The sequence below is a fragment of the Phascolarctos cinereus genome, unplaced genomic scaffold (genome assembly GCF_003287225.1).
Source record: "Phascolarctos cinereus isolate Bilbo 61053 unplaced genomic scaffold, phaCin_HiC Scaffold_4;HRSCAF=312, whole genome shotgun sequence".
In the NCBI taxonomy this organism is placed as follows: domain Eukaryota; kingdom Metazoa; phylum Chordata; class Mammalia; order Diprotodontia; family Phascolarctidae; genus Phascolarctos; species Phascolarctos cinereus.
Genome location: NW_027555847.1, coordinates 153,821,269 through 153,965,447, shown reverse-complemented (window position 1 = coordinate 153,965,447; position 144,179 = coordinate 153,821,269). Strand labels below are relative to the sequence as shown.

The 144,179-nt window shown below is 38.5% G+C and overlaps 2 protein-coding genes across 6 annotated transcripts; one reads left to right on the top strand and one right to left on the bottom strand.

Moving 5' to 3' along the window:
- The first annotated feature begins 63,269 nt into the window (after positions 1–63,269).
- Positions 63,270–112,000, top strand: UBQLN1 (ubiquilin 1). Of its 3 annotated transcripts, none has more exons than XM_020966916.2 (11): positions 63,270–63,720; positions 87,539–87,690; positions 97,539–97,654; positions 98,501–98,763; positions 99,446–99,604; positions 99,954–100,200; positions 102,377–102,519; positions 105,575–105,658; positions 107,399–107,514; positions 108,387–108,555; positions 109,998–112,000. In XM_020966916.2, exons 1-11 carry the CDS (start codon positions 63,565–63,567, stop codon positions 110,148–110,150), a joined length of 1,758 nt encoding a protein of 585 aa, XP_020822575.1. In that variant the 5' UTR covers positions 63,270–63,564; the 3' UTR covers positions 110,151–112,000. The 3 variants fall into 3 exon arrangements, with proteins under 3 accessions (XP_020822575.1, XP_020822576.1, XP_020822574.1); XM_020966917.2 differs by having other exon boundaries at positions 63,271–63,720; positions 102,398–102,519; positions 109,995–112,000; XM_020966915.2 differs by having other exon boundaries at positions 63,271–63,720; positions 109,995–112,000.
- A 9,835-nt stretch (positions 112,001–121,835) lies between these two features.
- IDNK (IDNK gluconokinase) lies at positions 121,836–136,220 on the bottom strand. Of its 3 annotated transcripts, none has more exons than XM_020966970.2 (5): positions 135,966–136,220; positions 133,622–133,652; positions 132,100–132,186; positions 126,918–126,961; positions 121,836–123,254 (listed from the first exon to the last, which is right to left on the bottom strand). In XM_020966970.2, the coding sequence occupies exons 3-5, from the start codon at positions 132,127–132,129 to the stop codon at positions 122,903–122,905; spliced, it is 426 nt and encodes a 141-aa protein (XP_020822629.1). In that variant the 5' UTR covers positions 132,130–132,186; positions 133,622–133,652; positions 135,966–136,220; the 3' UTR covers positions 121,836–122,902. The 3 variants fall into 3 exon arrangements, with proteins under 3 accessions (XP_020822629.1, XP_020822628.1, XP_020822630.1); XM_020966969.2 differs by having other exon boundaries at positions 135,970–136,220; XM_020966971.2 differs by lacking the exon at positions 133,622–133,652 and having other exon boundaries at positions 135,970–136,220.
- Positions 136,221–144,179: the final 7,959 nt, after the last annotated feature.

Here is a 144,179-nt window from a genome sequence, read left to right as displayed (position 1 = left end):
ATAGTTTGGGTGATCAAGTGAGCTCATAGACTGATTAATAGAAGTAATAGTGGAAACAGCAAGTATAATCAGCCTTTAACCTTGGGATTTTGTTTGGTTTCTCATACACAGCAACGTCTACTCTTTTGAACCCTTGACATTACTTGCTAAAACTGTAGTGAACGTGTTTCATTGTTTCATTTCATTATAGTGAATGTTTCATTTTGGTCTCACCTAGCTGAAGCAACTAGTCTGATACTACTATGTGCAAGGTACATAGGTACTGAAATCAAAAGAAAAAAAATAGCCCCATCCAGGTTTGTGTTCTGCTGGGGAGATAACAACATTTACACAGATAAATAAAAATAATGAAAAGAGGGAGAACTAACAACTAGGAGGGTCAGGGTAATGTTCCTTTGGGACAGGATTCTTAACCTTTTTCATCATGGCAAAGTATGAAGCCTATGGATTCCTTCCTAGAATGAAGTTTTCTAATGTACTGAATAATAATATGCCTAAAATTGCAAAAGAAACCAATTAAGTTGAAATATCATCATCAAAAACATTTTTTTAAAGTTCATGAATTCCAGATTAGGAAACCCTATTGTAGGAATGGTACCTGAGTTGAACCTTAACGGAAGGCAAGGATTATAGGATTCAGAAGTTAGGAATTAGTATGTTGCAGACATGCAGTGCAGCCAACTCAGAGTCATGGAGGCAGGAAATAGAATCTCAGGTTTGGGGTAATAGTTTGCTGGAATAAAGGGCATATGTGAAGGGGAGTAATGTAAAAGCTAGAGCCAGATTGAAGGAACTGAAATTTGTACTTTAGCCTAGAAGTAATAAGGAGCTTTTCAAGGAAAAGAATGATGACTTGTACTTTAAAAGTATTTTGACATATTTGGAGGATTGTTTGGAGAAGAGAGAGATTGGAAGCATGGATGAATTAAAATACTGCTGCATTGAGCAGGTAGGTGTTGCAGTGGATAGAGCTCTGGCCTTGGAATTAGGAGGACCTGAGTTCAAATCTGACCTCAGACACTTGATACTTACTAGCTGTGTGACCCTGGGCAAGTCATTTAACCCTGATTGCCCCTGTCTCTTTCTCTCTCTCTCTCTCTCTCTCTCTCTCTCTCTCTCTCTCTCTCTCTCTCTCTCTCACACTCTCTCTCTCTCTCTCACTCTCACTCTCTCTTTCTCTCTCTCTCTCACACACACACACACACGTGCACACAAATCGTTTTGCATTACTTCAGGAGATGGGTAATAAGTGCCTGAATGGGGACAGTGACTATGGGAGAGTATAGGACAGATTAGAAGGATTTTATAAACCTCTTTGTAAATATCAATTAGACTTGGTAAGTGATTGGGTATGGGGTGATAGGGTTAGGGAGAAGAAAGTGTAGAGGCTAAATCTTAGGTTGCTTACCTGAGTGAATGAAAGTATGTTAGTAAGGGCAGCTAGGTATCACAGTGGATAGAGCACCAGCCCTAGAGTCAGGAAGACCTGAGTTCAAATATGGCCTCAGATACTTGACACTCACTAGCTATGTGACCCTGAGCAAGTCACTTAACCTCATTGCCTAACCAAAAAAAAGAAAAGAGTATTTTAGTGGTTAGTGGTCCTGGTAGAAACAGAATTATGAAGGAGCATTGGGTTTGGGTGGGATGATAATTCCATATTGGACATACTGAGTTTGAGATGCCTGTAGCACATTTAGGTGCATAGTATGTCAGAAAAGTTCCTTATTTGAAAGTCAGGTAACCATCATGTAGAACCAGTTTGTACTAATAAATGTCATCTAAGTATGTGTGAAATAATTAAATTATGATTTATCATTGTCATAAGACAAAACTTAGCTGCCACATTATATAGGTGGGTGTTAAAATAAAACTTCATATCTATTGCTATTACAAGGTAATCTATTCTTTAATTATGTACAATTTAATCTGAAGTTAGTCCCAGATTCCATGATGTACTTTTTACATTCAGTCTCACCAGCACAATTCTTCTTACCCACTGTAGGGAAAGTGGAAAATGAAAGAAAAATGTGTATGATTTGTTAGTTAAAAGCCCTATTTAAAGTATTATCTTTCTAATATTAATATGTCATCATTACCAAAGTTTCTACTAGGTTATGCCCTATAAGGATATTTTCTCCTGCTTTCACTAATTTACTTCAATACACTTTCAGAGTGAATAACACTGAAATTTCCTTATCCATCCTGTCATGACCTTTTGTCATTCCATTATGTCATCTAATCTCAGTGGGGCCTTCACTACAAGGCAATTAATTTCCGTGATTGATTCTTTAACACATTCACCACAGTGACATTACCAAACTTCTATTCTCCTCAAGCTCCACAGAACACTCCATTGCCTCCATGCAGTTGAGGATCTTTCTTCACACTTTGCTGAAAAAATAAGGCCTCTATTCCCCTTCTCCTAATTTCACATCCCCTAATATCATACTCAAGTATTCTTTTCTGTGTAATTTCTGATGACATAGTACTTCTCTGCATACACCCTTGATGGCAATCCCATCCCAGGTTCCCCAGCAGATTGCTCCAGTTCTCTAATCCTAAGAGTCACTGCTCCAGTCACTGCTACCTACAAACAGCCCAAGTCTCCTCTATCCTTAAAAAATTCTAGATCCTGCTAACAGTCTCTCTAGTTACCAGCTAAACTCTGTGGAAAAGCTGTCTATACCAGGTGCCTGGACTTTTTAACCTCATTCTCTTCCAAACTAATTGCAATCATGCTTATGCCCTGTCATTCAATTGAAATTGCTCTGCCTCCTCACTTCTGCCTGGTAACTCTCTCTTCTGATGGTTTTTGTGACACTGCTCTCAGATCTCTGGATTCCTTCAAGACTCAGCTCAAACACTGCTTGCTAAAGGATGCCCTTTTTTTGGTCCTTGTTCCCCCAACCACCTAGGCTGATTACCTTGCATCACTACTGTCAACTGCTATGGGTTCCCCTCTATAGTTTACCTTCCATGAGGGACTGGTTTTGCCTTTCATTTGTATCATCAGTGCTTAACCCAGTGCCTGGCATATAGTAAATCCTTAGTAAATGCATGCTGATTAATTGATACAGAATGGAAGCTCAGGAGTGACATTAGGGCTAGATATATAGACCTGGGAATCTTCTGTGTAGAAATGGTGCAGTCAGACAAGAAGAAAAACTAAGAATAATCTCGCAAGATTTTGGGATAAAAAACAAAAAAAGACAGGTGGCACAGTGGATAGAGCACTGGCCCTAGATTTGGGAGGACCTGAGTTCAAATCTGGCCTCAGATACATAACACTGTGTGACCCTAGGTAGGTCACTTAACCCCATTGCCTAGCCAAAAATAAAAATAAAAACAAGTATTTAGGATAGTGATAACATCCAGAATGAGATGCAACGTTGTTGACAGTATTGAATACAAGAGAGGTACAGAAGGATGAGACCTAGAAAAGCACATCAGATTTGGCTGTTAAGGGAGATTGCTGGTAACTATGGAGAGTACAATTTTAGTTGAGTTATGAGGTTCAGAAGCCAGATTATAAATCTTACCCAGGTATCTATGTCCCATATTCCTTCAATTGCCTAATCTTGTCAGTTCTGCCTCTGCAGAACATCTTGAATCTGTAACATTGCCTCCATGCAATCCATCTTCCACACAACTGCCAAAATAATCTTCTAAAGCATACATGTGATCACGTCATAGCCCTACTCAAAAGTTATCAGCAACACTCTATTGCTTTCTAGAATTACATTTCAATTTCTTGACTTCGGAACTGCAGACTTCCTTTTCAGCCTTAATTCATATTGCTCTCCGTCATGCAGTCTGTTCAGTCATTTCAGTTATGTCCAACTCTTGGTGACCCCATTTCAGAGCTTTCATGGCAAAGCTACTGGAGTGGTTTTTCCTTACCTTTTCCAGCTTATTTGACAGATGAGGAAACAGGCAAACGGAGTTAGGTGACTTGCCCAGAGTTACAGAGCTAGTAGTTGATTAGGCCAGATTTGAACTTAGGTCTTCCTGACTCCAAGCCCAGCACTCTATCTACTGTGCCATCTAGTAGCCCAGTAGCTATTTATTCAGTCTACGTTCTAGTTAAAGTGATCTACTTACTGTTTGCCTAAAGCACCGCTTTGGTGCTTTTGTCCAGGCTGTCCCCAGGACTGGACCTTTCCTCAAGGTTGAGCTCAAGGTATATTCCTCAAGGTATATCTGTCATATAAGAAAGCTTTTCAGATTGCCCTCAAATTTCTTCGTATTTATTTATGTATATGCGGTTGCCCCCCAATATGAAGTAAATTCCCAAAAGTCAGAGACTGTTTTGTTTTTGTCTTTGAGTCCTTAGCATACCTTGCACATAGTAGACACTTATTCTTCACATTTGTCATTCTGTATGGCACTCTAACATTGCATTCCATTCTCATGCCACAATTAAGTAATTACTCAATTAGCCCATGGTTTTTTCTCTCAGTTTTTTCCTATTATGAGTAATGCTGCCGGGAATATTTTTGTACAGATTATTTTTTAAATTGTCAGTAACCTTTTGTTTGTATAAACTTTAAATAGTAGGATTACTGGGTCAAAAGGTATGAATATTTTTGGAATTTTCATTGTGAAATCCAAATTGCTTTCTGAAATGACCAGACAAATATTAGCTTTACCACCAGCAAATTTGCTTGCTGGTTTTCCCATAGACAGCCCTGTCACCTTTTTGAAGGGTTCAAGGTGATGCCTCAGTTTCATTTACAGTTCTCTGATTATTAGCGATTTTGAACTTTTTTTTTCTTGCAATTGGGGTTAAGTGACTTGCCCAGGGTCACACAGCTAGTTAGTGTCAAGTGTTTGGTCTGAGGTCACATTTGAACTCAGGTCCTCCTGGCTTCAGGACAGGTGCTCTATCCAGTGCGCAACCTAGCTGCACCTCAACTTTTTTTTTTTAAATGACTAGTGGTAGTTTGTTTCTTCTTTCAAAAACTGCCTTTTTATAACTTTTGACCAAAACTTGCCAGTTAGAAAATGACTCTAATGCTTATGAATTTCCATCATTTTCCCATAGACTATTTTGATGTCTTATTACCAGACTTTTTGCCAGCAACATTTTTGCAAAGATTTTTTCCTCAGCTTTCACTTTATTCTGTATACACTGATGACTTTACTTATGCAAAAGCTTTTTTTTTGTATCAGAAAGTCTTTTTTTGTCATTATCTATGTTCACTTGCTTTTAATTTTTTTCTTCTTTCTATAGTAACGCTTTTTATAATGTAGCTTTTTATATTTAAATCCCTGATTCATATCAAATTCTTTTTTGGTGTATTCTATTGAATATAAAGTTAAGAATTGAAATATTGATTGTTTGGCCATCATTGTGGTACGTTTTATCTGTGGTAAACCATCTAATGGTTTCTCCTAATGGGTGGTATCCTTATTAAAACATCAAAGTAATTGGCACATCAGAGTAGCTCTTGAAGAATGCTAATCAATTTGTGACATTTGTTTAATCATTTTAGTCTTGTGAATTTAATATTCAGAAGGTTGCTTATTCATTATTAGATGTTACTACAAGGTGAGCAGTGTTGTCTTGATTACGTGATCCTTAAACAGAATGATCAGACTTTTCATAGTGTAACTGAGAGTGATAATAAGATGATAGTTTTAAAAGTCCCTTTGGGATCTCCTTCAACCTCCTCGTTTTATAACTGATAAAACTAAGGTCTAGAAAAGTTCACTGAGTTGCCTGAGTGGTAGAGGTCGTAAATGTCAGAGGCAGGTTTTGAACCCAGGTCCTTGATCCCAAATCTGTTGCTCTTTCCACTGTTTTTACATAGCATGCTATCCTGTCCTTATCTCCCCTGCCTTTAAAAGTAAAAATGTTATTCTTTATTAGAACATGCGATGTGGAAAACATACAATTATAGAGCATGATTTAAAACAGGTAAACAACATGAGCACAATCTAGTATCAATCATGTCATAATCTTAGGCTTTATCTTGAGCTTTGGTAGAATAGTACCACTTTCTAATTTAACTTGAGTATCTCAAAATCAGAAGACTCCTGTGTGTACATGTCCCAGAACTTGAGGATAAACGGGTAGCAGAAGTCTCTGTAAGTAGCTTTGTTTATCTGCATTCATTAGTTCATTCAAAAAATTTTATTATTTATGAAAATGACCATCCATCATGGCCACCAGAGGTCAGTTGTGCTGGTAGGTTGATAGATTTAATAAAGACATAACTTTATAATTCCTTTGGCCTCCCTGTTTCTAAGTTTCATGCTTTCTCCATTCAGAGATGGGGAGAAAACATAATAATATAGTATTCCCTCTTATCAGTACCATGAGCTCCTTTGACTGCCTTTTACACTAAGATTTTCTCTCCTTAGTTATCTTATATTTTTATCCTTTTTAAGGTAACTTCACTGCTGCTTCTTCCCATCACATATATGCCATTTGTATACAGTGGTGATATTATCATACAACTATAAAACAAACTTATTTCCAATCTAAACCACCTCCCATGAAAAAGAACCATCTGCCTTTTCAGAGATCAGAACATTTTAAAAAATAAATTTAATCAGAATTTTTAATGTAAATTCGACTTCCATTGACAATTAGAGGTATTCCGATAAATAGCATGAGAAAAGAGGAAAAAGTGAACCAAAACAAATGCAAAAGAGGAAATTGTTAATGATAGCAGATAGAAGTATTTGTAAAATTAAGTTATTTACCTGTTGTTAACTCCATCTAAAAAGTTGTACGTGTTAATTTTAATATTTTCCCTTGTACTTTTTTCCTTTTTTCTGATCCCTTTTGACCATCTTTATATTTATACAACATGGATTTGTTGCTTATGGCTACATAGTTGGGGTTGGTGGGTATAGTGCTCCTTTGGTTCTCCTTTCACTTTACATCTTTCCATATGTCTTCCCATGTGTCTCTGAAGTCTTCATTTTTATTTCCCAAAGGACAATAATATCCCTTTTCATTCACGTACTATAATTTGTTCAACTATCTGAGATATTTTCCTGGAGGTTTTTGCTGCTAAACATTTTGTGCAGATGTCTTTTTTTTTTCTTGCCAGTAATTCCCTTAAGGTATGGTTCGGGGGTAGGACTATTGGGTCAAAAGATATGCACATTTTTGTAACTCTTTGTTAGTATATAAGTGTCTGATTTCCAGGAAAGATTGAACCAATTCACAGTTACACCAGCAGTTTGATTATGTGTCTGCTTTGCCATAGCCATTCCAGCTTTGAATTTCATCATATGTTGTTATCTTTTCATATGTTGTTATCTTTGACAATTCGATCATGATATAAGGTAGAATCTGAGTTGTTTTTATTTGCATTTTTCTGAATCAAAACTGTAGTTAAATTAAGTATAGTCTAACATTAATGGTTCCTATAAATTAACTATTAATTACTGTTGCTGTTATTGCTATTGTTGTTCTTCATGGAGATATGAAAAGGGAGGTCAGGTTTTTGCAACTGATATTCTATCACTGAATACATCTTAAAACAGTATAGTTGTTTGAAAGATGTTGAGAATATCAGATCTCACTATGTATATCATTTCCTTACAATGGAAAGCGTTTGATTTGTTAGAGCAAAATATAGCCTTAATGGTTCACTCTCCAATAAGATGCTTCCCATGCATATGTCAAAATCATATAAAATTACTTTAACAATGTAATGAGAGAGAACTGTTTTGACAACTGATTGATTACTAATATTAAGTGAATACTAAAGCAGTGAAATATATACTTGAAACAAATGTTCATCATTGTCACAAAGGATGTTCAACAAAGATTCCAAATAGAATAAATATTCTTTAAGGATAATAATAATAAAGCTCTTGATGGGCAGTGTACACATGAATTCAGTCAGTGATAGACAGACAAAGCAGCATGGATGAGATGTACAGATTTGTTTATGAAATGGATTTATTATGGCAATTCAGGACTTAGACATTAGAAATTTTTGAAGGTTTAACCGTATACTAATTGATTAGTGCAGATTATGTAAGGAATAAAGAACAGCTGTGCAAACAGACTACAAAAGCTTAAGGATCTACCAAATTTCTAGCAAGACATGATCTAGTATCTAGAATTATATATCAGAAACTACTTTTCATGGATTAATAAATGACAAATTCCCATGCTAAAAAATGAATACTTGAAAACACCTTTGAGAAATCAACCATTGAACTATTGAAACCGGAGCATTATCACCAGGAGTTGCTGGTAAATCTTTAATAACCAGGGGAGGAAAATGCAAATAACACAGTGTTAAGTTTAATCTTCATTTATTAACATTTGCTCCATCACTTAAGTCTAAACAATCAACAGAACAACAAAGCAAGCCCTAATTTGAAGTGTTTGCCAATTTCTGAGGTATAAATAAATGTTCATACTGAAAATTTAACAATCTGGTCTCAGGAGCTAGTCTTAGCTGGCTCCAGCATACCCCTTATTTATCACAGACCAAACTTATCAGCAATCACCTGGATATAGCATTGATATAATAGATGTTACCTTATCAAATATTAATAATTTCCAACCTACATGAAATGAAAAGCTTTTGAAATAAAGAGACCTAACAAAGAAAATCAAAAGCACATAGGAACACTGTAAGGTACACATCATTCCCTTTCTGCTATCTGATACTAGAATTAAGCCTCATTTCAGTGAACCTACACAAGATGAGCTTATATCCTAAAACTTTTATCCAGCTATAAAAGCAGTTATTTTATCCCAGTTGTTTGTATAATATTAAACATAAAAAAGTGACTTGTCCTGTATAATATTAAACATAAAAAAGTGACTTGTCCCATTATTACCTCAATCCTCACTCCACCACAAAGATGAATAATAAACTTATAGGTAGCTTTAAGGTTTTAAATCAATTTTACATACATTATCTCATCATTTGATACTTACAACAACCCTATGAGGTTATATTACTATATCACCATTTGACAAAACAGGCTGAGTTTCCTATACATCTTAATAAGTGCCTTGCAGGTGACACTGCTGATTAACTCAAACTCTGGAGCATTATATAGCCTCCCTAATTGATACCCATAATTACTCAAAAGAATTTGACCTAACTATCCACACATAGGAAAAGACTAGTGGAAGAAGAAAGCCTATCACTCATCTATAGGTGGAATGATAACCCATAAAGCCAGCCCATCAATACATACCTCTTACACACTATAGACAGTGAGCTGGACCTAGAATTAAACTGAATCAAGAGAGTGAACTAAAATGCATTTTAGAAATTGCAAAGTTTTTTTAGTGGCACCAAGCTCCTCCCAGAAACAAAGATTGTCATATTACAATATGGCTATAAGTAATTGAACATTATATGAAGAATTAAAGGTGAAAATTACTGAAAGGGCAATGGAAAGGCACATGATGGGTATGAGCAGGCTGCAATAACATTACAAATAAGGAATTTTGGGGGAGAAGTAGTGTAAAGGATGTTAGAGAAATGAGTAGGGAAAAAAAATGAGGTGGTCACAAAGCAAGAGCAAAGAATAAACAATGGACATACAATAAACCACACTGGTAAGTCACACAATACCAAGAGAACATGAAGAATTGTTCTCAGGATGCTGGGTGTACCCTCTGTGGTGGGAGTACATGGACAAAATTTGCATATAAGGAGCAAGCACAAAAAAAACTTGTTTTGATTACTAATAAATGAATGCTAAAACAATGTGTAGTTAATGGTTTCCACAAGTGTTCACCACTGTCATGAAGGATTTTCAGCAGAGACTCCAAATAGACTAAATATTCCTTATGGATGATAAACAATAAGGCTCTTGATGGGCAACATACACATGAATTCAGCTAATATAGACAAAGAATGAATCTTTGGCCAAAAGAGGCATATCAATGAGATCACAAATCCTTTGGACCATTATGGTTTGTGGGGTTGGGAGGAAAACAACTAAGGTAAAGGTAGAAATTTAGCACAAGAATTTTAACTTTTACAGAATGAATTTGTAACATTGTTTATTAATTCTCTTTGAAATTGCTAGGCATGGGATATAATTACAGTAACGTTTGCATCATGTCATAGTCTTGTCCTGTTATTTTAAAGAGAAATTTGTTAGCCTAGGATGAGGAAGAACCATTGTACCAAATCATTTGTTGTAAAGATTTCACTGTAATTGATTTACAAAGTAATTAGCATGGTCCATCCAGTGAAGTATGGAAATAACTTCATTACATCAAACTTTATTTTTCCTTTATTGTAAAGGGATAAGATTTTTTACTGCTTATTTTTTATTTTAGTACTTTGGGGATACAAGTGCCAGCAGTTGTATTGTGCCATATTGTTTTCTTGGTGGCAGCTTTCCAGTTGTAACCTTTTTTTCCCCTCCCAACAACCCTTGTACATCCATTATTGGGATTATCTTCAAGTTCCTGCTGTTAAATGAAATGTTTTCCCCATTGCATGTTTGTTGATTAAAAACTTGCTTTCCTTGAATGTTTTCTATCTCTTCCTGATAATCCATACATTCCTGTTCAGAACTGACTGCCATCTTTTAAAATAACAGACATTAATTTCTTACTACCAGGTGGAAGTAAAGTGAGAAAAATGTCTTCTTCATAGCTTTTAACCATCTTATTAATACACACTTCTGTGAAGCTTAAGTTATTTTATCCCTAAGCTACATTGATGGATTTAGAGGTGGTTTGTGGGTCCTGACAATGTCTAGCTTTGTTCTCCTTGCTAGGGGGTACTAACAGTGTTTGAAAATTAGTGTCATTACAATGGCACCTGGATCACATCATGCTGTTTGATCCAAGTCGGCTCTTCCGTATTGCTGTAAGTTGCCATGGCTACTACAAATTCAGCAACTAAGGTTGTTCTAGTTAATGCACATTTCCTATCAGATAATTTTTGTGACATTAATAGAACACTATGCTTTTAGGTGATAGGAATACCCCTTTTTATCAAGTCAGACCTGGACCACTTGGCTTTCTCTCAAGTTACAAAAGGTCCTTTACTAAAAGCAGGAAATTGGCTGTTATTACAGGAAATGGTTTCTTTGCAGTAATCGGCTAGTTCTTCCTAAAAATGACTTTTGTAACATTTTCTTCGTATGCTTCTTAATCTTTTTCACCATTATATTTAATGTGTCATTCTCTAGAATTAGTTCTTTTTATTCAAGGTGGCCCATGGTAGGAGGGAGGGGTCAACTTAAATGAAGATGCTTTTAAAAGAGCAGTCTCTAGCTCTTGAGTTGACACCATTTATGTTGCAGTCAATGATTACTTCAGTGACTGATACTCACTTTGGCCAGAAGAGAGCCAGATGAAAGTAATGCCCTATTAGTATAGTTGGCAGCTTTCATCAAGTCAACAAATGTTAGGTGCCTACTATGTGCCCATTACCATGCCCCAAAGGCAAAAACAGTGTGAGCTCCTTGAGTCTAATGGGGGAGAGATGACATGAAAACAACTATATACAAACAAAATATTATGCAAAATAAATTAGAGATAGTTTCAGGAGGAAGGCACTACTAACACCAAGGGAGATCAGGGAAGACTTCTTTGCAGAAAGTGAGCCCATCTGGAACCTGAAAGAAGCCAGGAAACCAGGAGGTATAGATAAGGAGAAAGTGAATTCTAGGCACAGAAGACAGCCAATGAGTATGCCCAATCCTGAGATGGAGTGTTTTGGTAAGAAAGAGCAAGGGGACCCGTGCCACTGGATCACAGAATACAAGGAGGGTTAGAAGGTATGTAAGACTAGGAAGGAGGTACATCATGAAGGGCTTTAAGTAGAAGATTTTGTTTTTGATCCTAGAGATAATAGCCACTAGAGTTTACTGAAAGGGGGAGAAAGGTGCAATGTGTGACATGGTCAGAACTGAACTTTAGAAAGATCACTTTGATAGTGGAGTGAAAAGTGAACTGGGGAGGGAGAGACTTAAGGCAGGAAGACCAACCAGAATGCTATTACCTTCTAAAGGTAAACAATTTTTCCTCTAGTGATCCAGCAAATTCTTTATTACTTGGTGAGCAGTTCTTTTTCACCTGATTTCCTTTGATATCTCTTAAAAACAAGAAACCAATACAAAATGTAAATATGAAAAACTTCAAAGGTTTAATGATTTTTATGGAATTTTAGAGATTGAAGGGACATATCTAGGCCAACTCCAAAATTTTATAGACAAAGTAAACCATGGTCAAGAGAGATTAAGTGATTTAACCAAATTCAGTTGGTGGCAGAGCTGGATTAAGAGCTTGGCTCTCCTGAATTTCAGTTCAGTGCTCATATCACCTTGCCTTTGATAATGATGGTCACATCAGAGGCATTTCATTTGCATTGAGGGCTGAATGAGAGGAAATATAGGAAGATAATTTGCTTGGCCTTGAGGGTGATTGACAACATTAGAAGAGATGATCCAATGCACAGCTTGTCACTAGATGTTTTAAATGTTTTGGCCATGACTCTTCAACCTCTTTATCTCTAAATGTCACTTGTAGAATCAAGAACTACACCAAGGTATCAGACAAGCCTAAAATATTTTCAGGGAAAAAGTAGAAAAAGAAATAATGAAGGGTGCACGTGATTGGAAGTGTTAAAGTGCCATCACTAATTATGTCAGCTACCACATTCATTTTCACTAGTGCCAAAGGCTGCCCTTTCCTGATTTATTACCTGCTTTGGGGGCAAAAGGCATTTCATGGTCCCTTAAATGAATCTGGGGAGGCTACATTTTTGGTTGTGAGTTTTTTAAGTCAATTTGATTCAATAAATGGGACTACTTATAAGTACTTTGTTGTTTAAAGATTCTTTTGATAAGGTAGCTACATTAAGGATACTTAATATAATCTATGAATGCTGTTGTCTTTATGAAAATTCAGGCTTCATTCTTAACCTGAATTTTTGAACAGTTTTCCTTTTCATTGTTTAATATTCAGTCAATTCCATTAGTATTGACTTTCATTCCCTCTGTCCTATTTGAGGGCAGTTAGGAATCTGTGGGGAACTCAATGGTATGGAAATTTCTTCCACCAATGTAGATCAACAACTCACCTATAACTTAACTTGCAGTCTAAGGAAATTGCCTGGCCTACTGAGAAGTGACTCACCCAAGGTCACACAGTGACAAGTATCAGGTACAAGACTTGAATCCTAGGTCTTTCCGACTCCAAATCCAACTTTCTGTCCACTTACACTTAGACCATGCTGCTGTTTTTTGACCTAAGTATTGAAGAAATGAAATGCAGTAAGTTTTTGTTGCCATTTGAGGTTTTGATTACATATTATTCTGGCCAAAAATCTCATGTTAAATATTTTAATCTTATTAATGTCTATTTCTCATGCATGGTTGGAATGCCCATTCCAAAAAGGTTCCTACTCTAGATATAGGCAGGCCAGGTTTAGTCCTGAGGGAGCCTGACTCCAAATTGAGGGTAGTGGGCCTTTTTATTTCTTTCTGTAGCTCATTATGTCCCCCCACCAGAGTTATGGGGAAAAAATCTTAAGTCTTCTAGAAAGTTGTACACTACAAAATAGATCTGTGATACAAGAAATGCTTAAAACATAAAAGACTCATAAGCATGTATTAATAGTTAAAACACTTTGGAGAATATTAAACGGTATTTCACTTTCATATTTGACCTGTCTGTGCAACTCACAGATCCAGAGCCCAGTACAACACAGCTGCCCTTCAGCTGGGCTGTTTTGGAAGCCTCCTGGCAATGGTACTCTTTCTCCTCTGAAAAGCAGAGCAGTGGCAGCAGTCGCCTCCCTCTGGCAGTCAGCTTCCAGCTCCAGAACCGCCAAAATCTTGTGCTCACCAGGCAGCCACCAGGAGTGGAAAAGCCCATCTTTCGTTTGCTCTTTGACTACCTTTGCTTAGAAAAAGGAACACAGGCAGCCGAGGATTTGAGGTCTAGCTTCTGGTGCACCCAGGGAAGCACATGTTCCCATTGTCCTGTGTGGCTCCATAGCTCCTAGGGCAGGAGGAGGGGACAGAAACCCCTTCCCCGTCACTTGTGGGAAGTCCATGAGAGAGCTGCCACTGCCTGTGCTCACAGAAAGCTTTCCTCCAAAAAAAAGGACTGATAGCTGGCTCTGGTTGATCCTTACGGCTCACAGAGCTCTTCTTGACTCAATTGCTTTTTGAACCAGCCATCCTACCCCACCAAATCACAGGAACTAAGTGACCAATCAGAACCCCTGACAATATCCTATTTGGGGGGAGTAATGATATCAGAAAAGTGTTTACAGGATCTCTGAAAAGTAATTGGTAAAAATGGCATCTGCATGAAACAAGTTACCTAATCATTTTAGTTACATTGAAGTCTAAAGAATAAAGATGCTATGGCATTATTACCCCATTAGTGTCAGAGGTAGAATTTGAACTCAGGTCTTCCAAATCCTAGGATCCACACTATCTCCTACACTAACTACTGCATCTGGGGTATTGGCAGTTGTCCTGACTTTTGTCCTGCCACTGGGCTTTGATGACTCTGGAAGAGAGAGTGAGGCTGAAAACTGCAACTCTGCCTCAGAAATCTAATTCATACATGAGTCAAGACATCACCTCTTGATGTCATAGGTCCTCTTCAGAACAAAGGATAAGCAACAACAGCATTATTATAATGTCATAATTTGGCCTTTGACTCCCTCCCTCCCTTATTTTCAAGGCCTTAGTCATATAGCATAAGGTGTTAGGAGCCCTAAGGATATATTAAGCTATGTGTGAATCTTTGAGACAAGGCATTGTATTAGAATAAGGAAAGCATAGTAGGCACCCAATAGTTGCATAATTTTGTAGGAAAATAAGTGAATTCTTACCCACATTTGAAAAGTACACACTTTTTGGGTAGATGTGAACCAATAAAGTCAATGTTCTAAGGGGGAAAAAAAACAGCTCTGATTTAATCTATTCCAACAAGTGTATGTAAAGTCTTTTTTCTTACAACTAATTTGTTAAAAAGCTATTAATGGCTTCCCCGTGAAATAAATAAAATGAAACCCTACTGGCCCAAAGAAGCCAACCAGAAAACTCCCCCTTTTAAGCCTTCCTTCCCTCAATACCCTTCTTCTCAACCTGGTCCTCTAAAAGAAAACCCCCCCACCATTTTTATAATGAAAAAAGAAAAATCTGACATCAAAATTCTGAGCTGAAGAGTTACGTGATTTGACAGGACTCGAAATTTGGCATTTTAAGGGATTCCTGTACAATAGGAGAGAGGGAGGAGGTGGAGAGAGGAATGAATTTGAAGTTTTCTTCAGCCCCAGGGCAACTGCATCAAAAGTGTTCTGAAAGGTCTTTCAAAAATCAAAACAAAACAAAAACCAGGCAACACATTCCTAGGAGGAAAGCAAATGTAAGCTTTTTTTAAGCTTTTTTTAAAGCTTAGAATCTTTTAAATCCGTATGAAACAGGGCAGTTAAGAATGTTTATTTTTTTAATAAGTGAATATAATGTTCCCATGAATCTACCTGCACTGCTATTACCATTCTCAATTTTTCCCTTGTTCTATTACATTCTTGAGAGTGTAATAGAGATATTAGAACACTAGAGCTGAAAACACCTTATAAATCACCTTGTCCAACCCCCTCATTTTACAGCTGAGGCAACTGACACTCATTGTTCATGGGACCGTGGAATGATTTTCTACCTAACTGATGTTAGCCTCTGCTAGCTTTTCTCTTTCCCTTTATGTTACAGGTACAAGAACGTCAGAGAATCACTTAAGTGTTAGGACATTTTTGCTTTTAAGTTAAGTCAACAAGTATTTACTAAGTGCTTACTATGTGCAGAGCCAGCTAGATGACTTAGTGGATAGAGCACAGTGGATGGAGTCCAACATGACTGAACAACATGTGTTGGACTGGTAATACAAGCAGAAACAAAGATAGTCCCTGCCCTCCAGGAGCTTAAATTATAATGGGGAAAGATTACACATAAAAGTACCCTGTGCATTGCTTGAAGGAGGTGAGTGGGGACATGATGGTGAAAATCAGGAGAGTCAAGAGTAGAGCCTGGGGAGGAATGAAGACAGGGTTGGCCTGGATGTTTTCCTTAAAATGGAGGTTGTAGGGGGAGGCAACCAATCAGAGGAAGGGGGCACATGATCTTAGTATACTTAGTTTGAGAAATCCAGGTGTGCAGTGAATTTCCAGGATGAGGAGGCTTCTGTGGTATGGCAGAAAAAAAGTCCTGAAAACCAGGAGTAGAGCCTAAAGAGCAATTATTTTTCTTAATAAAAAATGTTATTTTGATTATTGTAAGTCATGGGAAGGATGACATACACTCCATATAGCACTGAAGGACTGAACTAAAACTTATTAGTGAAAAGGAGTAAGATTTTGGCTTTCTGTAAGAGCCAAATCAATCAAAGCTGTCCAGCAAAGGGAAAAGACTGCCTCTGTAACACCATTGGAGTTGTTCAAAAAGAAGTTGTATCTACTACTTGTTGAAGTGGATATTATAGAGGGAATTCTTACAATCAAGTAAGGATGGGCAGAATAACCTTTTTGGTCTTTTTCAACTCTTGGGATTTTATGACCTTCCTGGGCGTTTTTACCCTTGTTTTGTAGATTCTTCACCTAGAGAAATCATTTCACCTTTCTATGCCTTAGTTTCCTCATCTGTCAAATGACAGAGTTGGACTACATGATCTCTATGGATCCCTTCTGGCCCTAATATTCTATAGTTCCTGGTACAATGGAATGATAGGGCCATTATTTAGCAGGGTTCTCCTGTTCCCTTCCCACTCTCCAGGGATAAGTTTTCCCTAAAAGACTCCCCCCCCCCAGACCTTATTGACTCCTGCTTCCTTTGACTCAGCCTCCTAGTCACCTAAGGGCATAAAAAGTCCCACAAACATGAAGTCAGACCACTCAGACATCACCACACCTTACCCTACTAATCATTAGTTCCTTTCCATATAGAGATGAGTAAGACTGTTAGTTTAGAAGCTAGGTGCCACTATATCCATGTGGCATACCCTTATTAGGGTTAAGAAAACCTCCTTTTGCTACTGATCAGTGACTTAATGATTACCTCATTTTTGCCTAAAATCATATGTGATCTAACAGGGTGCCTCCAGCAAACCCACCCCTACCAAACGGAAACAGTACAACTATAGAGTTAGATAATCTGATTTCAAATTCAGATTCTGCCACTAACTACCTGTGTGAACTTGGACAAGTTACTTCATTTGTCTGAGTCTCAGTTTCCTCATCTGTAAGACGAGGGAATTGGACTGGATCAGGGGTTTTCGACCTGGGATCCATGGAAGGGATTTATAGATAAATGCATCCGCATAGGTACTCCATGAACTTGCGTAAAAAAGAAAAACCTTTATTTCTGAATTTAAAAAAATATATTCTGAGAAAGGGTCAAGAACCTTCATCAGACTGCTGACCGCATCCATGACATTAAAAAAAAAATTAGAACCCCTGGTCTAGAGGATCTCTAAAGATCATTCTAGCTCTGAATCTGTGTCACTTTGATAATGACTGCTGATATTAAAAGTTAGATACTGCAATATTTGGGGAGGGGGGTGGGGATTAAGGAAATCAATTAATCTGATCCAGGGCAACCATACACGGAATTACTGATCACATGAGATAAAATGTAAAGCACTTCCCCAACCTGAAAGCACTTATATAAATGCTAATTATTATTATTAAATCAGTCTGGAAGATATTGAATAATTTGAGGAGCTCTGTGCTTTCTGTGAACCAAAAATAAGGAAATTATAGTATGACCCACATTTCTTCCAAGGAAATCAGACAGACAAGGATATTTGTTATGATTAGGGGAAATGAATCAAAAAGGACTGTTACTCATCATATGGTGTTAAGGGAGAGTTATGTTCATTTTTCAGTTATGTCCAATTCTTTGTGACCCCGTTTGGGGTTTTCTTGGCAAAGATACTGGAGTGGTTTGTTATTTCTTTCTCCAGATCATTTTACAGATGAGAAAACTGAAGCAGAGGGAAGTGACTTATCCAGGGTCACACAGCTAGTAAGTGCCTGAGGCCAGATTTGAACTCAAGAAGATGACTCTTCCTGACTACAGGCCCTGGCACTCTATCTACTGAACCACCTCCCTGCCCAAGGAAGAGTTACTAAAACCTTTCTGTATTATTTATTCTCTATCATCAATAACTGGTTTAGTGACTTATTGAACCAGATACCTAAAATGAGTCTTAACCAGTTCTGGCAAATATAATTTATATGTTACATACATCAGAGGGAATAGTACCACTAAAAGAACCAGTGAGGAAAGATTTTTAGATCTTAAAAAAAATGCCAAATCTTTATATCAATATCTCTCTGAGGAAATTACCATACTTTTTAACTCATAAAGCCTTGTAGGTGTGTTTATTGTCCTAGAAGACATTAAATCCATTTTGTATTCTCAAGCTATCTGATCTCTCATTTGAATTTTTCTGATAAATTAAAAAATTGGATTTAAAAAAAAAGGTCCCTTGAACTCAATAATAGAATTTTAAAGATTTTTTTTTAAATTGTGTGTGTGTGGGAGCTCTTAGAGCATAAATATATTAGTATTGGGAATGCTGAAAATGTAAGAATTTGAAGTACTGAGGAATGGGTTATGAAGATTGCATTATCAAATAGAAATTTTGGACACAAACTTGATTTTCTTCATGAAGCATTTTAAGATGATAAATAGGCTAACAGTTCAAACAGGATAACTGAATTGGCGAGGAAACTCAGGAAAGTGAGGAGGAGAAGCATTTGTAGAAAAGCCAGTTGTTCTAGAATGAGACATTGAGTTCAAATCTTGGCTACCTTGGACATGCCATTTAATCTCCACCAGCCTCAGTTTCCTCAGCTTTAAAATGAAACGGTTGGAAAAGGGTCCCCCTCTGGCTCTAGATTTATGACCTTATGTGTAAATAGGAGAAACAGAGAGGCTACAGAAGTATTGGCATACTTTATTGAGAGACTATACAGTTAAGCTATAGCTTAATAATGACAGTAATTTAAAATTTTTATTTTTAGGCAATTGGGGTTAAGTGACTTGCCCAGGATCACACAGCTAGCAAGTGTCAAGTGTTTAGTCTGAGGCCAGGTTTGAACTGAGGTCCTCCTGACTTCAGGGCCAGTGTTATCATTGATACAGCTTCCATACACTCTCACTTAAGTACAACAAAACTTTATTTTTCTGTATTCATAGTATCTTGAATATTGAGCTAGAAGGAAGCTCCAAGGAGTCCAATTGCCTCACTTTACAGATGAGAAAAAATGAGATGCAGATAGGGAAAGTGACTTGCACGGGTAGTAGGTATTAGAGGTGAGATTTGAACCCAGAGTCCTCTTAGTCAAGAGCCCATGTTCTTTCTATTGTACTTCTTTTCCCTTCCTTCACACTGTTTCCATTTACCATGTATAAGAATAAAGAGACAGAATCAGTTTCTGCTCTTTTCTTTCATGTTAAATTAAGGATATTTGAGGGACAGCAGTCTTTCCCTTTCTTTATATGTATAGATCTGATGATCATAGTCACTCTCCTATTCAAAATCCTTCAGGGACTTTCCATTTGCTAGCAAATAAAAGTTCAGATTCCTCTTCGGGCATTTAAAACCCTCCACACTTTAATGCCATCCTGCCTTTTCAGTTATCACATTCTACTTCTCTTCAAATACACTTTACTCCAGACCTGGCTGCCAGAAGTAGGAAGGAAAGCTCCACAAATGCTCTGTTCAACCTCCAATTATCTTTTTTTTTTTAAGCAGAGACAGTTTACTAAACCACCTAGAATTAGCCATCCTAAGAACCAGATTTTTTTTTTGCTGTTAAATATAAATTTATTTCAACACTTGCATGTAAAAGATGTTTCTCCAGGCCAGATGATTTGATATAAAAATCAAGCCCATCATAATCCCCCCCTCCACACCCAATAGTCCTTTCTACATCAAGTGCAATCAGAAATTTGTACAACATGAATATCTGCTTCTAAAACAAAGTTACAAATTAAGTGATAACAAAATACATAAAATCAGCTGGACCCTAAATTAATTCTTAATGAATTATTCTCCTGATCACCTGGAGCTTTTCTCTTTAGCCTCTTCCTAATGCAGTTTGGGGTTACTAGGAACCCCGAGATGTCGGGGTACAGGGTGGTGTCTGCCTAGAATGAATTCACACATTCAAACCTTCCAGTTAAATGACAACATTTATTATAACACCAACAGAGGATGGCAGGGTTCCCAGTGAACCTGTAACTTAATGAGGATAAGACTGATGCTTATATACAAAAAAAAAAAAGACAGTGAAAGGATCTGGGTGGGATTAAGGAGTGGTAAATAGTCTGGGACTGGCCAGATGCAACTATGAGTAGGCTAATTGGGTGATCCAGATAGGATTAAGGAGTGGTGGTAGTATATGCAGGTAGCCTGGAGTGGGACAGGAGCAGCCACAGTAAAAGGAATGTCAAGTAAGCTAATTAGGTGATCTAGGTGGGCTGGGTGGGGTGGGCCTTGGGTGGAGGCCCTAGTAATCTGAGCTGCTGAAATGTATGGGAAAATTTAGGGACTGAGTTGCTTTTAAAGACATGGTCTTTTCCTTTCAGGAGTCCAGGTCCCATCACCCCAATCATTTCCACCCTTTTTCTTTTTGCCTGGCCATGAATTTTTCAGTATTTTGCTTGTGATGTGCAGTCTTGCAATGCTGTAAGGATTTGAGGTACTTTGGAATACTATCAGTGCAAATGAAAGAATAATGCAGCATTACACCTTCATTAAACTTCCCTCATCGTGGTGTGGAGATAAGTTATTTCAAGCTGTGGCAGATTCAGCAGGCTGGAGTATAGAACTAATGAAGGTCTGTATAGCTTTTGCCCTAGAACCAACCTAGCTCTATCAAAGAAAGTAAATTTAAAAAAATTTTTTTTGGTTTGTTTTTTAAACCAAATAACTGATGAAGACCTGCTGCTAAAGTATGATGCTAGCAGGAATACACCGAAGACACTCTGATCCCCTTCCCTGATCCCTATAGTTAGTAATTAATTTTTCCCTTGGATTTCATGTGGTATTTTGGTATTTTTTTGTTCACAACATCTCTCTCCCCAACCTCCTCCCCTACCTTATTTGCCCAATTTACATAGCCACTGGCAGGGTGGGTCCCAAAAAGAGGCAGTTGCTATTTGGGTTCTAGGGGTAGCCCTATGGATATCTATCCTCCTAAACACTTTATGAATCCCACCTGTTGAGATTTAGGGGGTTAGGGGTGCTGGGACCCCAAAATCACGACACGTAGGTCCTGCCTGAAAGAATTCGACCCAAGCCTTCTTTCAGCCAAAGACAAGGTTTATTAGAACATCGTCATACTGGGCAATGTTAGTGAGCTATTGGATAGATTTTAAGAATCCAAGCATTTTAATGGAGACAAGATGGATCTTATATACGGAAAGACTATGGAAGGGATCTAGGAGTGGCCAAGTAGTCTATGAGGTAATAGAACTCCAGACACCAGGACCACCTGGCCAAGGGAAAATGGAGCCTAGACAGGATTAAGGGTGAGGAAGTGGCCTGGGGCCATAGAAAGGTAAGACAATGGAGGGCTAGGCTAGGTTAAGGGTAACAGAGAATTGAGAGGTTGGGTGTAGGCAATAACAAAAGGCCAATTGATGGGATTATAACCTCAGACAAAGGCCAGAGATTTGGCCATGTGGGAAAGTCCAGGGTTTTTCCTTTTTGGGGTCTAGATCCTAACCCCATCACACCAATGAGTTTTCCCTTGACAATCAGGCAGTAGACTCAATTAATTCTTTAGCAAAGACCTTGACTGAAATAATATTAGCAAAAATTATAGTTACAACACTTTCCCTAACATTAGGGGCTTTCCCACAAATACACCTAAGAACTCTGTAGCACTTCAGCGGAAAAGACTACAGAATGTTCCAGCTGAAGACAGTTAAGTACCAGCCAGCCAATCCAGTGGCTGAAGGTAAAAGAAGCTGCTCATTGAAAAATGAGCCCAGGAGGCTAGTGAAGTGATCTATCCAACAAAGACACCACATCTTAGAGTCAAATTTACAGCATGTCCTAGTGTGGCTGATCAGACCAATATGAGCTGGGAAGACTCTACCACAAGTCAGACATAAATAGTCCATATGAACATTTGGAGTGGAAATATATCTAAATTTGCATATCTCATGTTTCTTTTGAGCTACTATAATTCTGCTTCACTCATAGAGTACAACACCTTCTTTGATGTGGGCATGCCATGCTGGGCAGTCCTTTGCCAGCTTCTCCCGTGTCATGTAATCAATTCCAAAATGCTTCAGAGAGACCTTGAGAGTGTCCTTGTATCACTTCTGACCACCACTTGAGCATTTTCTATACAGAGACAAAACAAAACAGTTCTTGCCCACAAGAAGCTTATATTCTAATGGGGGAGATGTTCACTAACCATCTCTTTAATAATCCAGTTTAGAATTTTCCCAGGAATTGAAGTTAAGTTCCCAGACCTATAGTCTGCACATTCTATTAATTTACACTTCTTGAAAACTGGGCCCACACTTACCTTTCCCTAGTTTAACACTCCTCTTCCTTTCTTAGTAATCTTGCAATATCACCAGTCACATCCATCAGTTTTTTTCATTTCCCAGATCATCTGAGCTTGGCTTGAATTCATCAAGGGAAGTAAGGGCTCTTATATGCCTACTTATCTTACGGGTAGCTCTCCATTGGTGATTTTTGTTTTATCCTCTCCAGTCCAAAGACCATTCTCTTTGCCGGAGAAAACAGAAATAAAATTAGAGTTAAACTAGCGGTTACCACTCAAGTGGTCAGTCAGTCAGTCAACAAGCATGTAAATATTTACTATGTTCCAGGCGCTATGGAAAGCACTAAAGATATGAAGAAAAGCAAAAGCCAGTCCATTCTGTTAGAAATAGGCTTGACACCAAAAATTTAGTATCAAGAAAATTTATTATGAAGAAAGTCCAGAGGGTTTAGATGTTTCTGGCCAGAAGCGAGCTCCATCCCTCTTCAGGAGGGGTGGGCCCTGAGTGTAAGGGCAAGTGTGCTTTTATGCAGCTGAATTCGGCTCGAAACCTCCCAGGCCGGGATTGGTCCATCCCTTCCCAGGCCACACCCCTCCTAACATGTTTCCCCTTGTATGTTCCCCCTCCCCTGGTCATACATCCCATGACTCGTTAATGAGGCTCCAATTGTATGCGGGGTGTGTCAGATAATAGTAATGAAGCTCATTAAGCAGGTGCACTAGCACTTTTCAGGTGTCCTGGGGTTGACCCCAACTGGTCTGAGCTGGCTTGACCCTTATCTTGATTTTGGGGTCTTCTTGGAACAATCCACTTACTTCCTATTGGTCAAGCCCAGCCCACCTACAGTGTACCACTTCCTGGGACCTTTGTTCTTTAAATCTCTGCATTATTCTCTTTCTCTGTGGAAATTTAACCTTTACCTGACTCTCACAATTCTTTCAAGCAGTGTACATTTTAACAAGAGAGACAACACATAAAGAGCTAGGTACATATAAGCTCTATACAAAGTAGATGGAAACAGTGGTCCTACCCCTTCTTTTATTCTCTTCCCCAGTATAGAACCCCCCCCCAAAAAAAACCCCCACCAAACCCTTAGCTTTCCTCATTAGCCTCAGTTATTCTGCATCTTGGGGTTCCTCTTCTGTCAGAGGAGACTAGGCCACACCCTCAGATACTAGTTTTGCTTCCAACCTAAAAAAAAAAAACCATCCAAGTTGGCTGATCAGTTCTAGGTGTGTTCATATTGGTCTCTATAGACAATTCTCTTTTTCTTCTTCATCAGAATTATTTCTCTTGCAACTTCAGAATTTCATCGTTGAGAATTATCCATTTCTGCTTGGCTGCTGGACCCTGTAGAATTGTAGCCCATGGAATTCTACCTGTTCTTTCTTTAATCTCTTTGAAATCTTTTCTTCCCACATTTCTTAGGAGCAGTGTCAGCCTATCCCTGTTGTTGTTCTCCTTTATCACTAGGCCACCCCTCTCTCTACCCCCCAAGCTAGACATGTTCCTTCCATCTTTGAATCTCACATGCCCCTCTGTTTGACCTAGGGTATGTAGTGATGTATTGATGGCAGTGATGTATAATGTAGTGATGGCATTGCTAGGTGGTATGTTGGTTGGTCAGGCAGGTTGGTCACTGCCTCTCACTGGCCCTCATCTTCATGTGGACAGCACCCCTCTTTCCTAGCCATTTCCTCTATCTTTCCTTTTGAGCTGAACTTTCTCTCTGGTCACTTCCTCAGCTTTCTTTGTCAGAAGGAATAGTTTTTCTTTCAAATATGGCTCAAGAAGACACTGAAAAATAAATATGGCCGACATGAGATCTCATACTAGCTAGGCGGTGAAGTGGATAGATAGAATGCTGAGCCTGAAGTCAGGAAGACCTGAGTTCAAATCCAGATTCACCCACTTCCTAGCTGTGTGATCCTGGGAAAATCACTTAATTTCTGTGTACCTCAATTTCCTCAGCTGTAAAATGGTGTTAATAATAGCATCTACTTCTCAAGATTGTGATAATATTTGTAAAATGCTTAGCACAATGCCTGGTATATTGTAAGTGCTTAATAAATGATTATGCCTTCCCTCCCCTCTCATAGGAGTTCCAGCTAGTCACAGTCCTTCCCCCAACCATAACCTAGTGGTCTCTTCCCTCAATGTGTATCCTACCTAGTTGGTTAACATCTTCTTAATATCCCATTGACACTGTCCATGGTCCTTGCTCCAAACAGTTGTTCATGGTATTCAGAGAACCCCTCAAAATTATCTGGCTATCATTCCCTAATGGATAAATGGTCAAAGGATGTGAATAGGCAATTTTCAAAGGAAGAAAAGTCCAGGCTATCAAGAACTATATGAAAAAGTGCTCCATCACTATTTTGTTATTTGGTTGTTTCAGTTATATCTGACTCTTCATGACCCTATGTGGGATTTTCTTGGCACAGATACTAGAGTGGTTTGCCATTTCCTTCTCCAGCTCATTTTACTGATGAGAAAACTGAGATAAGCATGGTTGTGACTTGCCCAGACTCACACAGCTAGTAAGTGTCTGAGGCTGCATTTGAACTCAGGCCTTCCTGATTTCCGGCCCAGCACTCTGTCCTGTGCCACATAGTTGCTGTCATTATTTTTTAGAGAAATGAAAGCAACCTTGAAGTTCCACCTCTCACCCATCAGACTGCCAAAGATGACAAAGGAGAAAAATTACAAATGTTGCAGAGGCTGTAGGAAAATAGGCATAGTAGTACAATGTAGATGGAAGTGGGAATTAGTCTAACCATTCTGGAAAGCCATTTGGAAATATGCCACCCATAATTACTAAATCGTATACACTCTGCAACCCAACTATACCACTACTAGACCTATGCCCCAAAGAGAGGTACAAAAATATTTATGATAGCTCTTTTCATAGTAATGAAAAATTAAAAACCAAAAGAGTGTCCTGTTATTGTGGAATAGCTAAATAAAGTGTGGTATGTGAATGTAATGGAATGTTATTGTGTCATAAGAAATGATGAAATGAATAGTTTCAGCAAAAACTGGGAAGACTATGAATTAGTGCAGAGTTTCAACTAAACAGAACTAGGAGAACAATTTATACAATGACAACAGCCTTTAACATTGTCGATAACCCTCTTTTGGATATTCTCTTCTTTCTAGGTTTTCATTTCACTGCTCTCTCTCTATGTATATTACTGTGGGTAGGGCCAAGTGAAAACCCTGAGAATTACCCAAACCATCCTATGTAGTTAACACCAAACAATATCTGGCCCCCAGTTAGGGGGGAGGTGTGAGAGATATTTCTTTTCTAGTGACAGAGATGAAAGAAGTTAGAGTACTTCATTATAGCATCTCCCTTTACAACAATCCTGTGCTTCCTATAAGAAAGGCACATGGCATCTGGCAGCTTACAGTGGACTGCCGGGAGCTGAACAAAGTCATCATACCTATCACTACAGCTGTTCCTGACCTTGTCAATGTTGTAAACCAAATAGCCCAGGCCTGGGATGAATGCTATGGGATTACTGACTTCACCAATGCTTGTTTCTCTAGTCCTATGGCTAAGTATAGTCAGTTTGCTAAGCTTGCTTTTCACTTGGGAAGGAGTCCAGTGTAGCTTCACTATCCTTCCCTAGAGCTACCTGAATGCTCCCTCATTCAGTTCAGTTCAGTCATTTTTCAGTTGTGCCCATGCTTTATGATTCTATTTGGGGTTTTCTCAGAAAGATACTGCAGTGGTTTGCCACTTCCTTTTCTAGTTTATTTATGAGAAATTGAGGGTTAAATGACTTGCTCAGGGAAATAGCTAGTAAGTGTCTGAAGCTGAATTTGAACTTGGGTCTTCCTGACTCCAGGAGTGGCACTCTATTCACTGTGCCACCTAGGTGCCCCTACTCCCCCTCATGCTGCCACATTATGGTAAGAGCCCTGAAAGAAGCTTTCCTTCATGAGGGCATGGATGTAGACCACTGCATCATTGACATAGTAGACCAGGCTATGTGACAGAATCCTCAGTGACAGAAGCCCAGTATTAGAGGTTGGCCATATGAGAGTCAAAAAATAGAAAATCAACCCTAAAAAGTAAATCCAAGGTCCAGTCACTCAGGAAAGTTTTGGGAAATACTGAGTGGGGAAAACCCAGAGGATTCCAAGCACAGTCCAGAATAAGCTCCTAATATTTTTTCCCCAAGGTCTATATTACCTAGATGCCTCTAGATAAGACACTCCATCTCCATTGTTAGGAATATTTGAACAGAGGGAAGTGAGATGACTACTTACTGAGGTTATTGTTAAAGGGATTATTCTGTTTCACCTAAAGGAGTTGGTTCAGATCCCTTCCAATTCTGATTTTTTTGTGGCCATCATTCCTTTACTCTACCAGTCTGATAATCCTTTTTTTTTTTAAGAAAGAAATGAGATTAGTTTTTCAGTAACATTAAGAGAAGCTCCCTTCAAGAATAAATACTCCTATTATCTCTTTCATAGAAAGGGGTTTCTGCAATAGAAGCTTAATCTTAAAAAGAAGATGCAGAAAACCAGAAGTGAAGAGATTATTTGCCTTTAGTACACCCCAAACAACAAAAATGCAGGAGTGAATATATGCAACAGGCAAGGACAGTAACAGCAACAGAGTGACAACAGAGGGAACAATAAGAGACTTCTTTCTAAATGTACACAAGGAGATAGGGATGAACGCAGAAATCTGGTAGAGGTAACATTTGACCAAAAGGAGGAAATGATAATCATTTAAGATCAATTGAACCCCAATAAGGGCCAAAAACTTGAATTAATTTTTTCTCTTTAAATGAACTAAGAATGCCTGTTCCTGTGTCAACAGCTGAAGCTGACTAAGAGCATTCTTCTGTTTATAACCACTAAGGCACCTGAACCCAGACACTACCTTGAATAATGGGACTTTTCTTATCTTGGTATTTTATGGACATATGCTATGTTGTGTCATGTTAATGGTAAAGGAAACACAGATATCCTGGATCTATAATTTACACTTTGACATTCTCCTATCTTATTGTATTTGCAACCTATTCAATTAAGAAAATTCCTTTCTCATGCTATGGTTAAATATGTAAGGAGACCATAAATCTGAGTAACATAAACATCCTGAGTCAGGGTTTAAAAGTCCTTCTAAAATTGCTTGATTCAGTCAGTTAAAGCTCTGGCTCCATGTGCATGTCACTAACTTAAGGGAATAAACAATATAGATTTACTTATCACCTCTCTTTAAACAACTTTTAGGTTGACACAGTGAAGAGATGGACAGAGGGTATTGGGGCAGAACCTGGCAACACCCTGCCTACAGAGGAATCAATTTTTTTTTTTGTGCAACTACTTTACTATCCTCTCTAACACCTGCAATAATTGTCATTGTTTTGGAAATGAGGCACAATAGAAGAGGGAATCCATGGGGCAAGCCATGGAGGGAAGGCAGTGGCAGAAATTGGCTAGAGAGAAGAGTCTAGAATGGTTACCTTGGGAGCTTTGATTTCATGAAGAATAGAAAGAAAAGAGAGAGACCAGATAATTATAGGGTTGATAAATCAGAGAATGAGAGTCTAGAGTAAACAGAAAGAGAAGATAGATAATGAAGAGAGAAAAAAAAATTAAATGTGAAAACTAAAAAAGAGCACTAGCTAAAGAGAAGGAGATGAAGGAGGAAATAGATTCTTAAGGTCATTTCTAGTCTTGTCACTGCTTGATTTTCTGGAATGTCATCTGATCTCCTAGGGAAGAAGGCAAAGTTAAAGTACTGTAGTAGTAGTAGAAGTAGTAGTAGTAGTGGTAGTGGTAGTGGTCATAGTAATAGCTTGACAGAGGAAGAAAGAGGGGGAAGAAATATATTACCAGATAATCTGAAGGAAAAGGGACATCAGATAAGAAGAGGGGAACAAGGGTGAGAGGAAGAGACCCAGTGGGAGGGGAGCACTTTTAAAACTTTTTTTTGAACTAAAATAACTGAAGGAACATAATACTGTGTTTGCAGCAGAAGAGGGAACTTGAAACTGAAAAGCTTATTTAAAGTCAACATTAATGAATCTGGGATAAGGAGAGAACTAATCAAAAAGGAAAAAGTTTGTATTACATTTCTCTGATAAGGATTTGATATCAAAATATATAAACTACACACACACACACACACACACACACACACACACACATAAACTAATAACCATTCAACAACAGATAAATGGCCAAGAGATAAGAACAAATAATTCTCAAGAGAACTGCAAATTATTCACAACCATGTGAAATAATTGCTCTAAATCACTAATAAGAGAAATATAAATCGAAACAGTCCTGAGGTTTCACCTTACATCCTGATAAATTTGCAAAATTTGCAAAATGACCCCCCTTGAAATGGCACAGTTAATATTGGAAGTGTTGTGGAAAAATAGGCACTAATACATTGCTGTTGGAGCTGTGAAATGTGCAACCATTTTGGAAATCAAATAGGAATTATGCTAATAAATTAACTAAAATGCCCATATCCTTTGAACCAGAGACTCCATTACTGAGCTAATGAATGTCCCAAGGAAGCCATCAGTAAGAAAAAAATCAGATATCTGCCCATCAGTTGGGAAATGGGCTAAACAAATTGTGGTACATGAATATAACTGGGCTGTAAAAAAAAAAATAATGTGTATGTAATGAATACAGAGAAGAATGGAAAGATCTATATGAACTGATGCAGAGTGAAGTAAACACAGCCAAGAAAACAATATGTACAGTAACTACACCAATGTAAATGAAACAAACAACTACCCATCAGAAAAATCAAAAGCAAATGTAACAAAATAATAAAGACTGAAATGAAGAGACTGAAGGGACTAAAATGAAGAGAGATGAGAGATGGGAACCTACACCTTTGTGGAGGTAGCAGGTCTACAGATGTTATACAATGCACATGTTTTCAGACTTTTGTAATATATCAATCAATTATACTGGCTTTTTTTGCTGTCCAAAAAATAGCATTTATCATATAGGATGGCTCTTTAGGACAGAGAAGGAGAATTATACATGAGATACTATGGTAATGTAAGAAATAGAAAATATCTACCCAGTGAAAAGGAGCAAGATCTTTCAGGGGAGGAGATGGATATTCAACCAAATAGGGGACTTCCAAACCTTCCTGATAAAAAGACCAGAGCTCAACAGAAAATTTGATCTTCAAATACAAGACTCAAGAGAGACATAAATAGGTAAATGAGACAGAAAGAAACAACATGTTATTAATAAGGGCAAACTGTTCACATCCCTACAAGGGAAGATGACACTTGTAACTCTTGAGAACTGTATTGTTATTACACTGTGTTAAAGGGGGTGGGTATAAGTTGACTTTGATGTAATTATAAAAAAAAATCTAAACAAGTGGGTTAAATGGACCTAAGTAAATGGATTAATCTCATCTAACTAAGAAAATGTACTGAGAGAAAAGGAAAGGAGGAGGCAGAGTAGGGTTAAATTACATTACAGGAAAAGGCACATAAAGCCATTACAGCAGAGGGAAAGAAGGGAGGGAGATGAACATTATTTGAACCTTACTCTCATCAGATTTGGCTCAAAAAGGGAATAACAAAATCAGTCAGGTACTAATATTGATAGACTTATCCCTTCTCAGCAATACAAGGATCTAAGACATCTCCAAAGGCCTCATGATGGAAAATACTATCCACATCCAAAGAAAGAACTATGGAGTTTGAATACAGATAGAAGCATACTATTTGCTGTTTTTTTCTCTTCTGTTGTTTTGTTTCCTCTTTCTGGTGGTTCCTCCTATTGTTTCAAGTTCTTCCTTACAACATTACTAATGTGAAAATATGTTTAAAAAGAATGTATATGTATAGCCTATATCAGTTTGTGCATCGACTTGGGGAGGGAGATGGGGAGGGAAGGGGAGAAAAATTTAAAACTCAAAAGCTTATGGAAGTGATTGTTGATAAATCAGAATAAATTAATTTTAAAAAAAAGAAAAGAAAACAAAGAAATAGAAAATATTGATAAAAACATTTAAAATTTTAAAAAGAAGTAAAAGAACACAAAAAAATTTAAAAGATGCAATTATTTTTCACAAATATAACTTCTCTCCCCATGACAATGGATATGATGTTAATACCTTGTATGCACATTGCTTTATTTTTTGAGGTGCTTAAAGTGTTTTAAAGGCAACATAAAAGTTATGAGACACTAAAATGTAGTATTAAGGTACTTTGTGGACTGTTTGACTGTAGTTCTGCATGAAGGCCGGAGAATAGAGGAAATAGCCTCTTTTTTAAAAAAAAATTATTAATTTATTTTGGTTTATCAACAATCACTTCCATATTCTTTTGAGTTGAAAATTTTGCTCCACCTTCCTCTCCCCCACCCTCCCCAAGATGGTGCACAATCTGATATAGACTTTACATTTACATTCCTATTAAACATATTTTCCCATTAGTGAAGTTGTAAGTAAAAATTAAAACCAATAGGAGGAACCATCTGAAAGATGAAACAAAACTCATCAGAAGGTAAAAATAAGTGATAGCAATTCAACTTCCATAGTTCTTTCTTTGGATGTGGACAGCATTTTCCATCCCGAAGCCTCTGGAGATATCTTAGATCCTTGTAATACTGAGAAGGGTTCAGTTTAGCAATATTAGTCATCGCATAACATAGCTGTTATTGTGTACAAAGTCCTCTTGGTTCTGCTCACTTCACTCAGCATCAGACCATACAAGTCTTTCCAGGTTTTTCTGAAGTCAGCCTGTTCATCATTTCTTTTCTTTTCTTTTCTTTTTTGTGCTTTTTTAAATTTAAAACAATTTTTTTTTCCATATGCTTTTGAGTTGAAAATTTTTTCTCCCTTTTTCTCTCCCCCCCCTCCCCAAGACAGCACACAATCTGACATAGGCTTTACATTTACATACCCATTAAACATATTTTCACATTAGTGAAGTTGTAAGTAAAAATTAAAACCAATAGGAGGAACCATCAGAAAGATGAAACAAAACTCAACTGAAGGTAAAAATAAGTGAGAGCGATTCGACTTCCATAGTTCTTTCTTTGGATGTGGACAGCATTTTCCATCCCGAGGCCTCTGGAGATGTCTTAGATCCTTGTAATACTGAGAAGGGTTCAGTTTAGCAATATTAGTCATCGCATAACGTAGCTGTTATTGTGTACAAAGTCCTCTTGGTTCTGCTCACTTCACTCAGCATCAGACCATACAAGTCTTTCCAGGTTTTTCTGAAGTCAGCCTGTTCATCATTTCTTATAGCACAATAGTATTCCATTACATTCATATACCACAACTTGCTCAGCCATTCCCCAATTGATGGGCATCCTCTCAATTTCCAATTCTTTGCCAGGAAATAGACTCTTAAGGTCATTTCTAGTCTTGTCACTGCTTGATTCTCTGGAATGTCATCTGTCCTGGGGAAGAAGGCAAAGTAGTGGTGGTGGTGGAGGTAGTAGTAGTAGTCATAGCATTTATATATAATTTTAAGGTTTGCAAAATGCTTTATCTCATTTGATTCTCACAACAATCCTGGAAGGCAGGTGTTATTCTTAGCCTCATGTTACAGATGAGGAAGCTGAAGCAAATACAAGTTGCCCAGGATCACATAGCTAGTGTTTGAGGCAGGATTTGAACAAACTTCTTTTTTTTTCCCCACTTTTTTTTTTGGTGAGGCATTGGGGTTAAGTGACTTGCCCAGGGTCACACAGCTAGTGAGTGTTAAGTGTCTGAATCCAGATTTGAACTCAGGTCCTTCTGACTCCAGGGCACTTAGCTGCCCCTGAACATGCTTCTTGACTCCAGGCCTATTTACATACACTACACACATATACCATAGTTTATACACATCTGCATAATAGGATTGTTATGTATAAAACTACTCAACAAGAAAACATCTGATATTTTTCAAGGAGATCTGAAACAAAGACAGCTTATAACAGTTTAGAAATGAAATATGTCAGCTGAATAATTGATATTTTTCAAGTAGTCACAGGACTGATGCCAATTGTATGGACCACAATTTGAGGGCTGTCTAGAATCAGATTTTCCTGGCTCCAAATCCAGCATTCTGCCTACTGGGCCACCTAGCAGAGAGAAAAGGCACTATGGGAAATAGGTGAATGGGGACATTAGCAATTATATAACACTTAAATAAGTAATTTTATTTATTTATTTAGGGAGGTAATTGAAGTTAAGTGACTTGCCCAAGATCACACAGCTAGTAAGTAGTATCTGAGGCTGCATTTGAATTCAAGTCCTCCTGACTCTAGGGCCAGTGCTCTGTCTACTGCACCACCTAGCTGCCCCCCAAAAGCAAATTTATAACAAATTTGCAGTCCTACAATCTACCAGAATTAAGACACCTCACACAGGAAAAAGGATTCCCCACTCCTGTTTTCCAGGACTCGGCTCTGTCCTAAGATTGACATATGTGATAACCATCTAATTCATCAGGGTTTAATGAACTGTTCTGTCAGACACCCAATACAGAATGTCCTATTTTATCACTCTCAAGAACTATCCCATCTGCATTAAAGCATCTGTGCCTGGAGAGTGGTATCACATGATAGTCATACTAATACCTTTATTAATGGATTTGTAATCTCATTTATTTGGATGCTCACTCTACCGGATATAGATTGCAATCCATCCATGCCTGTCCATCCTGTGTGACCCAAGGTTTAGTGTAGTTGATAGGTCATTAGACTTGGAGATAGGAAGGCCTGGGATCAAATTCCTAGTTATGTGACCATGGGCAAGGCCCTTAACTTGTCTGTACCTGGGTTTCCTCATGTGTTTAATGAGGGGATTATACTCAATGGCCTCTAAAATCCCTTAGTTCTGGATCAATGATCCTATGATCTTGTTGAGGTGCTCCCATAAGTTTGCCATAGGAGATCCATTCAACATACTGAAAGCCCTTTCCAATTTCCCTTGACATCATTTTTTATTAATGTATTTTGATTAATCAACAATCATTTCCATAAGCTCCCCCCCCTTCCCACCTCCTTCCCCAAAAGAGTGTGCAATCTGATATAGGCTATACATATACATTCCTATTAAACATATTTTTACATTAGTGATGTTGTAAGGAAGAATTACAACCAATAGGAGGAACCACCAGAAAGAGGAAACAAAATACAACAGAAGAAAAGAAATAGCAAATAGTATGCTTCTGTCTGCATCCAACTCTTTAGTTCTTTCTTTGGATGTGGATAGCATTTTCCATCATGAGACCTTTGGAAATGTCTTAGATCCTTGCATTGCTGAGAAAGGCTAACTAAGTGTATCAACGTTAGTCCTTACACAATGTGGCTATTACTATGTACAACATTCTCCTGGTTCTGCTGACTTCACTCAGCATCAGACCATACAAGTGTTTCCAGGTTTTTCTGAAGTCTGCCTGCTCATCATTTCTTATAGCACAATAGTATTCCATTACATTCATATACCACAACTTGTTAAGCCATTCCCCAATTGATGGGCATCCTCTCAATTTCTAATTCTTTGCTACCACAAAAAGAGCTGCTATAAATATTTTTGTACATGTGGGTCCTTTTCCCATTTGTATGATCTCTTTGGGATACAGCCTTAGAAGTGCTATTGCTGGGTCAAAGGGTATGCACATTTTTATCGCCCTTTGGGCATAGTTCCAAATTGTTCTCCACAATAGTTGGATCATTTCACAACTCCACCAACAATGCATTAGTGTTCCAATTTTCCCACATCTTCTCCAACATTTATCATTTTCTTGTTTTGTCATGTTGGCTAGTCTGATAGGTGATGAGGTGGTACTTCAAAATTGTTTTGATTTGCATTTCTCTAATCAATAGTGATTTAGAGGATTTTTTCATATGCCTATAGATGGCTTTAATTTCTTCATCTGAAAACTGCCTGTTCATATCCTTTGACCATTTATCAATTGGGGAATGACTTGTATTCTTATAAACTTGACTTAATTCTCTATATATTTTACAAATGAGGCTCTTAACAGAGACACTGGTTGTAAAAATTCTTTCCCAATTCTCTATTTTGCTTCTAATCATGGTTGCATTGGCTTTGTTTGTGCAAAAACTTTTCAATTTAATCAAAATTATGCATTTTGCGTTTCATAATGTTCTCTATCTCCTGTTTGGTCATGAATTCTTCTGTTCTCCATAAATCTGATAGGTAAACTATTCCTCGCTCTCCCAGTTAGCTTATAGTATCAGCCTTTTTTATTTTGGTATATGGTGTGAGATTTTGGTCTATGCCTTGTTTCTGCCATACTCTTTTCCAGTTTTCCCAGCAGTTTTTTGACATTTTTTTTTAATGTGAGGCAATTGGGGCTAAGTGACTTGCCCAGAGTCACACAGCTAGTAAGTGTTATGTGTCTGAGGCCAGATTTGAACTCAGGTTCTCCTGACCCCAGGGCCGGTGCTCTATCCACTGCGCCATCTAGCTGCCCCTTTAGCTCATTTCTTAATAAATGCTTGTTGATATGATTTGATTTGACTCTTAAGCATAATAGGCTTTTCATTGACCCCTTACCAGATGAGCTGACCTGAGGATAGGTGAAGAAAACAACCATCTATGTGGTCTGATTTCCAGGACACTGGGAAAAGCCTCTTTGAAAGCTCCAAAATATCCCCTGTTCCCTGATACCTGAAATTTGTTTCACAGGGAACAAAATCTTTCATTCCACAATTAGAAATAAGGCTTTTAGGGGCAGCTAGGTGGCGCAGTGGATACAGCACCAGCCCTGGATTCAGGAGGACCTGAGTTCAAAACCTGACTCAGAAACATAACACTTACCAGCTGTATGACCCTGAGCAAGTCACTTAACCCCACTGCATAGCTTAAAAACAAACAGAAAACAAAACAAAAAAAAGAAAAAAGGTTTTTAATGCAAATATTGTCAGGAGAAGTAACATCAAATTAACTCACATATTGAATTAAACTCACACCAAAGTATTAGTCGCTGAAACAAGGTATTCTTTCCATAGACAAAGTTTCAATAAGGGGAAGGAAGAGGAGAACAGAAAGACATTTGGTGTCTGGAATACTGTATGTGTGAGAAGAGGGAGACACCATGGAGACAGAAGAGTATACAGAAAAGTAAAGCTAGGATACTCTTAAGACAAATGTAGATTGTTGAATAAATGAGTAGAAAAGCATGTGTTCAGCACTTAGGACATGCAAGGTATTGGGGATGCAGATATAAAGCTTAAAACTATCCCTTCCCTTGAGGAAACAGAGAGAGGAGGGAAAGGTACTGTATTTGACTCTGGGAAGACACAAGGATTGTTGGTAGGCAGTCAACTGACATGTCCTTTCCAGAAGTACAATTTTGTTGAGGAGTTGCCCATTGGTTAAAAACAAGATAAACAGTCCCCAAAGGGCACCTAATTTCCATCTACATTTTTCATGCATTTTGGTGATGTAGGTACATCCATACTATCCACTCTCAGCTCCTTCTGTCTATTCTAGACATTTCACTAGAGTACAGAAGGCTCTTTCTGCTTGAAAGGCAGTCAGGAACAAAAAGAAAAGAAAAAGAGAGAGACCTTTAAAGCCTTCTGATGAGTTGTCAAGTTCATCCAAATGGAGAGGTGAGTGAATCCAGCTCTGGAATCTTTTCTGTGAATCTCAGAAAGAAATGAAAGGGAAGACTTTCCTTTCCCCTTCTGACCCTGAATGCTTACATAGAAGGGAGAGGGCTTAGTTTTTTAGTGGCTCTTGGCCACTCCAGATAATTTATTCAAAGTGCCTTAGGAAGATTAGACTTCTTGAAGCTTATTAATAATGTTGTAGTTAGAAAGAGAGTCTCTGGATACAAAACTGCACCTTCAGAAAAATCAGATCATATTTATGATATAGGGAGAACAGAATTTTCCAAAGAAAATGACATTTCATGGTTGGCTGTGGCTGATGATAGCAATAAACAGGTGGTCAGTGGTGACGGGGTCTAGACCCCAAAAAGGAAAAACCCTGGACTTTCCCACATGGCCAAATCTCTGAGTTCCCCTGAGGCTATAGTCTCATCAACTGACCTTTCATTGTGGCTAAACCCAATCTCCCAATTCTCTGTTACCCTTAATCTAGCCTATCCCTCCATTGTTTTACCTCCCTATGGCCATTTCCCACCCTTAATCCTAGCTAGGCTCCATTCTCCTTTGGCCATGTGGTCCATCCAAGTCCCTGGCATTCTATTACCTCACAGTCCCCACAAACTACTTGGTCACTCCTAGATCCCTTCCACAGTCTTTCTGTATATAAGGTCCATCTTGTCTCCATTAAGATGCTCAGATTCTTACAATCTAGCCACTAGCTCACTAATGTTCAGACTCCTTAAGAGTCTGCCCAATATGGCAGATCTTTAATAAACTGTCTTTGGCTGAAAGAAGGCTTGGGTCGACTTCTTTTGCGCAGGACCCTTGTGTTGTGATTTGGCGTCCTAGCACCCCTAAACCCCTAAATCTCAACAGTCAGCCTTGAATTCATCTTTGTGTTACAGGATCCATGACCTTGGTACCCTTAGAGAATCATCAAGGTGGTTCCAGAGACCACAGGGACAATTTCTGAAGAATCAGATCTGGTGAAATCTCAGATCAGATCATTTACGCCAGCTGGGGTTCCCACTCAAAGCCTGGGCAGTTTTGTTGACTGATAAGCACTTTCTAAGTTGGTTTGAAAATAGTACAAATGGCAAGTTTTTTTCAACCCAGAAGGAGCAAAATTCCTATTTGGTTGACTAGAACCCAAGAAGAAAGATTTTAATTTCAGTTTATCTGATCCTATATGCAACCCAAGTAGAATATAAGTAACGATGAAAACCAAATATATGTATAAGTTTTTGGTTTTGCTTAATATATTAGTATCTTTACATGAATCTTATTAAGAGATTCTAATATCTACTAAGCAGTTTAAATATGAAAAGCTAAGATCTAAATTCAAATATAATTTGCATTAGAGTTCAGTTCTATTCAGAATTAGGGCTCTCATGCTTTAACCCATCAGAACTCAATCTTTTAGAAGAAATATATTGACATCTTTTGCTTTTATATATGGAAATTAATTTTCTCATTGTTTTTGGCCTTTCCATTTAAACTGTCATAGTGATAGTGTATATTGTTTTCCTGAGCTCTCCTTACTTCACTTAACATGAATTCATATGTCTTCCCAGGCTTGTCTCTGTTCTTCATAATTATTATGTTTTACAGACAGGGTAATATTCCATTCACACATTATGCATAAGTAATATATCTATGTATATATGTACTACAATTTGTTTATCCATTCCCTAATTGATGGGCATTAGCTTTAATTCCAGCTTAATTCACTTCAGTACAATGAAGATCTTGACACAAAGAGGTTGATTCTAAATAGGTCAGCAATTCTCAATTTGTCTAAGCAGTTTTGGAGCGAGGCAGGGAGTTAATGCAAATAACTTTTCTAGAACACAAGTACTTCTTAATATAGACTTATTAAAACATGGTACAAATATGAGTTGTTATTACTGAGTACCTGGTTAAAATTAACCTAGGCCTAACACAACAGAGATACAGAACCTCCAGAAAGTCTTACTTTATCATATTACATTTCTCTTTTTAAAAAAGTGTTATATACATATTATCTCATTTGATCCTCACAACAAAACTATGAGATAGGGGTCTATATATGTAAAGTATAAATGTAAAGATAGAAATATAATGATGTCATTGATTTGGATGCTTTATTAAACAGCATTTTTTTTATTCTTTAATTTTACTTCTTTTTTTACATTCATTTTCTTTTTTGAGTTCTAAATTCTCTTCCTCACTCCACCCCCTCTCCCACTCATTGAGAAGGCAAGCAATATATCATATTACATTTCAAATGATTTGTAAAAAGTGACTTCCCAGCTTCATTATACTTTGTTTTTCTTCTCATATCTACCATCTGGTCAAATTGGCCTTCTTGCCGCTCTTCACATATTACAATCCATCTCCCATTTTCATGCCTTTCCTCTGGCAGGAGCTCATTGTGGGAATGCGTTCCCTCCTCAACTTCACTTTATAGCGTCTCTATCTCTTCCTTCAAGACCCAGATCAAAGACCACCTTGAAGGCTTTCCTGATGCCAGACACTATCTCCTTTCCTAAACTGCCTTGTATTGACTTTGTATTTATTCCATAATATACTTAAGTAACAGGGTGTGGCATGTGTCTAGACCACCTAAAATGACGTTGCTTATGTTAAGATGCTTGGTGCCTGTTCCTGGGAGAGAAGACAGCTGGTGTTTGCATGGACATTGTGCAATGGATTACCGCGTGGCTGGGAGCAGAATTTTTTCCCTTTGGCTGTGTAGTCAGCAAGGTTTTTAAAACATGACTAGAAAAAAAAAACAGCAGCAGCAACAACAACTACCTCACTGAGCAATCTCTCTCCCTCATGTATTCTAGTCTGGGGAGTGAAGGACTCCTTTACTCACAACAGTTGACCTCATTCAATGAGGTCCCACTCCACCCTTCCTTTAGCGGTTTTACTTTTGTTCCTTTGCCCTTGTTCTAAGTATAAGGAGGAGCGTCCTGGCCCTAAGTTCTTGAGATACAGAAATCTTGAGCCCAGAATTTCAGGCTTATATTGCAGGCAACCTAGCAGGGAAGTCCTGAGAAACTAGAGTCTGAGAACACTGGCTCAAAAAGGCTTTGGATTTGAACTTGGTGGGACTAATGCTATGTAGGAACAGAGCTAAACTTTGAGCCTAATATCCCTCTCCTCAGATACAGAGATTGTATGAGGAGGAATTATTCCCTTCTCCTCCTCATTCTTCTTGGGGAGGTGAAATGTTTGAATGTTTGTTCTTGCTATATTTTTGAAGCAAATATTCCTTTGTAAAAGCAAATCTGATAGGGACAGCTAGGTGGCGAAGTGGATAGAGCACTGGCCCTGGAGTCAGGAGGATCTGAGTTCAAATCTGGCCTCAGACACTTGACACTTACTAGCTGTGTGACCCTGGGCAAGTCACTTAACCCCATTGCCTAGCTCCCCCCCAAAAAAAGTTAATCTGATAGCTGTTAAATGGGATTGGGGTGCTAATTACTGGCTCCCTAAAATGGGCAGAACAAAATCAATGATATCTCAAGCCAATGACTGAGAACAGAGAGGCTACCCCAAATTCCCTCAGAGTACCAGAAAACCCTGGGGGCCTGGAGAGAGGGAGGATGTAACAGACCTGGTTCTCAGACAGTGGGGCTAAAGCAAAATCATATTGCGCTTATATGATTACATGTTCTCTCTCCTGATAGAAAAATGTAAGCTACCTGAAAGGAAGGACTGTTTCATTTCATCTTTGTTTCTCTGGAGTCTAGCACAATGCCTGGCACATAGTAGGTGTTGATTATTGATTGATTGATTGATTGATTGATCAGATTAGGTAACTGGAACAAGGGCAGCATAAATGTTGCTACAATGAGGTGTCTTCTTCATCATATTTTTTTTTTCGGGCAGTACAGATTCTGCTTTGGGGAGAAAACGCAAACTTTAACCTGTTTTAACTGAATGATTATCGATTGAAATAATTGAAATGATTCAAACTGGAATTAATGATACTCATTCTCTTGTACAACTTGCATATAAGAGCATTGCATGTAAGATTACATTTGGTAAGCCACTTACATTTTTTTCCCTCAACTCTTACGACCTTTTTGTGTATTCAGTGTCCTCACACTTGCTCTCCCTTGGCTTCTCTATTAACTAGGTTAGGTACTGGTATAATTAGTGACAGATAACACAGGCCTGAGGGTGTCTTAGATTTATTGCAGAGGTGGTATAACTTAACTTTTCTGGGATCATAGATACCTTGTGAGGAAATGTTTTCCTAGTTTGAATCTAGCTCAATTTCAATCTCAGAAGATTATATTCCTGCAAATACAATCTTCATGGATCCCTTCAACTGAGAGAACAGAATACAAAACTATTTTATTTGGAATCTGTTTCAAGCATGTTATCATCCCCAGAGAAACTGCTGTCACACAAGAGGCCTGTAAACCTCAAATAGTCCATGAGGATCTTCTGGGTAGTCTGTGAGGACAGCAAAAGGAAACTCTGTGCAAAGTAAGAAAAGATTTAGTGTAGGTATATGTTGTTCAGTCATTTCAGTTGTGTCTGACTCTTCATGACCCTATTTGGGGTTTTCTTGGCAAAGATATTGGAGTGGTTTGCCATTTCCTTTTCTAGCTCATTTTACAGATTTGGAAATTGAGGCAAACAGGGTTAAGTGACTTGCCCAGAGTCACAGCAAGTGTCTGAGGCCAGATTTTAACTCAGGTCTTCCTGACTCCAGGCCTAGCATTCTATCCTCCCACCATAGGTATATAGCTGCCCCTTAGGTATATAGATGATTCAATTAAGAGGCAGCTAGGTGATGATATTGAGGTCTAGAGGTTTAGGGGTCCTGGGACCACAAAATTACATTACTCAGGTCCTGCCCAAATGAATTTGACCCAAGATTTCTTTCAGTCGAAGACAAGGTTTATTAAAGATCTGCCATATTGGCCAGACTCTTAAGGAATCTGAACATTTATGAGCTATTGGCTAGATTATCTATTACTGGCCTGATGGCCCCGGGTTATTCCCATCTTTGATCTTATTCAGACGCCATTCAACCTCCCAGACACTCCCATCAAAATTCTCCCAGGATCTTCCCCCAGTCACCCCAGCTTCAAGATCCTCCCTAAACTCCTCCTCCAGTGACCCCAGTCCACTTCCATCAAGACACCCTTTCTCCCAGCCCCTCCTCCAGTCATCCCAAACTGCTTGGCCACTCCTAGATTCCCTCCCATAGTCTTTCTGTATGTAAGATCCATCCTGACTGCCATTTAAGGGCTGAGATTTCCTCATGCATGCCTGTCACAAATAGGCAGATTCCTTAAGAATCTGGCCTATATGGCTCATCTTTAATAAACCTTTTCTTTGGCTGAACGAAGGCTTGGGTCAAATTCTTTTGGGGAGGACCTACATGTCGTGATTTTTGGGTCCCAGCACCCCTAGCACCTAAACTTCAACAGCTTTGGGTGTCAAAGAGGAGAAAAGGACCCAGGCAATTTAATACCATAAAAATCAAAACCCCACATAGAAAAAGGGAAATCAAAATTTTGAATATTCCCTATCTGCATGTTGATCAACCTGCGAGAATACTGTTCTTCCCTGTTTTCAACTAAATCTCAAATCCCTGTGAATCTCTGACAGAAATTCCAAAAAACTCTTGTCCTAAATATTCATGGGAATCCTATAGCAACAGAATTGCTTTGTAGGCATCTTTCAACTAATATGAGCTGTCAAGGTCACAAGGACATCCTTTACATGCAACTGATTTTATAACATCAGTAGGAGAAAAAAAAATCAAAGGAAGGAAAACCTAGTTTATAGATGTCACAACATGTGAAATGTTGGTGAATTTGGGGGAGGTTGTTATGTCTTGACAATAAATGAACAGCTCTGCCAAATAAGTGAGTCTGAGATCATCTGGCAGTTTTATGGGGACCTCAGAAGGCTTGAAAGTTTCAGACAGCTTACACACACTATCAGCTACATTGTCTTTCTTTCTGAATATCTTCCCCAAATACACAGGTAGAACTAGAATGGGCTGTATGGGGTGTTCAGGGAAGACCAGCACCTCTGTTGGGAGGGTTTGCCCAGCCCTTTTTTTTTTTCTGGCTAGGCAATGGGGTCAAGTGACTTGCCCAGGGTCACACAGCTAGTTAGTGTTATGTGTCTGAGGCCAGATTTGAACCCAGGTCCTCCTGAATCCAGGGCTGGTGCTCTATCCACTGCACTACCTAGCTGCCGCTTGCCGAGCCCTCTTTCAAGGCTGCTCACCCACCTTTGGTGTCCAACTGTCATCCAACTCTCACCTGTGATTCAAAAAAGCTGTAACATTCACAGCAGCCACACTCCAGGTAAACTAACTGACAGACCTCACACCCATTGGTGAGTTAGGGGTACGCCTGTCCCAAGCATGTGAAGACTTCACCTGATGGAATAGGTGGTTGAGAACAACATGTACCAACAGCCATGAAGATGGCTGAAGCGGGCACTGTGGAGCGCTTGGAGCGTGGTCAGACATTGAAGACAGCAAGGTCATCTGGTGCATCCTACACCATCACAGACTTTTTTTGTCTCACCACCGGACTTCAGTGACTCCGGAAGAGAGAGTGAGGCTGAAGACTTTGTGCAAGTCTGCCAGTTCACTCAGGAGTGAAGATATCACCTACTCATCATGATATCATTGGTCTTCTCTGAAAACAAAAAATAAGCAAGAACTTAGAGAAGTGTTTGTTCAAAAGGGTCAGTTTGCTGCTTGCTCTGTTTGATCCAGGAGCTCCTCTGTCCCTGTATCATGGTCATTCCTGCCTGGTCTCATCTTAGAAGCTCCTATTACTGGCTCAGAAATCTCCCAGAAACCTTCTCTTCTTCTGCCTCATTGTGGTGCATTCTCCTAGTACCCCTGGCTTGAACATGCATCTTCTGCTATTAGCAATTCTGAAACATGAAGTCTTTTCCTATCAGGGCTAGGTCTGCTACTATATAATATCAGCAAACTTATGCAAACACAGAAATTACATAAGTAATAATAATATTTATTATCATCACAATAACTAGCATTTATATATTGCTTTAACATTTGTAAGGTGCTTTACAAATATTATCTCATTTTATCCTCACAGCAACCCTGCAAGGCAGGTGCTATTATTTTCCCCATTTTACAGGTAAGGGAACTGAGGTAGGAAGAAGTCCAAGTAACCTTCCAGATGCCTTATCATGGTATAAAGGTGACCCTGGATCACAAGGACTATGCTAATACAGCACGAGCTCTGTAATTCCTGCCATGCTAGAAAGACTTTTTGACCTACTATCGGTGTCTACTGTCTACAGACTGGTCTAACTAAGCTTACCTCTAGGTTGGCTACTGGTGTTTTGGTTTTGGTTTTTTTTTGGCCATAGCAGCTCATGAAAAATCACCTATAAAAGCAAGGAGGAATTGTGAGTTATGTTGGTAGAAAGAGCACCCATTCTGACAGAGCCAGTATGCTACAATGAAAAGCACACTGACTCTAGAATCAAAGGGCAGCCAGCCCAGGGTGCTCACCACCTGTGAGCTTGGGCACCAGTGGAAGTGCTGGAGTGAGAGGACCTGGATTCTATGCCAGTTCTGCTTGTCATTCAATCCCCCTTGGCCTCAGCTTCTTCATCAGTGAAATCAAAAGGCTGGATTAGATCGTTTCTGAGATCCTTTCCAGCTCCAGATTTATGAATGCATAAAATGAAATCACAGACCTAAAGCAGGTTTAGTCCACCGTGATTGTGCATAAGGAATAATTGGATCTCTTCCCCAGCCCTTTACACCTCCCAGAGACCTAACATGAACCTACCCTGCCCCTCTACCAGGGAAGGGTCTAGGACCAACTAAACACAATGTCAAGTCTGAGCAGTGTCATATCAATCTTTGTGAAAAGTCTAGAGAATGAACTGATAACAACTATTACTCTTTCTCTCTCGTAGACCCTAAATTGGATTTGAAAAGTTTAAGTGACCAGCTTAATATGGAAATGAATAAATACATCTCAATTTAATTTGGCTTGTTACGAGATCAGATTAGGTTCTAATAAAATGTCTTCTTTTTCTTCTTCCTTAAAAAATAAAGAATAAAGGTGAAATATGACTCTGGGTTTGGTAATTGAGCCAAACATTTCTCCAAACTCTGGGTTTGTTGGTTTTTAAGCTCAGTTAATGTAGACCACAGTGTAGTGGGTTCCTCAAACTGAAAAATGAATGGAATGAAGTCAACAGTAAAGTATTTCAAAAGTCCCCACTAGAAACGAAGAATAGAAACTGAATAGCTATTGAGAAAGCTTGTTGGTTTTTGTTTACTACAAAAGATAACTATTCAAGTAGTTGACCAAATACATACATCAGTTATTTTGCAAAAGGTACGTATTCCCAGTGTTCTCTTGGTTCTGCTCATTTCATTCCTCATGATTTCATGTAAGTCTCTCTATGTTTTTCCAACTTGCTCATCATTTCTTACAATTCAGCTGTATCCCATCACAATCATGTACCACAACTTATTCAGCCATGCCTCAGTGGATGGGCGTCCCCTCAATTTCCATCTCTTTGCCACCACAAAGAGAGCTGCTATAAATATCTTAGAACATTTAAGTTGTTTTCCTTTTTCCCTGACCACCTTGGGAAATAGACATAATGGTAGAATTGCTGAATCAAAGGGTATGTACAGTTTTATAACTCCTTAGGCATAATTCTGGATTGCTCTCCAAAATGGTTGGATCAATTCACAGTTCCATCAACATAACTAATATGGAAATATGTTTTACATGATTACACACATATAACCTATATCAAATTACATGTCATCTTAGGGAGAGGGGAGAAAAAGGAGGGAGGGAAAAAATTCAGAACTCAAAATTTTATATAAAAAAGTGTTAAAAATTGTCTTTACATGTAAATAAAAAAATGAAATAAATAATATTTAAAATGAACTGTCCTCTGGTAAACATTCATAAGAGTTACAAATATCATTTTACATATAAGAAGTAAACAGTTTAACCTTATTAAATCTCTTATAATTAAATTAGTCTTTCATGTTTATCTTCTTATATTTCTCCTGATTTTGTAAATCAGAATTTCCATGCAGTTCTGGTCTTTTCCTTAAGAATACTTGAAAATCCTTTAGTTAATTAAATATCCATTTTTTTCTTGCAAGATTACACTCAGCTTTGCTGGGTAGGTTATTCTTGGTTGCAAATCCAGTTCTTTTGCTCTTCAAAATATTATATTCCACACTTTAAGTCTTTCAATGCAGAAGCTAATGAAATGTTTCACATTCTTTTCTATTCCTTCCATAATTTTGATTTTGTTTTGATATTTCTTGGTGTCATATGAAGTCATTAGCTCCCCTTTGCCTAGTTCTAATTTTTTTTTGTTTTTTGTTTTCATTAATTTATTTTGATTTATCAACAAACAGTTCCATAAGCTTTTGAGTTTTAAATTTTTTCTCCCCCTCCCCTCCCCAAGATAGCATGCAATCTGATATAGGCTATACATATACATTCCTATTAAACATGTTTTCACATTAGTGGTGGTGTAAGAAAGAATTACAACCAATAGGAGGAACCACAAGAAAGAGAAAACAAAACAAAATAGAAGAAAAAATAGCAAACTAGTATGCTTCAATCTGCATTCAAACTCTTTAGTTCTTTCTTTGGATGTGGATAGCATTTTCCATCATGAGACCTTTGGAAATGTCTTAGATCCTTGCATTGCTGAGAAGGGCTAACTAAGTCTATCAACGTTAGTCATCACACAACTTGGCTGTTACTGTATACAATGTTCTCCTGGTTCTGCTCACTTCACTCACCATCAGACCATACAAGTGTTTCCAGGTTTTTCTGAAGTCTGCCTGCTCATCATTTCTTATAGCACAATAGTATTCCATTACATTCATATACCACAACTTGTTCAGCCATTCTCCAATTGACGAACATCCTCTCAATTTTCAATTCTTTGCTACCACAAAAAGAGCTGCTATAAATATTTTTGTACATGTGGGTCCTTTCTTTTCCCGTTTGTATAATCTCTTTGGGATACAGCCCTAGAAATGCTATTGCTGGGTCAAAGGGTATGCACATTTTTATAGCCCTTTGGACATAGTTCCAAATTGCTTTCCACAATGGTTGGATCATTTCACAACTCCACCAACAATGCATTAGTGTTCCAATTTTCCCACATCTTCTCCAACATTTATCATTTTCCTGTTTTGTCATGTTGGCCAGTTTGATAGGTGTGATGCGGTACCTCAGAGTTCTTTTGATTTGCATTTCTCTAATCAAGAGTGATTTAGAATATTTTTTCTAGAATATTTTTTCTTATAACTATAGATGGCTTTAATTTCTTCATCTGAAAACTGCCTATTCATATCCTTTGACCATTTATCAGTTGGGGAATGACTTGTATTCTTATCAATTTGACTTAGTTCTCTCTATATTTTAGAAATGAGGCCCTTATCAGAGACACAGGTTGTAAAAATTCTTTCCCAGTTTTCTACTTCCCTTCTAATCTTGGTTGCATTGGCTTTGTTTGTACAAAACCTTTTCAATTTAATGTAATCAAAATTATCCATCTTGCATTTCATAATGTTCTCTATCTCCTGTTTGGTCATGAATTCTTCTGTTCTCCATAAATCTGACAGGTAGACTATTCCTTGCTCTCCCAGTTTGCTTATAGCATCATCCTTTACATCTAAATCATGAACCCATTTTGACTTTGTTTTGGTATATGGTATGAGATTTTGGTCTATGTCTAGTTTCTACCATACTCTTTTCCAGTTTTCCCAGCAGTTTTCCTCAAATAGAGAGTTCTTATCCCAGAAGCTGGAGTCTTTGGCTTTATCAAATAGTAGATTACCAGAGTCATTGACTACTGTGTCTTGCATACCTAACCTATTCCGCGGATCCACCACTCTATTTCTTAGCCAGTACCAAGTAGTTTTGATGATTGCTGCTTTATGATGCAATTTTAAGATCTGGAATGGCTAAGCTACCTTCCCCTGCACTTCTTTTCATTAGTTCCCTTGATATTCTGGAACTTTTGTTCTTCCAAATGAATCTTGTTATTATTTTTTCCAGCTCTATATAATAATTTTTTGGTAGTTTGGTTGATATGGCACTGAATAAGTAAAGTAGCTTAGGCAGAATTGTCGTTTTTATTATATGAGCTCGGCCTACCCATGAGCAACTGATGTTTTTCCAATTATTTGGATCCGACTTTATTTGTGTGAAAAGTGTTTTGTAATTGTGTTCATAGAGTTCCTGGGTTTGTTTCAGTAGATAGACTCCTAAATATTTTATAATGTCTGCAGGAACTTTAAATGGAATTTCTCTTTCTATCTCTTGCTGTTTGGCTTTGTTGGTAATATATAGAAATGCTGATGATTTAGGTGGGTTTATTTTATAGCCTGCAACTTTGCTAAAGTTGTTTATTATTTCAAGTAGTTTTTTACTTGATTCTCTAGGATTCTGTAAGTATATCATCATATCATCTGCAAAGATGGTAGCTTTGTTTCTCCTTTGCCTATTCTAATACCTTCAATTTCTTTTTCTTCTTTTATTGCTAAAGCTAAGATTCTAGTAAGATATTGAACAACAGTGGTGATAGTGGACATCCTTGTTTCACCCATGATCTTATTGAAAATACTTCTAGCTTGTCCCCATTACATATGATGCTTGCTGAAGGTTTTAGGTAGATGCTACTTATTATTTTAAGGAACACTCCATTTATTTCTATGCTCTCTAGTGTTTTTAATAGGAATGAGTGTTGTATTTTGTCAAAAGCTTTTTCTGCATCTATTGAGATGATCATGTGGTTTCTGTTAGTTTTGTTGTTGATATGATCAATTATGCTGATAGTTTTCCTAATATTGAACCATCCTTGCATTCCTGGTATAAATCCTACCTGGTCATAGTGTATTATTCTTGTGATAAGTTGCTGTAATCGATTTGCTAATATTTTATTTAAAATTTTTGCATCTATATTCATTAGGGAAATTGGTCTATCATTTTCTTTCTCTGTTTTGACTCTTCCCAGTTTAGGTATCAGCACCATATTTGTATCATGAAAAGAATTTAGTAAGACTCCTTCGCCTATTTTCCCAAATAGTCTATATAGTATTGGAATTAATTGTACAGGAAGCTATTTTGTCTTCTGAGTTTGAATCCAGATCTCTCTCACCATTGTAGCTGTCTATGGTTGGGTTCTTTCTCTGCCCCTGCAAAAGTTCTTGCTCTCTTTGGTCTCATAGGCAGCTGAAGTGTCAGCCTCCTCCTCTGCCCTGGAACTGAAACCAAGGACTCTACTCTCCTGCTAGTGTCCAGAACCAGCAGGGTCCTACCCCTCCCCGGCTATTGCATTCACTGAAGTGTGCTCACTCCTCCTCACCTTCAGCTACAGCTTGGGACCCCATCTTATAGGCCCACCTGGGCCCCAAGTCCAGCAGCAGTGGAAGGCTCCCACAGTCTTCCCCTGATCAGCTACCTCAACCCCATACATACGTTCAGTGGGACAAAAGCTCCTGAAGCTTAAGTTGCTATTCCACATAGCTGCCCCCAGGGCTTGCTGTTTGTTGAGTAGATGATCTCTAGCTAGAAGTACCTACCCTTTATTCAGGCCACATCAACACCCTGGAAGTCAGATCTTTTCTAAAGTCCTCCCAAGTTGTCTTAGTTTGGACAATTGCTTTATCTCAACTTTTAATTGTTTCTGCTGCTCTAAAATTTACTTTGGAAAATAAATAAATAAATAAATTTAAAAATTATTTTGAGGCATATTTTAGGGTATTTATGAGGGAATTTGGGAGATCTAGGTGGTTTCTGCCTTATCTTCTCACAATTCCCTTAAAACTCTAAATTTTTATCGATTTAACATTTTTTTATGCTATTTGTTATATGATTCTTAGCTTTCTCAGGATGTTGGTGATGCTGACATACTGTGCTCACTCAGACAGAGCTGAGATAAATGTCTGATGTTAGGACTCATATTAATTTGTCTTAAGGTGACAGTAGTCATGAAGTCCCAACTTAAATTTTCTGTAACTTTTCCTTCCACCCTCAAAACCAAGTCTTCAGGGTTTTTAATTGCCTAGGGTTAAGAAGCCCAGTATTTGCAGAAAGAAAGATGGTGTAGACAACTAAACCAGCTACTTGCCAGTGCCTGTGCCTAGTAATTTAGGGCTCATACTTATTTATTTATTTTAACAAGTAATGAGCAGACCACTGATAGTTATCGTTTATAGACCTCCAGGTCACTCTTCTTCCTTCCTCGGTGAGTTCAGTACCTGGTTCACAATTTTTCTCTCCTCCCCAACTTTTGCTTTCATACTAGAGGACTTCAACATATGTATTGATTCTCCCTCAAATTCCCTAACCACTCAGTTCCTCAACCATCTTAATTCCTTCTGCTCTAAGTCAGCCACACACAAAGATAGTTACATTCTTAAGCATCACCCACAAGTGTGCCACCTCCATGTTCAAGAATTCTGAAATCCCCTTATCTGACTATAATGAATTTCCACCTATCCCTCTGCCTTTCCTTACCAAACCCTACTCTTCACCCTTACCTTGACCTCTAATCCCTTAACTCCTTCCTTCTCTCCCAGGCCATCTCCTCTGCACTGGCCCATGTCTTCTCTTTTTCCCAACTTGAATCCTTGGTAAATCAGTTTAACTGTATACTGGCCTCTTCTCTTGAGTCCCTGGCCCCTTTATCACATTGTCAATTGTGCCCTGCCAGTCCTTGGCCTTGGATGACTCCCACCACCCGCCATCACTCCTATACATGTGCTGCTGAACTAAGGTACAGAAAATCATGCAATTGTTCTGACTGAGTCCACTACAAATTTATGTTACTTAACCTCAACTGGGCCCCCAGTTTGGCTAGGCAATCCTTTTACCCCTCTCTTATCAACTTATTATCTCACTCTCTATAGTAGCTTTTCCAAACCTTTTCATCCTTCCTCAACCCTCCCATTGCTCCTCCTTCCCCCAACTTCTCAGCTGAGAACTTTTCTTTTATTTTACAGAAAAAATTGAGGGCATTTGCTGTGAGCTTCCTCTTCTCCCCTCTTTCTCATCTCTGATCATCCAGATGCCTTCTGCTACTCTCTCTTTCCTCACTTGTCCCACATGAAAAGGCAGCCTTACTCTTTAGTAAGGTCCACTCCTCCATCCGCAAAAGCAATCCCATTTCATCCTGTCTCCTCCAACAGATTGCCTCCTCTGTCATCCTTACACTATTGTTTATTTTCAATCTCTTCCTTTCTTACTGGCTCTTTTTCTCCTGTCAACAAACAAGCCCATATCTCCATCCTTAAAAAATTCTGCTCCTTCCTCCCCTGCTAACTATTGTCCTATATCTCCCTTACCCTTTGTGGCTAAACTCCTTGAAAAGGCCTTCTATAATAGGTGCCTTACATTTTCTCTTCTCACTCATGTCTTAATCCCTTACAACACAGCTTTTGATATCATTTCACCAACACTACTCTCTCCAAAGTTATCAATGATCTCTTATTGCCAAATCAAATGGCTTTTTCTCAGTCCTCATTCTTCTTGACCTCTCTGAAGCCTTTGACACTATTAATCACTCTCTTCTCCTTGATACTTTCTTCTCTCTAGAGTTTTGGAACACTACTCTTTTCTGATTCTTTTCCTATTTATCAGACCATATTAGTCATGTTGTGAAAGGAAATTTTTTTTAAAGAAGAAACAGTTTGCCAAAAAATTATAGTTTGCAAAAGGAAAAAAAATGAAAAAATAAAGTGAAAATAGCATGCTTTGATCTGCATTCAGACTCCATCAGTTCTTTCTCAGTTGCCTTTGATGGATCCTCATGCAGGCCATGTTTTCTAATCATAGGTGTCCCACAGGATTCTGTCTGGTCCTTTCTCTCTTCTTCCACTGTACTCTTTCACCTGGTGATCTCAGCAGCTCCCATGGATTTAGTCACCATCTCTATGCTGATAATTCTCAAATCTACCTATCCTTCCTTGATCTCTCTGCTGACCTTCAATCTCATATTTCCAACTGCCTTACAAGACATCTCAAACTGGTTGTTCAGTAGACATCTTTAATTCAACATGTCCAAAACAGAGCTCATTATCTTTCCCCCAACTCCTCTCCACTTCCTCTCTTCTCTGTTACTGCAGAGAACAACACAACCCTCTCAGGCTCACAACCTAAGAGTCATCCTGGACTCTTCACTATCATACGAAGTGAAGCTGTCATTGTTATGAAATGCAGTGGAAATACTGGTATTGGGAATCCTTATAATATCAGGTTTTTTTTCCTCTAAGTAATCCTAATAATTTGGGAATACCTCCTTTGACTCTTGCTGTATCCAAAGCTATTCATAATAAGCCACAGAGCCTCCATGTAACACTAAGCAACAGAGAGGCAGCATGGTGGACTAAATACAAAGCCAGCCTTGGAGGTGGGAAAACTTGGGTTCAAGTCCCGCCTCTGACACAAACTAGTCAAGTCATTTAACCTCTGCATGATGCTCCAGGAAGATCTCTAAGACTATGAGTTGCAGAACAGTAACAGGCATTTGTAGGACTTTGCTTATCTGGAACTTCCTGTACCCATAAAATTACTGGTCCAAACTGAAGAAAATTTTGCCAAAGGGTTCCATTATATATTATTAATCTACAAATTGATTTAGCTTAATGCAATAATAGATACAAACTGGGAAGTGAAATATAAAATAAATAATGTCTCCCATTGACATCCATTATCACTTCTGAGGTTTATCTTGTGAATAGAAGATAACTATGCTAAAGTGGAAGAGGCACTGGATTTGGATCCAGTTCAGATTCAATTTTGCCACTTACTAGCTATAAAACTTTAGGTGTCACTCCATTTCTTTGAGCCTCAGTTTTCTTATCTGTAAAATGGTTTTTGTGGTGATTTCACCTTTTTTGCTATTTTGTTGATTTTTTTGCCTTCTTTTTTTATCCTATTGGCTAAAGATTTATCATGTTTATAACCTTTTTTTTAATCATTTTTTTAACCCGTTAGTTTTATTTATTGTTCCTATAAGTTTTTTGGCTGCCAGATTATTTATTTCTCCTCTAATTTTTAATATCTATTCTTTTCTGCTTAAGTTTATTAATTGCTTAATATTGAAACACATATTCAATTTGTTAATTCTTTGTAAAAAATTTATTAACGTATGTTTGTAAGGATGTTATTACCCCCTCTCCCCCTCCCAGGATTGCTTTAGCTACATCCTAGAAATTTTGGATTTTTTTCCCATTTTCATTTTCTTTCACACAATTATTGTTTCGTGATTTATTCTTTGACTCACTCATTAGTTAGGATTTCATTGTTAAGTCTCCATTTAGGCCCGTGTCATTTGTTTATGCTCTTTGAACTAATTACTATTTTTATTGCCTTATGGTCCATATAGGATGAATTTACAATTTCTTCTTTTTTATATTTGTTTGAAATATCTGATATATGGTCAGTTTTTGTAAGAGCTCCAGGTGGTTTATTTATTCTTTAGGGGTTCCAATTCAGAAGACTTCATAGATCTTTTTAGCTTTAGCTTCTCCAGGATTTTTGTTCAATTCTTTATTTTCTCTTTGTTTATCTTTCTGTTAGATTTATCTACAACTGAAAGGACAGGGAAATATCCTGCCACTACTGTAGTATCATCTATGTCTTGTAGTTCGGTTAATGAATTTAGATGCTAAGGCATTTGGAGCATATAAGTTAAATATTGATACTTATGTGTTGTCTATGGTTTCTTTTATAGCACAATGTAGTTTCTGCTTATGTACCGTCTTTAAATTAGTTTTCTTCCCTTCTGAGAGTTTTGATAAATTGTCTTTTTTCCTTATATTCCCCTATTGCTCACTTTTTGACTCCTTTCATTCAATGGTGGTTTCCCTGGGGGAGCTAGACCTCGAATCTATCTCAACCACCTCCCATACTAGGCAATTCATGTTTCATTAGCCTCACACTCTGCCTTAAGTGGTTTCTGGGGGACAGAACTGTTTTTTCCTTTCAGGCTTAGTGGAGTGTCATATGGTCACAGTCACATGTACTGCCCCAGTTTTTTATGTTCCTCAGTTGTCTGGCTGAACTCCTTTGCACTCCAGGACAAGCTTCTATCTTTTGGTTTGTTTTTTTTGGCACAGAGAAAAGAGTTGAGTTTTATTGCAGGTGTGTGGGCTGGATTACGCAGCTCTGCTGGAACATGGTGGGCAGTTGGGGAGAGGGTGCTGAAAGAGTTTGTTAGGAATTAAGGATTATCCTTCTTTGCTGTTCATTCATTGGATTACCTTGTTAGGGTTTTTGTTGTCCTAGGTCATGGAGACAGATGAAATTGCTTTATCTCTTGCATGTAATTCCTGTTTTGGAAAATTCATGAGGTTTGGAGGAAATGTCTAGTCTGCATCTTATTGGTCACATGACTTGAAAATTTCCTGTTCTGTAAAATGGGGATAATAATACCTTCATTTCCTATCTCATAGGATGTTGTAAGAATAAAATAATAAAATTAAGGCCCTTTCTATACCATAAAGCAATATATAAAAGTCAGCTATTATTATTGTTTTTCTGATTGATTTTCACTTGCCAGTGGCTTCTTAAACTTTGTTTTCATGTGTGATAAGACTATTCAGACATGGATGAAGGGGGTTGAGAGCATGGGCATCAGATGATGTGGCTCTCATCTGGATCTCCTGAACTCACAAGCTTACTTAGACACTTCCATCACAGAATACATACTTGCCTAAGATAAGAAAACACAAACACAAAGAGACAGAGATAGCTGAGTGCTCACAGTTATAAAGGCCAAGTGGGGAAGAGGGTGACTTCTTTTCCCTCCCCCCACCCCTTCCCCCACCTCACTTGGTTCTTTGGGAGTGAGCTCAAAGCAGCTCTTCCACTTCAATTTAAAGTAAAAAGAAGGCAAGCAGGAGAGATGGGTAGGTTACGCCCTTTTGCATGCACATTGAGTTCTGGTTCAGCTGTCAATTGGAAAATCATTCAATCACCACACAGTAAAAAAAAAAAATGCCTGATTCATCATAGGCAAGAAGTGGGCTCATCATAAACTTCCACATGATAGCCTGGATTGGAACTAGGCAGGGGATAGCTATGAATGCTCTAAGGACCAGCCCCCATAGACCAGCTCACTTCTATTTTATAGGCAAAGACTTCACAATGCTTTTTTTTTTTCCAATGGTAGCTTCAGCTCCAAGTCACACAATAATGTATTGCCAGCCTCTGTAGGACAATTGTTAGAAATAACTTCATAACTTATTCTAGATTAGATTAAATTAGAGATGAAATCAAAGATTTACTAGAATCTTAAGAGGCAAAAGTTGAGGAAACTAACACTATATAGCTTTAAGTAAAAAAGCTTCATTTAATGTAAATTGCAGCAATTCTACTAGGATACTAAAACAATCCTAAAACAAAATGGCTAACAGCAAGGAGGTCTTTGTCAGTAGATCTCAGTGTACTTGGAAAAGAGTAGGATGTAAGAAGATTGGGAAGATGGGAGGGGTGGGGTGGAACAGGTGAGGAAGGGCTTTGAATCCCAAACAGAGGATTTTATAATTGATCCTGGAGGTAAATAGGGAGTCACTGGAGTTGATCAAATAGGTCAGTGAAATGGTCAGACCACTGCTTTTCTTTTCACAAAACACCTTAAGGCATTTGTAAATGAATGAATGAATGATTGAATGAAGAGAGTATTAAGGGCTTCCTATGTGCTAAGCACCATGTTAAAAGTCTGGGATACAAATAGAAGAAACCCCTTGTTCACAGGGAGCTCACACTCTAATTAAGGAAAAAAGCACAAGTGGGAGAGTCAGCTGCAGTGCAGACTAAAAAACCCTGTGTCCAAGTTGATAAGAGTAACAGTGTTCCTAGAAGTCCTCCTAAAGTGGGAATAGTTTGTCTTATCTTATTTGCTTATCTGGTTATAGTATATGAGCTTGGAATATATTAGGGATGTAACATTTGTTCACATGATGTACTATTATTTGTACCAAAAAGCTAAGGATGAAAATAGAATTCATTTCCTAATTTTTTTAAAAAATGGATTCCAGATGCAGACATCTTTATAGTTTGTCATATTCTTAGTTAAAGGTGGCTTGACCAAAGCATTAACTAAGGAATGTTCAAGAAATGAATGGAATAATGAAATCTTAAAGTAAAAAATATCTTAAGGGAGAGGACTGGCAAGAGTGATTCTAACACATATATAAGTATTTACATTTACTAAAGGAAATGCCAATTATCCTCCAGATAACTTTAAAACAACTTATTGTATAAATAATTATTAGTATATTTTAAGAGATGTTAAGAACACTAAAAAAAAAGAACAACTCCCCTAAGTGGGAAGCAGCTGGAAATTTTTGAGTAGGCAGATGACAAATTGCAAAATATCTGTTAATCTCATGACACTTAGCAATATGTCAATACATCACCATGTATTATAATGGCCTGTGTATGCATCTTATCTTCCTAGATGGATTGTAAGGTCCAAGACAAGAGACTATATTCTGTACTTTACTATAGCCCCCCTACAATAGTTTGGCCTTCCTCAATAAGTGACTGATTTGATTCTTTTGTGATTTGTTCATTTCCTGATTAATTTGATTTGGTAAGCTGGATTTTTCCATATTTGGTTTCATAAAGTTGGATATGGTTATATTTATTTCTGTGAAATCCCTAAATATGTATAATTTGTATAGTAACAAAATCCATGCATCAATATAGTATAGACCCTCATTTGTAGGGGATTGTTAAGGGAATTGTCCTTTGGAAAGATGTGTGGTAGAACAGTGAAATAGATGGCCTTTGAAGAGATAACACAACTTCTTGTCACTTCACAAGAGGCCTTGCATGTAGCATGGTAGACAAATAATAAATGCTTGCTGAATTGAATTAATGACCTTGTTTTGGATATGTATATGCAATAGCACATTTTTCTTTAAGGCCCTTTAGACATATTTCTAACCTCACAAAATCCTTGCAAGCTAGGCTATTGAAATTTTTTAAAATCAAAAATCAGAAAGAGAAAAACAGATGAAAATGAAACATAATGCATTTTTCAAGAGAATGATAGGAAAAACAACTGTAAGAAAAAAAAATGAGTACTGAGATTAGCTCTGAATTGTTACTGCCACTCTATTATGAGTTGGCAATGGTACAGAATTTCTACTCCATCCAAAATGCTTAGTAAAAGGAAGTAGTATTGTAGAAAAGCTTTGGACTGGTATTCAAGTATTCAGAAGACCTTGGTTCTAGTCTAGCTTTGTGACTAATATGTATGACCTTGGGCAAATCATTTAACATCCTTGGACTTTAATTTCCACACCTACAGAGTAGGAATAGAGATTCTATGATACATTGGAAACCCTAGAACTACAACAATGGTAACACACATGGCTTCTGTCATCACCATATTCTGATTCTATATTTTGTTTTGATTTAAAGTCAATTAGATAAGTGGTAGATTGGCAAGAAGTGATCAGTCCTTAGTTTGTGCCTTTTGTTTGATTCAGAGTCTAGATCATTGCCAGAGTACATAGTATGACAGCTATCTGCAATAGTTAGAAAGGGGTGCTATAAGATGATTTAGCCAAAATATTTTTCATATTTGTGTCGAAGATTTGTCAATCTACATTTGCAGAAATCCCAACCTTCTTCCTGTAGCTTTCCAGCTTTATTACAATTCAATTCAACAAGCATTTATTGAGTACCTAGTATGTGCAAAGCACTATGCCTGGTGCTAAGAAACACATCAAGATCAATAAACATGATTCAGTGCCTTGAATGTAGAAGGGCATTCAATAAATATCGATCGATTGATTTCCTCATAGGACTGGGCTTCTGATGAGGCAGAAACAACTTAAATCAAAAGGACAGCAAATAACAGTTTATATTTTCCAACACATTGTGTCATTCTTTCATGTCTTCCTATTACTTACTCTCATATTCCAAAGGGGCTCTGCAGTACTTTTATGATATTGCTATAGTGATCATGATTCAGAACATAATAACTAGCTGCCTTCAGCAGGCATGGATAGCTTAGGAATAGAAATATGTACTCTATGCTTGAGGTTAAATATGGAGTGTCTGTCTTTATTTTGGAATTGGTTAGTTATTCTTTGTAAATGATATTAAAATTTTTCTGTCAAACATACTAAAGACAAATTGACTCATCCTTGTGGAGCACTTGAGGGAGCCTGGGGGAGTTCCCTCTCAGGGACTGAATTCAAAGGTCTTACCTCAGAACCTATTGCCATGAATAGAGGTTGTACTTTTCTTGTTCAGCATAACCAAATCAACTCTGAAGATACTATATTGCCTCCGTTATCATGTTCCACTCAGTTTTCTCATGGTTGCTGTTTAGTGACCCCATTTGGGGTTCTCTTGGCAAAGATACTGGAGTGGCTTGCCATTTCCTTCTCCAGCTTATTTTGCAGAAGAGGTAACATGAGGCAAACGGGGTCAAGTGACTTACCTAAGGTCATAAAGGTAGTGTCTGAGGCCAGATTTGAACTCATGAAGATGAATCTTCTTGATTCCAAGCCCAGTACTCTATCCACTGCACCACTCAGATGCACTCACATGAAGAGATTGGACTAGATAATCCCCAGGAGAGGATGAGGGCCCCGTAGGTGGTAGCAGATTGTAACATGTGGTAGAAGAACCTAATCTCTGTCTGTGACTCCCAGCACAATCTAGGAAAACATGTTTTGTTTTGTTTCTTTCCCTACCAAGGGCCAGGATAGGCAAGGCCTCCCACTGACAACAAGGATACCCCACTTCCTCCTCTCCCAGAACCTTCTTCTTCCTTCATCATCTCTGTACCCAAGGGCGTAAGGCCAACCCCTCTCTGAGACTTGAATTTGAAAGCCTCCTCACCCTGAAACCTACTACCCTACTGCTATGTGTGGAAATAGTATTTACTCTTCCTTCACTGAATTGCCTGAGAAAAACACCTGAAACCATTACTCAAATACCAAGACAAGCACGATACCAGGTCCAAATGGTACATATTGCACATATCAGTCTATGTTCAAGCTATCTTCTGCATATGTATTATCTTCTACCATCTTGGAATAAGGCTAAATACGAATGGTTAGTTCCCTGAGGACTTGATTGCCAGTTATTTATAATATCTAATTGACTAGTCTTTTCTTCCCCCACCTCAATTCCCTGCTCATTGGTGTTTAGCTAAAGAATAAGGTGGTACCACTGTAATTAGGGGACCTTGGGAGGGTAGAGCTCCAATCAATTAGTACTATATATAGGGAAATTTGCCCCATGAATAGCAAAATCCCACCACCCAGTGAATCTCAGTAACCATCTAATGAGGTGAAAGCCCCCTTCCCCTGCATCCATTCTCCTCTCTGTCATCCCTATCTGATTTATCTCTTTCCCAACTCTAGTCTCCATCCATCTCTCTCCTCCCCTTCTCTTCCATTATGTACTCTGCAATCCCTGTTCTATCATTAAGTAATTGCCCTTCATCCTTCATCTTAGACTATTTTCTTTCACCCTTCTTCCATTTGCCTGAACTCATAAAAACCTGGCTCTCTCTGAAAGATACCATTTCCTGGCCACCCTTTCCAGGATTGAAAAAGAGGACAAAAAAAAGTTTAGCAGTACTAATCAATACATCAATTAAACATGATAGTATATGAATTGCTCTATAATGCTCATTTCTGTAAAAAGGAGGAAAATGTATTCTTACATCTCTTCTTTGATGCCAAGCTTGGTTATTATAAAAATACAGTATAGTTTTAGTTTTTGCTGTTTTTCTATGTACATTGTTGTAGTCATTATGTATAGTTTTCCTGGTTCAACTTATTTTATGTTCAAATAAGTCTTTGATGCCTAACATATTCATTGTTTAATGTTAATGTTAAACTCAGGTCTTCCTGATTCCAAGCCCAGCATTCTATCTATTATACATATTCATTTCTATTATGTAATAATTATATAATTTTGTTTGTTTGTTTTTTGCTAGGCAATGAGGTTGAGAGACTTGCCCAGGTCACACAGCTAGTTAAGTGTCAAGTGTCTGAGGCTGAATTTGAACTCAGGTCCTCCTGACTCCAGGGCTGATGCTCTATCCACTGTGCCACCTAGTTGCCCCTCTATTATGTAATTTCAAACCACTTCCCAGAATGATTGGACAAATTCACAGCTCCACCAAATAGTACACCAGTTAGTGCTTGTCTTTCCATAGCTACACCACTGACTATTCCCATCTTTTTTCATCTATGCTCGATGGAGCCTCATCCCAACACACACTTTCGAAGATGAGTCACAAGTTCCAAAGCAAGTCTTCAACGCTACCTCAAGGGTCTATACAACTAAGGAATCAAGAGTTATTCTCAAATACATAGCCCCTCACCCCTCCAAGCAGTGGCTGTGGCAGTAGCACAAAGTGCTTTCTTTCCCCTGAGATTACTAGTTGAGAATCATTTAGCCAGTCAGCCTTAAGTAGCTTTTAGAAAGGGGTTATTGATTAAGGTGAGACACTAAAAATAGTTGGTATATGATGCACTCTTCCACAAGTACATACAAAATCCAGAATAAAGTGAGGTCAATCTTCTAAAGCATATGTGGCAAAGGATAACTCAGTATTTGGTTGCTACAAGTCCCCCCCCACCTTTTTTGAAGTGCTCAAGAAATTTTCTTTAAGCATGGTGAATCCCCAAGCATGTGTCTTAGCTTCCTGATACGGATGCAGCTAGGAGACGTATGGGAAGATGACAAGTCCCAATCCTCAGAACCTTCTGAAGCTCACAAGGTCCTCCTCCGGTCAAATTCTACGCTAAAGCTAGAGCTAAGACTCCTTCCATCCTTCCCCTTTCTGAGGACTTGATTGCCAGTTATTTATAATATCTAGTTGACTGGTCTTTTCTTCCCCCTGCCTCAATTCCCTGCTCATTGGTGTTTAGCTAAAGAATAAGGTGGTACCACACCTCAAAAGAGTAAATACTATTGCCACACATAGCAGTAGGTTAGTAAGAGGTTCTTTTCCATGGGTTTTAACTGTCATGTTTGCTTTAAGCTTCAGAACTTATCTCTTCTCAATTAGCCTCTAGGGTGTGGCCAATCCTCAGCCTATCCAAATAATTCTTGAGCATCCTCATTCCAGTTTAGAGGCCTTTTCCTGCTTAGGCTAAGGCCTAGGATTGAATTGGACTGATTGGGCTTTCTGTCATTTAGTTTAAATGGGGTGGGGTTGGGTCAATAAACAATCTCATCCTTACATTTGACAATTTGCTGAATAAACTGAAATCTCAAGGTTGTTTTAATTTGTATTTGTCTTATTGGAGATTTGGCACAGTCTTTCATTTGGTTGTAAATAGTCTTAAGTTACTCTTTTAAGTGTGTTCTTATTTTTTGACCACATATCAATTGGAAAATGGCTTTTAGTCATATATTTCTGTTAGTTGCCTATAGTTAGTTGTAACATTGGATATCAGACACTTATTAGATATATTCGATGAAGAGATTTTTTCCCTTCTCATTCAACTACTTCTTTTGTTCAATTCACTAAATGTTTCTTAAATGCCTACTACATGCTAGGCACTGTGCTAAGCTGGAAGGGTGTGTGTGTGTGTGTGTGTGTGTGTGTGTGTGTGTGTTGTGTATGTGTATGTTGTGTGTGTGTGTGTGTGTGTATGTGTGTGTGTGTGTGTGTGTGTGTGACCTGGGAGTATCTTGTTCCATAAAGCTGAAACCAAGTACAGTTGCAGATACAAAGTGGAATCTATCTGCACCTGTATATTCTAGTACCATCTTGCACTGTGGTTCCAAGGTCACCATGGATTAAACTCTTTGCTGAGTGCATAAAACACAGAACAGAAACACCTTCCCCCCCATCCTCTTTCTCAGAGCAAGGATAAAAGATAGGGAGAAGTAAGACAGTCCTTCCTCTCTCACCAGGTCAGTTCATGGCTTGTGAGCAGCAGACAAGAGTTGACAAAAGGGGAGTAGCAGAAAAAGCGTGGCAGAAAAGAGCATAGCAAAAGAAAAGACGCCAATGGCTCAGCTGACCACGTTTAAAGAAACAGGTAGTCAATCAAAAAACCCACACCCACGTGGTAAGGGACCCAAAGTACTCCATGGTAGGCAATCCATACATGCTCCAGGCGACTGTGTCAGGTCACCTCCATATTATACGAACTGGTCATGCCCACACCAGCCTGGTTATACTATCTTTCCAGACCTTTCACATTCTCCCTTGCACAAAGTTCCGGCCAAAGCCTACTAAATGTTCCTAGTAATCTTGTCTCTCTGCTTTCAGACTGTCCTACATGCCTGGAATGCACATCCCCTCCACACTCCTGCCTATTCTTTTCTCTTAAGTTTCAGCTCAGGTACCACCTTCTAAAGGAAGCCTTTCCTCATGACTCTAGCTGTCAGAGTTCTTTCTTTCTTCTCAAATTCTCTTTCATTTACTTATCCGTATACATTTTGTATCCCAGGTAAAGAAGGATATGGACTAAACGTATGGACTGTTTAAATTTTGTCTTTTTGTTCCTAGCTCTTTGAACAGCATCATGCACATTGTACAGCTTAATGTTTATTGAATACTGCTCAGTTGAACAGAACTGAGACACGATTCAATGCCTTGCAAATAGAAAGACACATTATTGATCAATTGATATCCTCATAATACTAGAAGGCAGAAACTTACTTGAAATCAATGAGACCAAATTGCAATTCATATCTTCTAAACACATTCTCTTGTTTCACTGTTGGTTAGCCTCATATTGCAAAGGAGCTCTGCAGCATTTTTAGTGAATTGCAATAGCAACATTCTTATGGCAAGCCAAATAACTCTGCCGCCTTCAGCACAGATGGAAAGGTGAGTACATGGAGCACGCTAAGGCTAGATAGGAAACGTTTTTTATTTTCTTTACAGAAAAATTTTTTGAATGACATTTTCATATTGATAACTCCTAAAATTGAGGGAATTGTTTCTGGCTTGCAAATAGTAATTTTTTTTGGTCAAGCTATTAAACGGCCAGTTATGGTTTCTCAGAAGAAAAAAGTCCCATTATAAGTTTACTCAACTATTTTAATATCCATCCTTAAATTTGCCATGAAAATGATCATTTGGACATTAACCCTATCTTCAGCACCACAGACAAGTTGAATGCAGCAGCAACCTTCTTGCCACAGAACCAGAGAATGAAAACAGCAGTGGCCTGAAATCGATCCAGTGGGTGGCCAAAGCTAGGTCATTGCGCTCCCCCTCACCCCAAACTAATCCTGGAGACAAGTATAACCGGTGGAAGCAGCAAGAATAAAGCCTCTGCAGACTCATCCTAGCGAACTGGGGCGAGCAGAGGGCACTCTTTCAACACAAGTGGTCTGATCTGCTTGACCAACCGGAGTGGAGGTACAGAAGTCCTGTCGGTGGAGAAAGACGGGGAGATTGCGTAATATCGGACTGCAGGCGTTTATGGCATCTTCCTCTACGATCGCCTGGGAACCTTTCTGCTCTCTCTGACGTTGGGGGGGGGGGCGTCAGGCACTTGAAAGCTAGTTTGCAAACCACCCTGGACCCCCGTAGCGGCGTCCCTCTTGTGACGTCGTAAGCAGACAGGGACACACAAACAACCATTCGCTTCTTCAACTGGCAATAGGTGAAAAAGAGTTGGGATGGGTATCCCACCCTTAGGTGGAAAAAGGAGAGGGACAGGGAGGGGGAGGCGACGGAACGCGGAGCTGTTGAGGTTATGGGCACTGGTGGGGTAGACCGCTGGGAAAACCGCTGGGAAAACATCCACGCAGGCGCATGCTGGCCCACCCCACTGCCTGGACGGGTCCCTTTTCTAGTAACTTCCCCGGCCTGTGATGTCATCTCCGTGCGACGCTACGGCAGCTGGCATTTTCATTTTTTAAGATTTTTTTGTCTAAAGAAAAACATACTGACACACGGAAGAACAAACCCTAGATCTCAACCTGTGCCCGGGGAAGTTACTAGAAAGTTCTTAGCTCCAGTGATGGAGGGTTTGTGTGTCTAGTAGCGTGGGGGAGATGGAAAGGCCAGCGAGAAGGTTCGTGATGGCCCACAGTGACTCGGCGACGCCGGCTTCGTTTCCCAGCGTGCCTCGCGCGGCGCCGCCGAGGGCAGAGGGGAGGGGGAAAGGAGGGGAGGGAGGGGGCGGGGGATGAGGAAGCGGCGGCGACGGCGGCGGGTGTCGCGCAGCGAGTGAGTGTGTAAGCAGGGTCGGAGCACCGAGCGGTGGCCGTGGCAGCAGCAGCAGCCGTCGAGGGCCGGGCCCGCGCCAGCGCCCCTACAGCGCCTTACCCCACGGGGGGGGGCCTTCTACCGCTCCCCCTCCCCCCTTCGTCGTCGTCCCTCCCCTCCCCCCACCCCTCAGCCTCCGGGCCCGGCAGCCGCCGCCGCCGCCGCAGCGAGGCCTCGCTCCTCGCCTGAGTCACCGCCGCCGCCATGGCAGAGAGCGGCGAGAGCAGCGGCCCCTCGGGCCCCGCTGCAGTAGATGGTGCCGCAACCCCCGCCGGCGACCCCAAGATCATCAAAGTCACTGTGAAGACCCCGAAGGAGAAGGAGGAGTTTGCGGTGCCCGAGACCAGCTCTGTCCAGCAGGTGAGGCCCCCCTCCCCAGGCCTGTAACCTCCGCCTCCTGGCCCAGCGACACACACGCCCGCGGAGGAGCCGGGGCGGCTCCGTCGAGGCCCGGATACTACATGGGAGAACGCCCGAGTCAGGTGGACGTGGGGGTGTCCCGGCCTGGGCGTCATGGGGACGATTCGGGGGGCGGTGGCGACGGCGGCCTCGATCTCTAGGCCCGCAGCCGAGCCTCGGGGTCGGGTGGAGGGGGAGGGCCTCGGAGCGCCGGCCCGCGGGCCTTCCCCATCCCCGGATTGTTTAGACCGGCCTGGGTTTCCGTCTCAAGGTTGGAGGGGGAGAGGAAAGGAAGGAGGGGGTCGCGGCTGTCCCTTCCTCTCTTCTTGCTGGCCGTTCTCTTCACAAAGGAATCGGCCGGACTGGCTTTGGGCTCTTCACCCGGCCCGGCGAGGGTGGGGAAAGGCGAGGCGGGGGCGGTGGTTTGCCTTCACTTTGACTCCCGGGGGTAGCTGCCTTGCAGAAAAGTTTCATTGTTAGGGATGACTGTTGAGCTTACAGGGTTAAGGTAGGCTTTGGGGTGAGGAACACGTGTGCAGTTCTGCCTTTTGACTGCTGAAATTGCACTCCTCTTAACATTTTTTTTTTTGTTTGATGACGTAGAAATTGCACCCTGCCAAATTTGAGGAATAAGTACTACCAGACTGTTAGAGAAAAGTGAATAATCTTCTTTGCAGTGTTCTGTTTTTTAAAAACATTTATTTGAGCTTAGATGCTGATCCGAGGGATGACGGTTTTTTGTTATGTAGTATTTAGAGGTAGGAATTTAGTATAGACTGAATAGGATTGGATAAGCAATTTAAAATCTGATTTCTGCTGTGTCTTGGTGCTTCAAATAACCTGAGTTGTTTGGGCCCCACCAATTTGGCTCCTGATCACTGTTTAATAAAACTAAAACAGCAACCAAAACCTTAACTTTAATTTTGGTGTATAGCTCCAAAGAACTAGAGACCGTTCACTGACTGACGAAAGGAATTAGTTGACTGCTTTTGAAACAGCTCAGTATATATCGCAAGGTGTTAGGGACTCACAACAGGGGGTTTATGAGATACTGATTTACATCTCCCAACTGTGTTCTTTACTCTGGACCGGACCGAATCAATATCAACTTAGTGCAAAGTGTGCCACCTATTGAATCTCCAAATTACTGTTTGAAGCTCCAGTATTTTCTTGCCAGGACTCAAGTCTCACTTCACTAAGTTTGATGATTCCTTTCAGCACTCTACTGCAGATAATCAGAAAGGAACAGTCTTTTAACTACAGGGTAACTTTACAGCTAAAATTATATAAGCTGGAAAATCCATCCATATATATATATATATAGATAGATAGATAGATAGAGATATATGACGCTTTTGACATTAAGTCTGTGAGGAGCTTTCCTGTTTTCAGTGTTAGGGCATAACATGAAATTAAAACTTTAAAATTTGTGAACTTTTATTTTTTTTTCTTATACTGTAAAACCAGTGTTAGCATAGATGAGAATCCACTGATCTTTGATAGTTGTCAGGACTACAGGTAACATTCCTTTTGGGACTTAAGAATTTTAGAGACAATAGAATTCTTTTGAAGGTGGAAATACTGTGCAAGTCGATTTTTAATGTACTTTTTCAGTGAAACTGGTTGAAATTACAGAACAGACTCTTTAGTAAAGGTACATAAGAGAAAAATTCACAGCTATTCATTAGAAGAAAGTGTTCTCTTATACCATCTTGAAATAAAATACTTCTTAGTCTTGGAACTTTTACATTTAGTTATTGAAGAAATATGTCCTCAGGTTGATACGAATTCAGCTTACTTTTTTTTATAAAACAATACTACCTTTTTATTGATTGTACTCGAGGAGGCAGTGTGGTGTGTAGTTCAAGGAGTACTGCATTTGGAATCAAAAGACCTGGGTTCCAGATTTTCTTCAGTCCTAAAAATATGCATGTTCACCTGTAATGTTTCTCTTCTATACGTAGCCTTTATTAATGGTGCCCATATGTATTAGGCAGTTTTAATTATTGGAATAAAATGAATATTATCAAACATTGTTTGGCATACCTCAAACCATTAGGATGAAAATTGCACCAAAGTGGAAATGGCTATCTGCCACAGGTTTTTGTATCGTTTTTTGTTTTTGTTTTTGACATTAGGGAGACAATCCAAAAATGAGATTAAGAAAGAAGTTAGGATCATTGCAATTCAGCAAATATTTATTAACCGCCTACAATTTACAAGGCAGCTGGGGATTCAAAGACAAATAAGACACTTCTCTTTCCCTCAAGGAGCTTACATCTAGTAGAAAAGGTAAGACAGGGACACAAATAACTATAATACAAATGATCATATAATAATGTTCATGGGTGAGCGACAAAAAGTGCAAATACAGATCCAAGAAGTTCGAGAGATAATGCCTTAAAGTTTCTAGGTTAGGTATGATATTTTGGGTGTTGTCTCCTATACCTCAGTTTTTATCCTGAAATTCTCTTGTCTTGGTGTGGGAAAAAGCCCCCAGAAAAAAGGAACCTTTAAAACTTTCATGTTTTATTAAGTAAATAAGATTATGTATAACTTAAAATTTGCTTGACATTAATGCTTCTACATAATATTCTTTAATTTGTTTAATAATTTATTTTGTGTTTATAAAATAGTGTCATGTCCAAGTCTGCCCTTTTCCTTTATTTAAAAGTGAGCAGAGGGCAGAAACTATTTAACTTTCTATATGATGCTTTCTGTTGGATAGAGTACTTAATGCTGTTGGTTTTTTTTTTTATGATGGCGTTTACTTTTGTGTACATAATTAAGGTGGATGTTAATTTTCACTAAATGTATTTTTTAGTAGGTCTTGCAGAATCCGAAATGGTTAGTTTTTTGAATGTCAATTCTCAGTAAACGGTAGTTAATATTTAAATTCAACAAACTTTAGAATGTTTTGAGTGCTTTGCAAAGATAAATTTAATAAGGTAAATGTAATCTATTTTTGAGTTTGACTTCCTATTAACTGGAATGCTTTGGGAAATGAAATAGTTTCAGAAAAATCTTTTTATCCTAGTTCCTAGTACAGTTCATTTCGAATGGTAGGTGTTTGATAAATATTTGTTATAGAAAGTATCTTGCATAAATATGTCGATAAGTTTTCTTGCTTTAGTAAAAATAGATAACATTAAGTCATAGATCTAGAGCTGGAAGAGGCTTGAAAGACCATTTCCTCATTTTAACAGTGAGGAAACTGAGGCCTAGGAAGGTTAAGTGACTTGCCCAAGGTCTCATAGATAGTAAGTTTCCTAGTTGGAATTCAGACTTGTCCTTTGACCCTAAAGCCAATGCTCTTTCCACTTGTTTACAATAGTAGTTGACATTTATGTGGCATTTTGCAGTTTATATAGTACTTCATTCACAACCAGCCTATGAAGTTGTGGGGAACAAATGTTATCCCCATTTTACAGATGGGGCAGCTGAGGCTCTGAGAAGCTAAGTGACAGATTGGCCATTTACTAGGCATTTAATGATAGTCATATGCTGACTGGGGTCTTAACTCAGTTTATCCACAGCCTTTCCTGTGCTCTTTATACTACTCTGCCTTGTGCTGTAGATAAAAAGATTAGGTTGAGTCCCTGTCAACCCTAGGGGATTCTCATAAACTTGATTTGATCCTGGAAGGTCATCTTTTTTCCTTTTTCATTTGCCTATGACTCTGAATTGGAGTGCAGAATAAATGATTGACTTTACTATGAAATGTTTATGACCTAGAATTCAAACCTGTCCCTTAAATTTTTAAAAAATGTTTTTTTTAGAGGACCTTTTGTTAGTTGAGAATTCAGCTAAATACCATCTTTGAAATGCCTTCTACCAAATTTTAATTTTTAAAATCTTTGCATGTCACTGGAAAATATTTTTATGTGTGCTTGGGAATATTTTACCATTAAATGTGCTTTCTTTGAAAGGATACTATTTTTGGCCTTATTGAAGAGTCATGTCTATATTTAATTTTTTTCAAAGCTAGCAGCTTTCAATTAAAAAAAATCCATTAAGATGAATTGTTTTAAAACAAGTTAACTGGAATATGTTTTGCAAAAACTGTTGTAACAAATTAAAGTCATTATTGTGGTGAATAAAAGTTTTATTTCTTAGTTGGACAGTATCCGTAGTTGCTAAAATTAAATTACTTTAGTTCCAGAAAAATCCCAACATATAGATTGCTAAATTTATTTTTTTCCAAGTTAGAAAACCCTTACTTTATCGAGTGAATTTAGATGTCAGTTATTTAATATTTGTGGTTTTGTTTTGATTTTGAAGTAATTAGATTGCCTGAAGTCTTAAGACTTTTGCACTGATTTTTGGGACACCCTGGACATAGAAGAAAACCAGTCTGGAATAGTGGATAGACTGGCTGGTCTTGAAAAGACACTTCCTTTGTGACCATGGGCAGGTCACTTAAATCAGTTTCAGTACCCTAGGGAAACTTCCTCATACTGCAAATTATAAATGAATTGCTGATCTATATTGTTGAAAAGAGTTTTCATATTAGGAGTTTGCCACATGTATGAAATTATAAGTCCAGATTTAAAAAAAAGTTAAGAAACAAATGAGATATAGAATTTGTTTTGATTGAAATGATGTAATTTAAAGTACTTTTTGTAGATGTTTGGCATTATTTCTGCATATCTGTAGCTTCTAAGAATATTTTGTGAGGGAAAAATGTTTTGGTATTTTGTTTAGAAGCTCAAGTACATTGAAATGTGGCTTTGTTTGAATCAGTTTTCAACTGAAGTACAAAGGCAAGAGTACCCTAGAATGTGTGTTGAAAAGTGCTTTGTAAGCACTATATAAATGTTTAGAAGTTAGTTCTTGTAACCAGAAATACTTGTTTCTTAGTATGCAAATGTTTACAAATATGTTGTGCCATAATAGTTGAGAGGCCACGTAGGTTTAAAAGACCAATTCTCAAGCGAATTTTATGTTTCTTAGTGTAGCTTTTTTTTGTACTTGGTAAAAGTAAATTGTACCTTGTAGAGGTGAATTGATACTTTTTGACTGACTGGATGATTCCTTCACTAGCTCCTTGCTGGCCATCTCTACCTGGATGTGTCATAGGCATCTCAAACTTAACATGTGCCTAAACAGCAGAACTTATTTTCCCCAGCCCCTTTGGCAGTCTGGTGAAGTCTATGGACATCTACAAATGTTTTTACATATGTAAGTTAAAATACATAAGATCCCAAAAGAAACCAATTACATTGAAATATATTTATAATTTTTTTTTGTATGTTTTGTTTTTGGCGAGGCAATGGGGTGAAGTGACTTGCCCAGGGTCACACAGCTAGGGTCAAGTGTTTGAGACTAGATTTGAACTCAGGGTCTTCCTGAATCCAGGGCTGGTGCTCTATCCACAGCGCCATCTAGCTGCCCCTATCAGAATATTTTTTTAAAAGTTCCAGACCCCTGGTTAAGAACCCCTGCTGCAGGATAAAATTTCAGACTTCTTGGTTTGGCATTTGGCCTGTCACAATCTAGCTCCAGTGTACCATTCCAGGCCTATTACACATAACTCCCCTCCCACCCTCCCAGTGTATTCTGTGTTCCAGCTGAACTGGCCTATTTGCTGTTGCCTGTACACAAAATTCCATCTCTCCTTGTTTTTGCTTAGACTGTCCTCTGGGCGAGAATACTTAGCCTCAGCATCATCACCTTTTATAGTCCGTAGCTCCCTTTAAAGTGCAGCTCAAATGGTGAGACTTTTTCTGACCTCACCCCATATCCAGCAACCTCCCCATCCTTGTTACTTGCCAGGTATCTAGTACCTAAGTGCCCAGCACATTTTAGGCACTTAAATGCTTGTTGACTGTCAGGAATTTCAGGTGATTGAGAGAACCTGTAGTACTCTTAGCTGGGGGGTGAGGGTGAGGAGACTAACTTGTGTATATGAATTGTTTGTGGTGTATTGAATATTATTTTAAAAGAAAAAATACTTTTTGAGCCAGGAACTTAACTTTTCACTAAATAGCAGACTATTATAACTTAAAATGGCAGATATTTTTAAAATAACTTACACTTGACCTTCTTACAAAGTGGAGAGCCAAGGGCAATACAGTTTTTACCTAGTGGTGGAAGGTTATAAACATTTTTTTTGCTTCACAAAAGCAATAAAAAGCTGTGAAAGGGAAAACATCTGCAAAAAACTTCTTTGAGAGAGACCTAAGATAGAACATCCAAAGAGCAAAAGGAAACAGTAGAACAAGCAAAGTAGAAGTGGTTTACTAGTATTTCATATTATTTTGTTCAAAGCATTGATGAATGTGGAACTATCACACTTAGACTTTCAGCATCTGATGTCACTCAGTAAGCATTTATTAAGGACCTACTATGTGCCAGGACCTAGGCTAGCGTTGGGAATACAAAAAAAGGCAAAAGACAGTTCTGCCTGAAAGAGACTCAAAAGTGAATGTAGGAGACTAACAAGCAAACAAGCATGTTACTTATAAACAAGCAATATGCAGGATAATAGAAAATAACAAGGAAAGCACTAGAATTAAGAGGGATTGGGAAAGACTTTTGTCTTTTTACATAAAGGAGAAAGGAAAATCAGGGAAGCTAGGGAGTATTGGAGATGATGAGGTAGAGTATTTCAGGAATGGAGGACATTGAGCCCAGGGACCCAATCCTGTTCATGGAACTGCCAGGAGGTCCGAGTTACTGGGTTGAAGAGAAGGGTAAGAAAGGTGTAAGAAAACTGGAGAGGGAGAAGGGGGACTAAGTTATGAGGGACTTTGAATGCCAGAAGATTTTGTATTTGCCTGGGAGGCAATAAGGAACCCGTGGAATTGATTAATGAGGGGTGTGACATGGTTGGACCTGCACTTTAGGAAAATCACTTTTAGCTGAATGGAGGATGGATTGGAATGGGGAGAGACCTGAGGCAGTTAAACCCACCAGCTCCAGGTGATCAGGGCCTCACCAGAATTGTGGCATTGTCAGAGAAGGGAGGTGTTCCTATTGAGAGAAGTAGCGAAAGTAGAAGTGGCAGTTGTTAGCAAAATAAAAAAAAGGAAGAGTTGCAGCACTTGACCAAATACACAGAAGAAATCTGAGATATTACACAGATTTGAAGGCACTTAAGAAACTTACTTTAAGATAACTCAAAAGACGATGCCAAATCAGTCAGTAAACATTTATTACATGTCTAATATGTACCAGACACGGCTAAGTGAAAAATGGAAAAACATGGATGCTGTTACAAAAAGTGAACAGTTATAATAATTGACATTTAAGCTTTACAAAAAGTCTTATAAACATTATTTTATTTGACCCTTACAACAAAACTGTTAGGTAAATTCTAGGGGTAATATCCCTATTTTCTAGATGAAGAAATTGAAGCTTAAGCAAGTCATTCATTCCATTCTGTGCCTCTTTGCTTTCACCTTAATTATTCCCTCGTGTCTGCATTCTCAACTCTACCATTCTGAATTCTTAGTTACCTTTAAGGTTCAGCTCTGGTACCATCTTTTGAAAGTCTTTTCTGATCCACCTAGTATTGGATACTCAGCACATTGATGCACTTAATGTGGCTTTGAATTGATTTGTATCCTCTGGCACCTTGTGATTTTTGTTAGCAAGGAATTGAAAGAAGTATGGACAAAACTCTTTTTGGGTTTTGGGTGAACAAAGATAAGTTTGACCATATCATGAGTTGCCTCATGGACACTAGCAATATCTTCAATTTCAGAGTGCAAAGAGAACCAAATGGGACACAGGTATATTTTACTTTTTACCATTTTTCTGATATATTTTGTATTTTTATATCATAATGACTTCCTAATTCCTGCATTCCTCTTCCTGCTTCCCTTCCCATAAGATCCTCTTTAGTTTAAAAAACAAGAGACAAAAGCAAATCAAGCTGTTTAAAACATTGACCTCAACTAACAACATGTAAAAGACTGCAGAACTTTACTGAGTTAATGGACATGTTTACTTTGGTCATTGTGTTTAATCTCAATTCTATTTTCAATTTTATTATAGCATTTGTGTATATTTTCCCAATTTTCCATAGTTCATGTAAGTATTCTCTTGTTTCTGAGTTCTTTTATTTATATTCATCATTCTTACTATACAGCAACATTACATTACATTAGTGTATGGGAATTTATTCAGCCATTCTTTATATTTCATTTCCAGTTTTTGCTATGATTAATAGTGTTGCTTTCTGAATATCTTGTCGTATTAGTCCACGAAGTATAAACAAAAGTTTAATAACTTATTGCACAATTTCAATTTGTTTTCCAGAATGATTGGACCTATTTACAGATTACTAACAGCATATTATTTTACCTGGCTTCCTACAGCTTCTCCAACATTTTTTGTCTTTTATTTTTGTCAGTGTGCTAGATGGAAGATAAAAACCTCACAATAGTTTTAGTTTTCATTTCTCAAGATTTAAGAGTATTTTAAACATGGTTTAGTTTGCCTTTTTACATTTTGTTATTTTACTGTTTGTGTAGGTCACTTAGCTTTTGGAACTTACTGTGTATGATATTGTATAAGATAGTAGTATAAGCATGTCTTATGTGGATTTCTTTCTCCTTTTCCCAGCAGTTTTTGTTTAATAGCAAATCTTTCCCCTAGTAGTTTGTGTACTAGAGTTTATCAGGTTGTGGAGTTTTGTTTGTTTGCTTACTGATTTTCCTTTTTTGTGTTTTTTTATTATTACCAAGTACTTTGAGTACCAACTACCACTTCTCTTCTAGGTGATTTAAACATTCAGATTGAGAATCCTTAGCCTCCTAGTTCTTCATTCTCTTTAAAGAGATTTCAACATTTCTAGTACAGTTGGAGATCTGGTAATGTGGTTATGCTTCCTTTATTTTCCTACTCTTTATTTCCTTTGAAATTCTTGACTGTTTCTCCAACTGATTTTTTTTTTGAGCCATCACTTTTTAAAGATGTGTCTTTATTTACAAAGTGATGATCCCTAACCAATTACAAAGAGACATCTGAAAATTTCATTTTTCGTGTAATGTATATAAATATGTACAGGAAATTTTAATTAATTTATTTTGATTTATCAATAATCACTTCTATAAGCTTTTGAGTTTTATATTTTTCTCCCCCTCCCTCCCCACCTCCTTCCCCAAGATGGCGCCACAATCTGATATAGGCTATATATATATACATTCCTATAAATATATTTTCACATTAGTAATGTTGTAAGGAAGAATTAGAACCAATAGGAGGAACCACCAGAAAGAGGAAACAAAATACAACAGAAAAAAAAACAGCAAATAGTATGCTTCTATCTACATTCAAACTCCATAGTTCTTTCTTTGGATGTGGATAGCATTTTCCATCATGAGGCTTTTGGAGATGTCTTAGATCCTTGTATTGCTGAGAAGGGTTAAGTCTATCAATATTAGTACCTAACTGATTATGTTATTCCCTTCTTAAGCCAAGTCTGATGACAGTAAGGTTCAAACAATGCTCATCTCCCTCCCTTCTTTCCCTCTGCTTTAATAGTTTTTGTGTATTTTCCTGTAATGTAATTTACTTGTCTGCCTCTTCCTTTCATTCTCTCTCAGTAGTTTTCTTAGATCAGATTAATCCACTTACTTGGATCTATTTAACCCACTTGATTAGATTTTTTTTTATCATTATATCAGAGTCAACTTATACCCATCCCCTTTATGTATACCTCTTTAACATGGTGTAATAACAGTACAGTTCTCAAGGATTACATGTGTCATCTTCCCTTATAGGGATGTAAACAGTTTGCCCTTATTAATAACATGTTTTTTTCTGTCCTGTTTACCTTTTTGTGTCTCTCTTGAGTCTTATATTTGAGGATCAAATTTTCTGTTGAGCTCTGTTCTTTTTATCAGGAAGGTTTGGAAGTCCCCTGTTTTCATTGAATATATCCATTTTCTCCCCTGAAAGATCATGCTCATTTTCACTGGGTCTTTTAATGTAGAAGCTGCAAGGTCCTGTGGAATCCTGACCGTGGTTCCATGATATTTAAATTGTTTCTTTATTGCTGCTTGCAGTATTTTCTCTTTGACCTGGTAATTTTGGAATTTGGCTACTATATTCCTTGGCGTTTCCAGTTTGGGATCTCTTTCAGGAGGTGATTGATGGATTCTTTCTATGGCTATTTTGCCCTCTAGCTCTAAGGACCTCAGGGCAGTTTTCCTTTATGATTCCTGAAAGATACTGTCCAGGCTCTTTTTGATTGTGATTTTCAGTAGACTAATGATTTTTAAATTGTCTCTCCTGGATTAGTTTTCTAGGTCACTTGTTATACCAATGAGGTATTTTACATTTTCATCTAGTTCTTCATTCTTTTGTTTTTGTTTGACTGATTGTTGCTCTCCCATAGAGTAATTAGCTTCCATTTGTCCAATTCTGATTTTTAACAAATTGTTTTTTTCTATTAGATTTTGTACTTCTCCATTTGGCCAATTGTATTTTTTAAGGACTTGTTTTCTACATTTAATTTTTCTCCTTCCTTTTCCAGACTATTGACTCTCTCTTGCATACCTCTCATTTCTTTTCCCATTTTTTCTTCTACCTCTCTTATTTTGACTTTTAAAATACTTCTTGAGCTCTTCAAAGAAGACTTTTTGGGCTTCAGACCAGTTCATATTCCCTTTCGAGGTTCCAGATGTGGGTTTGTTGACAATGTTGTCCTCTTAAGAATTTCTGCCTTGATCTTCACTCTTCCCATAATAAGAATGTATCTTATGTTTCTTTTTGCTAATGGTGTTTATTTCCTGGCCTTTAAAGAGATTGTGCTCTCCTGCTAGGGAGCAGAGAGCGCGGATCCAAGCTTCTTGTGTTGGGAGCCTAGGGCCTGGTCACTGGCTTTGTGTGCTGGGGCCTCTTATGTTGGCAGTTGGAGGCTGTAGGGTTCTGGCAGCTTACCTGGTGTTGGGCTAGAATCAACAACACTGGAACTCTAGGGGTAGGATTGGGTAGTGTGGCTCTTGGAGATTTCCTGCTCACTCGGGCCTTTCCTTCCATTCGCTTTCCTCTCCAAAAGATTTTTAAAAATTATTCCATTCAGATGTCTAAAGTAGAATTAGTTTGGTGTGGTGTTAAATCTGTAATGTCATTTTTATTATTGCCGTGGACCAGCCTTGAATAGTAAACATTCTTTATTTCTATAAAGAATATACTGTAATTAAAAAAAAATTAAACACCTGCATATAGCTTGGTAAGTTAGCATTTAGGTATTCCTTTTGTAGTTATTTTGGTGGAATTTCTATCCTTTATTCCTGATTTTTGTTAGTTTTCTGGTGGTTTTGTTGAATTTCTTTAAAAATTTCGCCTTGTACAGACCTTGGTGGATGATGTATAGTAGACCTCAGGTCATAGCACCTCACTGTCTTCTCTTCAACCCCTGTCCTTATTCTAGGTGATTTAAAAATCATATTGATGTTACCTAACCTCCCAGTTCCTTAGTCTCTTCAAATCCTTCCCTTTACCTCAGGCACAGGGATGGTCATACTCTATATCCTTCTACTACCTACAAGTGTTCTATTTTCTTGATCAAAATTTCTGACATTTTTCTTAATGGGAAATCTAGGAGTTTCCTATTCTAATGAAATCACAGGTATAGTTCCAGTCACTGTATAGGTCTAAGTTCACATCTTTCTTCACCTCTATCTGTTGCAATTAACATTATTGACCACCCTCACCTACTAGATACTCTCAGCTCTCTGGGTTTTTTTGAATCTGATCTCTCCTGGGTCATTGCTTAACCTGTTAGACCATTCCTTAGTATCCTTTGCTGGCTCATCCCTAGCTGTAGGGGTTCCCCAAGGCGCTGTCCTGGACTCTCTCATCACGTTATCTCCTGGTAAGTTTATCATCTCTTGTGGATTTAAATATCATCTCTTTGTAGATGACTTCACCTCTATATGTTCAGTTAATTCTCTCCTCTGAGCTTCATTCCTGCATCACTAACTGCCGGTTAGACACTTTAAACTGTGTTTCAAAAGCATCTAAACTCAACATGTCCATAACAGACCTTATCTTTCTTAACTTCTCAATTTCTGACAAAGGCACCGTTAAGTCTTCTACTCTGCTAGTTCATAACCTCAGTGTTATCTTAACAAATCCTTACAGTTTTTCACCCCAAAGATTTAGTCCACTGCCAAATCTTTACTGTTTCTATCTCCAGAATATTTCTCCCATCTGACCCCCTTTTCTCTTCTCATACAACCAGCACTTTAGTTCAGGCCTTCATCACTTGTTACCCAGAGACTACTGCAGTGGTTTCCTAATTTACCTTTCTCCAAGTTGTTCCTACTCTATTCATTCACAGTTGCCAAAATGTTTTTTTCTTAAGCATGGGTCTGAACCATTTCATTCTCTAATCAGTAAACTTTAATTACTGGCTTCTTACTGCCTCTAGGCTAAAATAAAAACTGTTTAGTTCCAACCTATGTTTCCCCTTTATACTTCCCTTCTCCTATGTTGTAGTCTAGCTAGCTAACTTCCTTCTGTTGCTCACACATGGCACTCCTACTGCCTTTCTTTTGTGTGTATTTCCTCCTCACCTCTGCCTCATAGAACTTCTTTCTTCCTTCTAGACACAGCTTAAGCACCACCTTCTGCATTGAAGCCTTATCTGAACTATCTTGTAATCTACAAATATTCTCTAAGTATTTATTTTGTGTATATTTATATGTGTATATAATGTAAGCTCCTCAAGAGTAGGGATTGTTTCATTTTTTATATCTCTTGTGTTTGTTGATTTTGTTTCCTGCTGCTTTAAGATATCAAACATTTGTTTCCTGAAAAATCTAGAATTTTCTAAGTAGATCACCATCATGTAAATGGAAATAGGGATAATTTTACCACTTTTCTAAATGATTGTTTCTGTAGTTCCTTTTTTGTCTTATTGTTATAATTAGCTTTTTAAAGTACTAAGTCTTCAGATATATTTTAAAATATGAGAACAATACTAAGTAATAGATTAGTGGCATAATATTTCCTGTGTTTTTGAAGGCATGGAGAACAAGACTTATATTCTCCCACCCCCATTTTGGACAGCTGTCATACCCACAAGATATCCAGCAAGCATGTATGTCTGTTTCTCTTCCCCTCCACCTCTCCCTCTTCAGTTCTGGAGATATAAAGACTCCTCTGTCCCCCAAAAGAAATGCAACATCAAGCTATTTAGAAATACGAATCTGGACCTGGTAAGAGAAAAAAGGATGAGAGATACCAATTTGGGAATCATATGCAGAGAAGCAGCAGTTTAAGCCATGGGAATCTGGGAGATCACCCAAGGATCATAATATAGATTTAGAGCCATAGAAGATTGTAACTTGCCCAAGATTACGCAGGTAATAAAGCCAGTATTCAAATACAGGTCCTCTGATGCCAGATCCAACAGCAAAGTTGTTGGTGGCTCTCAGAGAGCAGTTTCAGTAGAGTATGTAGAGATGGAATTAGTATTGCTCTTAGTTAAAAGGAAGTGTGTGGGTGGTGAGGAAGTATAGGTGGCAATTCTATAGACTGTTCTTTCAAAAAGCTTCTTGGTGAAAAGGAATTGAATTTGTGAATGACTTATATGGCTCTGGAATTCTGAGCCAGGTGCTTTGTCATCCAATTTAGAACAACTTAGGAGATAGGATAACCTACAGAGGTGTTTATTGCTTAAGATAGGGGAGACCTGACTTTGTAGTCTATAGGAAATGAATCAGCAGAGATAGATTGAAGAAAAGAGTAAAGAAATAATTAGCTAAAAAAAATCATAGTGGACCACATTAATAATGAATCTTTGAATCTCTGATGAGGTATTTGTTCAAGATAACCTCTACATTTGGATAAGAGAAGACATCTCTACCTACTTCCACCCCTCATCTGTCTAAGATGAAACATCTTTACATATACATTATTACTATAAGAGGAAACACTTATCCAGATTATTCATTACCCCTGTGTAGTCTAAATGGGGTGACAAAAAGGGTATTTGGCTTTAGATTCCTGCATCCTTGATTGCTCTGTCTGTCTATGTCTGTCTGTCTATCTGTCTATCTACATACATACATTCACCTAAAATAAATCAAGAGGCTCTAAGTTCATGACACCTTATTTTGATGAAATAAAGGAAATTTTTTTTCTGGATTTAATGTCTTCATTGTGTTAAACAGTACAGAAAGCATTTGTTTAGAAAATAATATAGAACTTTGTTTAATGAGTCTCTTTGGAAATACTTATGTCGTTGGCAGTACTTAAAATTCCTTTTTCTTTCCCAGAGTAATTTGGAGTATAGAAATGTTTATGCTAGAGTTTGGACTTGATAAAGTTAAACAATTAAAGCTTTTGGGAGGAATATTTAAAGTCTTTTACAGCCTGTTGCCTTACTACCTTTTCATTCTCACTCCATTTTACTCAGGGGCAGCTAGGTGGTCCAGTGTGTCAGGCCTGGAGTCAGGAAGACTCATCCATCTTCCTGTGTTCAGATCTGGTCTCAGACACTTACTAGCAAGTCACTTAATCCTGCTTGCCTCAGTTTCTTCATCTGTAAAATTAGCTGGAGAAGGAAATGGCAAATCACTCCAGTATCTTTGCCAAGAAAAACCCCAAATGGGGTCATCAAGAGTCAGACACAACCGAACAACGTTTTACTCTCCATATACTTTACAGCAACACCGATCTTCTTGCTGCTTGCACTTCACATGCAGCAGTCCATCTCCCCATTCCATTGTTTCCTTTTCACTGGTGTTTGAGCTCTCTGATCTACCTTCTTCTGATTGGAGGAGAGGGGGATGTAGGAGTGTGTGACTGTGGGCCAAGGAGTTGGAGAGGGTGGCCTCTGCTGATGTTGCCCCATGCCTGGAGTGCACTCTCCTCTCATTTCACCCCCTGGAATCCCTCATTTGCTTCAAGATTCAACTTAAGCTTGAGGTCTTTATTGGGTCCTCTGGTTGCTAGTGGCTTACTTCAGATAATATGTTCCGTTTTTACTGTGTATATTTTGTACATACATGTATTTCCATATTCTCAGAATGTGAGCTTTTTGAATACAGGGACAATGTTTTTGCCTTTCTTTGTCTCTCTATTGCTTAGCACAGTTCCTGGCACATAGTAAACCTGTAGCAATGTTTGTTGACTGGCTGATAGGTAACTTGAATATAAACACTAATTTATATCCTGTACAAATTTAGTAATTGCACTTCAGATTAAACTGGAAACAGTTGACAGGAAGATGGGTGTGCTAGCAACCTTTTAGGTTGATAAGGTAGATAAGCATAGAGCTATAAGTGAATGTGAGTTCTTCACAGGAAACATTAAGTACTTAGTAAGTGCCAGCAATTTGTTAAGCACTAGGACTGCAAAGAAAGATGAAAGACAGTCCCTGCTGTCAAGGAGCTCATAGTCTAATTGGGGAGACAATGTATAACTGTGTAGCTATGTACAGAATATATATACAGAGAATCAGGAAAAGCTGGGACTTAAAAGAAGCCAGGTGCCCATCAGCTGGGGAATGGCTGAACAAGTTGTGGTATATGAATGTAATGGAGTACTATTGTGCTTAAAGAAATGATGAGCAGGTGGACTTGAATAAAACCTGGAAAAAAGACTTGTATGGACTGATGCTGAGTGAAGTGAGCAGAACCAGGAGAATGTTGTACACAGTTAACAGCCACGTTGTGAGATGACTAACTTTGATAAACTTAGCTCTTCTCAGCAGTGCAGGGATCTAAGACATTTCCAAAAGTCTCGTGACAGAAAATGCTATCCATATCCAGAGAAAGAACTATGGAGTCTGAATGTGGATCGAAGCATACTATTTGCTCTTTTTTTTCCTTCTGTTTTGTTTCATTTATTCTTTTTTGTGGTTCTTCCTATTTGTTCTAATTCTTTTTTACAACGTGACTAATGTGAAAATGTTTAATAGGAATGTATATGTAGGGCCTATATCATTGCATGCCCTCTTGGGGAGGGAGGTGGGGAAGGAAGGGGAGAAAATTTAAAACTCAAAAGCTTATGGAAATGAATGTTGAAATAAAAATAAATAATTTTTTTAAAAAAGCCAGGGAAGTCAGGAAGAAGAGATGAGGGAGAGCATTCTAGGCCTGGTGGACAGCCAGTGAAAATATCCAGGACTTGGTAGACAGTGTCTCGTTTGGGGAACAAGGAGATCAGTGTCACTGGATTGCGAAGTATTAGGGAGTGGGATAAAACTGTTGGGGAAACTGGAAAATAGTATGGCAGAAACTAGGCATAGACCAGTATCTTTTTTTTTGATGGGTTGAAGGAATGAGAGAATAGTTAAAAGGGGACATGACAGTTTGTATAGTTGAAGGATTGTGCAAGACTAGTTATGCTTGGTTAGTTAAGAAACCCTTAAAGGTTCCCAGATGGAGGAATTAGGAGCAGTGGGTAGAAGTTCCAGTTTGTTCTTAATGTAAAAAAAAACTTCCTCACCATGAGATACCAAAAAGTGGAATGGTGCTGGGTTTCCCTCTATTGGAAATTTTCGTTCAAAGGCTGATCATTTGTCAGGAATGTTGTAGAGGGGATTCTTTTTTCAAATATTGTAAGCATCTGCTGTGTGCCAGGCACTGTGCTAAGTACTCAGGATATAAGGCAAAAGACAGTCCCTGCCTTCAAGGAGCTCAAAATCTTAATGGGGAGACAAAACATGCAAACAATTGTGTGCAAACAAGCTATATTGTACACAGAATACATAGGAAATAATCGGTAGAGGGAAGGTACTAGAATTAAGAGGGATTGCGATTTTATTTGGGACTTAAAGGAAACCAGGAAGCAGTGATAAAGAGGGAGAGCATTCCAGGTGTGAAGGACAACCAGTGAAAATGCCCAGAGTTGGTAGATGGTGTGTCTTATTTGAGGAGCAGAAGGCTGGTGTCACAGAATGGAAGACTACTTGGAAGGGTAGGGGAAATAAGGTTTAAGAATACTGGAAAGGTAAGGGAGGTGGAGGCAGAGGTAGAGGCTAGGTTATAAAAGAGTTTCAAGACTTGTTCAGTCATTTCAGTTGTGTCTGACTCTGTGAGCCCATTTTGGGATTTTCTTGGCAAAGATACTGGAGTGATTTGCTGTTTCCTTTTCCAGCAGCCCATTTTACAGATGAGGAATTGAGGCAGACAGGGTTAATTGACTTGCCCAAGGTCACACAGGTAGTAAGTGTCTTGAGGTCAGATTTGAACTCAAGAGGCTGAGTCTTTCTGACTTCATGTCCAGCAGATGGTAGGGAGCCATTAGAGTTAGTTGAGTGGGGATGTGTTATATGATCAAAGGATGGCCTGGAGTGGGGAGAGACTTGTGGTATCAGCAGGTTATTGCAGTAATCCAGGCATGAGGAGGTAAAGGCCTATTCCAGGGTGGTAGCATTAGAGGAAAGAAGAGGGGTTTATTTGAGAGATGTTGCAAAAGTGAAATGGACAGACCTTGGCAACAGATTGGATATGGTGGGTGAGAAATAGTGAGCAGTCAAGGATGACACCTAGGTTATGCAAATGGGTGATTTAGGGGAGGATTTAGGGGAAAAAGTAATGAGTTCAGTTTTGGACATGCTGAGTTTAAGATATATGGGACATTCAGTTTTATGATCATTTGACACTCATCAGCATGGAGATGACAGTTGAATCCATGGGAGCTGAGGAGATAACCAAGTGAAGTAGTATAGAAGGAGAATAGAAGAAGGCCTAGGACAGAGCCCTGTGGGAATCCAAAGGTTAGTGGATGTGACTTGGATGAAGATCCAGCAAAGATGGTCTGATAGGTAGGAGGATAACTGAGAGAGGTGATCTGTAGTGCTCGTGCACTATCACAGGAAGACAGATTTAGAGATGGAAAGGAGTCTTCAAGGTTATACATAGCTGATCCCAATCCTATCATTTTATAGTTGAGCAAATAGAGGCCCAGAAAATAACTATTATATATGATAACAGTAAATAACTTTTCCAAGGTCACAATGTCCAAGTAAGAGAGTGAGCCAGAATTTTAATCCTGGTCTTTGTCTTCAAATATATGTTCGTGGTTGATTCAGTAGCCAACTTGTTCAACTATATGTTATAACCTGGGTGTAGTGTAGCTTATCTATTTTATATTTCTAGTACATCTTTGGATTTTATTGAAATGGCCCTTCAGTATTCTAGGGTTTAATGAATGTTACCTATAACCAGGGACTATTGAAAATTTCACTCCTGATAAGGAGATTCTTTTCCATTTGGATTCTGCTTTAGAATACTAATTTGGATTACTTGCTGGGGAAAGTTTATCCAAGGTCACACAAATAGTAATTTTACAGAATAGGGATTCACATTAGAACTTGCACAGTCCTTAAGTTTAGGTGAAAATTCTCATTTGGAGAAGTTTTTTTAAAATTTCTTTTGTTTTTGTATCATTCATTTCTGAATTTACCTTCCTTTCCTCTCTACCCACCTAGCTATACCTTCAAAAGAGAAGAAAAAGTAGCAGTTCAATAGAAATAACCATCCTATCATCGGCTGGGTATGACTTTATATGCAGTATTCCACATGCAGAACCCTTCACCCTTCCATTGAGGTTGGAGAAAAGTGTATTTTCTCACCTTTGGAGCCAAACTAGGTCATTATAATTGTAGCATTCAGTTTCTAGTGTTTTTTATTCTTTCCATTTTCTGTTATTGTATGTATTGTTTTCCTGGTTCTTGGAGAGTGTTTTTTAAAGAAATGAGTTCTTTCAGGAACAAAACAGCACCTAGAACTGAGCAAACTAGGTGTTTGTTTATAAATAGTGGTCTTTAGGGGTATTGCTCTGACAAATATGTAAGGATAACGTAATTGGTATATACATTATTTATATTTAAATAACTGTTTATAAATGGCAGTTTGTCCAAGAGTAGTTTAAACATTTCCTTGGTAACTTTATATTTTTTTCCATACTATTACTTGATTATTTCTTCCCCAGGCAAGGCTAAACTAGCCGTAATGTACAGCATCATAGGACTTAGAGATGGAAAGATCCTGTCTTAAAGACCTTATTTTTACAAATGAAAGAAACTGAGGCCTAGAGAATTATTAAGTTCCCCTGCATTAGTCATTTATAGAATTGGCATTCAGACTTAAGTCTCCTTTCTTCAAATCCTTTGTTTTTTCGGCTATATTACACTGAGGAATCCAGTGTCTAATCTAGTCATTTTGCCCCCTTGTGTGATCCTGCTCAAAGGAAAACATCTCAGGCAGTTAATTCAAACATATTAACTGACAGTTTTTCTTAGGGGAATATGTAGGTTTTTAAAATGAATTGCGAGCAGGCCACCTGCCTTCCTATTAAAAGCCCATGGTTCTTTTAAAAATATTTAACTGGAATAGGTTAACTAACAGTGTGCACACCTTCTCTGCTAGTCAGTAGGTGTTTATTGAGTACCAACTGCAGAGCTCCACAAATCCTAGGTGTCAGGTCACTATGGCACCCTGTAGCATAGCTGGAAAATAAAGGAGTACATTTCATTTTTCTCCATTTATACTATAGATGCTATGGGAGAAAGAGTATAGAGAGGAGAGAGTAGGTCAAGCAAATACTTGCCTTAACTTAAGTGATCAGAAAGAGAATTAGGAGAGAGTAGTTAGGGACATGGAAGAGAGCCACACCAAAGATGGTGTGTCTGAAAACAGGAGAGTTTCCAGAAAGGGGATGTTCCTGTCAGGTGCTAAAGGCCACTGGATTTATTGATTAAGAAAGTTATTGGTGAGCTTTTTCGAGAGCCATTTTCCTCTTGTGATGGGGACAGAAGCCATAATTGCAAAATTTTAAAAAGTGAAATAGAAGTAGGGCATGATAATTGAAAGTAGAGGAGAGCAGGGACACTTTGTTGGAGCAAAACCATCTGCAGATAAATTAGTCTTAATATAGGCTCTGCTAGGTGACATTATAGCTCCATCTCCCCTTTGTGGGTTGTCCTCCTTTCAAATGAAAGCTCATAGAGGGGGCAAGAACTCACTTCCTTTTTTTTGTATCATTCACTGACTTGGAAGTATCTCCTCCTAAGAGAAAAAAGAATAGTTATAGATACATAAAGCATTTGATAAATGCTTACCATATGCCGCCTTCCTTACGTTCTAATAGAATATGCACTTTTTAAATTTTATAGTTATTTTTTTAAAATTTATTTATAGTTTTCAACATTCACTTCCACAAGATTTTTGAGTTCCAAATTGAGTTCCTGATCCCTCCCCCCCACACCAAGATTGCATACATAGAATATGCATTCTAATAAAAGACAACAACGTGGAAAGAGAACGTGTGGAGATGACTAGGAAGTAGAAGGGAAGCGTGGCTCCTGAAAGATAAGTTAAAGGTCACCAATAGCCTGCGTACCCAGGGGTGAGTTGGGGGGAGGAAGATGAGGATGGTGAACATATATATTCAGCTATTTAGGAATGGTTGCTGAGGATTCATGTCATTTAGCCTTAATCACCTCATTGAAGTGTTGAGCACTCCACTTTTCTAATATGTGAGCACTTTGGGCCTGTAGTCAGGAGTTTCAGGAATGGAAAAGGTTCAGAACAGTGCAGTGGAATGAGAGGAAGTCCATAAATACAGTAGAAGAGATTACTTGGGCAACAGTGAAAGATCAGGTGAGCTTATACATCACAAGCTGATGGATAGATTAGTTTAATTTTTCATGACTTGCTCTATCGTGTTTAATTTATCAACCTAGGAGCTTGATTGGAAAATGAAGATTGGAGTAACCCAGGTTTGAGGGTTAGCAAGTGGGAGAATTAGGGTAAAGTCAAAAGGTTGGAGGTTTTGTGGGGTAGTGTTAAAAGCAGCAGACTCTAGTGTTGCCTGGGTGTGGAAATGAGTGAAACGAGACTTAGCATGGGGAGAATAAGGAGGGTTTAAGGAACCGGAGGCTGTAGCAAGGGTAAAGAAAGTAAGTAAGAAAGAACAGAACATGGTTGTTAATGTTTGTGGTGGAAAGAGAGAAATTTCAGTGGTTAAGGTCTTTAAGGTGGTATCCCTGGGATGACCAAGGCTGGTGTGTAATTATAGTGGAATGGAGAAGAAATTATTGAAGCTGAGAAATTAGGTGGTTCATGATCTTAAAGTGGTCGTCTTGAATATTACTATGGGAAGTTTTGTATAGAAGACTGAGACAAACGCTAAAATTATTGAAAAAGCTGGATGATAACAAAGATTAATGAAATGGTAACAAAGCTAGATGGATAATACAACAAAGATAGAAAAGGCAAGTAGAAATTGAGCAGAACTGGAGATTCAAGAACCTGCCTTAGGAAAAACAGCTGAAGGCAGTTAATATTTACCTGAGAGCAGGAGTAGAAGTGAAATATTCTTAAGGGAAGTTTATTTATTGCAGGAGGTTCTTAACCCAAGGCCCCTGAACTGATTCTTAAAATATTTTGATAACTATATTTCAGTATAATTTCTTTCCTTTGTAATCTTATGAATTTGAAACATTCTGGGTCAGAGGTTGGGAACCCCTTAATAAAAGAACTTGTTTTAAGATTTGGACTCAGTCAGAAGGCTACACCGAGGGATCTAGAAGGCTACATGTGGCCTCAAGGACACAGGTTTCCCACCTCTGTCAGGGTCTATAGGCTTCACTGGACAGGCCAATCAACACCTTATTATTTTGTTGGGTACTAGGGCCCTGGTCTTTAGTGCAGCCGGGTGTTGGCAAACTATTTTTTGTTAAGGCTGAACTAAAAATGACTTCTAAAATAAGCCATTTGTTGTGTTTAAAAATGTAAAAGACATTCTTAGTTGGGGGTGGGAGGTTAAAAAAAAACTGGGGATTGACTGAATCTGGCCCTTAGGCTGTAGTATACCAGCCCCTGGGCAAGACATTAACATTCTTGGGAACCAATAAAGAGAGGCATTAACTGCTGTACTGTTAGCTTTGAGACTGGCATGGAAAAGACAGAAGAGGGTGGGGGCAGCAGGTTAGGACAGCCAGAGGAATGTTTTTGTGACTTTAACCTATTTCATTATGGTTATGTTCCTTTGAGAGACAAGTGGTAACTGTGCAAAATATATATGATTCTCCATACTTGAAGGGCAAAAATGTTGAAGAGTGCTCTTTATTCTAGTTCAGAGGTTCCCAAACTTATTTGGCCTACTGCTCCCTTTAAAAAAAAAATTACTGAGCACCCCCTGGAAATCTACTTTCTTTAACTCTTTAACGTTTTTTTTTAATTATTTTTCATCATTTCAAAAATATAAAAAATTAAAAAAATTCATCTCAAATTTAAAAATTTATTGTAAATTTGTAGTTTTTTTCCTGCATTGAAATTTTGATGATGCAATATTGCATCATGTCACCATAGTATCGTATTGTAAACAAGTCATTACAGGCACATATTACTGCTGGTGCATGCTGGACTTCCTGACAGTGTGGGACACTACATGATTGCCTGCCAATGCTTGTTTGTTAAGACCTCTTCCTGAACTTCACCATTGACCAGTTTTGTGTGCTTATTTGGAAAATAATGTAATTGTTATGACTTTTAAGTCTGTTACACAGCAAATGAAATGTGTAAATTTTTCAAAATTTTCTTATCTATTTTTCCTTATGCTTACATGGCTCCCTTATTTTTACTCAATGCCCCCCATTGCACCTGAGGCTATTATGCCCCCCTGGATTGTTCCAGCACTCCCAGGGGGTTGTTTCCCCAACTTTGGGAACTTAGATATCTGTCTTAATAAGGAAAATGAAGTGTTCCCTGGAAGAATAGGAAAAATGCTTTAAAGTGAAGACAGAAAAAAAAAAAGATCTGAAGAAGCAAAGAGGAATCAAAACCTGTGTTAGGAGATTGAGGGTAAAAGACTACAATGTAGAGGAGAAGAGGAAGGAGGACCATCGAACCTCTAGGTCTGTGGAGTACATTGTCTAATCCTCTTATTTTACTTATGAATACTGAGTCACAGAGAGATTCAATAAATTTTCTGAAGTTTAATTCAAATGTAGTGTTCCTTCTGTGCCAGTTTGGAGTAGTGGAGTGTATGAGATTAGGAGCCATGTTCAAATTCTGCCTCAGAACCTTGCTGCTAACTGTATAACTCCAGGTCAAGTCACTTAACTTCAGGGCAGCTAGGTGGTGCAGTGGATAGAGCTTCGGCCTTGGAGTCAGGAGGACCTGAGTTCAAATTTGACCATAGACCAAACACTTGACCCTTACTACCTGTGTGACCCTGGGCAAGTCACTTAACCCGTATTGTCTCACCCCCCCCAAAAAAAAGTGGAAGAAAAAAAGTCACTTAACTTCTCTGAACCTCCATTTTCTTATTTTTAAAATGAGTATAGCAGTAACAAACACAGGGTCATTGTGAATATCAAATGAGGTAATGCCTGTAAAGTTTTACAAACTTTAAAACCTTATAGAAATGTTAGCTCTGATTAATATTATAGTATTTCAAGGAGAAGTTAAGTATTACGGTACATGAAGATATTTCCAGGAGGAAATATAGTAAAAGTTAGGGGACGACAGTGTGGGGCAAGGCTTCAGAGAGCGTATGAACAAAGATAAATCAGAGAAACAGAAACATTGTAGTGTAAGTGCAATACATACCACTGATCCAGTAATTTAAAATGGCTAAGTTCTAGAAGCAGTCCTTAAATTTGGGAAAAAAAGAGTGGTGGAAAATTCCAATATTTGGATATTTCTGGACTGTTCTTGGCAATTAAATTAGAGCTTGTTTGTTTGTTTGCTTTTTTTACTTGTTGGCAATTCATTCTTCAAAAAGGTGGAGAGGGAGGGCAAGAACACTAATTGCTCTTATGGACTTGCATATTAATTTCGCTCTTTATTTTATTTAGTTTAAGGAAAAAATCTCCAAACGATTCAAGTCCCATCCTGATCAACTTGTGTTAATATTCGCTGGAAAAATTTTAAAAGATCAAGATACTTTGAGCCAGCATGGAATACATGATGGACTTACTGTTCACCTTGTCATAAAAACACAAAACAGGTAAGCTTTGAATAAACAGTGTAGGCATATTTTTCTTTCAGTATCTCACAGGTAAGCTTTGAATAAACAGTGTAGGCATATTTTTCTTTCAGTATCTACCTATTCTCAATAAGATTTTATTTCCCTGAAATAAGGGACTATTTATAAACTTTCTAAGAAGTTCAATTCCTCTTTTACCACTGTTGACTGTAATGTGTTATTAGATCAAAGTTGTTTGAAATTATATTTACTAATGCTTAACTGGTGATTAAAGGGTTAATAACTTAGTTTTTAAAACTCTGGGTGCTTTGCCACACTGATTTTTAATATGGTAATATTGAAACTCACTATATGTTCGAACTTTGAATTATAGAACTAATGGTATTTTAAACAAACTGAAACAATAAATTGAGACTGGAATCCTGTCATTTGAGATCAGGCAGTGGTAGAAATATAAATGGAACTAACCAATCTTCTTGAAGGCTGTGATAGTATAAATTTTGCAGTTTCCAACAGTATGTTTAGTTTTCTGCTATTCATAAGAAAATAGCTATATTTCAAGTCACTAAATAAACTAATAAATGCTAGTCTGTAAGAGAATTTTGCTTAATTCTTCTGAATGTTAGCAACCAGGACAAATTTGAGACAAAAATTTTAGTTTATTGGGGTAGGGCAGTAATTGATCTGATGTATAGTGTTGATTTATTTAGAATTCTTTTTCAAGGCAATCTCTGATGAGGATAGCTACTGTTCTTTGGAACTCTGAAGTTGGAACTTTAATTCTCAACAGTATATGTAACACAAACCTTAATGTCAAATAGATTTACTTTTTTGTTTTGTTTTATTTTGGTGGGGCGGTTGGGATTAAGTGACTTGCCCTGGGTCACACAGGTAGTAAGTGGTAAAGTGTCTGGTCTGAGACCGGATTTGAACTGACTTCAGGGCCAGTGCTCTATCCACTGTGCCACCTGGCTGCCCCTTAGCTTTATTTTTAATTGATTGCATTAGCAGGTGGTTTTCCCACTTAAATTGATAACTGATTTATCTCAGTACTGTTCTCTCCATCTTCACTAGTACCCTTACTCCTTTGACCATTTGCTTGCTCCTTGACAAACCCCAACTCTGGATTATTCCTGTCATTTACCTCCTTTGTTCCCACTCATATACTGCTGAAGAGAGGTGGAGAATTGAACCATATTTAGCCCACTACAAATTTATGTTACCTATCCTTAACAGTAGCAAGATAGTCCTTAAATCCATAATATCAAATAAGATAAAATTTAAAAGTGCTTAACACAGTGATTAGCACATATTAGGCACTTAATAAATGCTTCTATTTTTTTAATCTCCCCACTCCCCTGCCCCCCCTCCCCCAGCAGTGGCTGTTCCAGTCTCTAAGTCTTCTATATCAGCACCTCCTGCTGAGGATTGCATCTCATACTGCAGCAAAAAAAATAAAGTCCATTTTTATGAGCTCTTACTTCTCCTTTTCTTGTCATTTTACAACCCCAGATTTCGTCTCTTGCTATCTCCTTTCACTGTGATGAAGAGCTGACTTTTTCCTTGACAAGGCCAACCCCCCTACATGTATCTTTGATCCTGTCCTTCCCTATCTTCTCCAGTAGATTGACCCAGCATTATCTCTGTTCTCACTTTTCATTCTCTTCCTGTCCATTGGTTCTTTCCCCTGCTGGTACAAACATCTCCCATGTTCTTTTAAGACAATTTAAAAAAAGTTCTAGATTTTACCATCCCCATTAGCTGTTGTCTTGTATCTTTCCTTGTCATTTTAGCTAAATTTCCTTTAAAAAAGCCATTATATACTCAATGCTTCTACTTCTCCCCACCCCACCCCCCACCCCTTATTCTCCTACCCTCTCCATTTTCGCTTCTAATATCTCATAATTCAAGTGAAAATGCTCTTTCAAAAGTTTCCAGTGATCTCTTAAATTGCCCATTCTAATGGCCTTTTCTCAGTCCTCATCCTTGAATTCTCTGCAGTATTTGACACTGTTGACCATCTTTTAGTCCTGGATGCATATCTTCTCCTCTCTGAGTTTTCATGTCACTCTTCTTTTCTTGGTTTTTCTCCTGCTTTTCTGAGAGCTGCTTGTTAGTTTTCTTTGCTGGATCTTGAGCCATGTCATCGTCACTAACCGGGTGTCCTTCAGATACCTGTCCTAAGCCTGCTGTTAGTTACTTGATGATTGTGTCAACTCCCATGGATTTATTTCTCTTGGTATGTTTTCCAGATCTATAATTTCTAGATTTGTGTCCAGCTAGCTATAGTCTCTCTCCTGAGTTCTAACACTGTGGTCCTGACTGTTAGATATTTTGAAGGGATTGTCTCAGTTGATAACTCACACTCACTATCCACCAAACCTACTTCTTTATCTTCTCTCCCAAACCCACCTCTCTTCCAGCCTTTCATATTACTATTGAGTGAACCACCATCTTTCTAGTCATCTAATTTTGCAACTTTGCTATTACCCTCAACTCCTTAGTGTCGCCTCACATGTCTAATTGGCGTCCAAATCTGTTTCATTTCTTTCTCTGTAGCTGTTCTTTTTTTTTTTTCTTGGCGAGGCAGTCGAGGTTAAGTGACTTGCCCACGGTTACACAGCTAGTATCATGTGTCTGAGGCTGGATTTGAACTTAAGTCCTCCTGACTCCAAGGCCAGAACTCTATCCACTGTACCACCTAGCTGTCCCTATAGCTTCTCTTAAATATGATCCCTTCTCCTCACATAGTTTAGGCAAGTCCCATCTTCTCTTGCTTACATTGTTTCATTAACTTTTGAATTGAGTCTCTGTATCTTAAGTTTCTCCTCACTTGCTACTAAAGTGGTTTTTTTTTTTTAACATAAATCTGATTATGCAACCTACCCCAGGAAACTCCTGTGGGTTCCCTATAACCTGTAGGATCAAATATAGATCCCTCTGTTTTGTGTTTAAAGCTCTTCATAGCTTGCCCCCCTCCTGTCTTTCCAGTCTTCTTATACTTTATTCCCTCTTTGTACTTTACGTTCCAGACATACTGACTTGCTTGCTGTTTCTCTAACATGATGCTCCACTTCTTATCCCTTTACCTTTCTATCAGCTTCCTTCAGGATCAAGCTAATTCTCCACCTTCTGTAGTACTTTCTTGGTCTTCCTGACTGCTAGTGCCTTCTTCTATGAAGTTTCCTTAACATCTACTTTGTATTTGTCTTGTTTATATACATATAGGTTCATGGTCCCCATTAGAATGTCAGCTCCTTGAATATAAAGACTTGTTTTTGCATTTTCTCTATGTAATCAGCACTTATCACAGTACCTGGCATGTACTAAGTGCTTAATGTTTGTTGGTTGCTGACTGATTTTTGGTGAGGCATAGGTCACTGAATATTTGAAGGTTGTCATAGATAAATGAGAAAAACAGATGCCAGCAAGTACCACAATAAGTTGTCGTTAGGTTGAGTTGGAGGTTCCATTTATCACTCTTCTTGGGTCACTGACCTAGAATTACTATAGAAGGGATAAGTATGAAGAGATTTAAGTTCTCAATATACTGTCAGTTCCTGATGGTCCACATTAATGGATGGATGTCCATGTTTTGTTTGTGTAAACATGGCATTGTCTTAGGAAAATATAAGTGTTCTCCCTTGTCCCTCCTGCTGTTCTGCCCCACCTGTAAGAGAAAAGAAAAACATCTAAATGATAAATCAGTTCTTATTGAGGTGGTAAATACCTTTAACAGAAGCAATGTGAATAGAGTTGGCCTTTGAAGAAGACCTGTCTCTGATAAATGACTGAAGAATTTTCCTCAGAGCCAGGAAGACCTGCCTCTGACAAGCTGTGTAGCGCCAGGCAAGTTACTTCATTTTCAAGTGTCCCAGATAACTTTTTAGAATTATAATTTGCAAAAACAGGTACCAACATACATTGGCAGAAGGAGTTTCACATCCCACTGGTGTGCTGGAAAATGTTAGCAAGTGGTTCTTCATTGGGGGGGCGTGGAGTTTGCCCGTGACACACTTGTAATATTAATCTGCATTATTAACATTTTCTCCATCACTTTTTTTTTTTGGCGGCTAGGCAGTGGGGTTAAGTGACTTGCCCAGGGGTCACACAGCTAGTAAGTCTTATGTGTCTGAGGCCAGATTTGAACTCAGGTCCTTCTGACTACAGGGCCAGTGCTCTATCCACTGTACCACCTAGCTGCCCCTCCATTACTTTAAGTCTAGAGTCACTAGACCTGTACAACCTGTGGCCCTCAGGCCATGAGAGGCTGGTGGGCCACAGGTTGTGCAGGCCTGCTCTAAACAATCAACAGAACAGTAAATCAAGTCTCAATTTGCTGATGTCTGAGGTATAAATGCTCACACTGAAAAATTTAACAATTGGCTTTTGTGAGCTGGTACAGGCCAACTCCAGCACTGTGCTGCCTGTGCCAGGATAATCACAGATCCAATCCAAAAAAGGTACCTTACATTTGATGCTCTAACAGGAATATTTTATTTGTAGAAGAATGTGAGATCAGTAGGTAGTTCCAACAGAATGAATCTGATGGTGGACATTTAGGTCTTGGACTTTCCTGGCCTATTCCTTAAATAATACCACATATGCTCCCACCCCTTTATAAATACTTAATAATATTTGGTGCATAATCCACTGAACTGATTCATAGCAAAGGACTGACTTTGGAGAACAAATGGAATCCCTTACCCCTAGACTAGGTAGGATGACTGAACCTATTTGGTGATGATCAGGCATTGACTAAACTTAAGTGGTTTTCAAAAACTTGGGAGCAATAGAATAAATGATCATAAAATACAATGCTGAGTTTTTCCTCTAGGTTCATGAAAAATAATGAATGATGACTTAATAAGGACCTTGAGCAACTAATCCTAACCTCTAACTTCTAGGTTAATGCTAAAGTGCTCTAAATTTATTTGGAGGAGACTCCATTAAATTCTAAAAGCCAACATTTAAACATACGTCTGTTAATTTGCTTCTTGAAGTGGGGGATTTTCATGAAGTCAGTATCAAATAATAATAGGCTAACAAAACTCCAGGAAGGAAATGACTTTTATTTCCATGGTAGATGTTTGAGATTTTTTCCAAAATCATAATAAATGATGACTTTTCCTTTTAAAAGTGATCAGAGTGGGGCAACTAGGTGGATGGAACACTGGCCCTGGAGTCAGGAAGACCTGAGTTCAAATCCGGCCTGAAACATTTGATACTTAGTAGATGTGTGACCCTGGGCAAATCACGTAATCCCAATTGCCAAACAAAAAATACAAAAAGCAGTGATCGGGGTAGAGTCAAGATGGTTGAGTAAGTCAGGACATTACTTGAGCTTTCCCAAATTCCCCTCTAAACAACTTTATAAAATAATGCCTTGAATCAAATTCCAGAGCAGCAGAACCAACAAAAGATCTGGGTGAAAAGGAGGTCATCAGGAAAGATCTGCTCACGGGGGTAGTTGTAGTCTAGAGCACAATGCAACGCAGGCCTCCCTCTGGCCGTCTGGCAGGCCAGCAGTGGACATTAGGGACAGTGGCAGCTTTGGGAGCTGTCAGTTCATGGACAACTGGTCAGAAGGAGATTACAGGGGCCCTTTGCCAGCACTGGGTTTAGGACCTTGTTGTATTGCCCATACACAGTTTCGGGTCACAGTCCCAGGATGTAGAGGAGCATTAGCCCACTGATGCTTGTGGCTGCATAGGAGTGGTGACCCTAGTCTCAGGTCCAAGGCTGAAAAGAGCACTGACACAACCTCAGGAGAGCAAGAGCCCAAGTCACGATTTCAGGGTCATAAGCAGAGAAAAGACTTGACGCTACAGGGGAGCCCTGTGGTCACAATTATAGGGCAGAGAAGAGTTCCTATGGTCACTCACAGGCCAGAAGAACAGTGGTACCACACTTCTCTTTAGATTGAACCACCTTGGAAGAACAGAAAACTTTTGCATACCCCCAGAACTAGCTCTGAAAATAGCAGCATGAAAAATCTAAAGCACAGGACATTGTCCCCGTCACCCCAAGACCACAGCCCAGCTTTAACATAATGTTTTGTTAAGAAATAGGCCGAGTACCAAAAAGAGAGAAGGGGGGGGTGGAAGAAAAGAAATAGGCTGAGCAAACAGCAAAAAAAAAGAACCTGGCCATAGAAAGTTACTGTGGTGACAGGGAAGATCAAGACACAAACTCATAGAAGACAAGAAGTAAAAATGGCTACATGTAAAACTTCAAAGAAAAATATGAATTGGTCACAGGCCCAAAAAAGAATTCCTGGAAGAGCTCAAAAAGGATTTTAAAAACAAATGTGAGGACTGAGGAAGAACTAAGAAAAGGAATAAGAATAATGAAAGAAAATTAGGAAAAAACAGTCAACACCTTGGTAAAAGAGGCACAAAAAAAATATACTGAAGAAAATAGCATTTTAAACAGAATTGGCCAAATGGTAAAAGAGGCACAGAGATCCACTGGAAGAGAACTCCTTAAAAAGCAGAATTGGTGAAATTGAAAAGGAGGTACAAAAGCTTGCTGAAGAAAATAATTTTTAAAAATTAGAACCAGGTAAGTACAAGCTATTTATTCCACAAGACATCAAAAAACAATATCAAATCAAAAGAATGAAAAAAAAATAGAAGAAACTAAAATATCTCATTGGAAAAACAACTGACCTGGAAAATAGATCAAAGAGAGATAACTTAAGAATTGTTGAATCACCTGAAAGCCATGATCAAAAAAAGAGCATTGACATCAGATTTCAAGAAATTATGAAGGAAAACTGCCCTGATATCCTAGAACCAGAGGGGAAAATAGAAATGATAAGACTCTACGGACCACCTCCTGAAAGAGATCTCAAAATGAAAATTTCCAGTAATATTATAGCCAAATTCCAAAGCTCCCCAGTCAAAGAGAAAACATTGCAAGAAGCCAGAAAGAAACTATTCAAATATGTGTGGAGCCACAGTTACTATCACATAAGATTTAGCAGCTTCTACATTAAAGGATTGGAGGACTTGTAATTTGATATTCCAGAGGGCAAGGGAACTAGGATTACCACTAGAATCACCTACCTAGTAAAACTGAGTATAATCCTTCAGGAGGAAAAAATGGACATTTTGAATGGACATAATGAAATAGAGGGCTTTCAAGCATTCCTGATGAAAAGACTAGAACTGAATAGAAAAATTTAACTTTTCAAATACAAGACCTAGGAGAACATAACATGGTAAACATGAAAGAGAAATCATAAGGGATTTAATAAGATTAAATTGTTTGTATTTCTGCATGGGAAGATATTTCTAATTTCTGAGAATGTTATTATTAGGGCAGTTAAAAGGAATATATATATATGGCACAGGTGTGAGTTGACTATGATGGGATAATATCAAAAAAATAAAACAAAGGGGTGAGAAGGGGATGAATACATTGGGAGAAGGGGGACAGGAGAGGTAAAATGGGGTAAATTATCTCACATAAAAGGCTCAAAAAGAGGAGCTTTTACAGTTGGGATGATGAGAGTGGTGGTGGCCAATGCTTGAACCTTAACTCTCATCAGAATTGGCTCAAAGAAGGAAGAACATACACAGACAGATGGGCATGGAAATCTATCTTGCTGTACAGGGAAGTAGGAGAAAAGGGGAATAAGAAGTGGGGAGTGGGGAAGGCAGTACTGATAAAGGGGAGGGCAGATTGGGGGAGGTGTTAAGAAGCAAAACATAATTTTTTAGGAGGGATAGGGTGAAAGGAGAGAGGAAAAAGGATAAATGAGGGGAAAATAGGATGGAGGGAAATAGTAATCATAACAGTAAATGTGAATGGAATGAACTTACCCATAAAATGGAAGCAGATAACAGAATGGATTAAAAACCAGAATACACTTGTTTCATTTATTTTTTTATATCAGGCATTTGGGGTTAAGTGACTTGCCCAGAGTCACAGAGCTAGTGAGTGCTACATGTCTGAGGCCGGATTTGGACTCAGGTCTTCCTGATTCCAGGGCCAGTGCTCTATCCACTGCACCATCTAGCTGCCCCAATAATTTGTTGTTTAGAAGAAATACAGTTGAAGCAGAAAGATACACAGTAAACATAAGGGGCTGGAGCAGAATCTATTAGGCTTTACCTGAAGTTAAAAAAGGTGGGGGGAGGAGCAGGAATAGCAATTATCTCAGAGAAAACAAAAGCAAAAATAGATCTAATTAAAAGAGATAAACTGCAAAACTTATATATTGCTAAATGGTACCAGAGACAATGAAGTAATATCAGTCAATACTAAATATATATCTACCTAATGATGTAGCATCCAGATTCTTAAAGGAAAAGTTAAATGCCAACATTCTCATTTCAGAGCAAGAAAAATGTAACCATAAAATAAATAAGAATGTTGAGGAGATGAATAAAATTTTAGAAAAGTTAGATATGACAGACTTCTGGAGAAAACTGAATGGGAAGAGAAAGAAGTATACCTTTTTTTCAGCTATACATGGCACCTTCACAAAAACTGACCATGTATTAGGATTTAAAAACCTCACAAACAAATGCAGAAAAGTCTCATTTCTCAAATATGTAGAGAACCGAGTCAGATTTCTAAGAATACAAGTCATCCCCAGTTATAAATTGGTCAAAGGACGTGAACAGAGAGTTTTCAGAAGAAACCAAATTCTTTGTAGTCATATGAAAAAATTCTCTGAATAGCAGCAGAACTGCAAATTCAAACATTCTGAGGTACCAGTATTTGCTTTCCTTCTCAGGGAGAGGAAGGAGAATTTGGAACTCAATAAAAATGAAAAATTGTTATTACATGTAATTGGAAAAAAATTAAAAGATTTTATATTGTTATAAACTACTTTTTCTTTTCTAATATTAAAGTATACTTATACCCAATGATGTTGGCTAATTGGTGGGTGGGTAGAGTTTCTCTAATGTTTTCATGACTTAGAGAATATTCTCCAATTTTTCATTGTTCCTTGAGAAATCGAGTTTACGTATTTTTGACGTATATTTATATATAGTTGGTTGTTTCATGAACTGATCATTTTGAATTGGTTTGAAAATTGACCCTTTAGAAAGTAGGAAACTGAGAAACTGAGTATTGTTGGTAGAGTTGTGAACTGGTCCAACTATTCTCGAGAACAATTTGGAACTATGCCAAAGGGCTATAAAATCCTAGCCTAGCAATAATATTACTAACTCCTATACCCGAAAGAACAAAGAAGGATGAGGACATACATGTACACAAATATTTGTGGAACCTCTTTTTGTGATGGCAGAGAATTGGAAATTGAGAGGATGCTTATGAATTGGGGAATGGCCAAACATATTGTCATGTGTGATTGTGGTGGAATATTGTTTTATGTAAGAAATGCCGAAGAGGATGGTTTCAGAAAAACCTGGGAAAACTTAAATGAACTGATTCAAAGTTAAGTGATCAGAATGAGAACATTGTACACAGTAGCAGCAACATGATAACAATAATCAACTGTGAAAGACTTAGCTACTCTGTTCAATACCATTATTACCCACTAAGTTCCAGAGGACTCATGATGAAAAATGCTATCCATATTCATAAAGATAACTGATTAATAAGTGCAGATCTGAATGCAGATCAAAGCCTTTTTTTATACTTTTTATTTTGTGCAACATGGCTAGTATGGAAATATGTTTTACCTGACTTTACCTGTCTAATAGGTATCATAGTGCTTGTCTTCTCAGTGGGTATGGGAGGGGCAAGAGGGAAATGAATTAAAATATAAATAAATGAATATAAAATTGGGAAATGTTTAACACAACAAATAAAAATGTAACCCAGAAATTGACTGTTTAGTATGGGTTTCCTAAACTTTTAAAAATGATTACATTTTTCCCCCCCAGACCTCAGGATCATCCAGTTCAGCAAACAAATACCACTGGAAGTAATTCTACTACATCAGCATCTCCCAATAGTAACTCCACACCAGTTTCTACAAATAGTAACCCTTTTGGTTTAGGTAAGGTTTTTTTTTTTAAAGTAAGCTTTAGTAGGGGAAAGGGAAAAAAATTATTGGCAAATGTCTACAAAAATGGGAGTAAATAGTTTCATCTATAATTAGATGTTATGAAAGAAGGTAAATATATTAAAATGTGGAAGACCCCTGTTGTGGTATTAATCTTAAAAGGAACGAGGACAAATGTATATCTTCAGAATAAGCTTTCTTTATCAAAGTTAAAGAATTATAAAAGAGATATAGAATGCTTTCTATCTTGACCTACAATAATTTATTCTGGAAGTTTAAATCTTAAATAGACTTATTGAAAATTCTTTTTGGGGTGCAGTTAATGCCATTCATAATTTATATTTATGTATACACATATAAATGTACACACACACACACTTGTGTATATGTGTATGGGTACTGGAAAAACCAACTAATCCAGACTCTTTAACAGAAGACTAAATTGTAGCCCCAAGAGGTTATGACTCAATTGCTTTATAAAAGGAATTCCTTTTGATTGTGTAAAGTAGAATGCAGAATTATAATATAGACTTAAAATAACCGTCAGGTAACAGTTATCAAGCTGAGTTAGCAAATTTAGTATTTTTGAGGATGTCTGTGTTAAGCAATTCACATTTTGGTCTAAGTACAAAAAATAATTTAGCATCTTTTATAGAATTTATGCAGCAGTTTGGGCCAAACCAGTGAAATAAACAAATTTCCTTTAGGGGGCTTATAAAATACATTAGATCTTAGTATTTGGAGACCAGAAGAAAAATTTAAATAGAAAATGAAATAGCTTTAAAAATCAAGCTACAGCTAACTGATTTTATATTTATGCTTTCTTCCCTTTGCCCTTAGGTGGCCTTGGAGGTCTTGCAGGTCTGAGTAGTTTGGGCTTGAATACATCCAACTTCTCTGAACTACAAAGTCAAATGCAGCGGCAACTCATGTCCAACCCGGAAATGATGGTCCAGATTATGGAAAATCCCTTTGTTCAGAGCATGCTTTCAAATCCCGATCTGATGAGACAGTTAATTATGGCCAATCCTCAAATGCAGCAGTTAATACAACGAAATCCAGAGATTAGTCACATGATTAACAATCCAGATATAATGAGACAAGTATGTTAAATTCTTTTTGGTACAGTTAATGCTGTTCAAAACATATACATGTAAGTGTGTATATGTTTATGGGTATGTGTGTATATTTATATATCTAGAGATTTCTGATAGAGTTGGCAGGTAAGTTTTGTTCTGAATCTATGATTTCATCAATGTGCATTATTCCTTTTTCTGCAGACTCCCTCTACCAATGTAGATCTACAACTTGTCTATAACTTAAAGTTTCTAGGGGATACTAAAAGGTTAAGTATGACTAGGCTGTGGTTATGCAACATCTAACCATTGTGGCATCCAAGTGTCACATTGTATGTGAATTGTCTTGTGTATCTAAAGTTAAAGACTTTAACTAAAGGTAAAGTCTAAGTGACTTTTTAAACTTGATCTATGTGGAATATACTCATGTATTGTAATTTGTTTACATTTGATACTTCAAGTTGTTAGTAGTTAATAGAATAGCACCATAAAGTAATGCATTTATCATTGAAATGAGACCATTTACTTTTTCAAGTGTGGACTTAATGTGAATTCTTTAGAGTAAAACATTAATGAAAAAAGTTGAGATTTTCCAACCATTATGGACTGAAAAACCCGTTAAATAATCTGTGAAAGTTGATAGAAATAAAGCAGTTTGTATGTACCTCAGTGGATTTTGTAGTGAGTTGGAACATTCTTTCTCTTGAAGACCCTAGAACTTGCAAGAAATCCAGCAATGATGCAGGAAATGATGAGAAATCAAGACAGAGCCTTGAGTAATCTTGAAAGTATACCAGGTGGATACAATGCTTTGAGGCGTATGTACACTGATATTCAGGAACCAATGTTGAATGCAGCACAGGAACAGGTAAGAAACAGATTCTCAAATTTTATAAACTTGGGTACTACTTATGATTTCATATGTTGTGTGACTGAGGTATACGTCATAATAAGGTTGTTTTATGTAGGACCTTGATAGCGTTGTTTTTTTTTTTTTCAATGTGAGGCCGTTGGGGTTAAGTGACTTGACCAGAGTCACACAGCTAATGAGTGTTAGGTGTCTGAGGCCGGATTTGAAATCGGGTCCTCCTGACTCCAGAGCTGGTGTTCTATCCACTAGGCCACCTGGCTCCCCCGAGATAGCATTTAAAGCATTGGTTTAGCAATTGGTGTAAACTTAATGATCCTTGTATTTTTTTCCTCTGTTCCTGCTGCAGTTTGGTGGAAACCCATTTGCTTCATTGGTGAGCAATTCACCCTCTGGTGAAGGAAGTCAGCCTTCCCGTACAGAGAATAGAGATCCTTTACCTAATCCTTGGGCTCCACAGTCTGGTACCCAGAGTTCAACAACCAGCAGTAACACCACCAGCAGCGTTGGTGGTACTGGTAGCAATGTTAGCAGTAGCACTACTAGCTCTACTGGACAGAGTAACACTATGCCAAATTTGGGACCTGGAGTGGGAGGTAAGTTCAACATGAACTTGTGTTTTTTACCTTTCAACTTTAAATATCCAAATGGTGCAAAGATTTTTCTACTTTTTTCCTTTATACTGTTTTTCTTGTGTTTATCATTTTAAGCTTCTTCATTTTGAAAGCTCAAGTTGTAAAATAGAATGATAGTTATCTAAGACAAAGTTATGGTTTAGTTCTTTTATTATCACAATGGTGCAATCCAATGAACACAGAAATTTGAGTTGCATTTTCACATTATTACATCCTCCTATCATTATTGTGATGTAAGGGAAAACATGCTGTCCTCAGTTCTCTGTGGAAAGTCTGAAGATGAAAGAAGTGACAGAACTTAAGGTAGAGTTGTTAGGATTCTCGACTCCTAACCTTGTGAATTTAATCATTGTAGACTTCTCCTTCCTTTATAAAATGAGATAATTCTTAGCATTTTCCTATAAATTTTTAAATGCCACTCAGCTAAATAGGAAAGTGGTTTAGTTTTATACAGTGTTTTATACTATCCAGGAGATGAAACTTTGGTTTAGTACCTAGAATTTACCATGAGAGGTCAGCAGAAGGGGGATACTCCTTTGTAGATTCAATTCTGTGTGAATGGAGAGTTTAAATTCTGAAGGACAGCATGTCCTAAAATAATTATATGAGATATTTCCCAGCAAGGAAGGAAATTAAGGAGGAGGTCCAAAAAACAGAGTCCTAAAGATTTTAGATGTTAAGTTGGTGCTGGCCATTTGGCCCCAGATCATTGAGTCGACATTTATATAAGAATCTGCTTTGGAGGGAGGGAGACAGAGACGGGGGGGGGGGGGGGGGGGGGGGGGGAAGTGTGCGAGCATGGTGTCCTAATTGATTAGATAGGGATTTGGCCTTGTATGGAGGAAGACCTGGTTTCAAGTCCCATCACTGAAGTATAAGATCATAGAACTAGAGTGAGGGAAAGATCTTTGAATCCATGTAGTCTAATCCACTCATTTGACTAATGAGAAAATTGAAACCCGGGAAAATTTAGGTGACTTGTGCCCAGGGTTACCATAAGAGTCAGAGATGAGTTTTAAGCTGAGGTCCTTTGACTCCAGGACTAGTTGCTTTTTTCCTATACCATGCTGCCTCCTTAATGGCTGTGTGACTTTGGGGATGTCATTTAATTTCTTAGTATTCTAGGCAGTTTCCTAACACTTCAACTTACAGAACAGCTGATGGCATTGGTAGAAGTGTCCTCATTGGGAATTCCCTGTACCAGGGAAGTCACATTCTAGACTGAAGGCAAACAAAAATACATTGTTAGACATAAAGCACTGTACTAGGGACTGAGCTATATTTGATATCTAAGATCCAAAGATAAATAAGACATGGTCCATGCTCTAAGGAAGATAAGACATAAGTAACTTCAGTTTGAAAGCGATTCTGATAATTAAGTACTTTCAAGGTTCACAGCCTTCATTGTATAGAATTTTGCCTGTATAAATGATTGAATGAATAAAGCATTAAGTGCTTACTAAGTGCAAATGACTATGCTAAACAGGGTGATACAAATAGAAAAATAGTGGGGAAGATAACACATAGGAGGTTTTAGCTGTGTAGGCCAAATGCAAAGGTCCTTTGTAGCAACAAAGCAGATGTTAATGACTCTTTAATATTATTTCCACTGACAAAACCATAACGGTTTATGATGTTGAACCGTTTGACAGTACAATATATTTCAAAACATAGTCTTAGTATTTGAGATACTGTCTCACATACCACACCTTTTTATAGAGGAACTATTTCTTTGCCATTCCCATCTTTTTAATGACATAGTGCTGCTGAATTTTTATATAGTGAGATGGTTGCTATTTAAAGGAGCAGTCATAGGATCATATATTTAGAGCTGGAGTCTCTTTTGAGGCTTTTGAGACTGACCTTGTATCACATATGAGCAAACTGAGACTGAGTGATTAAGTGACTTGACCAAAATCCAGTGGGTGGCAAAGGCAAGATTTGAATCCAGGTCCTTTGATTCTCCAAAGTCAGTTTTCCCCTGCTTTATAACCCTTCATAATTTCTCTTCATGATGATTGCTATATACTACTACATATTTACATGCTTACATATTTACGTATTTGGAAAATTCTAATTGTATTAGCATTTAGATTTCCCTTAGGAAATACTGTTACATGATTTATTTTATTTTAAGCTGGTATGTTCAACACACCAGGAATGCAGAGCTTATTGCAACAGATAACTGAAAATCCACAGCTTATGCAGAACATGTTGTCTGCACCCTACATGAGGAGCATGATGCAGTCACTAAGCCAGAATCCTGATCTTGCTGCACAGGTATGTTCCAGACATTTCATGTTTTGTGAATTGATTATATGTAGTCATTTTCATCATAGGTATAAGGCATAGCTGTGTTGGGGCATATTGTTAAATCTTCAATTCTTCTGCTGTCCAAAAATTTTTATGTATGATTAAAACAATAAAATCTTTCTTGGAATGAGACCATGTGGGTTCTGCTAATGTTTAATTAGCAGTATGCTGGGTTTGGAGGGAATACGTACCTAATGATGAAATTTATTTTGTGATTATTATTTAATCAAGGTAATTGAATTTAAACTTCTGCTATATATCAAGTCATTTAGATTTAAAGGTATATGAATCATCCTCTGAGTTGGCAATTAAGAAGAATAAATAATAAATCTAACCTAAACTTGTCTATATTAGCCTAGCAAAGAAAAAGTTACTGGGAATCCTTTCATCTAATTACTAATCTTTACAAATATGACCCTAAGGCTTTTTACCCATAGGTACCTGTTTTACCCAATTTTAACAACTCCTTTTAGTTTCTGAAGAAACCAAAAGCTGAGTAAAGTGGAACAGGAATGAGAGAAAGACAGATTACATATACCCATATATGCAATTTACATTTGTAGTGAGTCTATGAAAAAGAACCCTTTAGATACTTTAAAGATTCCTCATCCATTTCTTTTTATTCTTATCCCTAAAAATGTTCCACTCCCCCCCCCATCTTTTTAGTGAATAAATGTGATCAAAAGACCATTCCAATTAAAGACCTGGGTTTGTTTATTTTGCTAGGCAATGGGGTTAAATGACTTGCCCAGGGTCACACAGCTAGTTAAGTATCAAGTATCTGAGACCAGATTTGAACTCAGGTCCTCCTGATTCCAGGGCAGGTGTTCTATCCACTGTGCCACCTAGCTGGCCCCAACCTTGTTTGTTTTTAAACCTGTTGTGGTATTGGGCCACTAATAGTATCAAGCAGATTTTTTTTTATCTGAGAGACAGTACTCTTGATATAGCTTCTGTTTTATTCACATTTTTGTCTGTTAAGTTTAATATTCAAAGGATAACTTTGAAAGAATTTTTTTTTTCACCTTTTTTGGTGAGGCAGTTGGGGTCAAGTGACTTGCCCAGGGTCACACAGCTAGTAAGTGTTGTGTATCTGAGGTCAAATTTGAACTCAGGTCCTCCTGACTCCAAGGCCAGAGCTCTATGCACTGTGCCACCTAACTGCCCCTGAAAGAATTCTTAATAGAGAATTTCTGTATAGCTTTCATCTTTGCATGCCAAGCATTTCTTTATATAAAAAAATGTTCATTTCACTAGAGGAAAAGTTGCCAAATATGAGTGACTAGAATCATGCCCATACCTTGGTTGTAGTCATTTTTGACAATAATGTTGAAATTTTATAGATGGGAGATGAAATTTTATAACTGTACGTACTATATAGAGTACTTCTATCTTTGTGATTCTGAAATCATGCCAGCTAAAGTGTTGGAAAAATATTGTGGCATTTTGACATGGACTTGAGAATATGTAAAACCTAACATTTAATACATGGCCCAATTCATTTGTGTTCTGAAGCCATTGTGGTGTCAAGTAAAATAAAATGAAAGTAAGTCTTTTCGTGTTAAGTCATTTGGTAACTTGAAGTCTACGTTATAGTAATGGTACTCTCTCTATCTGTTCTTAACCAAGAAAGAGATTTCTTTGTCCATTAATTGTTTTGATTTCTAGTAAGTTAGTATTTTGTTTAAATTGTTAATATTACAGAAAATCAAATGTACTTTTGTTGCATAGTCTAAATAGATTTATAAAAGTTTTTCCAGCTTGGATATAATTTGAATGATATATATCCTGAAATGTAAGTGGGAGGAAAATCTCAACAATATAGCATTTAGTAAAATTGAACAGTAGGTTTATAGGCTACAAATGTCAAAGAATAAAAATAACGATAAATGAAGCAATTCTGTTGGCTAGTGAATAAGTGCTATGATCAGTGGGTGCTATAATAATGTTTTTTATAAAGGGAGTGGAAAAGTGTTGATATGGCTTTGTTTGCTTTGATTCTAACCCTGTCCAGTCAGATGAGTGCTTTATAACAGATGTGCACAACACATCCACTGAGCATACATGAGGTAGCATGTTCTCTTTAGTTTTGTGGTAGCAATTATGAAGGTAGCCTTTACTAGAAGAGGACAAGCGAATTAGTCCCTTAGGAGCTGGTGCTGTAGACATTATTTAATACACTATTGCAGGGGACACTGGAAAGATTGCTGAACTTGGAGACAGAGGGTTAGGGTTCAAGCCTGGTTTTTGTGGATTGTTACCAGCGTGACCTTGGGCAAGTCACTTAACCTCTCTGACTCAGTTTCTTTATTTGTGAAACAAAGGGGTTGGACTAAATGAGCTTTAATATCTATTCATTTTTCTTCTTTGGCAAGGATCATGTCTTATTTTTGAAACCCAAAGGGGTAAGACCTCAATAAAAGCTTGTTGGTTGGCTTTAAAACCAGTTTTGAAACTTTCCCACTAAAGAAGTGATAGAAGCTTGTGTTCTTTCTCATAGCTTTACATGTCTGTTAGTGCTAGTTCTTAATTGCACATCCATGTATGTTAGTTGCCTGAAAACTATAGCATTATCATAGTTCTCATCTCTGATAGTAAAACCTGTTCCAAATAATAAGTAAAGAACTTTGAGCCATTTCCTGGGGACCTGTTGCTAGCAGTGGTCGATTTAACTTAGTGGCTAGATTCTTCTTGGCAATTTATCAAGGTCATCTCCTAGATTTAATTGTAGCCCCTTTTAAAGAATCTAATGTAAATAGTGGTCCCAAAGAAAGTTCCAAGGAATTGCCTGAAGGTATTGCATGCTATTGCCAGAGTCATATAATTTTTTTAAAAAGTTCCATAACTGAGAGGAAACACTACTGTAATAAGAGGTTGAATTTGTGGAAGCTGTTATCCTGCACAAGTTCCACCTTTTTTCTGAACCCTAGCACAGGCTTTTGGGGAGTATATTGTAGTAAACAAGGTGCACTGCTGCTTTCATATATTTCCAGTTAAAATTGTTTGCACACTTGCCCCATAGATGATGCTGAATAATCCTCTGTTTGCTGGAAATCCTCAGCTTCAAGAACAAATGAGACAGCAGCTCCCAACTTTCCTCCAACAAGTGAGTAAGCTTAGCTCTCTGCAGTAACTGTCTCTCAAAAATGATTTTCTGGAAGTAGTTCATTACAGTTATGGTCATTGTTCTTGTCTGGTGGATGGCAAAATATTCAATGTAGGCTTTGATCATTGCTGTCAGTCTGCATATGATTTAGCTTAGTGTAAATTTGAACCATTTCTCATTGCTGCAAACAGATATCTTTGCTTAATCTTCTTAAAATCTAAGTTCTGAAGAGATGGTGGCAGTTTGTTTTTGAGTACCTGGCATACTGGAGGCTTCACTGATATCATAAAACCATTTCACTTTATTGTTTTCCTAACCCTTCAGCATATTCTTCTAACTTTAAAGTTATTAACAAACTAATTAACAAATCTATCTGGTATAATAGAAAAGAACTATTCTTTTCCCTCATTGGTTTGTCATTTTATCTAACATGTAATGCCCACGTGACAAAAGAGTTCCTCATAATCTTGGAATTAATTAGATGAAAGTTAATATCTGTCCACCAAAAGGTTGAATCTTTTTTTTTTTTGGCTACAGTAACTTGCAAAGACTTCCATTTAAGTCAGAGAGGGCTATCACAGTTTGTATTGATGGGAGGGAACAGTACCACACTGATTCATCCTTGGAATTCATAGAGTTGGTGATCAATATTTTAAAGTACTGTATTAGTCTGAACTTAGACTGCTGTTGCCCAGGTTTGACACGTAGACCCACAATGCGAACTATAATCAATGTTATTTTTCTGTGTTTACACACTTTTTTTCTCTTTTCAGTGAGATTTCTTTTTAGAGATACAGTCAATATTAAGGGACAGATTGTATTTGGATCAATGTGGCAAATTTTTTAACTAGTTGTCATAATTTTTTAAATGACAAATAGAACAATTATAACAGCAGCTTGCTGGCTATTGTGTTTAATCTACATTGAAAAGTAATATCTGGGAGATATTTTTAATTTAATATTTCCATAGAATGTAGGTATTATGAAATAATTTTTTGGGGTGCAGTAGGAATGGAACCTAATGCTTTTAATACAAAACCACAAAAGTTACCTGGGGTAATAATTCTATAACATACAACATACACAATTCACCAAGAATGATGTGCTTATGTGGCATATTCAGAAGGTCTAAATGTAGTGTAGTGGAAAGAACCACTGGATTTGGAGACAGAAGACCAGGGTTGGAATCCCTGCTCAGCAAGTTGTTGCATGATTTCAGACAAGTCACTTAACTTCTCAGGGCCCCAGTTTTCTCATCTGTAATTCTCACTGGTCGATGAATGGGTTGGACTAGATGTCCTAAGTAAGTTTCTTCTTGTTTCTTATGGTCCTAACACTCTGTCCTGAAATTTGCCTCAAATTCAGAAATATTTATTAGGCAATACATTTGACAAAATATTATATCGTTGACAAAACTTTAAAGTCTTTGTATTGCCGTTTAATTCATCACATAGCTGTCCTTCATTTGTTTCTTTTGAAAGGGGGAACATAACATCTCTTTTGCTTCTAGAATAGTTTGTTTATCTTCTGTAATGTTATATTGGGAACTGGATTAGTAATGATTTGATCAGCAGAGTTGAAGTTTTACTGCATAATAGATTGTATGGTTAAAAAAAAGATAGTTCAGAGTTTAGGAATAAATTTTCCACATGAATCAAGCAAAAAGAAGACTTTAAAATCCATCTTTAATTGTTTTGATTCACACTGTTACTGTTGGGTTTCTTTCTCTTGTTTAAATAGATGCAGAATCCTGACACACTTTCAGCAATGTCCAACCCTAGAGCGATGCAGGCCTTGTTACAGATTCAGCAAGGTCTACAGACATTAGCAACAGAAGCACCGGGGCTCATACCAGGGTAAGATTATTGGGGAAGAATAATTTTTAAAATATTCAATGTCTTTCTTCCTGAATCCTTGGCTTATTACCAAAGTACTGTTTTTCAGAATGAGAGGAAACCATTTAAAGCAGTCCTGTTATCCTTTGGTTTTAGGTACATTCATCACTGGTTGACGGACCCAAAAGTACAGTAAAAGAAACCTGAAAGCTCAATTTGAATCAACAGGGTGACATAATTTATAAAGAAGAGACCTTTGTGTAGGTCATATTAAAGGAAGCATAATGTCCAGAAGGAGCAAGGGCTTCCTTCTGTACTGTTCTCTTTTGACCATATTTCAGGAGGGACATTTTTAGATGGATGCACGTCCTGAGGGGATAGTAGCTGAAAACCATTCCATGTAAGGATTGTATTGAAGGACTTGGGGATACCTAACCGAGAAATGACTTCAGGGAGGACATGGTAGCTGTTTCTAAGAATTTGAAGGATTGTCTTATGTGGAAGTGGAATTATACTTATTCTGCTTGGTACCCCAAAAGACACCAAGTCTTTGGGGAGGAATAGTAGGAGGTGCAGAAAGGCAGGTTTTTAGGTTTAGTATAAGGAAAAACTGACTGGCAGAGCTAACCAAAAGTGAAGTGGGCTATTTGTTACAGGCTGTGTTGTAAAGGGAATTCCTCTTTAAGGGAACATTTTACTAGATGATCCCTTATAGCCCTTCCATCCTTGAAATGCTGTGTGTCTTTGGTGAAACTGAATCTTGCTTTTAATCTTTCTTTTAAATCATACTTTTAAAAAAGCACGTATTTCCAGTGTTCCCATGTAAAAATATGATGAATCAGCAGGTCTTTGTTAAGCTACGTGACTTTTACTCTTTTATATAATTTGCTCAGGTTTACTCCTGGCTTGGGGGGATTGGGAAACACTGGAAGCTCTACAGGAACTAATGTGTCTAGTTCGGCACCTAGTGAAAACACAAGTCCGTCATCAGGAACTACAGAACCTGGACACCAACAGTTTATTCAACAAATGTTGCAAGCTCTTGCTGGGGCAAACCCTCAGGTAATGATATTCTCCAATTTTTCAAAACCTAAATTACTATGTTAAGTTTCAAATTTCAAAAGCTTCGAAATGGAATTCAGATAATACTTTGAGGAATTTCTATAATGGAAGGCAACATTTCAAGAATAATTGACATAACACAGCAAGAACAGTTTTCAGTTGTATTTATATCTAAAACACCTCCAGATCCTGATTTATTATTAACATCATTAAAGTTGATTAGTCTTCAACTGATTTTTTTATATTACACACCAATTTTTGACAAACATTTTAAAGCACAAATCAACTACAGACCTCAATTTAAGAAAAATTTCTGTGAATTTATGCCTAGTAATCTTATTTTTAAAAATATGTAGTTATATAGAGATTAACCTTTTTGCATTTATTATATTTGCTTCCACATTCATGCATTACACGCACACATTACGTACATGTGTACATGCTAAGCACACACATATCACGTGCGTGCATGTTACATGCATACATGCAGACATACATAATGTCTTGCTCATTAAAATGTGAGTAGGCATTGTTTCATTCTTTATGCTTGAATCCCTATTTCCTAACACAGTGCCTGCTGAATAATCGGTGATTTCTAAATGCTTGTTGAATTTGATAGACATTTAATATGCTCAAACTTTGGTACAACATTAGAGTTAATGGTTGTGTGGAATTAAGTGTAAAGTGTTTTACTTGTGTTGGTGATATTTTTAATATTTCTAGTCTCCTCCATCCCCAAGATGGTTGGCTTGTATTAGGTGTTATTTCTGGTCTATGATCATTAAATGGAATTTTTTTTGTAAGACATGGGCAATTTTGGGTTTGAACTTAATTAACTCCTTGGGCCTTGACTAGTATCATACTTTAACAAAATCATATAACCAGTTAATAACTTACTGAATATTATATACTAATAAACATACCTAATAGCATTAATTAAGCTATGTTCTTTTCCTCGAATAGATAGAAGTATAGTTATTTCTTATTTCCCCTACACCTGCAAATTCTTGGGAATGTTTGGTCCCGTGCCCCCCAGATCAATACCAAACAATAATTGGAGTCCACTAAGGCCCTTTCTTTTCTGTTTCTTTTATGCATGATAACTACTTTGTGTGATTCATTATTTTTGAATTGCCATCTAACTTTAATTCAGAATTTTTTTATTCAAAAATTAACATATATTGGAAGATTTTATCTAATCTCCTAAATGAAGGTCTTTATTTTAAAAGATAGTAAGCCACTTTTTTACTGAAGCTCAGTCTTAAAAAGAAATTGGTTCAAATGCCATTTTAAAAAAGAATCTTTTATTTGGGGACCTTTATGGAATATTACAAGAACAAAGCAAAACAAAATGTTATTTGCCAACAGTTTTAAGTAGTATAGTTATTAAGTGAAAAGGTTTTTTTTCTTGGTAAATTGGTAACTTTTTCCCCCTCTAGCAGTTACAAAATCCAGAAGTCAGATTTCAGCAGCAACTGGAACAGCTCAGCGCCATGGGTTTCTTGAACCGTGAAGCAAACTTACAGGCTCTAATAGCAACAGGAGGAGATATCAACGCAGCCATTGAAAGGCTCCTGGGCTCCCAGCCGTCATAGCAACGTTTCTGTATCTTGAAAAAATGTAATTTATTTTTGATAACGGCTCTTAAATCTTTAAAATACCTGCTTTATTTCATTTTGACTCCTGGAATTCTGTCCTGTTAAAAACTAAACCAATGCAATGCATTTTAAGGTGGAGTGCAGTAGGGTTTTTGTTTTATTTTTGTTTTTTTTTCCAACAGTGGGAATCAATGCTTTTTCACTCGAAAGGTGTTGCATGCATCAAACACTTCTCTTTGTTCTGCATTTATTGTGATTTTTGGAAACAGATATCAGCTTTTACAGTTGGGTGAACAGGTTCTGTCCTGCAACTGTCCAATTTATTTGCTTTTTAAACATTAGCCTATGGTAGTAATTTATGTAGAATAAAACGTATTGAAAAGAAACAGATTATTTGATGCTATAATTTGTGGTACAATATTGCGTATTGTGACTTAGGCATGTATTTTTGCTAGCAGAGTGCTGTAAGATTTATACCACTTACTGAAGATTTTTGCTTCATTTGTATAAAATACAGTATGCACATCCGAAACTGTGCATTTTGAGAAACATCCATTGCAATAGAATTAACTGAGCAGGACACTTATAACCAAATAAAGAGAGAGAGAGAAGACAATTAAATATGAAAACAGATACTTCCCTAGTTGTGTAGAATCTTACAGCAACTTTGATAAACATCTCTCAGCAAAAGTGCTGTTTAGGCAACTTCATTTAAAATATAGTAAAAATGCTGATCCTGATTAGCTCTTTAAGTATACATTTAATTGTACAGAAAACTACATTGTAACATTGTCTCGACATTCACAGATCAACTGTAAATTACCTTTTAGTCTTTGTGCAGACTGAAGAAGCACTATATTATTCCCAGAAAGTGCTTTTGCCTAAGGCTTTTCAGCTTTACCATAGCGATTCTAACATGCATTATGATTTGTAATTAGAAATGTTACTTTCACTGAAAGTGTCGTGATATTTCAATTACTTTTAACCACCATGTAAAAATAAAACTGTTTTTTTTTGGGTTTATCAGCTATTTCTCTTGTGCACAGGTAATAAATGAATTAAAAATGATTTGTGAGCCACTTGTTTCCGAAGTGTTTTGGTAGTCCTATAAAAATAGTTGAACATTATGCTTTTCAGAGGCTCAGAAAGGAGACATTCTGGAGGAAATCTGCCTCCAGATTGGACCAGGATTATACCTGGTAACCACGAATCTATTTGAATTGAAATGGATACTGGGTAGTATAGAAATATAATTTACAGATGAAAGATCAAGAGCTGTTCTAACTATAGTAAGAACATTTGGCTTTTCTGTATACAGCCTTTCTTCCAGAGAAATCCTATTTGCCTAATTCTCAAACTGTTAGGGTGGTACATTCCTTTAGGACCAATTCAAAGATGACCTAGAAGTTAGTCATGTATTTGACTGACTGGTTCAGTATTCTTAGGTCAGGGTTTTTTTTTTCCCTTGTGTATAGTTTTAAAAAACTGAAATATGTTCAAGAAACATGGGTGCAGACCAATAAAATCAAGGGAAATATTGAAGTTCAATTCTATTACTTCTGTAACTGCTTGCTACAAAAAAAAGGTTGTGGAGGCCATATTGCCCCACTAATCTGTTTGGACACTTTACCTTGGTGAGAATAATGTGCAGTACACAGGCACGAAGAGTGTAAGTTGAGTTACCAGTGATGTTCACATGTCTGCTCTTTCTGCCTTGTTCCTCAATCTGGTTAAGTACCAACTTCTGTACTGGTGAATGGTGATATTTAGTTGTGGGAAGGTGTCATAGCCAATTTGACAATTTATTAATCACAAAATAACAATAAATCTCTAGCTTTTACACTTCATTTGTCTTGCTTCTTTATTTTGTGAGAAAAGATGACTTCAAGTCTGCTCCCACCCCCTTAAAAAAAAGCAGCAAGAATAATCGAGCTTTTCAATGTACTTTGTGTATTAAAAGTCTCCCTGGCCATAAATTGAATCATATGTAGAAGTACACGCATTGGTTGGAATTTGTAATGGTCGGGACACCTAGGTTTTGTTTAGGTAAACTGCAATTAACCAACTGTGACGTTGGGTGAGTCACAACCTCTTTGGCTGCAATTTAATCTTCTGTTAAAGGGCCTAGATTAGTTGATTTTTTTTTTCCCAGTGCCATTCCTCTCCAAAACTGAGTTGCTCTGTATTTGTTTCTGTTAGTTTTAAGTTAGATTTAGCACGGCAAATGAAATTCCTTTATGTTGCTGTTATATTGTGATGGGTCGTTAATTACAGTCGTTCAAAATGTAACTCCTCATACTCCTGAACTGAGAATGTTCAATTTAAAATGATTTAGTTCTTTAGCTTTGCCAAGTGGTAAGAACCCTCCTTCCCCACTTTATAGGATTTTGATTCCCATGTTAAATTTGCATGTCATTCTCAATCTGTATATGTTAAAACATCAATAACATTGGCTTAGCACCCTAAGGATGTGACATCCTATGAAATAGGGTTTCAGACGTGGTTTGTTGTTCAGTTGCCCAACTCTTCATGAACCTTATGGGGTTTTCTTCGAAAAGATACTGGAGTGTTTGGTCATTTCTTTCTCTGGTGGGTTAAGTAAATCAGTATTGCCCCAGGTCACACAGCTAGTGAGTGTCTGAGGCTATATTTGAATTCGGGTCTTTCTGACTGTAGGCCCAGTGATCTATTCCTTGAGCCACCTACCTGCCCAGCTGTGGTACTTACCTCTAACCATCTTAGAACATAATAATAAATGGAGTTTGAAGCAGTTGGAACAGCTTCTTCCTCCCTCTTGTCTCCACTCCCCCGCCCCCATCCTAGCTTAACACATGTATTAGCCATCCACCAACACATAGAGGAGACTAGGAAGTGCTGGAGAAGGAAGAAATGCAAACCTTCTTTCACGCCACTGCCATGAATCAAGGTTTAGGTAGGATGTTGAGGGGATCAGAAGTCTCAAAGCTGCCAAAATGACGGCCAAGTCATAACAGCCACAGTCTTTTTTTATTTTATTTTTTTTGCTTTTAGGCAATTGGGGTTAAGTGACTTGCCCAGGGTCACACAGGTAGGAAATGTCAAGTGTTCGGTCTGAGGCCGAATTTGAACTCGGGTCTTCCTTACTTCAGGGCCGGTGCTCTATCCACTGCGCCACCTAGCTGCCTCATAACAGCCACACTCTTTAGGCTAGTATTTGAATTTCTCCACAATTCACCTCTAAGCCAGCAAGTGTTAAACAACTTATATGGACTGGGCACTGTGCTAAGCACTTTGGATATAAAGAAAGCAAAAACATTCCTTTTCCTCAAGGAGCTCTTATAATCTAACGGGGAAAGAAAACATTTAAACAACCATGTAATAAAATACAGCATAACATTGGAGAGATCCTTCTGAGGAAGACACATTAAGGAGGAAATGGGAAAGGCTTCTTGTAGAAGATGTGTGGTTTTAGCTTGAACTTGAAGGTAGCTAGAGAGCCCAGAAGGCACAGGTGAGGAGAGAGCATTCCAGACAAGGGGACAGCCAGTGAAAATGCACAGAGCTGGTAATGGAATATCTTGTGAAGGGAAACCAAGGGGGCCAGAGTCGGTGAATGGTCGGGTATGGATTTGAGTGGGGTGGTGGAAAGATTAAGCTTTAAGAAAACTGAAAAGAGGGGCAGCTAGGTGGTAGGTGGTACAGTAGATAGAGCACTGTTCCTGAAGTCAGGGGGACCTGAGTTCAAATGTGGCCTCAGATCAAACAATTGACACTAGCTGTGTGACCCTGGGCAAAGTCACTCAACCCCAATTGACAAAAAAAAAAAAACCTGAAAAGGTAGGAAAGGGGCCAGGTTATGAAGGGCTTACAAGGCCAAATAGTATTTCAGGTTTGATCTTGGGAGATAATAGTCACTGAAGTTTATTATTATTTTTTATTATTTATGTATTTATTTTCTCTTCATTTATTAGTATTAAATATGATTTATTATTCAATATATTATACATGTAATATAAAATACTGTTTATTATTTTCAATAAGCATGATCAGACTTAAGCTTTGGGAAGATCCCTTTGATAGTTAAGTGGATAGACTGGAGTGAGGAGAGACTTAAAGCAGCAAGACCTACCAAGTCTATTAAAATAGTCCATGTTTGAGATGATAAAGGGACTGCCCTGGGGTGGCAGCTGTGTCAGAGAACTGGTAAAGAGTTAAGAATGAAAAACAGATTGCAGATGAAGTGTGAGAGGATGATGACTAAGCTTCGAGCGTGAGCCGCTGTGAGAATGGCGGTGTCCTCTGCAGTAACAGGGAAGTCAGGGAGAGGAGGAGGGTTTTGGAGGAAAAAAAGTGTTGATTTTTGAACATAACTGTTTGTCTCTATCAGATTGAGATGTCCCATGGACAACTGGAGGTGGAGAAGGGGGGGTTGGGAGAGGGTAGAGCTTGGTAAATAGATCTGTGAATCATCAGCATAAGAGATAGTTGAATTTGTTGGAGCTGATGAAATCAAATGTAAAAAGTAATAAATAAAGGGACAGAAGGGTGCCCAGACCAGCCTTGGGGGGGACAGCCACGTTTTGCTGGTGTGTCTTGGATGAAGCTTTAACCCACCTTACCCCCTAAATTTCAATTTACTCACTTTAATGTTCCAGTTAAGCTGTTTCCCAAATTTGATTTACTACTTCTCTGCATTTAAATAGGCCATCAGCGGTAGCTGGAGTGTCCTTAGGTACAGCCTCTGAAGTTCTTGATTTGCTTCATGCTTTCCGCAGCTAAAAATGTTTTTTTACTTCTCACATTTTCTCAGGGTATTTTGGATCTCTCCTTTGTTTCTGAAACATCCTACCTTCCTTGTACCCATTATAAATGCCATAAACACAATGTAAAGACTTAAAAGATAGGATCTGGCATTCTTTTTTCCTAGCTTTTGTAACTGTGGTGCCTACTACAGTGTCTTGTGCATAGGTGCTCAATACTTTTGTCAAATATGACTAAACTGAAATGCATTAGAGTTGTGAAACAACGGTAGGAGGTCAGAACGGGAAAGTAGTTAATCTCCAAGGTATCAGATAGCTTCATGGATGAGCTGTCATTTTAAAGACTTGGGTTTTAAAAGGTCAGTTTGGAATTCAGTAGATGATGAAAGTGGGAGAACATTCTGGTCCAGGGAGCAGTGAGCCAAGCCACAGAGGCAGTAATGCTTAGGGCACGTTTGGAGGTTGGAGGGGGAGGAAACATTTGCTGTAAAGTACATTCCTTCCATCCCTTATGTCACTCTCTATTGCTTGCAGATCAAACTCCAAACTCCTTCAAGGCTCTACACGGTCCAGCTGTCCCCTGCCTCTGTGTATGAATCATCTCAGCTAAGTTTATCTAATTGTCCTAACAGGATATTTGCTTTGTTCAAGCTTTCAAAAGAATTGCAAACCAGCAGCAACCATAGGATTGAGCTCCAGATCACTAATGTACAATGTGAATTACAGTGTCAGGTTTCATTGATGACTCCTCACTTTTGTAAAAATAATTTAAATTGGAATTAGTTAATGATGGAGAGGATGTAAACAGATTCATTGTTGTGCCAGGCACCGTCAAAAGGAAGGGAAGCAAAAGATAGTCCCTGGCTTCAAAGTACCCCACAATCTAATGGGAGAGGCAAGATGTTAACAAATATATCTTTCTATAGAGATATCTTTGTATCATGTATTTGTATGCGTATACATAAACTATATACAGGATAAATAGGAAATAACAGAAGGAAGGCAGTAGAATTAAATGAAGGTTGGGAAAGGTTTCCCGTAAAAGATGGGATTTTAGTTAGGACTCAGAGAAAGTTTGGGAGGTCAGTTGAAGAGGGGGAAAGTGTTACAGGCTTGGGAGCCAGAAAAAATGCCCAGGGCAGAGACAGATGAGCATCTTGTTTGTTGAACAGCCAGGAAGCCAGTGTCACCAATTTGGCAGTTTGTTGAAAGGGCAGTCCTTGGAATGATTTTGAAAGGTTGTCATTTCGGAACTTGTTGAAGAGATCTGGAACAGGGATACTGGTCTGGCTAGGGGAAATAGGGTGCAAGATATTAAATGTCTGCAGGCGCTAACCGGCTGGTTGGCTGTTTTGATGTTCTCAAAGAGCTTGACCCCTGTATACGGTATCTTCCTTCTGCTGTCTCCTAGGTCTTTAGTGATTTCTTTATTGCGAAATTTAACGGCTTTTTCTCAAGTTCCCAGCCTTTTGATCTCCTTTTAAAGAAAACAATTTGGAGGCAGCTGCAACTTTGCAGATAAGGGGCTTAAACTAAAGTGACTGTGGTGTGAGTAGAAAGGGATGTGAGAGATTAGAATGTGGGATCTGAGTGGAGATTTGAGAAGTTGATGCCTAGGTTGCAAATTTGGATGACTAAAAGAATTGTCTTTCCCATGAAGGAAATATGGAAATTAGGAGGGGGTGTGGTTTAGGGGGAAAGATAAATTTCTTAATAATTGGCAGTAGCCTTCTCACCTCTCTCCTCCATTTTCCATAAACCTGCTAAAATTAATATTCCTGAAGTGCAAGTCTGATTATGTTAGGCCTCTAATCAAGAATCCTTCCATTGCCCTTAGGATAAAGCACAAATTCCTTTTTAGCCAGACTGTTGCAATAACCTATTTCATGTCCCTCAAGTCTCTCATTACTCCAGTACACAAAATACCAGTTTGACCAGATCACTCATTTACTCCATAGAACTCCAGTGGCACTATTATCTCTAGGATCAGTTATCAGTTCTGGTATTGAAAACTTTACAACCTGACCGCATTTACCTTCCTCTCCCTCTACCCTGTAGTTCAACCATCCTAGCCTGCCTGCTGTTAGTTATACATGATGCTCTTCCCAAAACAACTCAAGTGCCACCTTTTGTTGGAGGCCTTTAGAGAATGGTCTATCCATCTATGAGCGCCTTTGCACCCAAGGTTACTTTGTTTTGTTGTGTGTCTTCCCCGCGTTCCTCTTTCCCTCTTTCCTTTCTCTTCCCCTCCCTCTCTGTATACGTTTTGTCTCTCCTACTAGAATGTAAGCTCTTTGAGGCCAGGCACCGTTCCACTTTTATCTGTATGCTCAGCAGCTAGCACAGGGCCTGGCTCGTAGTAAGAAAATTAATACTTACTGGTTGATTTATTTGGCATTTAAAGCCTTCACAATTTGGCTTCGGTCTATCTTTCCAACTGTTTAATCATATGTAATTAGATATTGGGCAGCTAGGTGGTATAGTGGATAGAGTGCTGGGCCTGGAGTTAGGAATACTTGTCTTCCTGAGTTCAAATCTGGCCTTAGACACTTACTAGCTGTATGACCCCGGGCAAGTCTGTTAACCCTGTTTGCCTTAGTTTCCTCTTCTGTAAAATGATCTGGCGAAGAAAATGGCACACCTCTAGTATCTGCCAAGAAAACTCCAAATGGGGTCACAAAGAGTCAGATATGACTGAAAAACAACTGAACAACATAGAATGTTTCATAAGATGGCTTCATTGATTTTATCTGTGTTCTTTTGTTACAATGGAGACGTTGTATTGGGAAATGTTGAGTCCTTTCAATTGTATCTAACTCTCCATGACTCCTTTTGGAGTGGTTTGCCATTTCCTCCAGCTCATTTTACAGAGGAGGAACTGAGGCAAACAGGGTTAAGTGACTTGTCCAGGGTCACACAGGAAGTGTCTGAGGCCAGATTTGAATTGAGGTCCTCCTGACTCCAGGCACTTTATCCACATCCACCACTTAGATGCTCTTATTTGAAGAATAACTAGTGTTGGCATTAGTACTTAAAACATGCAACAAAAAAAGATCAAATGGAGCATCTGAGGAATAAGATGTCAGCTAGTATTAATAGAGATGTACACCTGTTAAATTTTCCCATTCTCATGAAGGTGAAATGGTGGGACTGATCTTCCCCACTTCCAGGAAGGTCACTCAGTACCTTTGATCTTCATTAATTTGTGGTCTGTGCCCCAGTGCCCGGCCTTGTAGGCATATTCTGCTTGAGTCAATGGAGAGTGGTGATGGTTCCTGAAAGTTTCTGTTCTCCCCTGTTTTTGAGTACTGTCCCCACATCTTTTCTTCACCCTTACATTTCTCTCAGTTGTCCCCCTCTCTACCCTAAACCTAAGTTCTTCTCCTATTTTTCCCCCTCTTCTTTTCTGTTTCCCATCTTCTACCCCAAAACTAGGTAGAAAATGTGGGCAGGGCAGGTTGGGTCCCTACCTCAAGCTATGTATGAATATCTAAAAAAGCCTAAATCAAACTGTAACTTTAGTGACTTTGAGGGATGGTTAAAAAGGAAGTCTAGAGGGGAACATGAAAGCTAGTCGTGAAGCATTTGAAGGGAGATTCGACTTACTTTGTTTGGACAGAACTAGGTGCATTGGATGGAAGTTACATAGGGGCAAGTTTTGGCTCGAAGTCAGGAAAAACGTTTAGAGATCTTTAAATATAAACCACCTACAAATTTTGGCCACCAGAGGGCAGAGTCTGCTCATACTTCATCCTGTCTCCTGAGAGATTTTACTTTTTTATTTGTTCTATTTGATGATGATGATGGTGACAGTGATTTTACTTTGTGACTTTGGGAGATAGATGTGTTCTGACTCCACATCAGAAAACCCTAAATTCTAGTCTCTCATTGACACTGAATTATTGCAGCCTTTCCTGATCCTCCTTAATGCCAGTATTCCTTCTATTGCTTATCTATCTACCTATCGTCTATCTATCGTACATATTTATTGGCATATTGTCTCCCCAGTCAGACTGTAAACTCCTTGAGAGCAGGGACTTTTACTTTTCTTTGCATTACCAGTGTTTATCACAGTGGTGCATAGTAGGCACATAATAAATGATTATTGATTGAATGACCAACTTACCTAAGCCATTGTATTTTTGTGCCTGTGTTTCCTGAGCTGAAAATAAGCTACTGCTGATGGGGTTGGGTTTGGGGGAGGCAGGAGGTACTTGACAAAGAAATCAACAACCATTTTTAGGGTGGCTGCCAGACTACCCAGATGCATATGCAGGTAGGGGTCAAGGCTCACATATTCATTCTCTTGTAAAAGGACCTGGAGTAGCTAAGGGGTATTAGCTGGCTTTGTTAACCCAAAGATAAAGACCCCAAGTTTTTTTGTTTTTTGTTGGGTTTTTGGGGGGTTAAGTGACTTGCCCAGGGTCACACACACCTAGTAAGTATTAAGAGTCTGAGGCCGGATTTGAACTCTGACTCTAAGGTCCTCCTGACCCTAAGGCTGGAGCTCTATCAACTGCACCACCTAGCTGCCCCAAGATCCCAAGTTTTATTTATTTTTAGTTTTCACCATTCACTTCCACAAGATTTTGAGTTCCAAATTTTCTCCCCATCTCGTCCCTCCCCCCACCCCAAGATGGAATGCATTCAGAATACCCCTTTCCCTAATTTGCCCTTTCTTCTGTCTCTCCCCCGCTTCTCTTATCCCCTTCCTCTTCAGTTTTCCTTTAGGGCAGGATAGATTGCTATACCCCATTTCTTATATATCTTACTTCCCAGTTGCATGTGAAAACAATTTTTTTTTTAACATTTGTTTTTAAAACTTTGGGTTCCAAATTTTCTCTCTTCTTCCCTCCCCACCCACCCTCATTGGGAAGGCAAGCAACTCGATACAGGTTATACATGTGTAAGTCATGCAAAACACTTCCATAGGAACAAGACCCCAGGTTTTAAGTAATAATTCAGGACCCTGGTTTGACAATACATTGCATCTTTGAGGGAGAAGTAGGAGATAGTGTGCCCCAAATCTTGAAATTGCTTTTAAAAAAAATCACATCTACTTAAATCACAGAATACTAGAAGTGAAAGGGGCTTAGAGATAATCTAGTCCACACTCCTCATTTTATAGATGAAAAATATTAGGTACAGTGACTTATCCAAAGACTGTCATAACCAAAGCTGGTTAGAGACAAAGCTGGGGGGCAGTTGGGTGATGCAGTGGATAGAGCACCAGTCCTGGCGTCAGAAGGATCTGAGTTTAAATCTAGCCTTGGACACTTACTAGCTGTTTGACCCTGGGCAAGTCATATAACCCTGATTGTCTCTTCCCCACCCCTCACCCCCCAGGCAAAGCTGGGACTGGGACCCAGGTTCTTGATGCCTAGCCCTATATTCTTTCCTTGACCTCATGGCTGTCTCTATTTTGGGGGGGGTAGGCAAGCAATAAATATTCTGCTAAGTGCTTTGCAAGTATTATCTCCTTTGATCCTCACAACAACCTTGCAAAGTAGATGCTGTTATCCCCATTTTACAGTTGGGGAAACAGGCTAAGTAACTTGCTTAGGGTCATACAGCTAGTATCTGAGGCTCAGTTTGAAGTTGTCACACAATTGCTTTTGGACAAAAATATTTGCCTTGGCTTAATACTCGATTGCTCTCTCTCTTCCCATTTTCCCAGAAACACAGTTACCCCATCACCTTGTGGTGTAGTGAGGTGTGGGTTGTTAGTACTACCGGATCTTCTGGGTATGACTTGCAAATGACAAGTTCCTGCTTATCATTTCTGGTCAGATGGTGCTGGTGGGTTGATTGATATGGGTGTTATTTTTCTCCCTCAAAATTAAGCATCAGCTGTAACTAATTAGTAAGTAAATAATAGTTATTAAACTGTTTCAGCCCTTGAGGAATTTTATTATCCATCTATCATTTCATTTTCCCTAGAGTTTTCCCCTTTCTGACTCAAAAGAAACATTTCCCCTTGTCATCCTGATCATCATAGTATCAATGATTTTGAGCTGGAAGAGGGACTTCCGAGACCTGCTACTTCAACTCCCTAATTTTACAAATGAGCAAACTGAGTCCCAAAGGAACTAAGTAATTTGTCCAATCAAATAGGTTAAGTGGAAGAGGTAGGATTCAAATCCAGGTCCTCACATTCAAGTGTATTGCCTTTTCCCATTGTGTCCTTCTGGTTTTTTGCTTCTGAGAATCAGAAATTAGTTTTATCCAAAATGTATGGGAGCCTATGATCCCCATCATATTGGTACTTCTTTGCCCCCTAAATATTTAGTCTTCACTTAGTCACTGGGCTGTGCTGTTAAGTAAACCTCAGAAAAGTGGGATTCTAAGTCAGGTCTTCCTGATTCTGATTCTGATTCTAGCACCTTATCTACTGAGTCACACTGCCTCTCTGAAAGTTGAATGACTTGCCGAAAGTCACTCATCAATTACCAACTTCAGCCTAAACTGCTTCCTCACGATCAACAAATTCAATAGCCTTTTGTCAGTCTTCATCCTCTTGTCCTTTCTTCAGTCTTTAACACTGTTGACATCTTCCTTATGGCCTCTTTCACCACCATTCCCCAATGTATATAATTTCCCTGTAAGCTTGGGGCAGCTATGTGGCACAGTGGATAGAGCTCCAGGCCTGGAGTCAGAAAGACTCATCTTCCTGAGTTCAAATCTGGCCTCAGATACTTATTACCTGTATGACCCTGGGCAAGTCACTTAATCCTGTTTGCCTCAGTTTCCTCATCTGTAAAATGAACCAGAGAAGGAAATGGCAAACCACTCCAGTATCTTTGCCAAGAAAATCTCAAATAGGGTCACAGAGAGTTGGACACAACTGAAAAATGACTTAACAGAATGTAAGTTAGGGGACAGGCAGTTTTTTGCTTTTGTATTTATATCCCTAGTGCGTGACACACAGTAAACTCTAAATAAATGCTTTTTCATTCATTTATTTATCCATTCATTCATTCATTCTTCCTCTGGCTCCTGTGACAATCTTCTCTATTGGTTCTCCATCTTACTTGATCACTACTTGTGTTCCCTCCTTGATACCTCTATACTTCCTGTTCCCTAAAAGTGGGCATCCCCCCCATTTATGTTCTTTGCTCTTAGCTTTAATCACTGTCCTCATGGATGGAATCAAAATCCCAAAACTATCCTCAGATCCCACATAAACATTACCAGTGCAGCAGAGGATAGCTCTAAAGTCATTGGAAATCCCATAAACTATTCGAAGACAGTAAATTGTTCCAAGATTATTAAAGAAAAATCACTCAACTCTTTATATCCTTTGACCCAGCCATCTGTCTATTAGGCTTATACTCCAAGGACAGCAGGGACAGTAAGAAAGATCCCATATATAGCAAAATATTCACTGCAATATTCTTCATGGAAGGAAGAAAACTTTAAATGCAGTTGCTACCTATCAGTTGGAAAATAGACGAATAAACTGTTAAAGGAATTTAAAGGCATATTATTGTACCATAAGAAACAATGAACAGGAGGAATTTGGAGAAACATGGGAAGATTTGTGTGAACTGATCTAGAGTAAAGAGAACAGAACCAGAAAACAAAATACACAATGACTACAATAATGCCAATTAAAAACAAACACTAAACAAGTGCTGCCAAACTCAGTAAAACCCATTTTGATCTTTGAGAAGAAAGAAGGAAAAATACCTTCCCCTTTCTGGTAGAGAGGTGGAGAGCCATGGGTATGCAATGTGACATATGTCATTAGATGTAGTCACTTTGTTGGCTGGGTTTCACCCACTTCTTTGTCATAAGGGAGGATTTGATTAGCAGGTGTCAGGGGAAAGTATTCTGGGAAACAATTTTGATATTTTTTGCAAGGCATAATAAGCAACTTCCAGTACATTGTAGAACTGACATTCAGAGGAGAAAATTAAGGTATTTTATAAGTAGGAATGTCTTAATGGAGATTTGACATAATGATTATTTATGTCTAATTCAGATCTGATGATTTGTCTGAAAGGGTTCTCATTTCATTTTCATATTGTCCACAATAAAAGGAATCATTTCTGAGACACTTCTTTCCACACTAAGTGCCAGAAAATTTTCTGGTGCTGATGGGGGTTCCAGAGTGTCAAACTGGGACTGTAGCAACTCTGGTGGCATAAAATGTCCTTTTCTTTTGGCTAAACGCCCAGAGATCACTTCAAAAGACCCGTTCAAATAGACCACAAGGAGCTTCAGCTTTGGAAACCCTTCTTTCTCTCCTGGCTCTTCTGAGTTCTGAGTTGCAGCACCTTCTCCTCTCATTAAGATGTTTCTGTACATTTTCTTCAAAGCAGAACAGGCAAGGACCACACTTTGACCTGAGGACACCTTTCTATTTAAAAAATAAAATAAAATGAAATAAGGTGTGTGGGAAGGGGCATCAGGAGAAGTCAGTAGGATCTGCAATATGTGAATGTCTTAATTTCATTTGCTTATCACTGGATTGAAACCACATCCAAAGACATGATTTAGAATAATAATAGCTAACCTTTATATAGAGTTTAAAGGGTTGCAAATCACTGTGCGTTTATCATTTCATTTGATCTTCACAAAAACTCTATGAGGAAGGTGCTATCATCTCTATTTTACAGATGAGGGAATTAAGGCATAGATAGGTTAAGTGACTTGCCCAGGGTCACACAGCAAGTATTTGAAGCAGATTTGAACTTGAGTCTTCCAGAATCCAAGGCCAGGGTTCTGCCCACTATATACCAAGGAATTGATACCCCTGCATTTTATGTACAGCCTCCTTACAAATGTCTGTTCATGGAGTTCACTGGGAATACAAAAATCTAACTGATTTTGCAGTGACCGCCTTCTACCAAACTATTCATGACCAGCAATGTTTATTTGATTTTAATCTCTCAGTTTCTCTCTTCCTTATCCTGTTTTATGGTAATGATGTGTCAGAGGTGGGCAGCAGAAGGAAGGAGAAAAGAGAGACTTAACCTCCGAATTTCTGTTGTTGTTGTTTGAACCCATGAGTTCATCAGTTTGGGGAACTTCTTCAACTAATGTAGATGATGTACCCACTCTGACTTCTAGTCCTGATGAGTTACCTAGTTACTTAACCTTTTGACTGGTATCTTTTTATTTTTTTGAGGCAATCCGGGTTATGTGATTAGAAATTTACTATGTGCCAAACACTGATAAGTATTGGGGCTTCAAACAAACAAAAGTGATACAGTTCCTGCTTTCAAGGACATCACATTCTAATTGGAGGAAACAACACATATAAAACAAAGTTTAGCTGTCAGGTGGATGGAAAGGCCTGGAAAATCGAAGGGTGCAATGCTAGCACAATTTGCAATGCCCAGGGATCAAAAGGCTACATCATTTGGTTAGAAGGCAGCTCCAGGGGTCAGGCATTGGAGGGGGAAGTGGGAATACCTTGGGGTGTACTAGCAGGGCAAATGGAAGTCTGGTGGTCTTCTGCCTCATCAGAGGAATATAATTGCTGACTTCTAGCTCATCCCCATTTTGCAGTTGAGGAAAATGAGGCAGACAGATTAAGAAATTTACCAGGGCTACACAGCTTTGAAGTGTCTGAAGCTGAATTTGCACTATCTTCCTGACTCCTAAGTCCAGAACTCTGGTCCACTTTGCCACCTAGCTATTTCAGAGGCATAGCTATTTTCAGAGGCAAACTATATGCTTGGAATTTTGTTAAAGAGAGGGTAATAAGCAATGTACCCTTTGATTTTTTTCAAAGTTGGAAGCAGAAAGAAGAGGCAGCATGGCACTGTGGAAGCCTGGGCATGTCATTTAGCCTTTGAGGCAATTCTCCAAGACCATATAAGCTGAAAAGGAGATACTAAGCTGCATTGGTAGAGGAAGTACCCCATACCACTGAAATCACTGGTGACATTTCTGCTCTGATCTAAAGACCAGCAGGCTGTTTGAAAAAACCCGTGCAGGTACTGTTCTGTGTTGTAACTGAATAAAAGTTATAACAAAGTTGATCTGGCACAGACTTAAAGATCAGCACAGTAGTTATACTGCATGGTAATTAGGCACATATAATACCCCACTCATGTTAATAAAAATAAGTACTTCCTTGCGTAGCCTGACCAACATTTCTAGAGTCATCTAGTAAAACACCCAAACAAAAACCCCCTTTACAAACAAGTGGTTGTTATAAACAAGTTTTTGCTTAAAGGCTTTTTTTTCTTTTTAAATAATTAATTTATTTTTAGTTTTCAACATTCACTTCCATAAGATTTTGAGTTTTAAATTTTCTCCCCCTCACTCTCCTCCTCCCTCCCCAAGACAACTTGCGATCTGATATAGGCTCTACTTATACATTCATATTAAGCATATTTTCACATTAGTCATGATGTAAAGAAGAATTAAAACTAATGGGAGGAATGGGAGGATGTGGATAGCATTTTCCAGCACGAGTCTTTTGGAATTGTCTTAGATCCTTGCATTGCTGAGAAGAGTTAAGTCTGTCAAAGTCAGACGTTGCACCATGTGGCTGTACAGTGTTCTCCCGGTTCTGCACATTTCACTCAGCATCAGTTCATGTAAGTCTTTCCAGGTTTTTCTAAAGTCTGCTTGCTCATCATTTGTTATAGCATAATAGTATTCCATTACATTCATATACCACAACTTGTTCAGCCATTCCCCAATGGATGGGCATCCCCTCAATTTCCAATTCTTTACCACCACAAAAAGAACTGCTATAAATAATTTTGTACATGTGGGTCCTTTTCCCACTTGTGTGATCTCTTTGGGATACAGCCCTAGAAGTGGTATTTCTGAGTTTAAAGGGTATGCACAGTTTTATAGCCCTTTGGGCATAGTTACAAATTGCTCTCCAGAATGGTTGGATCATTTCACAACTCCACCAACAATGCATTAGTGTCCCAATTTTCCCACATCTTCTTCAGCATTTATCATTGTTCTGTTTTGTCATGTTAGCCAATCTGGTAGGTGTGATGTGGTACCTCAGAGTTGTTTTGATTTGCATTTCTCTAATCAATAGTGATTTACAGTATTTTTTCATATGACTATATAGCTTTAATTTTCTTCCTTTGAAAACTGCCTATTCTTATCCTTTGACCATTTATCAATTGGAGGTTAAAGGCTTTCAATAGGAAAAGTCACTTAGCTCCCAAAGTGGTCCATGGCACTTTCTGAACAGTACTGTTGGGAAATTTGGCTTTCTATCAGGCCAAAACCTGCCTCTTGGCAAGTTCTCATTTGTTTCTAGTTCCGCTCTCTAGAGCAATGAAAAACAAATTTAATTCTTCCATATCCTATAATACTTCCATATAATACTCCTTCAGGCACTCGAAGGCTTTTTTCATGTAGCCCCATATTCCATATTCCCATATCTTTTTTTCAGGCTAAACATCCTTAGTCCCTCCTACCAATCCTCACATAGATAAGCATCCTCCATGTGCTATAATGTATCATGTCTAAACATCTGTATCAAATATGTTTTGTTTTTTATTTGAGTTGGGAACAGAAAGAAGTATTAGTGAACAAGATGCTGATTCCTACAAGCAGTACCTAAAACCAGGGTTACTGGTTTATAGTCATATAAGCAGTAAGGCGGCACAGTGGATGAAATGCTGGGCTTCAAGTCAGGAAGACTTGCGTTCAAATCCAGCCTCAGACACTTAGCAGGTGTGTGACCCTGAGCAAGTCACTTGAACTCTGTCTGCTTCAGTTTCCTCTTCTGGAAAATAGGATAATAATAGCACCCTTTCTCAGGGTAGTTGTGAATAGTGGTTCTCAAAGTATGGTATAAAGACTCCTGGAGGTACTTGAGACCCTTTCTGTGAACCTATGAGGTCAAAACTATTGTCATAATAATACAAAGATGTTATTTATATAACCTCATCAGCAAAAGTTCTTTGGTGTCACCAAAAATTTTGTGAATGGCTGATCAGTGGGATATTTTGTTACTGATTACTTAATCTTTTAATATGGTTTTTATACCTATGCTTTACAGTGGGCATACATCATTGGCCAACTATTTTCTTACCTCAGTAAAATATCATGTAAGTTGCAAAGCCATGGAATCCTATCCTGAAAGCAAATCAAACAAACAATAATGTCTCTTATTACAGTTTGATTTCATAGTGTAGATTTCATAAGATGATCTCAAAGCTCCTAACAAAGCCTAATTATGTCTCAGAGCTCCCCTTTAATTCTGGAGAACTGGGAACATGAGTGAGTAACCAACTCACAGCTAATTAGTCATTAAGAAGCTTTACTTGAAGGACATTGGCCCACTTACGAGTGGCCCCATTTAAAAACCACATACCTATGTTTACCTATATAGGTCAGCTACTACCTGAGATCCAACATATCTTGGAATACTACACATTTTCTTCATGCAAATATTGCACATTCCATGACCCTTTTGGGGAGGCAAATTTACCGAATGACAAAGAGTCACATAGATAATACCACATCAGTATTTAATGGATTATAATTGATTTGGTATCTCTCTATATCCATATGAAAGGCGGCAAGAGAGAAGCCTTTGGAGGCTATTACACAGAAGTTCCTGGAGCTGGTGGGGCAGGGAGAGAGACAAGAATCTGTAACCGGCAGAGTAAAAAAACAGTGATGCTTTCAGTGTTACATAATAACATATTCTAATGCCTCATACTAAGGGAACAGAGAAGCAGCAGGGGATGGCTAATAGATATCAGAGTAGCTCCAGGAGAAGGTAGATCCCTGGCCCTGGAGTCCAGGGCTGTTGTGAAGCTAAAATGAGATATTTGTAAATCACCTTGCAAACATAAAAGGGCTATATCAATGCTACCTATTGTTATTAGAAAGCTGACCTTACAATTAGGAAGACCTAGGTTTAAGCACTACTTCTGATACTTTTAAAAATTAATAAGCATTATTTTATTTTCCTTCTGCCTCCCTTGATTGAAAAAACAAAAGCAAAACCCTTACGTATGTATAGTTAAGCAAAATGAATTTGCACATTGGCCGTGTCAAAAAAAATGTCTCATTCTGCACCATGAGTCTACTACCCCTTTGTGTTTATTTTTTTGGATTTTTTTTTTTTTTGCTAGGCAATAGGGTTAAATGACTAGTTCAGGGCACACAGCTAGTAAGTATCAAGTGTCTGGGGCCTGATTTGAACTCAGGTCCCCCTGACTTCAGGGCCTGTACTCTATCCACTGTGCTACCCAGCTGCTCCTACTACCTCTCTGTGAGGAGGTACCCTATCATTGGTCCTTTGGATTCATGGCTGGTCATTGCATTGATAAGAGTTCTTAGTCCTTTCGAAGTTGTTTGTCTTAACAATGCTATTATTATTGTATAAATTGTCCTCCTGGTTCTGCACCCTTTAATCTGCATCGGTTCATATAAGTCTGCCTAGGTTTCTCTGAAACCATACCTTTCATCATTTCTGATATCACAATGCTATTTCATTACATTCATATAAGATAATTTATTCATCCATTCTCCAATTGATAAACATTGCACACACACCCCTTTTCAAATCAGGATGTGACTATAGGTACCTGGCTTCAAATGTCAATAACTCTCATTTCATAAAAGTTTCTAAATTTTAGACATGTGCCACAGTGGTAATTTCCTTTCTATCTTTCAAAAAATTTCTTAATTCTATTTTATTATTTTGCTACACGAACTACATTGAGGCTTTTTCCTCTCCATTAAAAAAAATTCTATAAAATATATATGTTAGAACAGAAAGAGAAGATTGTACATGAAATTGTGGGTCTCTTATGTACAGCCTGCTTTTCTTTTAAAATATTTAATAAATTCAACATTTCATTTTCAAAGCTTTCCTGTTAGTGTGATTCCTCTGGCTTTCCTTCTGTTCTTTACTATGCATTTGAACATGTGTTTTGATGACTCTTCTTTTTCTTTTTTCCTTTCTTTGGCAATGCTATCCCCATATTTCCTCCTGATCCCTACTCCTCTCCCTCCAAAAAAAAAAAAAGAAAGAAAGAAAAGAGAAAAACTGTGAAAAGAAAAAAAAGGAAAAAATCCTTATAACCAATAGGCACAGTCAAGTGAAATAAATTCCCATATTGGCCAGTCCTGAAAATGTATGTCTCATTCTGCAATATGATTCCCTCCCTCTCCATCAGAAGGTGGGTAGGACGCTTCATCACTGATTCTCTGGAATCACGATTGGTCTTTAGCTAAAAAAATTTCAGTAACTAACATGATAAATTTAATAAGAAGGGACCATTTACATCTTCCTTGACTCTCTGATATCATCAATGTAGCTATTCCCTCCAATGGTACAGATTACTACTCATCCATGCCTTCTCATCCTATACAACTCTTGGTCATGTTTTTCTAAAAATTTTCCATAGTGCCTCCATCCAACATGGAGGTCTTCCTAATTAGTAAATATCTGAAGCAGGTTTCAACTTCAGGTCTTCCTTACTCCAAATTTCATGCTCTATCCACTGTGTCACCCAATTGCCTACTAGATCGTAAGCTTGAACAGGACAAACACTATTTCTTAGTTATGTTTTCATCCCAACACAATGTCTTGGTTCTCTATATTTTTTGAACTGTTGAACTGAAATAGCATCAAAGCCACCTCATTACATTCTGGGGTTAGGTGAGGCTTCCACATAGCTACTGTGGGTCTCATTTCTCGTTGTTGTTTAGTCATTTTTCAATAGTGTCTGACTCTTCATGACCCCTTTTGTGGTTTGCTTAGCAAAGATATTGGAGTGGTTTGCCATTTCCTTCTCCAGCTCATTTTATAGATGAGGAAATTGAGGCAGAGTTAAGTGACTTGCCCAGGGTCACACAGCTAGTAAAAGTCTAAGGCCAGATTTTAACTCAGGAAGAGGAGTCTTCCTGACTCCAGGCCTGGTGGTCTAGCCATTATTCAACCTAGCTGCTGTAGATGTCATAGTAAAAATCTAATTTATTCTGTTGTGTGAATTGGAAAGTTTAGGAAAAGGGTGGGCTGGAAAAATATTAACATGATTTAGTAAGTTGGTTTTCTGTACCTGCTTTAGCTCTCCTATTCTACTATAAAGAGAAAATCTAATATTCTCTTTTGCTTAGAATGCTAACACTACTAGTACATCAGCAGCAGGGATTAGAGTTGTTCTTCTTAGTGGTCATGATGGATTTATGCTGATGCAACCATATTCTCCTTGCTATCAATCTACCAATCAACAATCTGCTATGTGCAAAGCATGTGTGATGCACTAGGAGAGATTCAAAGATGATTGAGACATGGTCCCTACTCTCAAGGAATCATACCAAAATCTAGTAGATAATCATAGCATGAGAGGCAGGGGAACACGGTGGACAGAAAGGTGGCTTCAGAGTCAGGAAGCCTCCGGATTCAATTTCTACTTCTGCCTTATACTGGCTCTGCCACCCTGAGTAGTCACTTGACCTCTCTGTGTTCTAGGTAACTCTTTAAATTGCAGAAAAGATGCCAATCTACACTGGTAGAGGAAATTCCTCACTAAAAGCTTTGTACACCAATGAAATCATTGGTGTTAAGGGAAAAAAAATGTGTATATAGCACATTATAGTTTATAAAGTACTTCCCATCCCCACAGTTATATAACCCTGTAGTGCAAGTATTTCTATTATACAGATAAGTAATCTGAGGTTTCAAGGATGCTAAGTAACTTGCTCAGGGTCACATGGCTAGTAAGCAATGAAATTGGGTCTTGAGCCTAGATCTTCTGATCCTAAGGTCAGTGTTCTCTCACTACTCCATGCCCATCCCCTTTATGTCAGGGGCTGAATAGTTCTGTGATTCTGTAATGAATTCATTAAATCTGTTCATCTATAGTAGATAATAATGCTTGTTGGTTGCCTGATTACTTGAGACTCTAGCCTCATCTGAATTGTACTCTAACCAAGTGAGCTAAAAGGGGCAGCCCCAGATTCTGCTTCTATACATTCAAATTATTAACACAATCACCCATATTCTGTTTGTCGTGATTTGCAACACATATTCATATCTAAAGAGGAGCTCCATTATCCTAATTATCTTTCTTAACGTCAAATATTGTGAATCCAGTCTTGAATGTCAAAGATTCAGACTGTGAAAGACAAAAACTGTATCCATGGGAATGTGGAAGCCAGCTTGAAATGGTTGTGAAAGCTGATGATTAAATTTTCAGAGTAAGCATTTATACCTCGGAAACTAGCAAACACTACAAACGAGGACTTGATTTATTGTTCTGTTTGTTGTTGAAACTTAAGAAAGTAATGGGGAAAATGTTAATAATGCAATTAAACTTAAAAGTTATCATGTATACATCCCCTCTCCAAGAGCTGATTGTTAAACATTGACCATCATATCCCTGGCTAGATTCCTTGCAGTACAGAAAGTGCAGTCTTAAGATGTAATTTCTTGTAATTCCTAACAGAGAGACCTAATATTGTTGGTTCAGGGCCACATAAAATAAAAACACTGACAATGGAGAATAGCCAAGAAAATGCAATAACTTGGCTTGAAATCAAATTGGGGGGTGGGGTGAGCGTGGGTCAAGCCTGAAGAAAGTGACAATAGTTGTATTTGTATCCACTTGATTCTAGTCCCTTTTACACACTTTACAAATGTTCCCTTGCCCTAGCCCTCTGGCTTCCAAGTGATCTTTGATATCTGCCCTGTCCTGGAGCCTGACTCTTCTTCTCATGACTGGGGCAAAGGTAAGATAAGCATATTAACCATCCTAGCATACACCCTCCTGATCTCAATGCTAAGAGAAGGAAGGCCTTTAGACTTATTTTTATTTGATCTTCACTAGAATCCTGAGAGGTAGGTAGCTCAAGTATTATTCTGATTGAAAAGGAAGTATGGCATACAGCATAAAGGGTGACCCTTGGCACCAGGAAGATCTGGGTTCAAGTGTTGCCTCTGACACATATTGGCTATGCCTGACCAAGGATAAGGGATTTCACTTCTCATAAGACTATAAGTTGTACGTGGTGTAGGAACTCCCTATACCAATGGAATTACAGGCCTGGACATCTCTCTTTCTTTCTTTCTTTCTTTCTTTCTTTCTTTTTCTTTCTTTCTTTCTTTCTTTCTCCCTTTCCCTTTTCCCCTTCCCTCCTTGCAAAAAGACAAAACTGAGCTCCTAAGAATTAAGTGGTAGAGCCAAACTCAGGTCTTCTCTCCAACTTCAGGTCCAGGGTTCTTTCTTATATATCTTATTGTAGCATTAAATTACCTGATCATTTAGTGGTATTCCTTTTCCCATCTTTTTTCGATTTTCTTCAGGATGGTAGTCATCTGCATCATAGAATTTCCACCCCAGCTTAAAAAAAAAAACAACCCAAAATATCACATGTGGGAGGTTGAACAGTTCAAATTATAGTCATCAAGTGGTTATCAACACTGCCTGGTCAAGAAAAGTGATGGGAATTTCTCCCCATTCTAATAGCTAGCATTTAAGCCAAATAAAGCACTTTACCATATATATCATTTGATCCTCACAAAGGTGCCAATATTATCCCCATTTTACAGATGAGGAAACTGAAGCTGACAGAGGTTAAGTGACTTGCCCAGACTCATAAAGCTAGTCAATGTCTGAAGCAGGATTTGAACTTCGGTCTTTCACATGCCAAGTCCTACACTCTAGTCATTGTGCCACCTCACTGCTTCTGTCTCACATAGCAATAAACCCATGCCAAAACTTGATGTGCATTACGTACAGGAGGAAAGACTCATTTCAAATGGTGCTTTCCATTTGTAGGCACCATTTTGTTCCTTCATGCATCGTTATTTTAAACACCGAGACAGAAAATGAAATAAATAAGTAGTTGCATTTTATGCACAGTAAGAGCAGGAATTTTTTTTTTCTGTTTCTGGTGAGGCAATCGGTGTTAAATGACTTGCCCAGGGTCACACAAAGAGCAGAAATTCTTAACCTTTTCTGTGTCATAGATCCTGTTGGTGAAGCCCAAGGCTCCCTTCTCAGAATATTTTTAAATATGTAAGATAAAATATATAGGATTGATATATAGGATTGTAAAGGAAACTAGTTATCAAAATATTTTTTTAAAAACCAAGTTCACAGACCCCAAGTTAAGAACCCCTGATACAAAGGGAACAATAGGATAAGGAGAAGTGTAGCAAAGAGGATGCCATGCTATTCTCAGACTCTGAGAGGTCTGGGTTTAAGTCTCACTTTTTTTTTTTATTTTTAGGCAATTGGGATTAAGTGACTTGCCCAGGCTCACACAGCTAGTAAGTATCAAGTGTTTGGTTTGAGGCTGGATTTGAACTCAGGTCCTCCTGACTTTAGGGCCAGTGCTCTATCCACTGCACCATCTAGCTGCCCCCTAAGTCTCATTTCTGAGACATTCTGGCAAGTCATACAACCTCCTAGTGAGTGGGCCAGTCAACCTTTGAAATCTCTACATTGAAAAGTTGGAGGGACAGCTAGGCAGTGCAGTGGATAGAACTCCAGCCTTGGGGTCAGGAGGACCTGAGTTCAAATCCAGCCTCAGACACTTGATACTTACTAGCTGTGTGACCCTACGCAAGTCACTTAACACCAATTGCCTCACCAAAAAACAAAACAAACAAACCAGTTTGCATTTGTACGAGGCAATTACTCAGCAGGAGCTATGAACACCAATGAAATGATAGGCATGGTTAAAAAATAATAGAGGGAACTGCAGGTTCCTGAGAGAAAAAGATAATTGAGCAGGCCCATGCACCTATGAGGACACATAACAGAACAGTACCTCAGCTGCCAGAAGTGATCCCACTGTTGATCTGTAAGAGAATACGATAATGTTCAGACTATCAGCATTTCATAGTCTTCCCTGTTGTTGAGAGGGGGTGAGTGAGGGCCCAAGAAATAGCTTTCTCTGCTGCCATGGATGGTATTGGAATGTGAAAAATATCATAAGCAAAAATAATGATCATTAACTGCTTGGCCTTAGCTGATCCCAGTAAATGGAACAAAGAATTGAGTAGCAATTACTGATTTTTTTAAAAAAGAGCTGGCCTGACCCCCTTCTCCATGGGAGACCTGTAAACTTCAGCCAAGGGGCGGGTGCACTTGCTCACTGTGTAAGCAACAGTGAAAGAGAATGTCTAATGTACAGTGGAACCTTGTACAGTATGCATTTTAGCTTTAAAAAAAAATAAGCAAGGGCCTGTGGGCTATCTGATCAAATCTTGCATGATTGGAAAATGCCTCATTATATTAGAAAGGCTGCTGAGGTTAGAATCTAATGATCCTAGAAGATGAGACGATAGGATCAGAGGTTTAGAGCTAGAAGGAAGTCGAGCTTCCAAGGCCAATCCCCTCCTTTTACAGATGAGGAAACAGAGGACCAGGGATATTAAAAGCCTTGCCTGAAGTTATACCAACATTAATTGTTAAAGGAAGGATTTTAACCCCAGAGCCTCTGACTCCAGGGTGAACATGCTTTTCCCCATATTATTATTTTTTTTGTAAGGCAATTGGGGTTAAGTGACTTGCTCCAAGTCACACAGCTAGTAAGGGCGCTGTGTTATATATCTGAGGTCCAATTCGAACTCAGGTCCTTCTGACTTCAGGGCCGGTGCTCTATCCACTGCACCCCCTAGCTGCCCCTGCCATTTGACTTCTAAGGGCCTTTCAAGGTCTAAATTTGCAACCCTGTAATTCAGTCTATTCCTTTTTTTTTTTCAGGTTCTTATTAAAATGTTTTCCCCTCTTAAAATGTAAGGCGATGGAATTTTATTGAGGGAAGGGGTCAGTGGAATACTAGTATCCATAACACATTTAGGGTTTTTTTTTTAACTTACCAAACTAAGAAGCCATAGAAGTGGGAAGAATGACAGTACCTGCCCTCAAGGAGATTACATTCTAATGAAAGTAAACAGCACACAAAAGGTTGCTGAAAAGGAGGGATAAGAGTACCTGGGTCTGGTAGTAGACCACATGCCTGTGACTTGCCCAGGGTGACACAGCTAGTAATTATCAGACTAGAAATTGGAACCTTGGTTTCCTGACTGCAAGTACAGCTCTAAAGAGCCAATGCAAAGTCAATTATTCATTAATCTAGTACAACATGCCAAGCGCTGGGGTAAGCGCTGGTATGACAAAGCCAAAACACAACCCTTGATCTCAAGTCTAATAAAGACAAAATAATTTAAATAAATATTTTAAATAAATAATAAAAATTTAGGTGGCATTATTTGGTGATAAGGAAATTTCAGTTTCGAGGCAGTTACTTTTTCACCGCCACTTTATAAATCAATCAACAAGCATATATTAAACACCTACCACGTGCCAGCTGCCAGCTGCAGTTTTTCTCTTAAAATTGTACTTAAATTACAGCCTAAACAATTCTAATTCACTCCCTCAGAGCCATCCTTTCCGGCTACTAGGCCTTTTAAAAGTCTGCCTTAGAGTTGTTAAACATTAGCTGATGGGGCAGGGGTGGGGGCGGGTGCGGGACAAGACTAGCAGAAGGTGGGGAAAGAGCCAAGTCATCTCTTTAGGGTGCCAAACTGTTTTTAAAATGCGGCTCACTCAGCACGTGGGTGGGTGTGCTGGGGTTGGGGGGGGCTGCTCTTCACTCTTAAGAGTCTTTAGTGGCCTAATGTGGGTCACCTAGGACTGCTTATAGTGGGTCAGCGAGGTTTCTAGATTGGGTGGGGGGAGAGGGCAGGGGAAAATTGTTGCTCTTAACCTTTTGGACTCTTTACAAGTCCAAAGCGTGCCAAAGCGGTGCAGTCGGCGAAGCCGATTCATGAATGGGGCGGCCACGCATGACGTGACATTGCGTGGGCCTTGGCCTGGGCGGAGCGAGAACCTGGTTCCGGGGCCCCGCGGCTTCCCTGGGCGTGCGGGGCGAGGCTTCCCGACGTGACCCCTTGCAGCTCGCTCACGCAGCTGCTAAAGTCAGCGGGTGAGCTGCGGAGACCCAGCTGCACGGCCCTGCAGGCTCTGCTCCCTCGGCCGCCGGACCCGGCAGCTCCGCTCCCCTCCTTTACTTTCAGGGTCCACTAAGCACCTGCTGCAGACTCATCCCCGCCCTCTCGCTTCCTCCCGCCCTGTCGTGGGCACGCGCGCGACCCCAGCCTAAATACCTACTTTCCCGAGCCGCTCACTCCCATTACCAGCACTACCCCGGGAGGTTCCATGGTGCCGACTCCCGTCCTCGCGTGACTCCGCCCCGGCTCTCCCTCCCCAGCCCTGGGGCACCAGCTCAGTCAGCCCTGCCCGCCTTTGCTGGCGTCCTAAGCCACCTGGGCTGTAGTCCCTCCTCCGAGAGGGCTTTAGGACGCTTGGGAGTGACGGCGGCTTTTGGACCCTTGGAGGCTGGCGGGTCCACTCGAAACCTTCCCTGAGGCCGCAGGGTTTTAACCCAAGAGTCTGCGTTCGCCTGTAAATAGTTGGGAACTTTTAGTTGCTCCCTCCACCCCTTGGTACTTAAATATTGACAGTAGAGAGCTGGGTCCAGAACTTTACATTCTTATTTTTATCACTGTTCAAGAGCATTTACTTAGGGCTTCTTAGGAATGCTGGATTGCCAAAGGAATCTCCTCTTTGAACATACTGATGAGATTTGACCTCATTGCAATTCAACACACTATTGTTTAAAGGCCTGTTGTGTGAAAGGCAGAAACTGGCAGGTAGTGGAATGGATGGAGAGCTAGCTTTGGAGGCTGGTTTCGCCTCTGATGCATGGCTTCGCTGGACACCTATCAGTACCCTAGGCAATTGCTGATGCTGCTGTTTGTGCTTTGTTCTAGAAGAAGACCTCAATGACATCAGGGAGGTGATGCCATGACATGCAAGTGAATTGGAGTTAAGTGAGGGAGGGCTGTGTGAAGTCACCAGCCTCACTTTCTCCTCCAGAGCCTTAAAAAAAAAAATTAAAACCAACAAAAAACCAAACTACCGACTGCAGAGGAGTGGCATATTGACAGGGAAGGAAATAAGCATTTATTAAACCAGGCCCTGTGCTAGGTGCAGGAACACAACACAAACAAAGGACCTGAAAAATGAGGACTGGGAAATGGAGGTAGGTAGACCTGGTCTCCTTTACAAAATAGAGGCTCCCAGAGGAATTTACCTATGAGAGAATACAGCAGGGCCCTGGTGTGGGTGGAGAGGGAATATTCCATGGTGAGCAGGCTAGTAGGTATGGATATTGGGTGGAAGATGATCCAGAGTGAGGAGGCCCCAGATGCTGAGGAAAGGTCCTGCAGGATTTCCACCATGTTTTAAGTCCAGAATGTAGGGAAGATGGTTCCGAAGGGTAAGGTTAGTTGTCAAACTGATGAGATCACATGCGGTGAATGCCCCACCCCTTCCTCTCTGTCTACTGACTACCTCAGACTACCTGTCAGAATGTTGACAGTTCAGTGCTAGGCCTTGGATATACAAAGACAAAAAAGAAAGATCCAGTCCTCAAGGAATTTACATTCAAATTCTCTCAGTGATCACTGTTTCCAAGTATTTGAAAGGTTGTCCTGTGGAAGAGGAATTAAATTTGTTCAGTTCAAACGGTAGGGGAGAATTGGGACCAATGAGTGGGAGGAAACAATGGAAAGGGATGGCGCCTTAAAAAATGTGCATGAAACTTATTTTTTTTTTAAAGTACAGGAGCTACGGATAGGAAAGGATAACAAACGTACAGCCCAGTGATGAGAGAAGTGGAGGGAGGTCCAGGGGAGGAGGGCAAGGATTGCTCCTTTCCCTAAGACTTATAGCAGTATTTAGATGTGAATCTTAGGGCGAAGACAAGGCATGGATGGGTTGCAGTATGTTAGAGTGGAATGAGTGCCCATAAGGATGACGGTACAGATCTTTTGAACTGTCCAGGTATTGCATACAATTTGCATGCAATACAATTGTATGCAAGTACATCTGAGAATGTACAACAAATGGAGGGTTATTTACAAAAACCAAAACCCCCTAATTGACAAAACAAGAAACGGATAACCTAGAGCAGTAGTTCTTGAAGTGGAGAGGTCTAAGGATCCCTGGGGGTCTCCAAGATCCTTTAAGGGAGTTCATGAGGTCAAAACTATTTTCATAACAATATTTGCCTAAAATGATCCTTTCTTTCAATCTGTTTGAGACCATGTTTTCTTCATGCACTTCAACCAAAAAAAAATCACATGCATTTAAGGTGAATACATAAGCAGATATGAGAATCAGCTTGTTGTCTATGAAAACAGGCATTAAAGAGATTTGCAAAAATATGTGAAGCAATGCCACCAGTCTCACTCAGTTTTTTTTTGTTTGTTTTGGAAAATAGGGTTTTTTTGTCTCCCTGCCTCAGGTCTCTCCTCCACTCTATTCTCAGCTGACAGTGTGATTTTCCTAAAGCACAGGTCTGCCCACGTCATCCCCATCCCAATCAACTTCAGTGGCTCCCAATCACATCCAGAATCAAATGTAAAATCCATTCTTTGGCATTCAGAGTCTTTCATAACTTCTACCTTTCCAGTCTTCTTACACTTTACTCCCTTCCATGTATTCAGTGATCCATGAGACACCAGCTTCCTAGTTGTTCTTTGAATGTGACACTCCATCTCCGACTCCAGGCTTTTTCAGGCTGTTGCATCCCTGTAGCTGGAATTCTCTCCTTCCTTCTACTTCCTGACTTCTTTCCATTTGGAGCTAAAAATCTTACTAAGAATTCTTGCTGGTGTTTTCCTTCTAAGACTACCCCCAACTTTTTTTTTATCTTGTTTGTATGTAGTTCTTATTTTCTCTCTCCTGTTAGACTGCAAGCTCCTTGAGGGAAGGGACTGTCTTTTTGCATTTCTTTGTATTGCAGATACTTAGCATGGTGCCTGGTCTGTTCATAGTAGGCACTTAATAAATGCTGGTTGATGGACTTTTCACCATGGGGCCTCTGGACTCATGGGGCATTTAGGGCCATGGTCAGAGTTGTAAAGGCCTGAACAGTGGCTTGTTTTTACAATTTTTAAAAAAAAACTGCATTCATCATTCTGTTTCCACTCCACATAACCATTCCTAGGTTTCTCTGAAAAGGCAGCATTAAAAAAAAAAAACAACTGGATCATGGAAAGAGTCCTGAGGGCTTTTCTTTAGGTTTGTAAGTGCTGGGTAACAATTTACTTGGCCCTTGTTTAGACACTTCCTTCCATCTCTTTGTGGGTAGACCTTTTTTTTTTTCCTGCAATTGCCTCATCACAGTACCTACTTTAAATCTATTTCATTCACTGTTACTTTTTTTTACTTCTAATGTAAATGAAGCACAAAATTAGAGTTCTTTATTGTATGTATTGAGGTTGGAGAATAAATTTCAGTCTTTACTGTATGTATATCCCTCATTTTTAAAAAATCACTTCATGTGTTACAATTCTATTCATACACCAGGATTTGCTCAGCTGTCCTGCCCAAGGTCCCCACCTCCCTAAGAAATAACCCTTGGTTCCCAGGGTTTGTTTTCCTTTTTTTTCCCCCCATATATATTTTCTTTTCCTCCCTCCAATTCTTTTGAGGTCTAGGCCTAGTAGTGGCGTTTCTGGGTCAAAGAATATACAGTTTGGTAATATTTCAGGTATATAGTGCTAAATTGTTTTCTAGAAAGACTGGACCAGTGTACTTCGAGTCCCTGTTTTTCCTGCAGCTCCTTCAACGTGTTTTTTTTCCTTTTCATCTTTGCCAATCTGGGGAAAAGGGAGGGGGGAGATGAACTTAAGAATTGCTTTAATTTGCATTTAAAAAAAATTTAACGTGGCTGGTTGATTGAGAGTTGAGAACTGCTTATTCGTGCACCTTGATCATTTATGTATTGGGGAAATGGCTGTTTTATAAATTTGGATCCGTTCATTATGGATCCTGGAAACAAGAACTTTCAGAGAAACTTGGTGCAAAGATTCCCCCCCCCCATCAATGTTTTCCCTTCCAAATTTTACCTTCATGAGTTTTATTTATGGAAAGAAATGAAACATTAATTTTATAAAAGCCAAGCTGTTCATTTTATCATCTGTGATCCTCTCTATTCCTTGGGGTTTTTTTCCCTATGATATCTTCCCGTATCCGTAGTTGAAAAACTTTCTCTATCCCATTGTCCGCAAAGGTTATTTTACAATCTTCTTACGTTTCTTATGCTCTCAGCTATAGACCTTGCCTCCTACCATTCACTGTAAGTTCCCTCTCCCAGTATGTTTCTGTCAATGCCTTTTGACATCATCTCCTACTCTCTTCTCCTTTTCTCCAGTTTTAATGAAGCATCACCTTGCTACTTGCCAACTCTTCACATCCTTGCTCCCATCCCAATCTTTTACAGCATATTTTCCCCACAATCTTTCCCTACCTACTCTAGTCTTCCAGTCCTTAAACTAAAAAACAAACACCAAACCCTTCACTAGGCCTTCAAACTATGGTCCTAAATCTTTCCTTCCATACTCAAATAAAACGCCTAAGTTAAAGTGGTCTACATTTTTCCTCTGCTTCCTCTCCCTGTCCCTCACTTTTCAACCCTGACTGGTCAACTCAGCTGAAATTGCTCTCTTCAAAGTTAGCAATCTCTTGTTTGACAAATTTCATGGTCTTTTCCTAATCCTTATTCTTGACCTTACAGTAGCATGTCACTATCGACTACTTTTCTCCTCTCCAAGTTTTCATGTTACTGCCCTTTTCTAGTTCCATCTGCCATGGCTTCTTCTCTGCCTTCACGTCTGTAACTCACTCACTGTGTTGGTTCCAAATCTAATGAGTACATTTTTTTTTTGGCAGTTGGGGTTAAGTGACTTGCCCAGGGTCACACAGCTAGCATCAAGTGTTTGATCTGATTTGAACTCAGGTTCTCCTGACTTCAGGGCCGGTGCTTTATCCACTGCAACACCAAATCTAATTGAGGCCACTTCCCTCGGTGTAATCTTACCAGATGGCCTCGTTACCTCCCACGAGTTTCACTTACTCTGTATAGCTGACTCTCAGATCATATCATCCAGCTCCAGTCTCTCTGGAGTGCCAGCCCCACATCAGCAACTACTTATTGGGCATTTTGAATTGGCTGTCCCCTGGTTATCTCAAACACATGTCCAAAATAGAACTTATCTTTTTCTCCCAAAGCAACGTTCTTCTGAACATCCTTATTTCTTTTAAAAGGTTATACTGTCTTTCTAGTCATTCTTGATGCCTCACTCTTTAACCCTACATATCTAAATCATTTCCCTAATCTTTTCAATTCTACTTTGACAGTGTCTCACATCTTTCCCCCAATTCAGGGCTCAGCCACTACCTTAAAGGAATAATTTGTCACCTCTTGCCTGAGCTATTACTATGGACCCCTTCCCCTTCATATCTCTCCTCTAATCTATCCTTCGAACAGTTGCCAGTGATCTTCCTGAGTCACCAAACATGCCAATTCCCTACTCATCATGCAAAGAAAGGATCCCTATTTATTCTAGCCTAAAACAAATTAAAGCCTTCACATTCTGCCAGACAGACTTCCTTGGTGTTTGCCCCACCAGCACGCCCTTCCTTAGAATTATTTTGTTCCGTGTCAGAATTCTTGACTTCATTGCATACTCAGTTCAAGCATCCCTTCTACACAAACCTTTTCCTGGATTCCTAGCTCTTACTCCGAAATTCTTGGTGCCTTTGGTATCCTGCCTTGTACTATTTTGTGTATACTTATACAGGCATCTGTTTCCCCTAGTAGGATGCAAGTTTCTTGAGGAGAGGAGCTTGCATCTTTTATCTCTATATCCATAGCATCTAGTACTCTTCCAGGCATATAGCAGGTCTTTAATAAAAACCTGTATCCAAGCATTTATAGCTTGGACAAGATATACCAAGATAGCATGGCACCACTTATAAAAGACTAGCACCCAATGTTACTATATATAGGAATATGCATGAAAGCATTTATTATAGCATAACAACAGTTTTAGAATCATCCTGGCTTCTAAGAAGGAGTGTTTCCATGACCTTTTATTATATTAAAAAAAAAAAGGCCAAGTATCAACCCCCACTGTTCCAGAAGCACCACATTGCTCCACTATGTTTTCCTTGCTGAAAACAAAGGTCTACTCCTTTAATAAACTATTCTTATAAACTGTCAGAAGATGTACCAAGGGTGCCTCAGCACAGCAGCAGTACTCACATAATCAGAATCTCCAAGACCGTGCCATTCAATGTCGATTTCTGTGTTGTACCTCTTTTCTACACCACAATCACTAACCTCAAGCGTCATTTGTAATACATTGTGACCATATTACAAAAGAATTGTCCTTTGTCACTTTCAGAACATGGTTTAGGACTTAATCCACGTACCAGTCATTGCCCTTTTCCCTTGCAAGGAACGAAGACCACAGAAATTTGCATCACCCAACCCCTTGGTATGAAAAGGTCAGTGTTGAGACTCCCCTCAGACCTCACCCCAGTGATAAAAAGTGGTTTCCTGGCTTGGCTGAAACAACTTGTTTGTCCAGATTGACAAGCCAAAATTCATCACGGTTTTTGTAACTCCAACATGGCCCATGAGATCACCTTTAAAGCCTTCCTGAGGAGGCTTTACAGTTTGTCTCCTTGTCCTAGTATGTAGGTGCTGCCAGCTCACAACAGTATAAACAAGTACCCTTGTAACTTTTAGGATCACTTATGGAGAGACCTCATTCTTGGATACTTTTGTAGAATTTAAAGGACTGGAGTGGGGGCAGAGAAGGAAGGGCCCATGATGACTACTGAGCCTGAACATCACTAGCAAACACAATAATAGGGTGATCCGGTAGTCATCACTCTGCAGTCAATATGATCCTTGACTCAGCATATTGAATAGCAACTAATTCTAGGGAGGTGACTGTAGTACTTTGGAGAAGAGGGCTGGAAATTATTTGGGTCAATCTTGGAACCCTTATCCTTTGAGTTGTTTTCACAGAAAAAGTCCAGGTAGGCTCTGACTGGATTATCACCAGATTGGTTAACAATTGCAACAGATTCTTTCATTCCTGAGGAAAGAACTTTCTTCTATGTTTCCTTATATCTTTATATACTTGGCCTTGGTTAGCCAAAGTTGGAATATTCATGCATGGATACCAATGTCTCTTTGATCAACAGCTGTGTCTCTAGATCCCTCTGTGTCAGGAACCTGGCATAAACAATTCCAGCTAAAATCTCTGATTGTGTCATCGCTAATTTACAGGCGATATGGGCAAATAGGGATCTAGAAACTCTAGATTATCCTTTTCTGTCAAATTAGCAAAAAAAAAATTGCTACCACAGGTTGTGATGTCCCCTGTAATAATGCAGATGTAATCAGAGAACATTAGGTCTTCTACCAGAGGTGTGGTAGCCTTGTCCTCACGGTCAGAGGCAAGCCATGTTACAGTCATCCATCCCTCGGTTCTGTTTGGAGAATCAGATAGGAAAGGTAATCCTAGGTCAATATTAGGATAAGTCATTGGGTTCTTTTCCCAATGCTCCAGGAATTTCTTTGACATATTAGTTATTATACAGCCTGAAAGTGTAGAAAGAAAGAATTAAAGTATTTTGTACTTGCAGGGAAAGAATTATCATCATGTTAGAAAGGACTTCAGAGCCCATCTACTATACTTCATTAACTGAAAAATATCTTCTAGGGGGAAACAGAAGGGAACAAGCATTTATTAACCACCTATGTGCTAGGAATTTGTCAGTCTAAGTGCTTATCATCTCATACCTCAGCAAACACTTGAGATATGTATACCTATCTGCAACATACCTCAAGAATGATCTTACTACTTCCCAAAGGACATAATTAAACTGAAACAAGATGACATCTTGATTTCAGCTAACTATATCCTCAGGCTTCTTTGGGCAAAGGTGGCATCACCAAGGGTCATTGCTATGACTGCCTTTGCTACTGGATGCTGTCATGATTTGTGGAGGGGGAAAGATACAAAGCCAACTTACTCTGAAGAGGGGATGGGAGTGGGCGTGTCTCCTCTTACTACGGAGGACTCACTTTTCACTAATCTCAGTCTATACCCCAACTGACTTCTGAAGGCACGCAAACCTCAGGTGGATACCAGCCCTCTTTCCTTCAGTTTTGGTCCAATCCATACATGCTGATGCCCCATTTAGGTTCATAGTTCCTTAGTCTTCTAGGAGAGTACTACTGGCCCAGACGTTATGTTTCTGCTTTGCTTTCCTCCTCTATTTCCACTAGGAAGTGGGTTAAAAGATCTGCTGCTTGTTGCAGCAAAATGATGGCAATAAGGGCAGGGTATTTGCAGGTAGAGACTGCAGCAGCAAGAAAAACCAGAGCACTAACTATTAGGTAGTGTTGTGTCAGCTAAGGTCTTGGGGCTGGTAAAGGGAAGGTGTGC

Coding starts and splice junctions, on each gene's coding strand:
- IDNK (XM_020966969.2), bottom strand. CDS start 136,019: ATGGAACCTCCCGGGGTAGTGCTGGTAATGGGAGTGAGCGGCTCGGGA. Junction 133,653..135,969: donor GGAGTGAGCGGCTCGGGAAA/GTAGGTATTTAG, acceptor ATTCTCTTACAG/ATCAACAGTGGGATCACTTC. Junction 123,255..126,917: donor TTACATGATATTTTACTGAG/GTAAGAAAATAG, acceptor TTTTTTAAATAG/AAAGGTGTCCTCAGGTCAAA.
- UBQLN1 (XM_020966915.2), top strand. CDS start 63,565: ATGGCAGAGAGCGGCGAGAGCAGCGGCCCCTCGGGCCCCGCTGCAGTA. Junction 107,515..108,386: donor GCACCGGGGCTCATACCAGG/GTAAGATTATTG, acceptor TAATTTGCTCAG/GTTTACTCCTGGCTTGGGGG. Junction 108,556..109,994: donor TTGCTGGGGCAAACCCTCAG/GTAATGATATTC, acceptor TTCCCCCTCTAG/CAGTTACAAAATCCAGAAGT.